At 46.2% G+C, this 143,288-nt stretch overlaps 6 protein-coding genes and 4 non-coding genes across 10 annotated transcripts in view; 7 read left to right on the top strand and 3 right to left on the bottom strand.

The window, feature by feature from the left end:
• The first annotated feature begins 890 nt into the window (after positions 1-890).
• On the top strand, positions 891-22,526 carry LOC103188336 (cation channel sperm-associated protein subunit delta). The gene is made up of 10 exons (XM_007908296.2): positions 891-915; positions 2,183-2,272; positions 3,452-3,507; positions 4,522-4,600; positions 5,471-5,523; positions 7,462-7,521; positions 8,205-8,339; positions 17,698-17,884; positions 18,418-18,572; positions 22,193-22,526. Exons 2-10 carry the CDS (start codon positions 2,189-2,191, stop codon positions 22,392-22,394), a joined length of 1,011 nt encoding a protein of 336 aa, XP_007906487.2. The 5' UTR covers positions 891-915; positions 2,183-2,188; the 3' UTR covers positions 22,395-22,526.
• Positions 22,527-26,680: 4,154 nt separating this feature from the next.
• On the top strand, positions 26,681-45,432 carry LOC103188335 (la-related protein 6-like). The gene is made up of 7 exons (XM_042342831.1): positions 26,681-26,751; positions 26,909-27,227; positions 27,377-27,434; positions 27,551-27,625; positions 35,695-35,854; positions 42,664-42,874; positions 44,270-45,432. The coding sequence occupies exons 1-7, from the start codon at positions 26,681-26,683 to the stop codon at positions 45,350-45,352; spliced, it is 1,977 nt and encodes a 658-aa protein (XP_042198765.1). The 3' UTR covers positions 45,353-45,432.
• An 18,994-nt stretch (positions 45,433-64,426) lies between these two features.
• On the bottom strand, positions 64,427-81,034 carry med16 (mediator complex subunit 16). The gene is made up of 14 exons (XM_007908294.2): positions 80,843-81,034; positions 79,409-79,516; positions 78,679-78,848; positions 75,438-75,869; positions 74,813-74,918; positions 73,972-74,124; positions 73,500-73,711; positions 71,852-72,058; positions 71,141-71,351; positions 70,599-70,732; positions 69,479-69,671; positions 66,811-67,027; positions 66,206-66,289; positions 64,427-65,270 (listed from the first exon to the last, which is right to left on the bottom strand). Exons 1-14 carry the CDS (start codon positions 80,976-80,978, stop codon positions 65,144-65,146), a joined length of 2,490 nt encoding a protein of 829 aa, XP_007906485.1. The 5' UTR covers positions 80,979-81,034; the 3' UTR covers positions 64,427-65,143.
• A 364-nt stretch (positions 81,035-81,398) lies between these two features.
• Positions 81,399-81,505, top strand: LOC121850566. The gene has a single exon (XR_006085660.1). It is a non-coding gene; the product is annotated as a U6 spliceosomal RNA (small nuclear RNA).
• Positions 81,506-88,119: 6,614 nt separating this feature from the next.
• LOC121850564 lies at positions 88,120-88,226 on the top strand. Its single transcript, XR_006085658.1, has one exon. It is a non-coding gene; the product is annotated as a U6 spliceosomal RNA (small nuclear RNA).
• Positions 88,227-91,159: 2,933 nt separating this feature from the next.
• Positions 91,160-91,266, top strand: LOC121850567. The gene has a single exon (XR_006085661.1). It is a non-coding gene; the product is annotated as a U6 spliceosomal RNA (small nuclear RNA).
• A 7,295-nt stretch (positions 91,267-98,561) lies between these two features.
• Positions 98,562-103,983, top strand: LOC103188333 (iron-sulfur cluster assembly 1 homolog, mitochondrial). Its single transcript, XM_007908292.2, has 4 exons — positions 98,562-98,686; positions 100,929-100,982; positions 101,762-101,867; positions 102,513-103,983. Exons 1-4 carry the CDS (start codon positions 98,567-98,569, stop codon positions 102,659-102,661), a joined length of 429 nt encoding a protein of 142 aa, XP_007906483.1. The 5' UTR covers positions 98,562-98,566; the 3' UTR covers positions 102,662-103,983.
• A 2,729-nt stretch (positions 103,984-106,712) lies between these two features.
• Positions 106,713-119,352, bottom strand: r3hdm4 (R3H domain containing 4). Its single transcript, XM_007908291.2, has 8 exons — positions 119,231-119,352; positions 116,067-116,221; positions 114,469-114,590; positions 111,115-111,238; positions 110,366-110,451; positions 108,907-108,992; positions 108,352-108,407; positions 106,713-107,329 (listed from the first exon to the last, which is right to left on the bottom strand). Exons 1-8 carry the CDS (start codon positions 119,284-119,286, stop codon positions 107,226-107,228), a joined length of 789 nt encoding a protein of 262 aa, XP_007906482.2. The 5' UTR covers positions 119,287-119,352; the 3' UTR covers positions 106,713-107,225.
• A 12,322-nt stretch (positions 119,353-131,674) lies between these two features.
• The window catches only part of LOC103188331 (G-protein coupled receptor 54), a 16,109-nt gene continuing 4,495 nt past the window's right edge, over positions 131,675-143,288 (top strand). The window contains exons 1-3 of the mRNA XM_007908290.2: positions 131,675-131,888; positions 135,394-135,518; positions 138,823-138,958. Coding sequence (XP_007906481.1) covers positions 131,675-131,888; positions 135,394-135,518; positions 138,823-138,958 — 475 coding nt within the window. The remainder of the gene's footprint in view (positions 131,889-135,393; positions 135,519-138,822; positions 138,959-143,288) is intronic.
• Positions 141,754-141,860, bottom strand: LOC121850565. The gene has a single exon (XR_006085659.1). It is a non-coding gene; the product is annotated as a U6 spliceosomal RNA (small nuclear RNA).

Consider the following 143,288-nt stretch of genomic DNA (forward strand, 5'->3'; position numbering starts at 1 on the left):
ATCGAAAGCAGCCATGAAGTAAACAACCTGTTTTATTTTAGGGGATTGTTAGCCACGACACCAGAAGAAACTCCCTTCTCTTTTCGAATAGTGTTCCAGGATTGTTAACGTTCACCTTAGCAGGGAAGTGGGACCTTGGATTAATATCTCAACCACAGGTATCTGAGGCATGGAACCAGCCCTAAACCCACCCACCTGCCATGTGGTGACTGACCTTTGGAACCACTTTGAATGTTCTTGGCATCTCAGATGATCAGCATTTTGATTCTACCTGTATCTACTTTCCTCATGGAATCCTCTTAACATGTGTTGATGTTCTCCCCCCAGCTTGGCTGCCAGAACCCTATTGACCGAAACTCTTTACTTTTCTCGACTACCGTTGTATCACCTAGAGCTCCAAACATTGGCATTTTCCCCAACAACAAGTGGCTGATGGCTGATTTCAATAGTGACATTCTAAATGAGTAGCTTTTTGTCAGACACAGGGGCCGAACAAATCGAGGAACAGCTCCAGCCAACATGCTGTGTTATCGCTATATTGCTATGTTATTGGCAGAGGTCCACAGAAACCACCTTTCTCCATCTTCTTAAAATAAAAGGTAAACTTGAAGCTCATGAGGATAAATACCTGAACTGACTACCCAGCTCATGGCTACCATTTCAATTTGAGTTACAAGTTCCTTCATAGGTATTACATTTCAGAGACATTTGGATATACTTTTTTGACTGCTAGAAAGGTACAATATCTAAACAATCCCTCAGTTGTACCAGGTGAAGATGAAAAAACACGACCAAGGCATGTTTATATCTGCGTAAACAAAACACAAAATACTGCAGATGCTGGAAATCTGAAAACAAAAACAGAAGTCACTGGAAACACTCAGCAGGTCAGGCAGCATCTATTGAGAACGGAAAGTGAGTCAACGTTTCGGGTCCACGACCCTTCATCAGAATATTTATATCTGTGTGTTGGGTTTAATGTGTATTCAGTTGGTTATGCTTAGTAAGTGACGTAGATGTGGGAATACAATAATATTATTGGCATTATTTACTCCACTTCATCAACAACAACAACAACACAAGATTCCATTTATAGAGCGCCTTTCACGTCGGGAGGACATCCCAACGTCAACCAACAATGTGCTATTTTCTTTGTAATAATCTTTCATGTTTCATGAAAGAAGCTCTTGATAATCTGGAATTCTGCAGCTGTCATTCTCTCCCACATTCTCTGCGAGTCTATCAGCCCCACTTTTTTTTTTACCAGGCTCCATTGGCTCCGAATACCACAGCAGACCAATTTGGAAGTCCTCCATTTTACTATTGTATGCTTTGTAAATCAGGCATACATTTAGTATAAAAGGCCCCCTAAACAGGGAGGCAGTGATTGATGAGAGGGGTGTACTTGTGCTAAGTTCTCTAAATCAATAGACTACAATTTATTTAAAATAATATGTGTGTCCAACTCCGCATATTACACTCACCTTCCAATGCCTTCCCCCATCCCAACCTTTGTGTTCTCACGCAATACCCACCCACCGACAGTCTGCTGTGCCAATTCAGGCCTGATTACATCCCCAAGCCCCTCTCCCACCCCAATATTTGAGTTTTCAGTCACTTTGACCCCACATTCTGGAATTCCCTCTTAATCCCTCTTCACTCACTCCCTCTAAATCTGTCTATTAAAGATACTTTGACTACACCTTCAACCACTCCCTGAACTCTTCCTCCATTCCCCCAGCCATTTCCCACTTTGCATTCATCAAGCACTTTGGGTTAATCATACTTATAAGATTGTAATCCTATTTGTTGATTGGAAACAGGGTGTCCTCTTTTAGAGCTTATGTTTCCCTAAAGTCCTAATGCAACCTAGAGAATTTTGAAATGTAATGAGAACTACATATCAGTTACCTTATAATCAACTTCACTGATCACTATAATAATAGCAATACTAACAATAACAAATAATCAAGAATGACTGCAGAAAGCAAAATATTTGCACACACTAGTTTTATAAAAATGTAGTACAACAACAACAACAAGATTCCATTTATAAAGCGCCTTTCACGTCAGGAGGACGTGAAATCACACAGTGTAAGCAATGTTGGGGACTGGTGATATCTGAAATATATCATAATCAACAATATTTTTGATGCATTGTTAAAATTGTTTATTTCTACAGGTCACTATGAGTAATCCCGATTTAGTGAAATTTCAAGCATATGCATTTGTGACTGAAAGGACAGTGGATGGTGACTGGGTTTTCTCATTGGTCAGTTATATTGCAGTACAAAGCTGAAATGAATGTTTGCAGTTAATTTCACTTATATCAATACGTCTTTCCCTTGGAGTGGGACAGGAAACACCAAAGACATAGACAGTAATAATGGAGAACAAAATAATCATTAGCACAACAACTTACATTTATATATCGCCCTTCACATAGCAGATTAAATTCCAGCAGTACTCCAATGCACACTATAGAGTCCCAAAGCCTTGTCTCTTGCCAATCTGGGACTGATACTGTATTTCACCCACAAATTCAATAAACTTTGAAACATCTCAACCGTGTGTTAAGGGGCTATATCAAATGCAAGGATTATTATTATTATTAATACTCTCTAGAATTAGATTGGATTCCCCCCACCCCCCGGAAAGAGTCTACATTTAATTCCAGACACAGGAATTTCCATGTGTAGGTAGCAAATGTATGTGGAATTCTCAGTTTAGTTTGGATACTTTTAAGCAAAGTGATGGATTTCCATATGTGTCAGTCACCCAGCTGACCAAAAGCTACCGTGACCTGGAATTCCATTCCAAACAGGATGCTCAATTCTTTTTGAAAAAGATAATCAGCAGAGTATTAACTGTTTTTATTGAGAGTCTTTACAAATATTGACAATTTTATAGGGGAGGAAGAAATCTTCTAATCTTGAAGACACCTTCATTTCAAACATGTAATTTACTTGTGAACTTACAGTCTAAGTCAAAGGGTCTGCTTTGCTATGCTCAGCTATGCTTTTCAGCATTCGAAGATCAGCATAATGTCCTTCATCTTTTCTACAATGTGAATCACTCCTCATAACGTGGAACACATCAATGTTTTGCCCAAAACTGCATGCAACATTCTAATTATTATGCCACTAGATGGGAGTGGATCTGTAATTTGTTTTAATATTTCAAAGTTATACTTTGTGCATTCCACTTGTGAAAAAAAACAGGAACATATAATTTATATTTTCAAAACAATTAAGGATAACATTAAGAAATGAGAAAATCTAATCCTTGCATTTGATATATTTATATATATATATTTTACCTTGGTAAAGATTGAACAAACAGATTATTTTGACACAAGTCCTAAACGTTCACTGGGTTCAAGATATTTGTTTATCTTTATTAGAATCCCTTTTTGTCTCATGAATAAATTTTGTCTATTTATCTTTATTAGGAGCTATTTGTGACTCATGCATATAATGAAGATGTAGATAAAATGTTTAATAGAAGGTATGTTAACTGTTGTACTTTGGATTTTTTCATTTATTTGTAGTGTGGCGCAGAAAATAAGCTTTTATGTAAATGATTAAGAAGCTTCAGGTAGAATCAGAAACCTATTTCATAGGAAAAGTATTGTTTAATCTATCAAGCATAAAACCTTCTCCATTGGAACAGACTGCTCTGATTCCAAAGCCCACATCTCCCCCTGCCCTTTCCTGAAAATGTTAATCTAGTTTTATTTTTAAAAAACTGTTCCAGATATAAAAATATCAAAAGCAACAATGAAGATTGGGCAGAAGGGATCAGTTCTGAGACTAGAATCCGATAATTATTTTAAAAAGAGTATGAATTTATCAATATAGTGCATCTCTGCACATTTATGCATAAGTAGAATGAGAGAGATAATAATAATAATAATAATAATAATATTATTATTATTATCACTGATGAGAGAGATGTCCAGGGATGGAAACAGGCTACAGGGCCCAAGTGAAAATCAACTCCCTTGTCCCATGCAAACATAGTATTGACAGTAGTTTGGGCTGGAGAGGAAAACCTAAGGTGCTCTCAATATAGTCAGATGGAGTGTGCGAAATCCACCCTGTAGAGGTGTAAGGGTGAGAGTCCAAATGCCCCAGAGTAACCAGCAGAGAGCCTCAAATGTCAAGAACACCACATTTGTGACACTAGAGCTGACAGACCACTTATGTCAGTCGGCCAATGCTAGTGGAGGAACCTGTGTTTTGTAGCCACTTACTGAGCCCTGATACAGTTCCGCAAAAAGAGAATTTATCCTAGGCAAAATCACAACAGCCTCCACCTCACTGACCCAGGCGGGGAAATCCACTGACCCAGACGGATGAGAAGGAATCTCTAGGTTGCATCAAAAAAACTAATATCCATCTCCAAGCTACAGAAAGGAGCCACTAAATGAGCTAAATTAGAGACTAATGGAATTTGAGTTGTACTATTTCTATGAGTAAAGTATAATTTAAAGAATATCAAAAATGTCTTTCCATTTAGCTTGCTCTTCACTGGCATTACAACTGTTGTTATTGATGTATTGGATAAGGGCATTCGCTGCAAGGATTTGGCACCATTAGTAAGTAAATTGATCATGTTAGTATCATTTTCTCACTGTCTGATACATTAGAAAGAGGCAGGTGATGTGGAGATAGAAGAAAGTGAACAGCAATAATATATTTGTCCAGGAAATAAAATCACAAGGATCTTGGCACTGTATTACCATAATCTTTTAGGATTCCACTTGTTTCTGAATACAGCTTCAAAATAACTTGGTGTTTTGTGGTCAGCTGGGTGGCTGACACGTGACGAAATCCATCACATTACTCCATCTGGACCATCCAGTCCAGATGGAGGGTTCAATGTATGCCACTTACTAATGGAGATTCCCTTGCTTGGAATGGACTCACTTTCACTCCATAGAGGAACATGCACTACTTACCTAATTGAAGAGACTATTAGGCATAGGTTGGCAAGAGCCCAAACTTGGGGACCTCAAAGTGCATGTGGTGGTAACTGCTGCTGTTTAATCAGCTAAAACCGCATAGCTTGCCATTTAAAGCACTGTTTGGGGCAAGCTTCACTGCTGCATGTCCAGCTTGGACCACTCTACCAGTTAGGGCTTTGGCTTGCAGGGTTAACAGGAGCTGAGTGGGAAGAAACCCTGCCCCCAGTGTCTGCCTGTCCAGGTTTTCCCAATAAGCTAGGGTAACTGATCTGTCATCAGTAGCACCCTGAGGTGGACCTTCTTGACTCAGGAACTGGACAACTGCCACTACCACAGCAGATTGACTCGAATTTGACATTCTGTTGCAAACCATCAAGAAAAACACACTTACCTCCCTCTCCAAGGAGGATACACATAAATACGCATTTACATTGCTCACTTCATTGTCAGTTTTCCTAGATGTAGTGTGATCATCGATATCACATCTGACCTTTCTTGCAGGCAGCATACATTGTAATCGGGTGCCCACCAGCTAAAGAGTTAAGAGTAGTCAAGTAAGTTATGGTATATTTTAATGTATTAAAGCTCTGTCATTCCTAATGTTAGGTTTATTGAATTGTGAATTTTAAGTGAATTAAAGGACTTTGGATACCATGTACATGTACTTAGTATCCAAAGTGTTGCTTACAAATTGAAGATAGATAATTTGAAAGGATGTAAATGGCAAAGAAAGCTCTGTGATGAGTTATATTACTGTTCAGTGAAGTTAGGCTGGATTGCCATAACTTAATTTTTTGGTCAGGTTTCTGTAAACAAAGACTAATTGCAATGGTACTGACCGTGAACATTGAATACTCCAGTACTTAGCTGTAAATATTTTACATTTAACTAGGCCTCAATAGGCCCCACATTCCCTTCGCCTCACTTGCCCCCCTTACCTCCTTCAAGGCACGCCTCAAGACCCTCCTCTTTGACCGTGCCTTTGACCACCCTCTCTGCCCTCCACCTCTCTGATCCCCCAAAGTGTAGCACAACATGTTAAGGGGCATCATGCTCCAATTAGCCTATTTTTAATTAAAATTGAGCTTTGATGGTGTACTCGTAGGCCAACAATGTGAGAACTAGGGACAAAACATGTGGATTCATTGGTCAAGGTGAACCTTGCTGTCAGCACCTGAGTGAGAAGGCATGGAGTCAAGCAAGAGAGCCTCTGTCTTGTCAACATTCAACTTGAATTGGTGGAAATTTGCCATACAGTGTTCCACAGTCAGCAGAATCACTTATCTAATCAAATAGCTGCTATTTAGCCTATCTCTAGCACCTTATTTCCTTCAGACCGAAGACTGCATGAATGCAAACGAATGTACTATCTTCCTTTTCCATCAGGTGTGGTTGGGAACACCCTCTGGATTACCAATTTTGATTAGAAGTATCCAAAAGTGCAACCCTTACTATATCTAGCCAGGGTATTGAACCTGTTTCTCCATGGCTAATGGAGACCTTGTCAATTGCAGCATTTCACCAAATTCTATGGAAACTGTGATGCTCACTTCTTGTCTGGTTCGGCTTGTGGTATGAATAAGATGAAAACCACCTGATGTTCATCTACCATGCTTGGTATTGCATTCCAACTGATTAGGCTTAACAGGAACTCCAAAATTGCTACCTAAAGTCCAATTTCATTTTTACTTAACCAGGAAATTGTCATTCTCTCCCTTTATCTCCTACGTCCTTCTGACATGAAAAATGTAATTTGTTGTTATATTTGGAGGATGCCAAATGAGAGAGAGATTACCTACCTCAGGGTCTGTTTTATTCTTCTAATGTTGCCTTCCTCCATATATCGCAGCATCCCTGAAGTTCTCAGTTGGTGTTGGGTTGACAAAAGTGGAATACCTTTATAAGCTACGTGGAGTCTAGTTTAATGGTTAGAACAGTTGCCTCACAAGCGAGAAGATCTGGATTTGATTCCTAGGCAGGGTGAAACTATGGGCAAGTTTCCTTACCCCACACGCCTGTTTATCTAGCAGCAAGTAGGAAACCGGTTGCTAGTCAGTTGGTGGATTGTTTGAAGGGGTAATAATCCCTTCAAATTTTTTAAAATGTAATAATAATCTGACCACTCAATCCACGACTGTTTGTGGGACGCTGCTGTGCGCAATTGGCTGCCGTGTTTCGCTCACAAAATACACAGTCAATTCACTTTACAGTATATTCTGTGAAGCTCTTTGAGACGTCTCGAAGATGTGATAAACCGCTATATTAAATGCAAGGATTATTATTATTATTATAATAAGGCTCTGTTATTCTCAGTAGAAAAATTTAATTTCGCTGGGAATATATTCATCTAATACAACTTCAACAATAACTTGTATTTATATAGCGTCCTTCATGTGGGGTAGCATCCCAGAGCACTTTACAGCGGTGGAATCTGGCACCTAAGTACCGATTATAATATTTCTGTTTTTGGTTTTCTTGATTTTCCAAACTAGGAAACTGACTACTTGTCCAAAAGAAATATTCAATGATACATTTAGTTACGTTATAAAAAGGTAAGTATGGATAATTTTTTTAACTAGATAATATTGATGCATCTAAACCAATGTACTAAATATATAGACTTAACACAATAATACTGTAACTCTTCAATATGTATTTTTCCATTTGAAAACATGGTATATATGCTGCCTTATTTTAAACTTTGTTCCTTTTTCTGAGTTTCCAAAACGCTGTTGTCAGCTGAAAAACTGTGCTCCAGTAATGCTAATCACAACTAGGATGTGTGAAACTCAAGATGAATTTCCTTCTACACTTGGAGATATCATGTGTGACTTTCATTTGACACAATTCTCTGATGGTACATCAGAAATCAATAGCTCAAATCCTGTGCTGTCGCGTTTCCTAATTCTATAATTGTTGTGGTGTATTGTGTTTTTTAAGGTAAGCTGGGTATGACACATGCAGAAACCCATCACCATGCTTAAGAATATCTAAACCAGATCAGGTTCATCTACATGTGGAAATTTCCCTGCGGTGTAGACATGTCCTCAACTCCAAAGGGTGGAGCTCAGCTGGACAAGTACCGCACTGGAGTTACCATCATTCCTGTTACTTAGTTTATGCATTTCAAAATAATAAAGGGTTGATTGGACCCAGCAGGATTTGAAAACCAAACTCCAGTGCTTGAGTGAAAGTCAACTGAACAAATTCACATTTTTCCTTAATTTATTTTCAGGAATGCATATGATCCAGATCGTCTATTTCGTCCAGGTACAGGAACTAAGGACATATATGTGCCTTATGATCAGGCTACATATGGATGCCCAATGGCAGTACATTTTGAATCTCCTTGGGTGCCAACACTACAGCTGTGAGTTTTTGAAAATATCCATTTAAGTAAAAATGTCACAAACTAAATAAATTGTGAATAACGTTTGAGTACATCTATTTTAATAGACAATAGAATAGCAAAGAATCAAGTGTTACACCTGAGAGAAAGGAACCTGAACAATGAAAAGAGAGGTCAATAGTAAATGCACAACTTGGAGTGACAGTGAGACATACTAAGCAGGAAGTTTCCAGTTTGAAGGTTTCTAATTTGCTGGGTTACCTGATCTAAGCCTAGATGCCAATGAGGCAAGTAGAGTACACTTAGTTTATTGTTGTTGGACCAGGGTTGGGGAAAATCATCCAGTTTTGCCATCTCGATTATTGTCAAATTAGTCCCATTTGAGAGTTCTTAGGTGCATTTTTTTCCTGAAGGCAGAATGAAATTTGTGATGTATCACAGTTTTCAAATAACCTGCCAACATTCACTGAAGAATGGCCACTTTGCAAGGTAGCTGCTGCTTGCTGTTGGAAAGTCTTGCTTCACAAACCCTAGAGTTCTTTGAAAACAAAACTAAGAGAATAGAAAAGGTAGTGGATGTGGCATACTTAGATTTTCACATTTTGATAATGTGCCGCAAAAAGGCTATTTTGAAAAAAATTTGGTTGCGGAGCATTAATAGAAAAGTTGCAGAATGAATAGAAATTAATTAAAGAATAGGAGTACCGGGTTGATAGTCACAATGGGGAGATGGAAATAGTCAAATGCGTTTCTCCATTTGTATAAATTATCTTGATTCCGGTATTAAGGGCACAATTGCTAAGTTTGCAGGTGACACAAAAATAGGGAGTGTAGCTCACAGTGAAGAAGACTGTGAGCAACTTCAGGGGAACACAGACAGATTAATTGATTGGGCAGAGAAATGGCAAATAATAATAATAATTCTTGCATTTAGTAGAGCACTTTATCACATTGTTGAGACTTCTCGAAGTGCTTCACAGAATATACGGTAAAGTGAATTGACTGTATTTTGAGGACGAAACATGGCAGCTAATTGCACACAACAGTGTCTGCAGTTTTTTGGAAATATCAAGTTGTTGAGACGACTCAAAGTGCTTCACAGAATATACGCTAAATTGAATAGACTGCATATTTTGTGGGTGAAATGCAGTAGTATAATAGTAACATAATATAATAGTAATAGGTAGTATAATAGCAGTGAAACGCACAGCGGTATCCCACAAACAGTCATGAATTGAGTGACTAAATTTACCGCTGGAATACGATCCGCCAATCGACTAATAACCAGGTTCCTATTTACTGCTAGGTAAACAGAGATGTGTGGAGTATGGAAACTTGCCTAAGGTTTTGCTCCGCCCCGGATTCAAACCCACTTGCGAGGAGAGCGCGCTAACCACTGAGCTACAACAACAACAACAAGATTTCATTTATAGAGCGCCTTTCACGTCGGGAGGACGTCCCAAGGCGCTGGACAGTTGGGTCGGGACTCGAGCATTGGGGGGAAATGGTCAGGGTGAGGGGAGGGAAGGGAGGGAGCGAGGAGGGGGGAAATGGACAGGGTGAGAGGAGGGAAGGGAGGGAACGAGGAGGGGGTAGAGAGTCGAGAGGGGAGCTGAAGGCTCGGTCAAAGAGAAAGGTCTTGAGACCGGCCTTGAAGGAGGAAAGGGAGGAAGCGGCGAAGGCACAGGGGGATGGAGTTCCAGAGCCTCGGGGCTGAGAGGCTGAAGGCCCGGCCACCGATGGTAGGGCGGTTAGGGTGGGGGATGTGGAGCAGACCGGAGCCAGAGGAACGGAGGGTACGGGCAGGTAGGTAGGGGGATAGTAGGTCAGAGAGGTAGGAGGGAGCGAGGCCGTGAATGGCCCTGTAGGTGAGGCTGAGGATCTTGAATTCGATCCTCTGGGGGATGGGGAGCAGTGGAGGCGAGCGAGGGCGAGGGTGGGAGTGAGGGTGAGGGTGGGAGTGATGTGGGCGCGGTGTCTGGTGCGGGACAGTACACGAGCTGCAGAGTTCTGAATGACCTGTAGTGTGGAGGGAGGGCCGGGAAGGCCGACGAGGAGAGAGTTCCCATAGTCCAGCCTTGAGGTGATAAAGGCGTTTCAGCCGCGTGAGGGGTGAGGTAGTGCCATAGTCTGGCGACATTCCGGAGGTGATGGAAGGCGGTGTCAGTTGTGGTGCGGATATGAGGAAGAAAGTACAGCTCAGGGTCGAACATAACACCGAGGTTCCTGATGGCTTTGAGAGGTGGAGAGTGCAGCCTTGGAGCTGATGCTGTCAGCGCCTGAGGTGCGGAGGCGCTGACGTGAGCCAATCAGGAGGGCCTCAGTTTTGCGCACGTTGAGCTGAAGAAAGTTGTCTTTCGTCCAGGACTCGATGTCGAACAGACAGCTGTCAGGACATCGGGGGTCGTGGAGTTGAGGGTAGAGGAGAAAAGGTAGAGTTGGGTGTCATCCGCATACATGTGGAAGTTAACCCCATGTCTGCGGATGAGGTCACCACAGGGGGAGCGTATAGAGGGTGAAGAGGAGGGGACCGAGGACAGAGCCCTGAGGGACACCACATGAGACAGTACGGGGGGTGGAGGAAAAGCCGTTTGTGGAAACAAAATGAAGACGGTGGGAGAGGTATGACCTAAACCACTCAAGGACAGGGCCTTGAAGGTTGAGGTGGGAGGACAAGCGGTGGAGGAGGATAGCGTGGTCGACCGTATCGAATGCGGCCGATAGGTCGAGGAGGATGAGGAGGCAGAGGGAGCCCTGGTCGCAGATAGTCAAGATGTCGTTGGTGACCTGGACCAGGGCAGTTTCTGTGCTATGGGCAGCACGGAAACCCGACTGAAGGGGTTCGAATAATGAATGGGTGGAGAGGAAAGAGCGCAGTTGGGAGGAGACGACTCTTTCAAGGACCTTGGACAGGAAGGGGAGGTTGGAGATGGGCCGGTAGCTTGATAGCTGCGATGCATCAAGGGAGGGTTTTTTTCAAAGTGGTGGCAGTTTTTATGGGAATTGGAACAGAGCCAGAGGAGAGGGACAGGTGGGGGGTGGAAGTTGGAGGGGCAGTGACCGCGGAGCGGATTCTCTTGATTATGGATTCGAGGAAATCCAGCATCTCCTCGCAGTGAAGCTTGGAGGAGATAACCTGCGCGGGGTGGCGGGGGGGACGGAGGAGTTGGGATGTGGTAGAGAACAGAAGCCTGGGGTTGTTCTTCGCCTCCAGGATTATCCTGGAGTAGAAGGACGACTTGGCCGAGGCTAGAGTGGAGCTACAAGACTTAATCTCGGGAAACAGAAACATAACATAACATAACATGTAATAGCAGGAGTAGGCCATTCGGCCCTTCGAGCCTGCCCCGCCATTCAATCATGGCTGATCTTCTAATCTAACTCCAGCTAATACCATAACCCTGCCTTATCCCCATATCCCTTAATCCCTTTTGCAATAAGAAATCTATCCGTCTCAGTCTTGAATATCTTTAAGGACTGAGTGTCAACAGCCCTTTGGGGTAGCGAGTTCCATTCATTCACCGCCCTTTGAGTGAAGAAGTTCTTCCTCAACTCAGTGCGAAAGGGATGGCCTCTGATTTTAAGTTGTGACTCCTGGTTTTAGTTTCTCCAACCAGGGGAGACAATCTCCCACTATCTACTCTATCATGTCCTTTCATGATCTTATAGGTTTCTATAAGATCCCCTCTAATTCTTCTATATTCTCGAGAGTATAAGCCCAAATTGGTCAGCCTCTCCTCGTAACTCAACCCTTCATCCCTGGCACTAACCTAGTAAATCTACGCTGCACCCCCTCCAAGGCCTTCCTTAAATGAGGAATATTCCAGGTGTGGTCTCATCAGGGCCCTATACAGTTGCAGCAAGACTTCCCTACTCTTATACTCTAATCCTTTCATAATGAATGCTAACGTACCGTTCGCCTCATTGCTGCTGCACCTGCAGACTAACTTTCTGTGATTGGTGTACAAGGACACCCCAAGTCCCTCTGGACACTAACACATTCCAATCTCTCCCCTTCTAAAAAATAACCCGCTCTACTGTTTTTGCTACCCAGGTGGATGACTTCGCACTTCCCTACATTATACTTCATCTGCCACCTACCTGCCCAATCACCTATCTATGTCGCGCTGCATTTTTTTAATGTCATCCTCAGTGTTGACACTTCCTCCTCGTTTTGTGTCATCCGCAAATTTAGATATATTAACTTCGATGTCCTCATTTAGATTGTTGAAGTAGATGGTAAATAGCTGAGGCCCAAGGACTGATCCTTGTGGCCCTCCACTAGTCACATCCCGCCAATCTGACAAGGACCCGTTTATCCCTACTCTTTGTTTCCTACCTGTTAACCATTCCCCAATCCACGTTAATATGCTCCCCCCAATTCCATGGGCCCCTATCTTTTGGACTAACCTTTTATGCGGCACCTTATCGAATGCCTTCTGGAAGTCCAAATAGACCACATCCACTTATTCACCCTTATCTAGTTTACTGGAAATGTCTTCAAAAAACTTATGAGATTTGTCAAACATGACTTCCCTTTTGTAAAGCCGTGTTGACTTGGCCTAATTATATTGTGCAATAAATACCGTGCTATCCTTAATCAATGATTCTAAATTTTTTCCTATCACTGATGTGAGACTAAATGCCTATAGTTCCCCATCTTTTCCTTTCCACCTTTTTTAAATAGTAGTATGACATTTGCAATCTTCCAATCCATGGGGACTGTTCCAGAATCCAAGGAATTTTGGAAGATCATCCACAAGGCCTCCACTATCTCATAAGCTCCTCTTTTAAAACCCTGGGATGCAAACCATCCGGACCAGGGGATTTGTCACTTTTTAGTGCTAACAGTTTCCCGAGTACCAATTCTCTACTAATGAAAATTTCCCTAAGTTGCTCCCTGTCCTTATCCCTTTGGTGCATCTCTATTGTTGGTAGACTTGTTGTGTCTTCTCGGATGAAGACAGATGCAAAGTACCCATTTAGGGACTCTGCCATGTCCTTATCCCCCATTACAACTTCTCCCGTCTCTGACTGAAGTGGACCTACATTTACCCTCACAGCCTATTCCTCTTAATATATTTGTAAAAACTTTTACAATCAGACTTAATGTTCCTCGCGAGCTTACTCTCATACTCCTTTTTCTCGCTCCTAATTAGTTTTTTAGGTTTTTTTTGCTGGTTTCTAAAACTCTTCCAATCTTCAGATTTGCTGCTTTTCTTGGCAGTTTTATAAGCCTTTTCTTTTAATTTGATGCTTTCCCTAACGGTTCTAGTTAGCCACGGATGAATTGCTTTCCCTGTGGTACTCTTATTCCGCAAGGGAATATACGACCGCTGAGAATTTTGCACTACATCCTTAAATATTTTTACCTCTTAATCTTATTCTCCAGTCTATTTTACCTAAATCTTTCCTCATACCTACAAAATTAGCCCTATTTAAATTCAGAATACTTGCCTCATATTTAACTATTTAATGCAGAATTCAATCATATTGTGATCACTCTGCCCTCGAGGATTCTTAATACCTACATTGCCAACTCGCTCTGTTTCGTTACACAAAACAAGGTCTAGGGTGGCCGGTCCCTTTGTTGGTTCCTCGGCTGCTTCAGAAAGTTATCTCTCATACATTCAATGAACTCTTGTTCTGACCTACTTTTGCCGATTTGGTTTTCCCAATCTATGTGGAGATTGAAATCACCCACTATTATCGCTTTACCTTTCCTACATGTGCTCCACTGATTTCTTGATTCATACCCTGTGCTATATTGTGATCGCTGTTTGGGGGTCTATAAACCACTCCCATTAATATTTTCTGCCCTTTATTATTTTTTATTTCCACCCATATTGTCTCGACCTCCTGGTTATCGGATTTCAGATCCTTCCTCTCCACTGCTTTTATTTCATCCCTAATTAACAGGGCTACTCCCCCACCTCTTTTCCCACAGTGCCTATCTTTCCTGTAAACTGAGAACCCTGGAATATTTAACTCCCACCCTCGATCTCTTTGTAACCATGTTTCAGTGATGGCTACTAGATCGTACCCATATGTGTCTATTTGTGCTTTTAATTCATCAGTTTTATTCCGAATGCTTCGCGCATTCAGATATAACATTTTTAATTTCCTACCATTTCCTCTACTCTCTGATTCCTTCTCTACTTTGCCAAGCTTCTTACCCCTAGTTAACATATTCCTATTATCTGGCATGCTATTCTGTACTATCGTCTTTACTTTTTCTCGTGCTAACATCTAGTTTCTCTTACCTATATATTCCCCCCCCCCCTTACTAGTTTAAATTCCTATTTATTTCCCTGTTAATTTGGTTAGCTAGGACATTTGTCCAAGCACGATTTAAATGCAGCCCTTTTCTCTGAAAGAGCTCTCTTTTCCCCCAATACTTGTGCCAATGGCCCATAAAAAGAAAGCCCCGATTTCTGAACCATTCTTTTAGCCATGCGTTCAAGTCCTTAAGTTGTTTGTTCCTGTACCGATTGTCGTATGGTACAGGCGGTAGTCCCGATATTACCACCTGCGATGATCTCAACTTTAATTTGGGCCCTAGCTCTTCGAATTCCCTTCTCAAGTCATCTTGGCCTACTCTACCGGTGTCATTGCCTTTGTGAAGTAGGACCGATGGATCCCTGCCCTCATATTTTAAATTATCCTCTAGCCCTGCCGAGACATCCTTCAGCCTGGCCCTAGGGAGGCAGCAAAGCCTTCTGGTCTTCTGGTTGGTGTTGCACATGATTGTGTCTATCTGCCTAATAGTCTCATTCCCAATGACGACAACCATCCGCTCGTTTGCCCCAGTGTTAGAGGTAGTATTTCCTTCCACCTCACCGGCTTCCTTGTCGATACAGGTTCCAAGGATCTCATACCTGTTGTTCAAGGTTAATGCCGGATTTACTACCACTCTTTCCGTTGTCCCCCTGACCTCCTGACTGTCCATTGACCTATCCTGACCATAATCAATGTTGAGTGTATATTCTCTCAGGGGAGTGACTGGCTCCAGGATGTAGCTATCCCGGAAACACTCATTGTCTCTGATACTCCGCAGTGTCTGTACCTCGGATTCCAGCTCCGCCACTCTGACACTCTGAGCTGCCTCAATTGCAGACATCTTCTGCAGATGTGGTCACCCGGGGTCAGACAGCCCTCCGTCAGCTCCCACATGGCACACTCCTCACACCTGGCGCACACCTGCCTCGGCCATTGTTACCTCTTCCAACCTGAGTTAGTTAATTAGTTAACTTAAGTTAGTTAAGTTAATTGGGTTAAGTTAATTAAGTTTTAATTTAATCAAGTTGATCCAATTAAGTTGATCAAGTTAAGTCTGTGGTGTGTGATGTGTTAATAGTTGTTAGTTTACTGTTGATACTGACATCGCTCTGACGTCACTTTTTAATTTTCTCGCTTTTTTTTTATCCTCTGACACTGCCTGCTCTCTTCCAATAAGTTAGTGGTTTGCCATCTACTCACCCCCCTACCCACCAGACATACAAACACACAGACTCCTCCAGGAATATGCCGACCCAGACTGTAAACTCAAAGTCCCCGACATGGGGTTTGAAACCACTTAATTCTCGTTGATGAAAGTGCAGGCGAGACTCGGAGACTTGAGCCAAGCTTTAATATTAAAGAGAGATTAAAAAAAAGCACGTAATAATAATCCTTGCACCTTATCACATCATTGAGTGTTTTGCCCACAAAATATACAGTCAATTCACTTTACAATATATTCTGTGAAGCGCTTTGAGATGTCTTGAAGACACGATAAGGTGCTAAATCAAATGCAAGCATAATTATTACTATTATTGAGATGTCTCAAAGTGCTTCATACCACAAAATGAATTGACTGTATTTTGTGGGTGAAATGCGTCAGCCAACAGTCGGTGATTGAATAACTAAATTATTAGTATTATTATTACTTTTTTTAAAAATTTGGAGGGATGATTACCCCCAGAAAGCGATCCGCCAATCAACTAACAACCAGGATCCTACTTACTGCTAGGTCCGTGGAGTAGGAAATTTGCCTAAGTTTTCTTATTCACCTTATCCAATAGAAAAGACTGATTGCAATACATTCACTGTCTGTTGGAGCAAAGCAGGTTGAGGAATGACCTGATCGAGGTCTTTAAAATGCTGAGGTGTTTTGAAAGTCAATAGGGAAATATTATTTCCACTGGCCAATGAGTCATTAACTAGAGGGCATCAGTTTAAGATTGTTAGTAAACAAGAAAACGGGGATGTTAGGAGAATTGTTTTCATAATAATAATAATCCTTGCATTTAATCTAGCGCCTTATCAATGTAATGATGTTATCACATCATTGAAACATCTCAAAGTGCGTTACAGGATAAACTGTAAAGTCGACAAGGTATACTGTAAAGTGGTGAAACACGGCAGCCAGTGTGTGCACAGCAGTGTCCCAAAAACAGCCATGAAGTGAGTGACCAATTTTATTTGGAACTATTGGCCAGGACACAGGGAGAAACTCTTTTTCTTTTGAATAATGCCAAAAAGATCTTTAATGTCCAACAGCGGACATGACCTCTGAAAGTACAACACACCTCAAGCACTGATTTGAAGTACCAGCTTAGATGATATGATTCCAATTCTTAGATGTGGAGTCCTGTAGCTCAGTGGTTAGAGCACTCGCTTTGCAAGTGAGAGACCTGAGTTCAATTCCAGGCAGAGGGCGAAACCTTGGGCAAGTTTCCTTACTCCACACAGAGCCTAATAATAATCCCTCCAAAAACCAAAAACAATAATAAATTGGTCATTTTCAATCTACGACTGTTTGTGGGACATTGCTGTGCGCAATTGGCTGCCGCGTTCGCCCACAAATATACAGTCAATTCACTTTACAGTATATTCTGTGAAGCGCTTTGGGACGTCCTCCCGACGTGAAAAGCGCTATATCAAATGCAAGGATTATTATTATTATTATTATTATGTGGGGTATGAACCTAAAACCTTCGACTCAGGCGAGAGCGCTACCACTGAGCCAGGCTGACACCTGAGTCTGATATGGAATATCCTGCTGAATGCGGTGGTTGAGGCAGAATCCAAAAGGGAGTAAACCACAACAGCAACTTGCATTTATATAGCGCCCTTCACCTTAGACAGTTTGTCAGAGCACTTAGACTACAGGATTATGGGCAAAAGTCAGGAAAATGAGACTGAAAGGATCACTCTTAAAAGAGTGATCAAGAGTGGTCCAAAGACACGATGGACCGAATGGCCTTCTGTTCTGTAAATTTCTATGGTTCTAAGGGGAAACAAAAAAAAGGAAGAAAATTATGAAGTATATTGTGGGAATGAAGCTCTTAAAGATATGCTTCATTCAATCGTACTTTTCTTTTTAATGTTATTTCAGGTGGGTGGATGGAAAATTTATAGAGGACATCAAAGTGGAATTTGTAATATATGAAGTGAATGGAATGTTCAATTATAACTACGATAAGCGGGTGTCACAAATTAATTGTTTATCTGAGCCACAAACCTGGAAATCCATGTTAAGCAAACAGAAGAATCCTAATCCAGACACTGCGTGGAATGCAAAGGTAACGTCTTATAAAACATTGTAATACTTATTTCTACCAAAGTGTAATACCTTGTTCATCTTGTTGAATATTATTTGCCATTTTTCTGCCCGATTGTATAACCAATTTGGTTGCAACTTGTTCCCCTCATTTTGATTAGGGTAACATTTTCCACAACAATTATGTTGTGTTCCTCTGAGTAAGGGGACCAACTTAAAATACTAAATTAATGTTTTTGTGCTATGACCCAAGCCCATGAGGGCACGTTCATTCAACAGTCTGGGATGGTGGGGGGCAGAAATCATGTCTATCTCACTGGTTCTGGACCTCAATAAAGTGATTCACTATAAATAGTAAGGTTCTTATACTATAACTATCCTTTACAGTAATTTAGTACTTCCAATTGATACCTTTGGTGACCTTTGTCGTTTTCTGTGTTTGTAATTACGAGGAATGATAGAAATGCTCTTTTTTGTACATTTTCTCAAGGAAACATTTATTTCTTTGAAATTTGAGATTTTCTGAATAAGATTCCTTTTGTTTTCACTTTGAAGAATTACCATAGTTGTCAGGACCCTTTAGGTCCACGGATCACTGACGGCAACAGGGAGTTCCAGATTATGGGTGGGGGAAATGGAAATCGCATCTTGTTTCAAAAATACACTGGTTTTTACATTTTCAGAGTGATTGTGGTCAACCCAACATACAGGTAGGGCAAAGGATTTCACTAAAGCTTATGTTTCCTTTTCAATACTTTATTATGATAATAATCCTCGCATTTAATACAGCACCTCATCACATCATCGAGACATCTCAAAGTGTTTCACAGAATATTCTACAAAGTGCAGAGACTGAGTATTTTATGGACTTGTATTGGATCCAATTCATTGTCGTCAACCAAATGAATTCTGAGAGTGTGCTTAATTTCTGAAGCGCATCAGATCTTCCCTCCACAAGCTGCAGATTATTCAAAACTCTGCGATCTCCTCAAACCCTACTAACCCTTTGCTCAGCGAGCACCAGCCAGCTTCATGTCCTCCACGCTTTTTGCCCCACAATCAGTCTTTCAGCCTTTCAGCCTTTTCAGCCTTTTCAGCCTGTACAGCGCCTTGGGACGTCCTCCCGACGTGAAAGGCGCTCAATAAATGGAATCTTGTTGTTGTTGTTTCCGCCCCAACTCTTTGGACCTCTATCCTTGAGTCCCTCAACTTGCTCCCTCCCTCACTTTGTTGAAGGTCTGTCTCAAGACCTACCTCTTTGACTGTGCTTCGATCATTTTTCCCCTTGCCTCCCACCCCCAGCTCCATTAAGCGCTTTGTGACATCCTCCTAATGTGAAGGGACTATATAAATGTATTGAACAAATGTAAATTTGTATTTTAACTACAACAACAACAAATAGCTTGTGTCCTCTCCCACTCTAGGCTCTGCGAACCAATCACTCCCGTTCTTGCTCAGCATCACTGACTCCCCATCCCTCAATTATCAAGTACAAAACCCTTGTTCTCAACTTCAAAGCCTTCAAGGTTTTGCTCCCCTTTACCTCTCCGAACTCCTAACCCCATATCAGCCTGTCTGTTCCCTCCGCTCAGCCTGTTTTAGGTCCCCCACACTTCGCAACTCACTATTGGTGGTTGGGAATTCAGCATCTCTGCCCCCACACTCTGGAACTCTATCCCGCAATCCCTCCACCTCAGCCCCCCTCTCTTACCTCCTTCAAGTCCCATCTGTATTTTAACTACAACAACAACAACAAATAACTCTTGTATTGTGCCCTTCACATCGGAAAGACATCCAGGACACTGGACAATCAGTTTTTGGACCTGAGCTGGGAGTTGGGCTCAGGAGGGGTGGATGGCAGAAGGATGGGAGAGTGGCCGAAGGCACGTTCGAAGAGGAAGGTCTTCAGATGGGACTTGAGAGGGGGGGTGGGAGGCAAGGGGAAAAATGATCGAAGCACAGTCAAAGAAATAGGTCTTGAGACAGACCTTCAACAAAGTGAAGCAAGTTGAGGGTTTTCAAGGATAGAGGTCCAAAGAGTTGCGGCAGAAAGGCTGAAAGACTGATTGTGGGGCAGAAAGCGTGGAGGACATGAAGCTGGCTGGTGCTCGCTGAGCAAAGGGTTAGTAGGGTTTGAGGAAATCGCAGAGGTAGGATGGGAGGAAACCATGGAGGGATTTAAAGGTGAAAAAGATGATCATAACTCAATCTGCTGAGGGATGGGGAGCCAATGGAGCTGAGTTAGGGGGTAGTGGTGCAGGAAAGGACATCCTGCAGCTGTGGAGGGAAGATCTGTGGAGTCCGGCAAATGGGGCAATGGAGTATTCAAGCCTGGATGTGATAAATGCATTGGATGAGGATCCTAGTGGCCCAAGACGGAGATGGATAATGTTTGAGAGGTGGGATAAAGCTGAGCAGGTCGGTTGGGAGTCAAAACATTGAAGTTCCACATTGCAATGTCTGAGGTGAGAAGGTGCAAATGGGAGTCAAGTAGAAGAGAACCTCTGTCTTGTCTTGTTGGGTCCGAAACTCTGTCTGTCCAGCGCCTTGGGACATCTTCTCGACGTGAAAGGCGCTATACAAATTAAATTTTGTTGCTGCTGCTGTTGTTGTCGACGAAGTTCAATGTTAGAGCTCATCCAGAACTTGATATGTGACAGGTAATCAGTCAGAACAGCTGTGGTACTGGAATCAAGGGGCAGGCAGTGAGGTAGAGTTGGGGTGTCATCCGCATTTATGTCTATGACAGTGTTTAAAAAGTGAGGAACTCTGTGTGTGACTGTGCAGGAGCCATTAGAAGAGACAGAATGGACACAATGGGATAGGTAAAAAGCAGGGCCGGATTAACCAACAAGCCAGTTGAGCCGTGGAGGTCTGAGGGGCCCCGGATATTAATATTATTGACACCTTTACTTCCCAGCTGCGCCTCTCATCCCATCGCCGTCCGCTATGAGACTGCGCGGTGAGCAACAGCAAGAGTCATACCTCCAGCTCTGCCCCTCTTACTGTGACTGACTGCTGCCTTGTGTTTCGTACAGCCTGGTAAGGCCGTGCGTGAGTGACAGCAGTAAGGGAAGAGCTGGAGATATGAGTGATATCTCCAGGAGTTCAGAACAGGTCAGAGGCAGCGTGTAGATAAGGAACCATGGCTAGCACCATGGCTATCTTAGTGACGCTGAAAAAAGATTTGGTGCAGACAGTATTGATGAATTTGTGCACTTTCTGGATTTCATATCACATATCAGGTGTGAGAAAACTCTGTATCACATACCTTTGTGTGTTTCTGTGTATGTGACTCTCTCTGTTTGTGTCTCTGTATATATCTCTCTCTGTGTCAGTGTTCGTCTCTGTATCTTTCCCTCTTTCTGTGTCTCTGTATCTGTCTGTATGGTTCTCTGTGCCTCTGTGTCTATCTCTCTCTCTTCCTCTGTCTGTGTGTGTCTCTCCTGTTACTGATTTGAAAGTAATTAACAGGTTCTGCTGCTAACCAGCGCTTTGTGCTGCTGTTTTTTCCATTGGGTCAGACCAAGCCTGGGCTCCTGACATAACAATTACAACAAAATTACATTTGTATAGCACCTTTCAAGTCGTGAGGACCAGTGCTTCGAACCGAATATTATTGAGGTCTTTTGAACTAAATTGTTTTGATAGTTTTCCTCACTATTAAGATTCCTGGCATGGATTCAGTTAGTGTATCTAATAATAATCTCTGCATTATGTGTTGCATTGCATACAAAATATCACCTTTCTTAGACCATAATTACACCGATCAAGCACTCACATAAAGCATTTTGTTGTGTTTTCAGTACCTTGAGATCCCCCCCGATGTGAAAGGCGCTACATAAATGCAATTTGTTGTTATTTTTGTTGTGTTGACAATATAGATATTCGGTGACATTTTATGTGTTTTTGTGAGGCAATATTGACTTTAAGGCAGAAGTTTTTTACTTGTGACAATATAGTGATAGATTTTGAATGCTGTGCGCATGTGAGCATTATTGAGAGTGTGGGACTGGGAGTGTAAAGTGTGTATATATGTTTGTGTTGGTGTAGATGTGCGTAAGTGTTAGAATGTGTGTATGAGTGTTAGAGTCTGTGTTTGTGTATGTGTGCGTATGTAAGTGTATGTGTTTGTTAGAATGTATGTGTATGGGTGAGTGTGTGTTGGAGAGTGTTTGTGTTGGAGTGCGTGTATATGTGTTTGCAACAAGTGCTGAATTTTGGGTTAAATTCTCAGGATTTTGTTGAAAATCTTTTTTTCTTAATCACGTATTGATGTAGAAGAGTTGTACATTATTTAATTTGTGTCTTTGTTCCTCTTCTTTTGCAGTTTCTGTCATCTTACTGCCACATTCAGTGTCTACGTGTTTGGGGCCGCTCCGATGTCCGCCTACTCATCAGAACTTTTGCTGGCACTTTTCATTATTTTCCTGACCACAATGGTTTTTATTGGGTTTTGTCTGTTCAACTTGAAAACAAGGCTAAAGAAAACTGATATCATTATAAAGGTTCAGCAACATCCATCACAATAATCTTGTAGGTGTTGACGAGGCCCGTTGTAGCACTAAAATTAGATAGTGCAGGATTTACTATCTCTCCACTTACCTGTAAAAGAGAAAAATATAAATAATATCACTTTTTTGGAGTCAAGTGAAGACATTTTAGAGTTCAGAAAATTTAAACCACTTGTAGTTAGTTCTATAGTCGATAGAACAAAGTTGTTCAGTGTTGTAGCTTACCTTCAGTTAAGCAAACCTCGTAACTTTTAACCTTTTGGAAAAAATTTAAAAGAAGTAATATTTTAAATGGAGAAAATAAATAAATACAAAGCCTATCTTGCTTGTCCAGATGGATTTTGATGTTACAACAACAACAATTTGAATTTTTATAGCGGCCTCCACGTGAGGTAGCGTCCCAGAGTGCTTGACAGTGGCGGAGTCTGACCCCAAGCCAGGCGGAGAGGGAGGAGGAAGGTGACTATAAGCACAATCAAAAAGAAGGTCTTTAGGTGGGATTTGAAAGTGGGGAGGGAGGGGGCAGAAGGATTGAGGGAGGGAGATCCAGAGCTTCGGGACGTAGTGGCTGAAGGCATGGCCACCAATGGTGGAGCGGAGGGGACGAGCGGCAAATAGGAGACGGAGCCAGTTGAGCGGTGGCAGCAGTTGGTGGAGTGAAGGGTTACCGAATTGGATAGTTAGGGAGGTGCCAGAGCATGAAGAAATTTGAAAACAAGTGAAAGGATCTTGAAGTCGATCCATTTGGTGATTGGTAGCCAGTGTAGCCTGGCAATGGCAAGGGTGATGGAGTGGGGGTCCAGAGTTTTGTGCGGGTGAGTATCCGGGTGGTGGAGTTTTGAATTAATTGCATTTTGTGTAACATAACAAACATAACATAACATGTAGGAGCAGGAGGAGGCCATTCGGCCCTTCGAGCCTGCCCCACCATTCAATCATGGCTGATCTTCCAATCTAACTCCAGCTAATACCATAACCCTGCCTTATCCCTATATCCCTTAATCCCTTTTGCAATAAGAAATATATCTATCTCAGTCTTGAATATGTTTAAGGACTGAGTGTCAACACCCCTTTGGGGTAGTGAGTTCCATACATTCACCGCCCTTTGAGTGAAGAAGTTCTTCCTCAACTCAGTGCGAAAGGGATGGCCTCTGATTTTAAGGTTGTGACCCCTGGTTTTAGTTTCTCCAACCAGGGGAGACAATCTCCCACTATCTACTCTATCATGTCCTTTGATGATCTTATAGGTTTCTATAAGATCATCATAGATCATTCTATAAGATCCCCTCTAATTCTTCTCTATTCTAGAGAATATTGGCCAGAGAATTGGTCAGCCTATCCTCGTAACTCATCCCCTTCATCCCTGGTACTAACCTAGTAAATCCACACTGCACCTCCTCCAAGGCAAGTACATCCTTCCTTAAATAAGGAGTCCAAAACTGGACACAGTATTCCAGGTGTGGTCTCATCAGGGCCCTATACAGTTGCAGCAAGACTTCCCTACTCTTATACTCTAATCCTTTCATAATGAATGCTAACGTACCGTTCGCCTCATTGCTGCTGCACCTGCAGACTAACTTTCTGTGATTGGTGTACAAAGACAACCCAAGTCCCTCTGGACACTAACACATTCATGTATAGTGTATGGTGTTGCTGGGGAGACAAGTGAGGAGGACATTTGAAAAGTCCAGCCAGGAAGTGACAAAGGCCTGGATGAGGATTTTAGGGTCAGGACCTTGAAATTGAGCTGCTGGGAATCAGGGAGGAAAGGGTGGATCTGTGGTTGAGTCTGAGGTTTGTAAATTCATCAAAAACACATATTAAGTTGAAACCTCACGTTGGGCTCACAATCTATGCTGACACTCCAGTGCTGGGATCGCTTCATCGTTGGAAGTGCCATCCTTAAGATGTGAGGGTCAATACGGTAGTAATGGCTCACATACAGAGAGCAAGTGGAACCTTTGGTAGATTGTCCACGCGTGTTTGGAATCAGTATGGTGTCAAGGTTGCTCCTAAACTGAAAGTTTAATAAGGCAGTTGCTCTTTACAATCTCCTGAATGGATGTGATGCACAGACACTGTATAGAAGGTACACTCAACTGGAACGTTTCACCAAAGACACCTTTCATATCTGGAAATACTAACATGCAGAGTAAAAAAATGATCAACGGCATTAGTGTCAGGTTGTCAAAAAACATGGTGTTAATAAAAATATCTATTTACAACATTTATGTCTCCATACAATTATGTAGTTCAATTCCAGGCAGGGCGAAACCTTGGGCAAGTTTCCTTACTCCACACGCCTAATAATAATCCCTCCAAAAAACAAAAAAACAATAATAAAATTGGTCATTTTCAATCTACGACTGTTTGTGGGACATTGCTGTGCGCAATTGGCTGCCGCGTTCGCCCACAAATATACAGTCAATTCACTTGATTTCAAGATCCTCATCCTCACCTACAAGGCCATTCACGGTCTTGCTCCCTCCTACCTCTCCAACCTACTATCCCCCTACCTACCTGCCCGTACCCTCCGTTCCTCTGGCTCCGGTCTGCTCCACGTCCCCCGCCCCAACCGCCCTACTATCGGTGGTCGGGCCTTCAGCCTCTCAGCCCCGAGGCTCTGGAACTCCATCCCCCAGTGCCTTCGCCTTGCTTCCTCCCTTTCCTCCTTCAAGGCCGGTCTCAAAACCTTTCTCTTTGACCGTGCCTTCAGCTCCCCTCTCGACTCTCTTCCTCCTCCTCGCTCCCTCCCTTCCCTCCCCTCACCCTGACCATTTCCCCCTCCTCTCTCCCTCCCTTCCCTCCCCTCACCCTGACCATTTCCCCCCTGCTCGGGTCATGACCCAACTGTGCAGCGCCTTGGGACGTCCTCCTGACGTGAAAGGCGCTCTATAAATGGAATCTTGTTGTTGTTGTTGTTGTTTACAGTCTATTCTGTGAAGCGCTTTGGGACGTCCTCCCGACGTGAAAAGCGCTATATCAAATGTAAGGATTATTATTATTATTATTATTATTATGTAGTGTTTTTCCATCCTATAGCTCCCAAGCTCTCTCTTGCTGACTTCACTGCCCGAGCAGACTAGCCTGACTAAGAGTTATCTCAGACCATGTGTGAGAGGGAAATAGAGTGGGATTCCTGCTGGTACATTCGCAGGGTATATTATGCTCTCAACAAACAGTGTGTGGAACACCTTTTTGTATTTCAGCTCGCCATTTCATAGAATCATAGAATTATACAGCATAGGAGACCATTTGGCCCGTCGTGTCTGTGCCGGCTTTTTGAAAAGAGCTTCCAAATCAATCCCACTCCCCCACTCTCTCACCATAGCCCTGTAAACTTGTTCTCCCCAAATAATGATCTACTTATTTTTAAAAGGTGCTATACAAATGTAATTTTGTTGTTGTTATCGAAGCGGTTCCATCAGCTTTTCAGGCAATCCAAATCCAAAACACTCACTGTGTGAAAAAAAATTCCCCTCCCCTCTGTTTCTTTTAATGACTATTTTAAATCGATGTCCATGGGTTACTGACCCACCCGCCAGTGGAAATAATTTCTCCTTGTTCATCCTATCGAATCATTTACAAAATCAAACAGTCCAACCAAAAACCGTCTACTCAATTCTCCTTCTTTTCTACCTCCTGATCCCCTTCCATTGGTTCTAGTCAATTGGTCCTTATTGTCTTAATGAGTATCCAACAGGGTAAAGAGAAGAGGGAAGGGGGGTAGAGGTCAATGTTGTGGCCTCCACTAACCTCAGAATAGCAGATTGCTTCACCGGAAACACCCCCTTGTGAAGGTCTATCCTCTTTCTATCTCCCCTCTCCAGAGTTTGTTGCTCCGCTAAGTGCTCCTAAATTTACAAATGACACCAAATTAGGTGGATTTGTGGAATCAAATGAGACAGCAAAGATCCTACAAAGAGAGCTTGATAGGGTTATACATGGGCTGATAAGTGGCAAATTAAATTTAATAGAGATAAATGCAAGGTACTTCATGCAGTGTCCAAGAATAATTCCTAAGCACACACTCGTATATCCAGCACCTGAAATCAGCATTAATTGATGTGCAGAGCGGTAAGCAGATACCGCTCAAGCTTAACACCTCCAACTGGTGGAACCATCACTCAAGGGAAGGGACGTGTGCCCGAACTACAGATAGGAAGATGGTGGCAATGTTCTCACATATTTCATGGGTCATTCGGGGAGAGGAGTCAGGACAGAGCGGAGGCGGAGCCTGGGCCTATCGAGCTGTATAAAAGGAACGGCTGAGGTAAGCTGGGAACTGTCGGAGCCACGAAAATATGAAAAAGTGCCGTTGGTGTGACATCATTTTCAACAGCAGAACCAGGGAGACATCGACAAACAAGGAACTGTCAGACACCACAACACTGACGACAAATAAAAACAAAAAATAAAAAATCCATATATATTGAAATCACTGTGAGAAGATGATGCGGCAAATGAAATTCGAGGAGTGTGACATGTGGGAGTTAATGGAGGGCCCTGAGCCCGGACAACTTCATCTGCAGCGAGTGTCTGCAAATCAGGAAGCTCCAGCTGAGAGGAGCTGAGCTGGAAGCCGAGGTGCAGACATTGCGCTCCATCAAGGACAGTGAGGGGTTCCTGGACAGTGTGATGGAGGAAACCATCACTCCCCTGGGGCTCGGGAGATGCTTGCATCGGGTTAATGGTCAGGAACAGGATAGTTTTATCAGTCCAGCAGATAATGAGACCCCTGAGAGAGTGGTGATGGAGCCTTGGGCTTCAAACTTGTACAACGGATGTGAGGATTTGATGGACCAGACACTTCAGGAGATGGTCACCCCACAGTCACCGGGGGTTCAGAGGGTAAGTATCTTTTTGATACCATTTTGTCCAGCCCGTCCCCTCTTCCTACCATGCTGGTGACTATCCATGGTAGGAAGAGGGGACGGGCTGGGCAAAATGCCCCCAACAGCGTAGAACTCTCAAACCGGTACTCTGTACTGAACATTTAGAGTGTTGATATCTCCAGGGAGGACAGTAAAAACAGATTGGTTGAACAGCGGGACATAGGTAACAGGAGCAATGCTGTTGTCATAGGGGATACAACAGTCAGAGGTACAGACAGACGTTTCTGCAACAGAAGACGGGAGTCAAGGATGGTATGTTGCCTCCCTGGTGCATTACAGAATGGGTGGATAAAATTCTTCAGGAGGAAAGGGAACATCCAGAAGTGGTGATCCAGGTTGTGATCCATGATATTGGTAAAAAAAAAAGGGGCTGAGATGCTACAGGGTCAATATCAAAAGCTGGGGAACAAACTAAAGAATAGAACATCCAAGGTGGGATCTCTGGATTGCTCCCTGTGCCTCGGGCAAATAAATACCATAATGGCAGGATCAAGCATATGAATGCTTGGCTGGAGAAATGGTCCAGAAAAGAGGGCTTCAGATTTCTGGTTCATTGGAACCAGTTCTGGGGCAGGTGGGACCTGTACCATATGGATGGGTTACACCTAAACAGGGCTGGGGCAAATGTCCTTGCAGACAGGCTAACTAATGCTGTAGGGGAGGGTTTAAACTAGTTTTGAGGTTGAAGGGAATCAAAAAAAACAATGGGCAAGAAAATGGAGAAATAAAACGGGGGGGAAGTGCAGAACAGGTCAAGTCGGTCTTGGAGTGCATGTGCCTAAATGCAGAGTTTAGCAAACAAGATTGGTGAGCTGCAGCTCAAGTGGTAACCGGGGGATACGATGTAGAAGCAGTAATAGAGACTTGGCTCAAACAAGGACAGGAATGGGAGCTGAATATTCCTGGCTATAATGTATTCAGGAGGGATAGGGAAGGAAATAAAGGAGGGGTTGTGGTATTGTTAATCAAGGATACCATATAGCCATGGAAAGGGTCGAGGTGCTGGAGGGCCCCAAAACGGAATCTATGTGGTTAGAGTTAAGGAACAAAAAAGGAGCTGTTACGCTGATAGGGGTATACTATAGACCACCAAATAGTGGGAAGGAAATAGATGAGCAGATCTGCAAACAGATCTCAGACAGATGCAAGGCCAATAGAGTCATGATAATGGGGGACTTTAATTATCCCAACATAGACTGGCAAAACAACAACGCAAAGGGCAAGGAGGGGGAAAGATTCCTAAAACGTGTACAGGACAACTTTCTTGATCAGTACGTTTCCAGCCCAACGATGAAGGAAGCAGTGCTGGATCTAGTTCTGGGGATTGAAGTCGGGCAAGTGGTGCAGGTTTCAGTGGGAGAGCATCGGGCAATAGTGATCACAACATCATTAGATTCAGAGTACATATGGAAAGAGACAAGGAACCATCAAAGGTGAAGATACTCAACTGGAAGAAAGTAATTTCAGTGAGTTAAAAAGGGAGTTAGTCATGGTGGACTGGAAAGAAAGATTGGCAGGTAAAACAACTAAAGAGCAGTGGGAAGTCTTCAAGGATGAGATAGTTCGGGGACAGAATAAATACATTACCACAAAAGGGAAAAGTAGGGCATCCAAACCTCCGTGGATGACGAAGGTAATTGTGTCTAGAATTAAGTAGAAAAAGGAGGCGTATGACAAATGTCAAACCCAAGACACAGAAGACAACCAAATAGAATATAGGAAGTGCAGAAGAGAACTGAAAAAGGAAATGAGGGGCAAAAAGATTATATGAGAAAAGGTTAGTGGGTAACATTAAAGGGAATCCAAAATATTTTACAAACGTATCAAGAAAAAAAGGTTAGTCAAAGGTAGGGTGGGGCCAATTAAGGACCAAGGGGGAAATCTTATTGTGTCCTGATGACAGCACTGACTGGCTGGCTCATCAGTTGGCCCAATAGAAAAGTGTGACTGCACTTTTTCAGCACTGCTACAAACCCGCTAAAAATGTAGTTTCTGGATCGCGGGCCTCGCATTGTTTACCTGACGTCACTGTGGGCAAACGCAAGCGGCTAATGGGCTTCACTCAGCGGCTCCGTTGTTGTGATTGTCTGTGTTTGTGTAAATGTGTGTCTCCTCTCTATGTGTGTTGACATGGGGTCAACTTCCACATGTATGCGGATGACACCCAACTCTATCTTTCTGCCCCCACCCTCAACTCCAGGACCACTGCTGTCCTGACAGACTGTCTGTCGGACATCAAGTCCGGGATGAGGGCAAATTTCCTACAGTTGAATGTGAACAAGACTGAAGTCCTCCTGATTGGCTCACGCCAGCGCCTCCGCACCTCAGGCTCTGGTAGCATCAACCTCCATGGTTGCACACTTCAAGTCATCAAGTCAGTCAGGAGCCTGGGTGTCTTGTTCGATCCTCAACTGTCTTTCCTCCCCCACATTCAAGCCATGACCTGCTCTGCCTTCCCTCACCTCTGGATCATCGCCCGACTCCGCCCCTACCTCACCCCTCAGGAGGTGAAATTCTTGTTCATGCCTTCATCACCTCCAGGCTCGACTATGCAAACGCCCTGTCCTCCCTCCACAGGCTGCAGATAATCCAGAACTCTGCAGCCCGTGTCCTCAGGTAACACATTCTGGCTGTGTGCGTATATCTCTGTCTATGAATGTGTATCTTTCTCTGGGAACTTATGTCCCTCTGCGTCTGTGAGTGTGTGTGTCTCTGTTTGTCTGTCTGTGAGTGAGTGTGTGTGTCTCTCTCTGTGTCTCTGTCCTGAGAGGCAGGGGATGGTGAGCTCCTGCGGCCTTGCTGGTGTCCCCCTTCTTAAAAAAAAAGGCCTTTGTTGAAGAAGCAATTAATAATTTATTTTTGCAACAATCTAATATGTGTCATTTTCTCATGTTTAGTTTTTAATCAATAAAGTGAAAAAATGTAGGTTGGCAGTAAAATGCACCTCAAAAGCACCAACCAAACCCTGCAACTTCCCGCAAAATGTTCATCAATTAAGTTTAGATCTCCAAACGTTATTCTCAGGCTGTACAGTGCTCTATTTAGAATAACTCAGACACCGCGACATCAGGGGCTGCCCAGCCACAGAGACAGTGCAGAGGAGAGCAACAAGGCTGATTCCTGGGTTAAAAGGAATAACTATAAGCAACAATTAGACAAGGGTGCTTCAGTCTAGAGAGGAGCTGATTCTGAGGGGACCTTATCGAAGTGTATAAATTTACAATGGGTTCGAAAAAGTAAACCGAGAACAATACTTTAGGAAGTACCGAGACAGGAGAACAAGAGGATTAGAGTTGCCAAGGGCTAACTCATGCCAGACACCAGGAAGGTTTTCTTTGCTCAGAGGGTAATTAATGACTGGAACAGGTTGCCAGGAAACAACAACAACAACAAATTACACTTATGTAGCACCTTCACGTCGGAAAGACATCCCAGGGCGATGGACAATCAGGAGTTTTGGACCCGAGCTGGGAGTTGGGGTCAAGAGGGGTGGAGGGCAGGGGGTGGGAGTTAGCTCGAAGGCACAGTCGAAGAGAAAGGTCTTCAGACGAGACTTGAAGGAGGCAAGAGAGGGGCTGAGGCAGAGGGATTACGGGATAGAGTTCCAGAGTGTAGGAGCAGAAATGCTGAACACCCGACTGCCAATGGTGGGGCAGGAAGTGCGGGAGACCTGAAGCAGCCGGTGTCCATTGAGGGGAGGGAGCAGACAGGCTGATATGGGGTTACGAGCAATTTCATGGAGAGCCTTGAAGGTAAGAACAGGTATTTTGTACTCGATTCTCTGAGGAATGGGGAGCCAGTGAAGCCGGGCTAGAACGTGGGCGATAGGTTCCAGGTGCGGGAGAGGACACGACCTGCAGAGTTCTGAATAATCTGCAGGTTGCGGAGGGAAGAGTTGGGAAGTCCAGTGCAGGGTGTTGGCGTAGTCGAGCTCAATGAAAGCGTGGATGGCTTTGCGGCCTGCGGTGAGAGGCAGTGGCAGAGGTGGGCAATGTTGCGGAGGAGGGCAATGTTGCGGAGGAAGGGCAATGTTGCGGAGGAGGGCAATGTTGCGGAGGAGGGCAATGTTGCGGAGGAGCGGCTAGGCGGAACAGGTCACAGAGAGCTGAGGGTCAAAAAAGGACACTGAGGGTTTGGATTGGTTCGGTGAGTTGAAGAGTGTAGCCAGGAATCCTGAGTTAGCCCTTGGCAACTCTAATCCTCTTGTTCTCCTGTCTTGGTACTTCCTAAAATATTGCTCTGGTTTTACTTTTTCATTGTAAATGTATCTCACTGGTGAGATGAAAAGTGCAGCCATTAATGGTGTCAGCAGCTGAAGTGAGGAGACGCTACCAGGAGTCAAGCAGGAGGGGCTCTGGTTGCCAACAGTGAAAGCTGGTTGAGGCCAGAACACGAGGATGATTTAAACAGCAGTTTGATGGGGTGGGGGATGGTAGGGAGGTGGAGGTGTTCTGGAGACATGATATCAGATGGGTCAAGTGGGGAGAGGGCTTCATCCAAACCAATCATGTGATTGGCCGAAGTTGGTGGACTTTCCTTCTTGCACAGTTGAATGGCGATCGGCTACAAGTTACTATGGTTACAGCCATCACTCACTGAAATCAAATTATTTTTTACTACTGTTACACATGCAAAGTGACAATTTCATCAGTGTGATTAACCCCGGCTGCTGATGTACAAAATAAGAATAGATTGTATTGTGACCTCTTTGAGATTTAATCCAATTAATAATGCCTTCCCTCTCCCTCATTGCTGACACCTGTGGTGGGTTTCCTGCTGCCCCTCCCACACCACACCTGCGGTTCTCAGGGGCTGTGTTGGATGGGACGTGGAGTTACTGCTTCTCTGAATTGTTTCTGTTAATTGTGTTACTGTGTGAGTTACATTTAGAATTGTATGTTTGTAAGTTTGTGAAACTTTGTTCCTTTTAAGACTTTTTTTAAAAAAATAAAAGCTTCTGCTGAGGCCCGTGTGAGCCAGAGGCAAATTTGGAAAATCACTTGGAAAAATGAGAGCTGTGAGCGCATAGGAGGGAATTTGGTGTAAAGTTGGATTTGAAATTTCTTATCCTTTGTGTTTTAATGTTGACATCTGTGGACTGCTTGTTTCCGTGTTAATTGTATTGCTGAGGAGCTTATTACAACTTGTTGCAAATGGGACATTTTCGCTCTTGTCAACCAGCATGTGATTAACCCTCTGAGGTTTGGGTTCAGTGCAGATTGAAGCTCCCTCTCCCCTCTCCCCTATCCACACTGTCGAGCCTCAGTCTCAGAAGTATCCACGACTCCATCCAAACTGTTGAGTTATTCTGTATGATTAGGGTTTGTGTTTTACACTGCCAGTTTGTTCTTCATTGCTCACTAGCTGATTTAATTTTTATTATGCTTTATTTAGCTTGTGTTGTAGCTTTGTAACTTGTAGAGAAGATTTGCTTTGTATCAATCACTAAATCTGAATCCAGGTCCGAGAAGTGACTGCTAATATGTTGACTTTCCTTTCCTGGTTCCTCCCACCTTTACAGCTGTATAAGATCATGATTAGTGTGAATGACCTTCCTCATTCAAACTAATCCTTTGGCCCATCTGATCTCAACCCTCCAAAGTCCATTATCCTCCCATCACAGCGGCAAGCCTTCTTATGGTCCCATTTCTCAACGACAGATGCCTGAATCGTTTCTACTCTAGCTATTTAGGGTTACAGCTTTAGGTACAGTGGGGTTTGTAATTACACCTCAGTACAGAGGGGATCTTCCTGCTGATTAATCAAGGTTTGCTTTATTTTTTACAAAATAGTAAAAACCTGGTGTGTAAGGGACGTACAGTGCTGAGTGATACACCAGGTCATGGGTAGGAATGCCAGGTCTCTGACAGCTAGCTGATCTTGACCAAGGCAGCAATTAAGTTGGTTTATAGAATTGGATTATAGAAGGGGGGAAAAAAATTAGGATTGCTGTTTCTAACTGCCCTCCGGTGCCCACTGCAGGAAATTGAATTTATGGTGGGATAGGATCAGGCTCTGGCAGCTTGTCTATGATGTGGCCGCTATGGTGAGAGCTGATGGTGATGTGAATCTGGCTAGCGAGAGTTATCCTTTTTAGTAACCTCCGTTACCATCTTTAATTCTACCCAAAGTGATTCTGTGTCTGCCATTTCCTTTTTTATATCCTCTCTCACTTATGTCTCAATAATGGAGCTTATATATATATATATAGCCACGCCACTTCCTCTTCTCCCGACACCGTCCCTTTTAAACAGTTTATAATAATAATAATAATCCTTGCATTTGATATAGCGCTTTTCACGTCTTCTCGACGTCCCAAAGCGCTTCACAGAAAGTGAATTGACTGTATATTTGTGGGCGAACGCGGCAGCCAATTGCACACAGCAGCGTCCCACAAACAGTCATGGATTGAAAATGACCAATTTATTATTGTTTTGTTTTCTTGGAGAGATTATTATAACCTTCCCATTGATCGGATTCATTCCACCATGTCTCTGTTATGCTAATGATGTCCAATCTATCACCCTTTACAAGACCTTCCAGATCACGCATCTCGTTTGTCAGACTTTTTGCAAGTACAGCTCCATTGTTTTTGGCCTTTCCCATTTACTATATAAATATATAAACATGTTTTGGGACTTTCAGTTCATGGTCTGAATTTATAGTCTTGCTGACACTGTAGAGCAATACTGGAGCAGACTTTAGACCATCGGAGGAGATGTTAAACTAAGGTCCCATTTGCCTGTTCAGGAGGAAGAACCAGTAACATAATTTAAGAGCTTCTCCCTGGAATGTCAGCCAGCAATCCCTCAGATACAGTTACTTTATGGATGTTCCTCTACACAAATGCAAGTCCCTACTACAATAACTTCATAGAGCACCCTTCGTGCAGGATAGCGCCTGAAAGCTTGGTTGGATCCCGAAAAAGGGAGAAGGAAAAGGTGCGGTCGTAGAAAACCCTCAATTTTCAGGGGAATTTAAAATAGAGAAAGATGGGGAGGGGTTGAGGCAGGGAGTTCCAGAGATTAGGGGTGTTGTATCTGAAAGCACTCAACAGGACTGTATTAGCTATGGGAAGAGAGGCAGCAATTGAAGTGGGGGTAAATTCAAAACCAATCTGCGGAAATATTATTTCTTTGAACGAGTAGTAAATGTATGGAGCAGGCTCCCTAGGGAGACGATGGAAGCAGAAAGTGTTGATTCTTTCAAAAGCAAATGAGAAATTTTTTTGGGGGAAATAATATCTCAGAATACAGTGTATAATTTGGAACATAACAATCTAGGAACATGAAGGGACTGCCAGGATGGTGGAAGAACTGAATGGATCTTGGTCTTTTTCAGAGTGAAAGGACAGTTGAGGGTCTAAAAAGATGCCCAGGTTCCTGACTGGCTCGGTGAGGTGGAGTGTGCATCCATGGATGCTGATGCTGCCAGTGCCTGGGGTGTGGAGGCACTGATGTGAACCAATCAGGAGGGCCTCAGTCTTGCTGACGTTCAATTGTAGAAAGTCGGGTCTCATCCAGGACTTGATGTTTGACAGGGAGTCTGTTAGGATAGCAATGGCCCTGAGGCAGAGAGATAGAGTTGTTCAGACCTTTGTAGATAGTCTGAACGCACCGTACCATTTACATTTATGCATTGCCTTTTATGGCTGGAGGACACTTCACGGTGCTGTTTGGGGTGGGAGCCATGGGGAATGGGGAGGGAAAGCTGATCAAAAAGCGTGGACAAAGAAATACATTTTAGGACAGTCCGAGTAAAGTTAATCCAAAACTCTGCTACCCACATACTCCCCCTCACTAAACACCATACCCCAATCACACCAGTTCAAGCCAGGCTCCACTGGCTCCCCATCACTGAATGAATCAACTTCAAAATCCTCACACTTGTCTTCAAATCCCTCATGCCCTCTGCGCCACCAGCAGTGGCCGCACTTTCACCACCACATCCTGAAACTCTGGAACATTCTTCCTCTATCCTTCCACCTTGGCCCCTCCTTCATCTTCAGGTCAAGCCTAAAGAACTTCTTCTTCGACTGTGCCTATGGTCACCTCCCCTCGGTTCAACACTGCTCCGCCATGGTCGAGCACTCTGTGTGAGGGCGCTACATAAATCAAAGTTGTTGGTGAACAGTTCAAACCACCTGAATCCCAGTTGGACATTTGGTTTCTAAGGATCTGGACTTCGACATGTCTAACAGCCCCAGGTCTCCTTCCCTGAGTCAGAGGCACCCGGCCAGGCCATCAGGGAAGTCTCATTTTGCATTTTAGTGAAACAGGTCAAACCAGACAATTATTATAAGACAAAAAAAACACAAACAAGAGAGTAGAAGATGGACATAAAACAGAATGAAGTGGGAAGGAGGGAAGTCATCCTCTCAATGTTAAGTTCTGCAGTTTTATTTGCTTCTCTTTAATGTGTAGAGGCTGTTGCCATGTCCTTGAGCTCTCCAGCCCTGCAACTGGGGTCTCCAGCGTCCCGCAGTTCCCCGGTGGAGGTCCGAGGGGATGGGCGCCCGCCACGATTCCGCAGGAGGGTCAGCAGTGCAGAGACCGAGGACATTCAGAGCAACAGTGATCAGCAGTAAGTGGTGTCGATCATTGGGCTAAATGTTATCCTTTGTGTCGAGCCCTACATCAGTCTCCTGTGTCCTCTTTAATCTCTTGCTCCATTTTTTGGTGGGGGAATCACCTTGGTGTCTGACACATGCGGAAACCCACCACCTGCTTAAGAGAATCTAAACCAAACTGAGAATTCCATGCATCCCCCATACACATGGAAATTCCAGAGATGGATTGTTGGAATGGAATACGCTCTCTCACCCTGGAGGACACATCCTGCTTATTTAATTCCAGAACGTTTTAGGCACAGGTTGGCAAGAGCCAAGGCTTGGGGATGCCAGAGTGTGTGTTGGGATAATTGCTGGAGTCGAACCATAACTTGCCTTCGCTGTCTGGCAAGCTTTCCCGCTGCTTGTCCAGCTAGGACCATCCTACCCATTGGAGATTTGGCTGCAGGGTTAACAGAAACTGAGTGGGATGATTCCCTGCCCAAGTGACTGGTCAGCCCTTCCAAGTCCTGCTGATGAGCAATGCTGTCATCAGCAGTGCCCTGGAAAACTGTGGACCCCCCTGGCTCAGAAGCCAGACTCCTGAGACCGTCACAGAAGGCTGACTCGATTCTGTCACTGCGTTGCCAAACATGCCACTTTGGAGTCAGTTCAGCTCCAATATGACCCCACTTACCTCCAACCCCCTCCCTCCCCCACCACACCCCAAAAGCAGGTTAGTCATCAATTGATCAACTTTGTATAATGTTCAGTATTTGAAGTTATAGTTGTTTTGTTTTAAAAAAAAGCTGCCGTACACATATACACTGATGTCTGTTTTCCTGTTTAAATGTACAAATCTAATGTGATGCATAACATTTGCCCTGTTTCTGTCCTCCAACCCTAAGTTTCTAGACTCAGACTAAAATGTATTTACTGATGACCTTTACTAGGGTGGGCTCAATCCACAGGTTTAGAGATGTTGTATTTGGTCACCTGGTGACTTACACAACAACAACAACAAAATTACATTTTGAAAGTGCCTTTCACGTCGGAAGGACAACAACAACAACAAGATTCCATTTATAAAGCGCCTTTCACGTCAGGAGGACGTCCCAAGACGCTGCACAGTTGGGTCATGACCCGAGCAGGGGGGAAATGGTCAGGGTGAGGGGAGGGAAGGGAGGGAGCGAGGAGGGGGGAAATGGTCAGGGTGAGGGGAGGGAAGGGAGGGAGCGAGGAGGGGGAAGAGAGTCGAGAGGGGAGCTGAAGGCTCGGTCAAAGAGAAAGGTTTTGAGACCGGCCTTGAAGGAGGAAAGGGAGGAAGCGGCGAAGGCACTGGGGGATAGAGTTCCAGAGCCTTGGGGCTGAGGCTGAAGGCCCGACCACCGATGGTAGGGCGATTGGGGCGGGGGACGTGGAGCAAACCGGAGCCGGAGGAACGGAGGGTACGGGCAGGTAGGTAGGGGGATAGTAGGTTGGAGAGGTAGGAGGGAGCGAGGCCGTGAATGGCCTTGTAGGTGAGGATGAGGATCTTGAAATCAATCCTCTGGGGGATGGGGAGCCAGTGGAGGCGAGCGAGGGTGGGAGTGATGTGGTCCCGAAGCCTGGTGCGGGACAGTACACGAGCTGCAGAGTTCTGAATGACCTGCAGTGTGGAGGGAGGTGGCGGGAAGGCCGACGAGGAGGGAGTTCCCATAGTCCAGCCTTGAGGTGACAAAGGCGTGGACCAGGGTTTCAGCCGCGTGAGGGGTGAGGTAATGCCGTAGTCTGGCGATGTTCCGGAGGTGATGGAAGGCGGTGCCAGTTGTGGTGCGGATGTGAGGGAGAAAGGACAGCTCAGGGTCGAACAAAACGCCGAGGTTCCTGACTGGCTTTGAGAGGTGGAGAGTGCAGCCTTGGATGCTGATGGTGTCAGCGCCTGAGGTGCGGAGGCGCTGACGTGAGCCAATCAGGAGGGCCTCGGTTTTTCGCACGTTGAGCTGAAGAAAGTTGTCTCTCGTCCAGGACTCGATGTCGGACAGACAGCTGTCATCGGGGGTCGTGGAGTTGAGAGTAGAGGAGGAAAGGTAGAGTTGGGTGTCATCCGCATACATGTGGAAGTTAACTCCATGTCTGCGGATGATGTCACCACAGGGGGAGCATATAGAGGGTGAAGAGGAGGGGACCAAGGACAGAGCCCTGAGGGACACTGCACGAGACAGTGCGGGGTTGTGGAGGAGAAGCCATTTGTCGAGACAAAGTGAAGACGGTGAGAAAGGTACCACCTAAACCACTCAAGGACAGTGCCTTGAAGGTTGAGGTGGGAGGACAAGCGGTGGAGTAGGATAGCGTGGTCGACCGTATCGAATGCTGCCGATAGGTCGAGGAGGACGAGGAGGCAGAGGGAGCCCTGGTCACAGATGGTCAGGATATCATTGGTGACCTTGACCAGGGCAGTTTCTGTGCTATGGGCAGCACGGAAACCTGACTGAAGGGGTTCGAAAAGTGAATGGGTGGAAAGGAAAGAGCGCAGTTGGGAGGCGACAACTCTTTCCAGGACCTTGGAGAGAAAGGGGAGGTTGGAGATGGGCCGGTAGCTTGATAGCTGCGACGCATCAAGGGAGGGTTTTTTCAGGGTGGGAGTGATGGTGGCAGTTTTTAAGGGAATGGGAACAGAGCCAGAGGAGAGGGACAGGTTGACAATGTCGGTGATATGTGGGGCAAGAAAGTGGAGCTGGGAGATAAGGAGTGGAGTGGGGATGGGGTCAAGGGAGCAGGTGGTTGGTTTCAGGGATAGGATGAGTTTGGTGACAGAGGGTGGGGAAACGGGTACAAAAGTGAGTAGGGGAGGATGGGTAGCAGTCGGAGTGTGGGAGTGAGGGGGTGGGGGGTGGGTGGATGTTGGAGGGGAAGTGACCGCGGAGCGAATTCCCTTGATCTTGGATTCAAGGAAATCCAGCATCTCCTCGCAGTGAAGGTTGGAGGAGATGACCTGCGCGGGGTGGCGGGGGGGACGGAGGAGTCGGGTTGTGGTGGAAAACAGTAGCCTGGGGTTGTTCTTCGCCTCCAGGATTATCCTGGAGTAGAAGGACGACTTGGCCGAGGCTAGAGTGGAGCGGTAAATTTTGAGGAGGTCCAGCCAGATTTGTCGGTGGACCGTTAGGCCAGATTTGACACAGGTGCGTTCAGCGGCCCGCACCTGGCTTTTCAGTGAGCGGAGGTGGGTGGTGAACCAGGGGGAGGAGCGGGAGTAGGAGACAGTGCGGGAAGTGATGGGGGCAAGAGTGTCGAGTGTGGAGGAGAAGGTATTGTGGAGGAGGGAGAGAGGAGAAGAGGGGTCCGTGAGGGTTGAAGGCCAGAGGGAGAGGAGTTCAGAGGACTCCAAGGCATCGGTTAGGGATTGTGGGGGTAACTTCTTCCAAGGGCGGTAGAAGATGGTGGTGGGTCTGGTGGAGGTGGGGAGGGGGGTGGAGGTGGTGAAGGAGATGAAGTAGACGTTCCAAGGCACTGGACGGACAGAGTTACGGACCCGAACTGGAGGTCGGGGTCAGGGAGGGTGGAGGGCAGGGGGGGAAGCAGGGAGATCGAAAGCATGGTCGAAGAGGAGGGTCTTGAGGTGGGTCTTGAAGTTGGCGAGGGAGGGGTGAGACGGAGGGACTGTGGGATGGAGTTCCAGAGGTGGGGGTAGAATGGCAGAAGGCCCACCGACACCCCAATAGTGGGGTGAGCGAGGTGGGGGACGTGAAGCAGGCCGGAGACTGCTGAGCGGAGGGAGCAAACAGGGTGATAGGGAGGTCGGAGTGGTCGGGGGCAGCAAGATTGTGGAGGGCTTTGAAGGTGAGGACCAGGATCTTGAACTGTATCCTCTGTGTGATGGGAAGCCAGAGGAGTTGGGCGAGGATGGGGGTGAGAGTGGAAACCCATCACCGTGCTTGAGTCTCTAACAACAACAACTTGGATTCATATAGCGCCCTCCACGCCGGATGGCGTCTCAGAGCGCTTTACAGTAACGGATCCCGGGGCCGAGTCAGGGGGGAGGGGGAGGAGCCAGGGGGAGGTGTGGGAAGGTGACCAAAGGCACGATCGAAAAGAAAGGTCTTCAGCAGAGACCTGAAAATGGGAAGGGAGAGGGCGAGGTGAAGGCAGTGAGGAAGGCAGTTCCAGAGCCTCGGAGCGTACTGGCTGAAGGCACGGCCGCCGAGGGTGGAGCGGAGGACTCGGGGAATGAGGAGGAAACCAGACCCGGAGGAACGAAGGCAACGGGTACTGTTTTGAGGAGAGGGGAGGTCAGAGAGGTCGGGGGGTGCAGAGGAGTGCAGGGACTTGAATACGAGGGTGGGGATCTTGAAGTTGATCCTCTCTGGGACAGGAGCCAGTGCAGTCTGGCCAGGACTGGGGGGATCGGGGAGAGGGGTTTGGTGCGGGTGAGAATGCGGGCGGCAGAGTTTTGAATGATTTGGATTTTATGGATGGTGGTGGAGGGGAGACTGGTGAGGAGGGCATTGGAGTAGTCCAGTCAAGAGGTGACAAAGGCATGGACCAGGGTTTCAGCGGCTTTTGGGGAGAGGTATTGGCGGAGACGGGCGATGTGTCAGAGGTGGTAGAAGGCGGTGCTGGTGAGGGACTGGATGTGGGGGAGGAAGGATAATTGGGGGTCGAACCTGACACCCAGGTTGCATACCGGTTCTGAGAGTTTTAGAGGGAGGTCGGGTAGGTGGAGGAGGTGAGAGCCATGAGATTTTAGACATTGACGAGAACCAAAGAGTATGGCTTCCGTCTTGTCAACGTGCAGCTGAAGGAAGTTTGCGCTCATCCAGCCCCTGAGATCTGACAGGCAGAACATCAGGGGACTGGGGGGTCGCAAAGAGAGATGGAAAAATAGAGTTAGGTGTCATCCTCATACATGTGGAAATGTACCCCATGTCTGCGGATGACATCCCCAAGAGGGAGCATGTAGATCAGAAAGAGGAGGGGCTAAGGATGGATCCTTGGGGTACCCGCAGGTGACCGGGTGAGAGTGGGAGGAGAAGCCGTTTGTGCAGATGTACTGCTGGCGATTTGTGAGGTAGGACTCGAACCGGGCGAGTGCGGTCCCACTGATGTGGATGACGGAGGAAAGGCAGTGGAGGAGGATGGCGTGATCGACTGTGTCGAACGTGGCGGAGAGGTCCAGGAGGACAAGGAGGCAGAGGGAGCCCTGGTCACAGATAGAGAGGATGTCGTTTGTGACTTTCACAAGTGCAGTCTCTGTACTGTGGGCGGAAACCGGACTGGAGGGGCTCGAAGAGGGAGTGGGAGGAGAGGTGTGCGCGGAGTTGGTTGACAACAACACGTTCCAGAGCTTTTGAGAGGAAGGGCAGGATAGAAATAGGGCGGTAATGGCTGGGGTTTGAGGGATCTAGGGAGGGTTTTTTCAGGAGATGGGGGTGAGGAAGGTGAGGGGGACAGAGAGGGTGTGGTGGTGGGTGACGAAGGGCAGGTGGATGAGGCTGCCTGGCGGATGTTAAGTATTTTAGATGAATAGAAATCCATGACCTCCTCGCACTTGGCATTTGATATGAAGATTGAGGAGGCCTTAAGGGGGGGTACGGAGGAGGTAGTGGGTGGTGGGAAAAAAGGATTTTAGGGTTGTGTTTAGCCTCCAAGATGATGTTCCACCTACACAGACTGAGTTCCACCTACACATGGAAATCTCCCCGTGTCTGGAATGGAATGTATTCTTTCACTGGGAAATGTTTACCTAACTCCAGAGAGTGTTAGGCACAGGTTACTAAGACTCCAGTGTGTGCTGGGGTACTGCTGGAGTCTAACCAGCTGAAACTGCATCGCTTGCCATTGAAAGCTTCCCAGTGCTTATCCATCTACACTTCAGTATTCTTTTGTACTAAGCGGCCTCTGTTCTCTCCTAACCCAGTTGGTGTGAGTCCTTATTTCAAAGGTGACTCAACCGAGTCAGAGTCACACACACAGACTGGTTTTCCCAGTTACCTCCAATGCCCGGTAACTGGAATGTCTAATCAGAGTGTCTGCTCGCACGAGTAGACTCCAATGTTAACAGCTACTCTCTGAAGTGGAGTTACTCCTTTTCTTGTCTACAAGACCAGAGACTCGAGGATACATTCGATAGAAACAGCAGCTCATTATTAAGGCCGAGCAGCGCTCGACTCCCCGGCATATAAGGAACACAACAATGGAAGATATTCAACAATGGGACATCACAAACATCACAATCACATAACTATATCACTGGCAGCAAATACTACATCAGTAACGAAATAGAAACCAACCCTGACTGTACAGTAGTCCTGTACACGTCAGTACGTACCGGATAACGACCATTAGTTACCGATCACGAGGAGCGCTGAGCATTGCCTTATATAGACGTGTGGCTCTGCCCTCTGTATGATGCGAATGTGAGGGTTTTTTCCCCGCGCGAGAGCCACGTGTTACTCCACTCTCCACGTTGCTTGTTCCCTGTCTGTCCATCAGTCAGCCCTGGATCTATACTTGTTGTAAACTCGTGTTGGCCGCTCGCTAACTCTGCACGCAGCGTCTGCAACTCGAAATCTTACAGAACCCATTTAAAGGGGCAGGCCTCCCCATTTCCCTTCAATAATGTTATATAGTTATATATCATACTATTTATTCACACATTACAAAAGACTGCAAGAATAGGGTAACCATGACAGAACACCCTTGAGTAAATTGCATACACACATGGAAGTCAGTCTGGTTTGGAATCAAGATAATAATAATATGATGATGATGGGTTTCCACATGTCAGATATTCAGTTCACAAAAAAAAACTAAGACTAGCCCATGCTGTCTGAGAGTGCCTGATGCTTCTATTCTGTTTCTTCAGAAATTCCTATGACCAGAATGAGACCAACGATGATTCCCTGGAATATAATGAATGGATCCCCCCAGAGTCCAGCACCATCCAGAAAATTATCTCCCAGATTGAGTTCTATCTCTCTGACGACAATCTTGCCGTAGACAGCTTTTTACTGAAACACATGAAGAGGAATAAAATGGGTTACATCAGCATTAAGCTTCTCACCTCATTCAAAAAGGTAAGGACAGATTGGGCTTCATCACCGGGACCTAACATGATGGTGGTGTGACCCGTGTGAAATATTATGGTTCTGCACAGCTCGAGAGGGGACCTTGGAAGGTATAAATTGGCAGTTACAAGGATTACAGTCCCAATGATTAATTAATCTCTGGGTTTGTGGTGGAAGCCAACTTTTGTTTGGATGCTGTCCTGCGGAGAGGTGAATGGCAATCTGGTCATTCTCATAGAAATTTACAGAAGGACATTCAGCCCGTGTGTCTGTGCCGCTCCCTCGAGCAATCCATTTAGTCCCATTTACCTGCCCTTTCTCACACCCCTGTAGCTGACTGTTTTTAGGGTATCTGTCTGGTTCCCTCTTGAAGCCGATATGGATGTTGCCTCAACCACCCCTCCCAGCAAGACATTCCATATCCTAACCACTCTATGTTTGAAAACAATTCTCCTGACCTTTCCATTTGCTTGGTTACCTATTATCTTAAATTGATGTTCTCTAGTTACTGACTTACTGACCAGTGGAAATAATGTCTCCCTATTGACTCTTATCAAAACCCCTCATCATTTTAAAGACCTCTATCAGGTCACCCTTCAATCTTCTTTTGCAACAGAAAAAGGCCCAGTTCCTCCCGTCTCCTCTCATAGGCCAAACCACTCACCCCTGGTGTCATCCTAGTAAATCTCCTCTGCACCCTCACCTTAACAACTTTCCTAAAGTGGAGTAAGCAATACTGGACCCAATATTCTAATGATTTGCATAACTTTAGCAGTACCTCTTTGGTATTATAACTCTATATCTCTATATATAAAACCCACGTTTTTAATTGACATCTCTTACGATAAAATCCCAATGTAGGTTAAGCTTGTGGCATACAAGACTGGTGTCCAAATAATTCTCCTTCAGGTTTCTGAGTTCTTGGGCTTGAGAGGGGCTTATGAGATGCAGAACCAAGCAGCAAGATGGATTTTTGGTTTATTTTAATGACGTTACTTGAATAACACTTGAGCAAGGCAAAAGTACTGATGTAGATCACATATTCACTATGTCCAGTGCAGTGACAGTAATCACAATATACGGTTTACTCTGTGCCAAATCTCATACGGAGTTCCTTGTATTTCTGAATGAGAGAAAAATGCAGAGGATGATTCATCCAAAGAAACCATAAGTGTCGGATTTTTTTTCTCTTATCCCTTAAAGTAATGTCGCTGTCTGTAGTTCATTCACTCTATATGTGTGTGGGTATGATTCAAATAGACTTTCCTCCTGCGATGATCATTTACCCCAATAAACTCTTGTCAAACTAACTTGTGATCACCAGAACTTCTCAATCATTACCTTGCTAATCCTGCTTTAGGGATTTAACCCGGTGAAGTTTGACAAGTGCTGTTTTACTTGCAGGTGAAGTGTTTAACTAAGGACTGGAAGGTAACTAGTTATGCTCTTAATCATTCCAAATTACTGGAGGTAAATCAAGAGGGAACAAAGGTTCGGCGTAAAAATGCCATCCCCGAGGCTCTCCTCGCTGTCTCCCCCAGTAAGCGTGTGCTGGCCTGGAACCTGCACAAGGCAGCGTCGGAAGGTGATGGGCCAACACAGAACCAAAGCAATGTCATGGAGACGGCCATGAAGATTTTTGCTGCTTTTGGTGCAATCAGCTTTGTACGCGTCTTGCAACCAGGCAGGGAAATTCCCGCTGAACTGAAAAAATACACTTTTAAGTATCCGGAGGTGGGGACCAAGGTTTGTGTGCTTGTGGAGTACGAATGCTATGAAGGGGCCAAAAATGCCTATGAGGAACTGGGCCAGAAACGCTGCAGAAAAGGGGAGGATCTGAAGGTCGTCATACTGACGGGGAGAGGAACCAAAAAAATCCAAGCAGATCACAGTGAATTGGAAGACTTGAAACCAAAAAAGCCATCAAGAAGACTCACCAAGATTGAGAGGTTGCAGTATGCTGTGGAGGAGACGGCCATCTACAGCTCTTCTGAATCTGATGGAGCTGGTTCCCCTGCCTCGGTTCAGAGATACCTTCAGTCCAAGTTGAGTGATTCCTATAATTCCACACCCAGTCCCAGCACAGCTTGTAGCTCTCATTCCTGGAGCGACCACCACTGCAGCCCTGGGGGTTCTCGCAGAAGCCTGGGAGCTCACAATCCTTCACCCCTAACCACAGACCTGGTTGGGCCAGGAATATGGTCAAGTCCAGGCACAAGTCCCGAATTCACCAGGAAATTCCATGACTACTCCTCTGACAGTGGAAACTGCTCTGGCTGTAGCCCGTGGGTACATCGCCGCCGTATGGCTGCCGGTCATGCCACTGCTCTGGAAACCGGCCAAACACCATTTAGACTGTCCATGGGTAAGAAGCCTCCAAACAGCATTGGCCTCCCTCCTGGGGTGGCTCGGCTGCCCATTGGACCAGATGGCACCAGAGGGTTTTACAACAGCATTGGCAGAGGGAGAGTGGTTCTGAGGCATTGAACTGTTGTAACTGATACCTTTCACTGTTGGACCATCCCCAAAGAGAAAATGTGTGCATTCACTTCTATCTTTGTTTCAAACTAAGGTTCAGTAGTCTGGAGATGCTTAATGTAGCTTAAAGGGATTAAAATGTTGTACTATATGACATTATCCTTATTTCTAAAATTTAAACTTGCTCTTCTAGCTGAAACGTCACTTGCACCAGATGAGGTGTATTCCGGAAGGAGGTTTCGTCTGAAAGAGGTTTGATAAAGGTTGCTATGGCAGAAGCATGGTGAATAATGGACAATGATATCTTTGCTGTTAATGTATGCCAAGGCAACTGTACTTTTTGCACTTGATACAGCAATGGTGCAATGCTTGAATCTTGCCAGCCGTTAGTAAATGTTATAAACCTATATATGGTCATGTTCAAAATTATAGATGGATGCATCATCGTGAAGCTATTTGTTAAAATCCTGAGTCTGCTTTGCATAATGTATAATATCTGGTTCATATATCAGTGTAACCTTCCTGGTGATGCTACACATGAATAAATAATTGCATACACATGTGTGTAGTGTCCTGTATCCCCAGCATGACGTTCAGCTATAATTGAGATTGACACTTTGTCAATGGTGGAGTCTGGTGCAGCGAGACATGGAAGCCTAAGCATTCAGATCAGGCCATTGGAGGCCGTACTTCTTCCTCATTAATCTTCACCTCTTTCCTGCAGAGCTGATTGACAACAACAACCTTCATGTGGGGCAGTATCTCAGCGCACCTCATTGCCATACACATAATGCAGATCGCAAGACGCTGGGATGAACAACAATAAGATTACATGTGTATAGCGCCTTTCATGTTGGAAGGACATCCCAAGGCGCTGGACAGTGACAGCATTTCAGATCCGAGCTGGGGTCGGAGGGGGGGGAGAGAAGGGAGGGGAAGGGAAGAGGGATGGCCGATGGCATGGTCGAAGAGGGGGGTTTTGAGGTGGGACTTGAAGGAGGTTAAGGAGGGAGTGACTGCGGATGGAATTCCAGAGGTTGGGGATAGAGTGGCTGAAGGCTCTCCCCAGTGGTGGGGCGGGTGGGTCGGGGGATGTGGAGCAGCCAAAGCCGGCTGAGCGGAGGGAGCGGGCTGGTTGGTAGGGGGTTAGGAGGTCGCAGAGGTAGGGTGGGGTGAGGTCATGGAGGGTTTTGTATGTGAGGACCAGGATCTTGAACTGGATCCTCTGAAGGATAGGGAGCCAATGGAGTCGGGCGAGAGTGGGGGAGATATGGTCACAGAGATTGGTGCGGGAGAGGACATGGGCTGCAGAGTTCTGGATTATCTGCAGCCTGTGGAGGGAGGAGTTGGGAAGACCGATAAGCAGGGCATTTGCATAGTCGAACCTGGAGGTGATGAAGGCATGAACAAGAAGGCTCTTTAGCCCTTGATCTAGTACTTACCATTGTAGCAGTAACCCTTGTCCAGCTGCTGCAACATCCTCTGTGTAATGAAATACTTCCTGATGTCTGTCCTCAAATTGATCATCCAGAAACCTACACCGTGGCCAGGTATCCTGGTATCTTGAAGTATCTGAAAGCAGTTTATTGGGTTCACTTTCTCCACACAATTACGTTTAACATTTTACCTCTATAAACATCCCATAGTGATATTGCCATTTTTAGATAGTTAGGAAGATGCAGCAAGTGTAGACTCTGTTGGGTCATGTCTCTGCTTTGTTTTTTTTCTCTCTCCTATTTAAACCAAGTGTCACTGTATAATTATTGTAATAGAGTCATCTTGGAGTCCTGTAGCTCAGTGGTAAGAGCACTCGCCTCACAAGTGAGAGACTTGGGTTTGATTCCCAGGCAGGGCAAAACAAAGTTTCCTTACTCCACACGCCTCTGTTTACCAAGTAGTAAATAGGAACCCGGTTGCTAATTCATTGATGGATCACTCTTCTGGGGGTAATAATTCCTTCCAAAAAAAATATTTTGATCACTCAATCCAACACTGTTTGTGGGACGCTGCTGTGAGCAATTGGCTGCCACGTTTCGCCCACAAAATATATCGTCAATTCACTTTACAGTATATTCTGTGAAGTACTTTGAGACGTCTCGAAGATGTGATAAGGAGCTGTATCAAATGCAAAGATTATTATCTTCAGGCTTGCACCTCTGATTTTTCAATTGCATCAGAAAATCCTATTATATCCATCATCTCGAGATGTACAGCGCCGCTGATGTCACTACTCCTGCCCAGCACATGTGCAGGATGAGCTCATGTCAAAGGTAAATGTGGGTCCACTACAGGCAGAGATGGGAGGAATTATAGTAGGGGACAAAGACATGGCAGAGTCATTAAACAAGTTTGCTAATGACTTCACCTTAGAAGACACTGAAAACCTACCAAGAATAGAAGGGAACCAAGAAGACAGTGTTAGTGAGCAACTTGGGGAAATTAATATATAAGTAAAGAAATGGTTTTAGGTAAATTGTCAGGTCTTAAAACTGATAAATCTCCTGGACCTGATGGCCTACATCCTACGGTTTTAAAAGAGGTGGTGACTGAGATAGTGGACGGCTTGTCCTTGATCTTCCAAAATTCTCTGGATTCTGGAACGGTTCCCATTGATTGGAAGATCGCAAACGTGACACCACTATTTATTTACGAAGGGTGGGAGAGAAAAGATGGGGCACTATAGACCAGTTAGTCTGACAGCAGTGGTAGGGAACATTCTTGAGTCCTTAATTAAAGATGTCGTTATGGGATTCCTGGAAGACCATAACAAGATTAGAGTCAACATGGCTTTACAAAAGGGAAGTCATGATTCACTAATCTTTTAGGGTTTTTTGAAGATGTATCGAGCAGGTTAGATAGGGGGGAACCAGTAGATGTAGTATATATTTAGATTTTAAAAAGGCATTTGACAAAGTGCCACACAAAAGGCTATTGCACAAGGTTAAGGCCCACGGGATTAATGGGAACATATTAGCACGGATTGAAGAGTGGCTAACGGGTAGAAAACAGAGAGTAGGGATAAACGGGTCATTCTCGAATTGGCAGGAGGTGACTAGTGGAGTGCCACAAGGATCAGTGTTTGGGCCTCAGCTATTTGCAATTTACATCAATGATCTGGACGAGGACATTGAATGTAAATTCACGGATGACACTAAACTCGGTAGCAGAGTGAGCTCTGAGGATGATGCAAAAAGATTGCAACGGGATATAGACAGGCGAGGGGAGTGGGCGAGTAGGTGGCAGATGGAATTTAATGTGGGGAAGTGTGAAGTTATTCACCTCGGTAGCAAAAATAGAAAAACAGATTAGTTTCTAGAGGGGTAGAGATTAGATAGTATTAGTGTGCAGAGGGATTTGGGTGTCCTTGTACACCAGTCTCAAGAAGTCAGTTTGCAGGTGCAGCAGCAACTAATAATAATAATAATCCTTGCATTTGATATAGCGCTTTTCACATCGGGAGGACGTCCTAAAGCGCTTCACAGAACACACTGTAAAGTGAATTGACTTTTGTGGGCTAAGAAAGTATATATTTGTGGGCTAACTAAGAAGATGAACGGCAGTTAGTGTTCATTGCAAAAAGTTTAGAGTACAAGAGTAGAGAAGTCTTGCTGCAACTGTGTAGGGCTTTGGTGAGACCGCACCTCAAGTATTGTGTGCAGTTCTGGTCCTTATTTAAGAAAGGACATACTTGCCCTCGAGGGGGTGCAGAGTAGATTCACTCGGTTAGTTCCGGTGATGAGGGGACTGACCTATGAGGATAGGCTGAATAAACTAGGGCTGTATTCTCTTAAGAGTACAGAAGAATTAGGGGGGATCTTATTGAAACATATAAGATTCTTAAAGGGCTGATAAAGTAGACACAGAGGGTCTGTTTCCCTGGTAGGAGAATCTATAACCAGGGGTCACAGTCTTAAAATTAAGGGTCAGCCTTTTAGAACAGAGTTGAGGAAACATTTCTTCACTCAGAGGAGAGGGTAGTGAATTTATGGAATTCACTACCCCAGAAGGCTTTAGATGTCAGTCCTTGAACATCTTCAAGGCTGAGACTGATAGATTTTTTTAAAAAATAGAGGGATTAGGGGATATGGGGATAGGGCAGGTAATCAGAGTTAGGTCTGAAGATCAGCCACGATCTTATCGAATGGCGGGGCAGGGCTCGAGGGGCCGAATGGCCTACTCCTGCTCCCAATTCTTATGTTCTTATGTTCTTATAACCGATCAGACATTTTATATAGCGCGAGAGAAGCAGTTGATGTTTTGAAGTGAATCAATGTGATTTGAAGGAGGCCAATGAGCTCTCTGCATAGGTTTGGGATTTTTGGGTAAATAAATGGTAGGTGGAGATCACACCTCAGTAAGTAAAACAATGCAATACATTTGTATAGTGCCTTTCACATCGGGAGGATGTCCCAAGATGCTGGACAGTCAGGAATGTGTGCCTGAACTGAGGGTCAGCATTGTGGAGGGTAGGAGGATGGCCGAAGGCTCGGACAAAGAAGAGAGTTTTGAAACGTGCCTTGAAGGAGGTGAGGGAAGAAGCGAGGTGAAGGGAATGTGGGATGGCGTTCCATAGGGTAGGGGCAGAAAGGCTGAAGGCCCGACCACCAATGATGGGGCAGGCCTGGTGAGACATGGAGCAGGCCACAGCCATCTGAGTGGAGGGAGTGGATAGGTTGATATGGGTTCAGCAGGAAGCGTGTTACAACAGAGGGCCCTTTGACTGCTAAATCCGGCCAACATTGGCCATTGTTTGACAGATCTCTTATTGATCATTAGTGTGTGAGTTTATGAGCAGAGCCAAGAGTCAGGCGCTGCCACTGTTATGCTCTGAGACGCTCCCCTGCATGGAGGTAAGTGCAAGTTGTTGTTGTTGAGCAGAGAGCACAGCAGCATGAGGAGGGAACTGAGTAAGATGGAACATAGTGAGAATTCTGTTAAGGAATTTGGTGAGATAGGGAATTCTTCAGCAAGAGAAATACCAGAGAGATATCAGAGAGCAAGAGAGAACTCTTTCATTCAACTGAAGAGTGGGAAATCTTTCTTGACATAGAGGCAACTTGATATGTAAGCAGTTAATCATAGGCCAGGTGTTGGGGATTAAAAAATCTGCTGACCAGTCAAACCTGGTTTGAGTCCTATATAAAGGAGAAGACTTGAACGCCTCACTTGAGTTGAGAGTCCAGCAGCATGAGGAGGGCACTGAGTGAGAATTCTGTTAAGGAATTTGGTGCAGAGGGGGAGGAGATGCAGGTGAGAACTTGTTTTGATCTCCTTGTAAAGGAGAAACAGAACCAGTGAGAGAGCTCATTGTAGGGGCCTTTTCGGGGCCTCAGAGAGTGAAGTCAGGTGTAGAAAACAGGAGTTTCAGTTCATCAAGACACGGGGGCTCCTAGACTAACAGTAACATTCCTGAGGAAGTAGGTGTCAAGTATTAAGGAGTGTGAGCAAGAGACAAAAAGTGCGAAATTACTTGTTTACCTATTTACTTGTTTACCTATTTACTTGTTTACCTATTTACTTGTTTACAATACAGAACAAGTATATACCCTTAAAATGGAAAAGTTCCAATCATGTAGTTAAGCAACCGTGGTGCATAAAGGAGGTTAGAGACTGTCTGAAGCTTAAAGGAAAGACTTCCTCAAATGCAAGAAAAAGTGGGAATGCAGAAGACTGGGAGAACTACACAAGGCAACAAAGGGATACAAAGAAAGTAATAAGAGGAGCAAAAAGGGAGTATATAAAAAAAGCTTGCAAGGGATATTAAAACCAATAGTAAAAGCATTTACAATTATATTAAAAGAAAGAGAATGGTCAAGGGGAATGCAGTTAAAGACAGATGTAGGTGAGACTATACTGGGAAATAAGGAAATGGCTGACTTGTTCAATAAATACTTTGCTACCCTTTTTACAGTAGAGGATGAGGACAAAATACCAGCCGTACAGGGGAACCTAAAAATACGTCAAAGAGAAATGCTTAATAAAATTAATAAAATTAAGAAAATGGTAATGGAGAAAATAATGAGACTCAAGATAGACAAATCTCCAGGACCTGATAGTTTCCACCTTAGTGTTAAAGGAAATAAAAGAGGAAATTGCAGATGTATTCGTCATAATTTTCCAAAGCTCAACAGATTTGGGAATTGTGCCTTTAGATTGAAAAATTGTGAATGTTCTCCCTTTATTTAAGATGGGAGGGAGTAACCAGGAATCTACAGAACTGGCAGCTTAATGTCAGTTGTAGGGAAAATACTGGAATCCATCATCAGGGAGAGAGTGACTGAACACTTGGACAGATATGAACTAGTCAAAGAGAGTCAGCATGGGTTTGTGAAGGCTCTGTTATATCTTAACTGATCCAGTTGAATTTTCCAGTGGTTCTAAAATGGTGGATAAGAGAGCGCCTATGGATGTCGTTTATATGCACTTTCAGAAGGCATTTGATAAGGTTCCACACAAAAGATTATTAGCAAAAATGGAAGCGCATGGAGACGGAGGTAACCTTGTGACGTGGGTTGGTAACTGGTTGGGAGGCAGGGAACGGAGAGTAAGGATAAAGGGAAAGTTCTCTGCTTGGCGGGACGTGACAAGTGATGTCCCCAGGGGGTTTGTACTGGGACCAAAGCTATTCAACATATATATAACTGACTTGGATGAAGGAATAGAAAGTTTTATATCCAAGTTTGCAGGCGACGCCAAGCTAGGCGACTCAGTAAGTTGTGTAGATGGGAGTAGGAAGCTACAAAGGGACTTGGACAGATTAAGTGAGTGAGCAAAGCACGAGAATGATACCAGGAATGGGGAACCTTAGCTATGAGGACAGGCTGGAGAAGATAGGACTTTTCCCATTAGAGCAGAGAAGGTTACGCGGGGACCTGATAGAGGTCTTCAAGATCATGAAAGGTTTCGACAGGCGAGATAGGGAAAAGCTGTTTCTGCTGGTAGGTGTGTCTGTGACTCGTGGTCACAGTCTTAAGATATCTACCGAAAGAAGCAGAGGGGAGGTTAGAAGAATTTTTTTCACTCAGCGAGTTGTTGGAATTTGGAATGATCTGCCTGAAAGGGCAGTGAAGTCCGATTCGATAACAGCTTTTAAGAGGGAACTGGATAGGTATCTGGGGAAGACGGGTTTGCAGGGTTATGGGGAGAAAGCTGGGGATTGGAGTTAGTGAAAGTGACTTGCTCTGTCGAAAAGCCGGCACAGACTCGATGGGCCGAATGGCCTCCTTCTGTGCAGTAACATTCTATGAATCCATGAAAAAGCTGTGTCAGAATTCAATGTAAGGAAGTGCGAGGTCATCCACTATGGACCGAAAAAAGATAAAGCAGAATATTTTCTTAATGGGGAGAAATTAAAAACTGTGGAGGAGCAAAGAGATTTGGGTGTCCATATCCACAAATCACTAAAGACTAGTTCCCAGGTTCACAAAGGAATCAAAGAGGTGAATGGTATGTTGGGATTTATCTCAAGAGGCCTGGATACAAAAGGGGAAGAAATGATGCTTCAGCTGTATAGAGCGTTAGTCAGACCCCATCTGGAGACTGCGTTTAGTTTTGGAAAGATATATTGACCCTGGAGGGGGTACAGCGCAGGTTCACCAGAATGTTACCAGGCCTAAAACAACAACGATTACATTTGTGTAGCACCTTTCACATCAGGAGGACGTCCCAAGGCGCTGGATAGTGTACAGCATTTTAGACCTGAGCTGGGGTCGGGGGGGAGGGGGAAGGGGGGTGGCCAATGGCATGGTCGAAGAGGAGGGTCTTGAGGTGGGACTTGAGGCTAACGTGGGGGAAAAGTGGAGTGATTGGGGGATGGAATTCCAGAGGTTGGGGGCAGAGTGGCTGAAGGCTCTCCCGCCAATGGTGGGGCAGGTGGGTCGGGGGACGTGGAGCAGCCAGAACCGGCTGTGCGGAGGGAGCGGGCGGGTTGGTAGAAAGTTAGGAGGTCGCAGAGGTAGGGTGGGGCGAGGCCATGCAGGGCTTTGTAGGTGAGGACCAGGATCTTGAACTTGATCCTCTGAAGGATAGGGAGCCAATGGAGTCGGGCGAGAATGGGGGAGATGGGGTCACGGAGTTTGGTGCAGGAGAGGACACGGGCTGCAGAGTTCTGAATTATCTGCAGTCTGTGGAGGGAGGAGTTGGGAAGGCCGACACGCAGGACGTTTGCATAATCGAGCCTGGAGGTGATGAAGGCAAGAATGAGAGTTTCAGCGGCCTGAGGGGTGAGGTAGTGGCAGAGTCGGGCGATGTTCCGGAGATGAAGGAAGGCAGAGCGTGTCATGGCTTGAATGTGGGGAAGAAAAGACAGTTGAGGGTCAAACAAGACACCCAGGCTCCTGACTGACTGGTGAGTTGTAGTGAGTAACTATGGAGGTTGATGCTGCCAGAGCCTGAGGTGCTGAGGCACTGGCGTGAGCAATCAGGAGCCTCAGTCTTGTTCACATTCAACTGTAGGAAATTTGCCCTCATCCCGGACTTGATGTCTGACAACTTAACCCTTAAATGGGTTAAGTTATGAGGAAAGGCTACATAAACTTGTATTTCTTTGAGTTTAGAAGGTTCAGGGGTGATTTGAGGTATTTAAGATGAGAAAGGGATTTAATAGAGTAGATACAGAGAAGCTATTTCTTCTGGTGGGGGAATCCAAAACAAGGGGACATAGTCTTAAAATTAGAACCAGGTCATTTAAGAGTGAAATCAGGAAGCATTTTTTCACTCAAAGGGTGGTAAATCTGGAATTCTCTCCCCCAAAAGGCCATGGATGCTGGATCCATTCTTCAAGAGTGAGGTTGGTAGATTTTTGGTAGGTCAGGGTATTAAGGGATATGGGAAGAAAGTGGGAAATTGGAATTGAAAGGAACAGTTGATCACCCATGATCTAATTAAATGGTGGAACAGGCTCAAAGGGGTGAACGGCCTCCTGTTCCTATGTTGCAGAGCAGTCTTCAGGACAGAAGAAAAGGCAAGGAGGCGAAAAGGCCAATTCCACAACAAAACACATTCTCGAATCACCTGGACTCCCACAGCGTAACATGTAGCCAAGCTCATTCTCAATGTTCCTCAGGCCTTTGCATCAACTACACAGTGGCAGATGTCTCCAAACGTGCATCACAGTTGGAGTGAAAAGTTTAAGTGATATCTTGTTTTAAATTGATGCCCTCTCATTGTATAGTTCATTTAATTAATTTTTTTCATGTGACTAACATAAAATCGGTGAAACTTTGATTTTCTTAAAAAAAAGTTTTATTACAAACTATTAGAGTTGTTTTTGCATATACATAATTAAATGGTTTTGTTTTTGTTCTGATTGTAAAGTGAGCGCAAGTTAATATCATCATGAAGTCAGGTTGATCTCAGGGTAATAAATCCTCACTGGTCCTCAATCCCGAGGCGTCTCTTCATGGTGGCAGACATGGAGACTGCACAGAACTCCTGCACCGCCTCCAGTGCGGCAGAGTCAGCAAATCTACCCTTCTTGGCCAGCTGCTGGGACAGCACCTCTGGCTGCTGCCGCTTCTCCTTCCTGACCAAGTCCAGAGCGGTTTTGGCCGTGGTGTCGGCTCCTGGAGAAGCCTCTCCGGGTCGTTGCTGCACCCCCCCACTTGGGTGGTTGTAACTGGCGTCTTTGGCAGCGCTGTAAAAGGCCAGGTGTGAGTTCCAGTTTGACAGTTCCTCGTTCAAGAGGCCATAAATACTGACGCTGTAGAAGAATTCCATGGTTGTGACAATGTCCGCGATCTCAGGCACATCATAATGGGGGGAGAGCAGCTCACTGGGGAGCCCCAGGGCCTCCAAGCTGTCCTCACAACTCTTCCCATGTGACACAGACTGGAAGGGTTGGTGCCAGGCCAGCTCAGTGACACTGGCCACCCCACTGTCTCCCAGGGTGTCCTCGCTGCTGTCGCTGTCTGTTTTATAGTCACTCAGATCTCCGCTGCTGGACAGCTTCACTGACACGGGAGCAGGGGAGCTGCTCAGGGAGACATTGTGAAAGGGAATACAGTCAAAGAGCTTCATAGCTTCCTCCAGAGATACCTCCTCAGGCAAGGTGTCTGGCCCCTGAGCCCCCCCACTGCCAGAGGCCTTGCACCTGGCCCCTGAGATGCCCTTTGGAGGGAGTTGGTGCAACTCTTCCTCACTCACCGCGTCCAAGGCGGCCAACATCTGCTCCTCGTCATCCATCAGCTTGCCCTTACCACTGAGGGTGGGGGGCGGGAGGCGCCCCTGCTCAAGCTGTTTGCTGCTGGGTTGGGGGCTGAGGGCCTGGGGGACAGCCTGAGCCTGTTGAGCTGGGACATCTTCCCGAGTTGGCTGAATTGGGGCCTCAGGCATAACTTTGCTCCTCACCTCCTCCTGTTTGCTAGCCTTTGGCGGCTGGTGGCTTTGGCTACGGCTGGCTCTGGGCTGGTGGCCAGACTCAGTCTGAACTCTGGTGGCCACAGGTGCTTTCCCAGAGAATGGAGACAAGGAGCCGGAATATGGAAGCTGGTTTCTTCCTGAATGGCGAATGGGCGCCTGTTGGAAGTAGACCTGTGGATGTGACTGGTAAATGGGGCTATTCTGGCCGGGGCTGGGGTAATACAGGGGCCTCGGGAGATAGGGGTGCAGGTCAGGGTGAGAGGAAACGGGCGGCGCTGGGTTCAGGATGAAGTTGTGGCCATAGTAAGGTGAGGAGAGGCGGGAGGGCAGGTCACAGTGGCCTCCATTGCTTCCAATGTTGTGGATTCTTGGATCATACAAACAGCCGCAGGGAGCCACGTGGAATCCTGCCAGAAGAAACACAATTCAACTCTCTGATACTTTGAACATCACCTGTTAGTGTGGTAGCCCTGACAGCCCACATGCTCTGCACAACCTCCTCGCAGGTGATGTTCAAGCAGTGTTCTTGACTTAATCAGCGCTGTTCAAGCCAGGCTCCACTGGCTCCCTATCACCCAATCAATTGATTTCAAGATCTTTACATTCATCTTCAAATCCCTTCACACCCTGGCACCTCCCTACCTCTCTGACCTGCTTAGTCCCCAACCCACTACCTGCTACCTCTGCTCGGCTAACTCCAGCCTCCTACTTGTCCCTTGTGCTCTCCGTTCCACCATTGGTGGCTGCTCTTTCAGAATCTAGACTCTGAAACTCCGAAAAACATTCCCTGAATCCTTCCACCTTGTCTCCTCCTTCCCCATTTTTAGGTCAGACCTGAAGACCTTCCTCTTCGACCGTGCTTACGGTCACCTCCCCCAGCTCAGTGTCAGGCTCTACCATTGTCAAGCACTCTGTTGTGTTGTACATCATGAGCCAAACATGGTCAGGATTTGGTTTTGAAGGCTCTGGACATGTCTAACACCCCCAGGTCTCTGTTCCCAAGTCTAACCTGGCATCAGGTCTCGCTGCTGCTCTTGTAAGAGGAACCTCCTTGTACTGGGGGTGGAGGGGAAGGGAGGGGCGGCCAGCTGGCCTGGGGGAGGCAGGCATTGCCTTGGGGGAAAGCCCTCGCTCGGGAAGCCTGGGGATTGCTGCATTGGGCAGGGAGGGAGGTGAGGGGTGTGCCGCTCAGTGAAGGAGTGCCTGTGTGCTCATAACTTGGGGGGAAATGTTGTGTTTACGGGGTCTCCAAGGAGAAGACGTTCTGAAGTGTAATGAAACATTCTAACGGTTTGTGAACAACTGCACATTCCAACAGCGGAACTAATGATCATCATAACACTGGATTGGTCAAAACTCATGGGAAAGTCTTTGAAAATTACCTGATAGTGTGGTAGCCATGTCACGGTCAAATCTTTTGTTTTCTCTGCCTGTCTGATGTTTAAATATATTAAGTATTGCTTTGAGTACATTATTTTAAATGTATTTAAAGTTTTTGATACTTATGGTGCTGTCAAGTACCTCTCGTGTCGATTGCAACAATTTGGCGGTAACTTCCCATTCCAATGTACAAATGAAGGATTGGAAGTGAAGTTATCCACTATTGGGCAACTGAGGGGAGGATCTGATTGGGCCATAAAAAGGCACTAATTCCATCAAGTAATTGGTTGAATACAATTACCATTGGAGTAAATACCCTAATTTGGGCTTCATGCCCATAAAAAAATGAGCATCATGTGCTCGTGGTCACTATTTCTCTCCCTGGTAACAACAAAGGTATGTGCTCTGTCTATTAATGAGTGGTCGTCAGAGGTTGGTTCTTCATGCACTTTTACATTAACTTCATTACAAGTGACTGCTTGTATATGTAGTTTAAGTGTGATTTATGTTTGTTATCTCATAGTTGTGTTTGTTGATATGTATTGTGTCGTTTAAGATTTAATGCCGAGGGTTGTGGATTTCATTGAAGTTACAATGTAATTCTGTTGAGTTTACTTAACCGTGCTTTAACTCGAGCTTTCTGTGTAAATCAAAGAATGGGAGAATACACAAACAAGTTCAGCCTAGGTCACAGAGCTGTAAAATAAACCTCTGATTGACTGAAGATTCCCAATTTTCTTTAATTTAAATAGCAATTGGTAGTATCTGTCATCATGGAAGAACTCATTAGTCAAGTTACACCTAGTTATAGGGACTTGCATTCATTAGTGAGATGGAACACAGAGGCCACCAGTACACTCTGCGAGGGATTGCGAGCTGTATCATGGGTGTACAACAACAACAAAATTACATTTATAAAGCACCTTTTACGTCAGGAGGATGTCCCAAGGCGCTGAACAGTGAGGGATCAGGACCTGAGCGTGGGGGGGCAGGGTTGGAATGAGGGAGGGCAGAGGGGGTAGGAGGACGGCTGAAGGCACGGTCAAAATGGAGGGTCTTGAGTCGCGCCTTGAAGGAGGCAAGAGCGGGAGTGAGGCAAAGGGATTGTGGAGGATGTAGGCAGAGAGGCTGAAATCCCGGCCACTGATGGTAGGGTGGGTCAGGCGGGAGATATGGAACAGGCCGGTGCCTGAGGAGCGGAGGTAGCGGAAAGGTTGTTAGGGGGTCAGCAGGTCAGATAGGTAAGAGGGGGCAAGGCTGTGGAGGGTCTTGAAAGTGAGGACGAGGATTTTGAGTTCTATCCTCTGAGGGATGGGGAGCCAGTGGAGCCTGGCGAGGGTGGCGGGGGGAATGGGTTCATGGAGCCTGGTGTGGGAGAGGACATGAGCTGCAGAGTTCTGGATGTTCTGCAGCTTGTGGAGGGAAGAGTTGGGGAGGCCAACAAAGAGAGAGTTTCTGTAGTTGAGCCTTGAGGTGATGAATGTGTGTATACATATAAGAGTAATAGAACCGTCTCAGCCCTGACCCCCTCAAATGCTCCACAAAGAATGTCAGAACGACCACACTATCAGGTGATGTTCAGGCAAAGTGTGCAGTGTCCAGGAGTTTACAGGAGGGAGACTTTCATCATAAAAGTTGGCATAAAAATCTACCTGAGGTGAATGAGGTGCAGGAAACCAGAATTTACCATATGTTTGTGGCTGTTATTTGCCCTGTGACTCACTCACAGCCAATCTAATTCCAAATATTCCAACAGAGAAAGTTTGGGTGTGAAAAGGCTGTGACACAGGAAACAGAAGGGAAAAGGGAACCAGTTACAGGATACTGCCCTTCAAGGGGGGACAGTCTTTATTTCTCATGGAAATATTTGTCAAGTGAATGTTTAACTGTACAGTATAAGTGACACTGGGTCATACTGTATAACGGGGAGTGACATGTTTATTATAACTTTAAGAGCCCTGTGGCAAAGTGATTAGAGTATTTGCCTCGCAAGTGAGTGGACCGGGTTCAATTCCTGGGCAGGGTGAAACGATGGGTACATTTTCCTCCTCTACGCTCCTTTGTTTACAATAGCAGTAAGTAGGAACTTGGTTGTTAGTTGATTGGCGGATCGCTTTTCCAGGGATAATAATGCCTTCAAAAAAAATAATAATTTGGTCATTCAATCCATGACTGTTTGTGGGACGCTGTTGTTTGCAATTGGCTGCCGTGTTTCACCCACAAAATATACAGTCAATTCACTTTAGAGTATCTTGTGAAGCGCTTTGAGACGTCTCGAAGACGTGATAAGGTGATATATCAAATGCAAGGATTATTATATTAAACTGAGGTCTTGCTGATTTAGCTGGCTGTTAAAGATCCTGCAGCACTATGCATAAACAGAAGCGTGTTTCGCTCAGTGTCATAGCCAACAACCATCCCAGATAAAATTGGTCACCTACTTCTTACCCTTTATTTTGGACATTGCTGTACACAAATTGGCTGCCATGTTCATTGACAAAATACACAGTCACACCACTTTACAGAATATCCTGTGAAGCTTTGAGATGTTTCAATAACATGAGAAGGTGCTGTATTAAATGCAATGATTATTGTTACTATTACTTATGACTCAGAGCAATGCCATGTAGAACAATTGCCCATTGAGATGTTGGTTAGCCTTGCTCCCTTTGTTTGTGGGTTTCCACCACTTTCTATCCCTGGTTCTGTGTATTCTTCCCTTCACAGGTTGCAAGATGGGAATGCTGCTCAGAAAAAACAAGAGTCCTGTAGCTCAGTGGTTAGAGCACTCACTTTGCAAGTGAGAGACCTGAGTTCACTTCCAGGCAGCGGGAAACCTCGGGCAAGTTTCCTTACTCCACACAGAGCCTAATAATAATCCCTCCAAAACAAAACAATAATAAATTGGTCGTTTTCAATCTACGACTGTTTGTGGGACATTGCTGTGTGCAATTGGCTGCTGCGTTCGCCCACAAATATACAGTCAATTCACTTTACAGTGTGTTCTGTGAAGCGCTTTGGGACGTCCTCCCGACGTGAAAAGCGCTATATCAAATGCAAGGATTATTAAGATTACATTTGTATAGCGCCTTTCACGTCAGGAGGACGTCCCAAAGCACTGGACAGTGTACAGCATTTCAGACCTGAGCTGGGGTCAACCATCTGAAACATGGACAGGGACCTGAAACACAGGCCCACTTTGTCCTGACAGAGCTCAGGAAACATGTCTATGCAGCTCCAATACTGACACCCAAATCTTTCATTCTTCAGATTCACCGAGTTCAGTCACTGCGGAGAGTAACAGCTGGGACGGCACAAGGTGTTCAGGAAGTGAGTGGAATTCTTTGAAAGAAGTTGCTGATTGCCCCAGTGGAGATCATGTTCATACACCCGGCACCATCAGTGCGATAGTCAAGGACAGCAACCCCTCAGAGGTAACAGAGGAGCCAGACCTTGGATTCCATGACCTGATACTGGGTTGTAAGGAAGACCTGCTGACGAGATCACCAGGTAACCAAAAGTGTCCTGCTTCATTATTACATTGTCAGTCCTGACAGATCTCCATTTGGTGGTGACTCTTACTCTCTCATGCTGCTACAGTGACCATCTCACTGACAATGTCCTAACTTTATGGCAATTTTACCCCTCCTCCTCCTCCTTGAAGGTTTCCACTTTGGTGACCATTCGTGTCATGTAAACCCACAGTGAGTGATGCAGGTGATAATCATAACAGTAATAATAGTCCTTGCATTTGATATAGTGCCATAAGACAAGTTCAAGATGTCTCAAAGCACTTCACAGGATATACTGTAAAGGGAATTGACTGCATATTCTGTGGGCAAAACATGAGGTGATGCAACGAGATGGCATCACCACCAGGTCTGTTCTGAACCATGTCCACGGCCAAACCTGTAAAAAACAGTTAAGGTCACAGAGAATTGCGGGAAATTCTTCAATTCGGTCTTAATTTGGAAGCTATTTACCTTTCAGCCTCCACTTTCCAGGACCTCGGCTGCCTGTTAGGATATCAAGTCATAAAAATACCCTTCACTTTTGGGCAAATGAAGTTTAATGTGGAGACATGTGAAGTGGTTTATTTTGGGAGGAAGAATGAGGAGAGGCACTATAAGCTGATGGTATAATCTTAAAGGGAGTGAAGGAACAGAGAGACCTGGGGCTCATATAAGGAAATTTTTGAAGGTGGCAGGACAGGCAGATAAAGCTGTTAAAAAAGCATACGGGATACCAGGCTTTATAAATAGTGGCATAGAATACACAAGTCAGGAAGTTATGATAAACCTTCATATAAAACACTGGTGAGGCCTCAGCTCGAGACTGTGTTCAGTTCTGGACCCCACACTTTAGGAAGGATGTCAAGGCATTGGAGAGGGTGCAAATTGACCAGGATGGTACCAGGAATGAGGGACTTCAGTTATCAGGAGAGCCAGAGAAGCGAGGGTTATTCTCCTTGGAGAAGAGAAGGTTAAGAGGAGACTTAATAGAAGTTTTCAAAATGATGAGGAGATTCGATAGGGTGAACAAGGAGACACTATTCCCACTGACGGGTGGGTCGGTAACCCGAGGACACCGATTTAAAATAGTTGTTGAAAGAAACAGAGCGGAGGGGAGGAGAAATGTTTTCACACAGTGAGTTGTTGGGATCTGGAATGCATTGCCTGAAAGGCTGGTGGAAGCTGATTCAATAACTTTTAAGAGCGAAGTAGATAATTATTTGGGGAGAACAAGTTTGCAGAGCTATGGGGAGAGAGTGGGGGAGTGGGGTTGAATTGGAAGCTCTTTTCAAAGAGCCGTCACAGACACAATGGGCCGAATGGCCTCCTTCTGTGCTGTATAATTCTATGATTCTCTAACAACAACATGGCCTGCCACTGCCACAACCTCACCCCCAATGCCACCCAAACTCATCCAACCAAGCCTTTGTTACCTCCAGTCAGGATTTCTCCAACGCTCTGCTCGCTGGCCTCCTCAGCTCCTTCCTCCACAAACTCTACATCATCTAGAACTAAGTTGCACACACTCTCTCCTGCATTTGGCTCCACAGGTCCATTACCCCCATCCCATCACCCGCAAACACAAGTTGTTGTTCCACTGGCTCCCTACTACCAATTGGATCGACTTTAAGGTCCTTGTTCTCAAATGTCTCCATGGCCTGTCTCCATTGCAATCTCCTCCATGGCCTGGCCCACTTGCCCCAGCCTCTCCCTCTGCTCCTCCAGACCTGGCCTGTTTCATGCCCCATGCTCCATGCCATCACTCTGGAACCCTATTGCTACATCCCCCAGCCTCGCCCCCTGCCCCGGCTTTCAAAATCCTTCTATAGAATCCTAACACCTTGATTGCTCCTTCAGCCACCTTACCTCCACCCCCTCCCCCGTCTCCCTTGTATGACTCCTTTCTGTGCTAAAATGTGTTTAACTTTATGGTACAGTGCAATTTTATGTTCAATTTGAGTTAAACATAGAAACAGAAATTATCAGCACAGATGGAGGCCATTCACCCCATTGAGAGCACGATTGCTCCCTGCGTTATTATAATAATAATCCTTGCATTTGATATAGCACCTTATCACGTCTTCGAGAACATCTCAAAGCACTTCACGGGATACACTGTAAAGTGAATTGACTGTATTTGTGGGCGAAACGCTGCAGCCAATTGCATACAACAGCGTCCCACAAACAGTCGTGGATTGACTGACCAAATTATTATTGTTCTATTTTTTTTCTTGAGGGATTATTGTCGGTCGTGTGGAGTAAGGAAACTTGCCCAAGGTTTTGCCCTATTAGAATCAAACCCAGGTCTCCCGTTTGCGAGGCGAGTGGTCTAACCACTGAGCTACAGGACTCCACAATGCATTCATGTTGGCTGAATTGCTTGCCGCGTTTTTGTCTTGAAGACGTGATAAGGCGCTATATCAAATGCGAGGATTATTATTCAAGAGGAAGTTTAATAGTCGCAATTGATGCACTGATTGCTAAAGGTGCTCAACCATAATAATAAAATAATAATATAATAATCCTTGCATTTGAAATAGCACTTTTCACATCTTCTCAACGTCTCAAAGCGCTTTACAGAATATGCTGTAAAGTGAATTCACTGTATATTTGTGGGCGAAACCATGGTATCAGGAAGCACAGAGATTACTGTAGAGCGAGGAAGCTGTCTGGTGTCAGCATTGAAATAGAGCTTTAAATTGGATCAGTTTAGATCAGAACTCTTGGTTCTGTTCTGAGTGTAAAATGGAACACTTTTGCTGCTGTATTCCCTTTACAGTAAATCTTAACTGGCTCCAGGCTGCTGACAAGGGAGCCTGCCACCCCAAGCTCTGGCCACTTTCCCTCCTCTCCTGACTGTTCTCATTGACTCGCTCCCTCTTGGTGACATCACCTACAAACATGGGAGTAGTTTCCACTTGTTCTTCTCCAGTTAACATCCAAATCAGCTGCTGCTTTTACCCTTTATTCCAGATTCTTCCTGTCCGTCAGGCATCACAAACACTTTCACATGCCCATCACCCTCTCCTCGCCAGGCTCTACTGCCAGCAGACCGACTCCAAGGTCCTGCCTCATTAATCCCTTCATTCTCTAGCATCTCCCTGCCTCTGGGATCTTCTCCACCTTCTCTTCTACTCTGCTGCTGCATGTTCCCCACCACCATCCTGTGCCCACCATCAGCAGCCAAGCCTTCAGGCCACATCCCCTGGAATTGCCTTCCTCACCGTGTCTCACACTGTCTTTTTCTGTCTTCAAACACTGTCTAACTCTTTGACTGTGAACCGGTCACCTCCCTCCTCCCTCACCCCCTCGGGGTGCACCCCGTCTCTGTAAAGCTCTTTGATACGTTCCTTTAGTGAAGGGATATAATTGGAGGTTGTTGAATCTGGATGAAAGTGTCAGGACAGCTGACCTGTTCTCATCAGGTGACCACACTTTTCAGGCGGAGTGGGTTAGGGGTTAGGGGAAGAGTTTCTATTTCAGCAATGGTGTGCCAAGCAGTTGGACGACAACTGACTTCATTTCTTCTGGGCTTTCTGCGCGAGATCGGGGAGAGATTAAGTTAGGATTGTTTCCTGCTGAGATATGTTCAACAACCACTTGCGTTTATACAACACCCTTCATGTGGAGAAACGTAACAAAGCTCTTAATAGCTCGACTCCAAGAGGGGAAGGGAGGTGTACGCACGGAAGGTCTCACTCACTGTCCAGCCTTCACATAAAGAATGGCCACCTGGGCACTTTGTGCAATTGTTCTTCAGCGTGAGTTTCGGGGCTAAATATATGTATAGACCCTTATTGTAAATAGAGTATAAGACACGAGACAAAAGATGTAGGAAAAATATTTTTATTCAGTCCTCTGTGAAATGGAATAACGTTCCAATCAAACCCAGGTGGTAAGATTGAACTGATACCTCATTGAGGTAAACCATCATCACTCCCAGAATCCGGAGTAACAGAGTCTCCCTGGCGCTGGTCACACCCTCTCAACAATCACTCACAACATGTTACCGTCTGTAGCCGACCGAGTGACCAAGTCTCCTATCATCTCTACACCAGGAGCTCAGTTGTACAGCAATGTTACAGCAACTGAGTGACATCAGGAGCCCGTGTGTGAGACATCACAGCGCGGCAATCTGCCCAAGAATGGCTCTTAAGAAAGATTTAGTGATGCAGAGAGACATAAAAAGATCTGCGTTGTCCTGCAGAGCAGAGTAATGCCCTCTTTCAGCTGAAGGTGGCTCTGTGGACAATGGAATGATGGCCAGAAGAAACATGTGTTTAGAAAATAAACCATCCAAACCCTGAGCAGCTTCTGTTAAACTTCCAACAACAGCTGCATTCACTGTAACCACTGCACCACAGAATAATTTATTAAATTCTTCAGCCGCTACAAAGCGGACTTGGCCAGAGACCCGATGGCTGCCGAACAAATCACTCAGAGAGAAAAATATAAAAATGTGTCATTGGAATAAATAGTCACATGGTCACTTCAGTCCAGCAGCTCAATAGTTTCCCAAAGATCATCTTCACCCGATGGCTTGTCCCGTCTACTGCAGACAAACGGGCACCTTGCGCCACAGCCCTCCACACAGACAGTTCTTGATCCAGCGTTGCTCCCATTGCTTCACAGCCGTGGACTTGTTTGGGGACTTCAGCATGGTATTGCACCCACATCTGGTTAACAGATTAACAGAGAGAAGGGTTTCCATAATCAGCATCTGATGCACAAACTGCTAACCTCAGGACAGCTTGCAACTCAGTACCTCTACTGGGCTCAAACCCACCAAATATAAAGTGGAGGCAACACAGGAAACAGACTCAAAATAACCATAACTTGCATTTACATAAAACCCTTCAGACAGGGTAGCATCTCGAGCACCTCTCAGTGGCTGAGCATGACGCTGAGCCAGTAATAATAATAATAATCCTTACATTTGATATAGTGCTTTTCACGTCGGGACAACGACCCAAAGTGCTTCACAGAAAACTGTAAAGTGAATTGACTGTATATTTGTGGGCGAACGCGGCAGCAGTAAGAGGGGAAGGTGACTGTAGGCACAGCCAAAGAGAAAATCTTCAGGTGTGATCTGATGATGGACAAGAAGGGGACAAGGTGGAGAGATTGAGACAGAATTACAGAGTCTTGGAATATAGTGGCTGAAAGCACAGGTGGAGTGGAGGGGATGAGGCTGCAGCCAGCTGAGTGAAGCAGCCAGGTAGAGGAGTGGGTTGGTAGGGAGATGCCAGGCCATAAAGTTATTTGTATACGAGTGTGAGGATCTTGAAATTGATCCGTTTAGGTTAGCAAGTTAGGCCAACTCCACACACCTGAATGAAGTCCCTCCACTTTGTTCAACAGTGTGCGTGAGCCAGCTCAGAGAGCTAGAGAGAAATCAGACGTGAATAAATCTGCGATGTTTCTATCACTGGATTTTGACATTGGTGGGGGCAGAATCCCAGTAAATTAAATCCCCCCCTCCCACTGCCATCTCCTCTGCAACAATTTAATTTGTGTTTTCTACAAAGGCATCAATCTAAGCCATTGAACTCCCACCAGAACTCAAAACACACATGCTTGTGCAATGTTCTCATTGTTGTGTGCTGTTTACCTGGTGCAGGATTTGGTCTCTTCTGTTGGGCACACACCTAAATTAAGTCGTCTCAAATTGTCTATTTTCTGATATCCCGGGGACCTAAACAACAACAAAATACATTTGTATATCGCACCTTTCACGTCGAGAGGTGTACCACACTCCAAGTTAGAAGCAGAGAATTTCTGGACAATACTATCAGTCGTTCTGTACACAGTAAATTACAGGGTTTAAAACTACTGTCAGTTTCTATCAAATTACTGTGCATCGTCACCTACAAAATACACAACAGGAACTGTGAAGCGCCTCGAGATGTTTTGTCTCACAGGTCCCCGGGGCCAGTCTGTTCTGTGGACTGTCAGGGCGGGGTCTGGGGGCAGGACAGGCAGTCAGGGTGGGACCAGTCCCAGGGCGGGGAGCCAGGGCGGGGCCTGGTGGGTGGACGGAGCCAGTTGGAAGGTTGGGGCCTGTCGGCGGAGTTGGGAGGCAGGGTAGGGTGGGGCCTTGTTGCAGGACAGACAGACAGGGTGGGGCTGGTCATCAAGGCGAGGTCTGTCCATAGGGCAGGATTGTGAGGCATGGCAGGTCGGGGGCGGGGTCAGGAGGCAGGGCGGGGTTGATACCTTGCGAAGATGTCCAGCTGTGATGTGGCAAAGTGACTGACAACACTGACTGACTTTCCAAACTGCAGCTTGATCGGCTGTTTGGTCTGTAACTTGCTAATGATGCCATCGTTGATTGGCAGCCAGTCCAGGCTGGGCACCAGGAGTTGGCTGGGGAGGAGGCAGCACTCGTCAATCAGGTTATCGTCTGGCTCACTCATGTGGTTTTCATCCCGACCTGAAAAGACACAATTCTCACGGTTAATTGTCACAACCAGGAGCATCTTTGCCCCAAATAAGCAAAGCCCTTCAGTCCATTTGACTCATGCCCCCTCTGAAAGCTCTCCGATCATCTCCCCTTACTGTGTCACACTGCTTCTTAAATAAATCCAGTATGTTAGCCTCTTCCACCTTTTCAGGTAACCTGTTGTTAACCTGATGTTGTGTAAAGAAACACTGGCTGGAGTCTGACCTAAAATTGCGCTTCACAGTTGTGAAAATACACTTTTCTGTGGTCAAATGCTGGATTGTTCGAAATGTCACAACCAAAGCAATAATTTTGAAAAATTCAAAGCAGAACAATGCTGGGGTGGTTAAGCTCCATTTCCAAGTCTCTAAACTCATTTGATGTCATAATTCCAAATTACTGTCAATGGTTGTTGGAGTTCTACAGAATGAGGTGGATAACAGCCGGGTGCCAGCCTGAGGTCAGGTCTGATCTGTGAAAACTGATCGCCCTCACAACCAAACGACATATAGAGCAGTTTCCATCAAACCATAGAAATCTACCTCACAAGAGGCCATCCCATTGTTGCAGCCAGATCAGTATTTGCACCTTCAGTGAAGCCATCAATCCTAATCATTCCCACACACATCTCACCAGATTCTAATTCAGGACTCGAAGCGAGAGGACCCTCACACAGCACTATGCTCAGGCACATTTAAAATGCCTTTACAGAGAAGATATGGAGTGTTTCATAAACGAATGCATGAATGCACTGTTGGTTCATTCTCGAGCAGCCAGATCAGGTTTCATTTTTAGTCATGATTATAGCTGGACTGTAATTAACACAGAAACACAGCGATCATTGTCTGTTTTAGGACTGCAACGCAAACGTTTCCTGCAGATCAGAGCCTACAGTCAGCCCCTGAACATCAATCAAGCAGAGCATCAAAGGGATACCCACAAGTTAATCAAGATTGACTGATTTGGGGATTAATATAGAACACAAAAGTTTACCTGATAAAGGAGGAAATCTAAGGGGAAAATCACAAAGAGAACTGCCCTTACCTCTTAGCCTTTGCCAAGAGCACCCCACCTCCCCATCAGAAACACAGAGGATTGAACAACAACAAAGGTACATTTGTAAAGCTCCGTTCACATTAGAACTACCAATGTGCTGAACAGTCAGGAATCAGGACCCAAGCGTGGGGGGGCAGGGTTGGAATGAAGGAGAGCAGAGGAGGAAGAAGGGCGGCTGAAGGCACAGTTGAAAAGGAGGGTCTTGAGTCTTGAAGGAGGCAAGAGAGGGAGTGAGGCGAAGGGATTGTGGGATGGAGTTCCAGAGGATGGGGGAAGAGAGGCTGAAAACCCAGCCTCCAATGGTAGGGTGGGTCAGGCGTGAAATCTGGAGCAAGGCCGGAGCCTGCTGAGCGAGCAGAGCGGACAGATTGATAGGGGGTCAGCAGGTCAGAGATATAGGAGGGCCTTGAAAGTGAGGATGAGAATTTTGAATTCTATCTTCTGAGGGACGGGGAGCCAGTGAAGCTGGGTGAAGGTGGGGGGAATGGGATCATGGAGCCTGGTGCGGGAGAGGACACAAGCTGCAGAGTTCTGGATGATCTGCAGCTTGAGGAGGGAAGAGTTGGGGAGGCCGACAAAAAGGGAGTTTGCATAGTCGAGCCTGGACGTTATGAATGCGTGTTTGAAAGCTTTAATAATGCTTGATTTGATGTAGTGCCTTATCAACAGTTGAAATCTATCAACCTGTCCTTCTGATAAGACCTTAAACCGAGGCCCCGTCTGTCTGTTCAGGTGGACAGATGCACCTTGTAGAGGGAAGAGTTGGGGAGACTGACAAGGAGGGAGTTTCTGCAGTCGGGCCTTGAGGTTACGAATGCGTGCATGAGGGTTTCAATGGCCTGAGGGGTGAGGCAGTGGCAGAGTCGGGCAATGTTGCAGAGGTTGGGGAAGGCAGAGAGGGTCATGGCACAGATATTGGAGAGGAAGGACAGTTGAGGGTCGAATAAGATACCCAGATCCCTAACTGGCTTGGTGAGGTGGAGTGGGCAACCGTGGATGCTGATGCTGCCAGTGCCTGAGGTTCTGGCGTGAGCCAATCAGGAGGGCCTCAGTCTTACTGACATTCATCTGTAGAAAGTTGCTTCTCATCCAGGACTTGATGTCAGACAGACAGTCTGTCAGGATGTCAGTTGTCCTGGAATCGAGGGGGAGAGGCAGAGAGATGGAGTTGGGTGTCATTCATGTACAAGTGTGTGTTGACCCTGTGTCTGCAGATGAAGTCACCAAGGGGGAGCATGTAGAAGTTGAAGAGGAGGGGACCGAGGACAGAGCCCTGAGGAACACCACACGAGACTGTGCAGGGACTGGAAAATAAACTATTGGCGGAGACAAATTGGAGGCGGTGTGTGAGATAAGACCTGAACCATTCAACAAACGTAAACTTACAGCACAGCCAGAGCTTAGTTAATAATCGGAAGAGCAGGGACATGCTATCCTGGGTGTCTGAGGTAGCTGTGTAGATTGGCAGACAACCAGGCTTCAGGAGACCCCATATCCGAATCACCACCATCAGTTCTCTGAGCATTCCCAGCGAAGTCCCATCTCTGAGGAAGCTGAAGCCTGGGCGGACAGGAGAGCCCTGAAAGAGGCCAATCCGGAACAGCAGGTAGTTACAGATCTCCTTTGAGCACACACACACACACACTGACAGGGATAGACACATGCAGAAATCCATCATCGTGATTATAAGTCTCCAAACCAGACAGAGTTCCACATATTTATGTCCCAATATCAGGAATGGAATGCACTCTGCCCAGGGAGCATTGGGCAAAAGCTAAGGCGTGTGGACCCAGAGTTTAATCAGCTAAAACACTTAGCTTGCCATTGAGAGCAATATCTGCCAGAAGTCTGGTTGCTTATCCCCCTAGGACCACCCTTCTCTTTAAGACTTTGGCTTCCAGTGTGAACAGGAGCTGAATGGGAAGAATCTGTGCAAAGCTAGGCTGGGCTGGGCCAGCTAGACTGGCCACAAAATCACGAGTTCTGCAGACCCAACTGGCTCAGGAACCGGACTAGGGATTGTCACAGAGGGTAGACTTAAATACCATATTCCTTTGCCAGGCAGCCACTGCAGCCCTGAGGAGCCCCCTTTCACATCCCCCACAGGAGGATAGTCACTAGTCAAGCATTAGATACCTGAAAAGTACAGGTTTAAGACCTCACTCAAAGGATAGCAGGTACCAGGAACTGCCTCCAAGCTGGTAAGCAGCATAGCTCAGCATGAAATGCATGAGAGCGTTGCCACTATCTTCCTGTCCACAGCTCGGGCACACATCCTTTTCCATTGAGCGATGGTTCCACCAGTTGAGGTGTGGAGTTTGAGCAGCTTGTCTCTCTGCCTCTCTACATTCCAATCAAAGTGGATCCTTATCCATGTCTGAGGAGCTTTGGCAAATAGATGTGCCCACTGTGAAGTCAACTCTGATTGCAGGGAGCTCAGCGACAGATCAGGTTAGGGGGATGCGGGAAAGAGAGGATGAGGGCTTGCACAGAGACACTGACTGACCTGGTTGGGGAGGCTCGCGAGCAGGTACAGCACAAAGTCCCCGACCCATTGTATGAGTTGCTGCAATGACTGTAACACCCAAGCGTCCAGCACAAACTCTTCAGTCTTTAAATTTATCATCACTTTATCAATATCTGGGAAAAAAAATCAAAACACTTGAATTTACTGCACTCAGTCCTCCATCTATATACACACATCACAGTCACTACACAATAGCACTGGGATCAGGGCACCACTGGGAAGAGAGGGTACTCAACAGCCACCAATGACAGCAAATATAAGTCCTGATAAGCACTTGCTGTCAGTGTTTGCTGGTCTCCTCTGCCTAGTTGCACAGAATTGCTCTCATAGCCAGCATAGGAAGATGTCAATCGCATCCTGCACAGAGCAAGAGGTGCAACGTAAGAGTTAGCTGCGGAGTACTGGAGCTCAGCAAGGAACTGCTCAGTTCAAAAGAGGCAGTAGTAAATAGCTAAGTAAAGGAAATGATGGTGAGGCAACACAGTCTCCTGCACTGCTGGCTCCTGGACAGAGACACTTACCTGTGTCTGTGTTTTTGGCACAGATCTCGCTCAGTCTCTCTCCGGGGCTTTTGTCTGGTGTGTTGAGCAAGTGTGGACGGAGGAGGGATTTCAGGGTGGAGCTGATTGCGATAAGCAGCAGCTTCGCGTGGAAGTCACAGGCCCGGGCCAGGGTGTTGGGCGAGAGCTTACAGAGAGAGGCTTTCATGGCCACAATGCGAGTGGATAGCACCTGGGTGATGGGAGGAAAGACATTTCAGGGTGAGTTACTGCAGCTCACGCCATTCCTCATCTCACTGAATGCGATTATATATAGCATATTTATTTATATATATACTATATAAAATTATAAAGATTATATAGTAAGCGCACTAGTACCTGTGTGAGGGGAGCTACATAAATGCAAGTTGTTGTTGAAGTTGTTGTATTAATATTCTGCCTGTGACAGCAAAACAGCAAAACAGAGCTGAGCAGAATCCTTTATCACTTATAGCATTAGCAATAGAGATTTAGGGGCAGCTCTGAGTGTGGTGGATGGAGCTCGCTGGTTTGAATCCGTGCTGAGTTTGCTCCAGCCTTCCCAGGGTTAGAGAGGGGGATAACAGTCAGTCAGGCTTCCTGTTACTGGTCCCTCTCCGGCGCCCTCTCCTGGCAGTGTACACTGTGGTACCCGGATGGGGAGAGGTCAGGCTTGGTAGTGCTGCCCTCTGTAGGGCAGGAGCAGTACCTCACCTGCTGCAGCGCCTGGTTCTGCCGCGTGTATTCCTCGTGCAGCTTCTCCATCAGATTCTGCACCATGTTGGGCTGCACATGCAGCAGGATGTCCCACCAATCGTAGCCGGTCACCATGCAGTACTCCAGCAGGAAGAGCAGGTGTCGCAGGGAGGTGTTGATGTCCAGCGTGTGGCCCATGGACGGGGAGATGCGCAGCATACTGAGCTGGTGAGGAACAAGAACCAGATGAATCCGACTTCAAACCATCAGGAGGCCATAGTGGTTTATAAACACATCTTGCAAAGAGGAGTGGAGCAGCTCACAAGAGAATTTAACAGAAAGAATGTGAAATGGAACCACTTGTACATTTCACCACATGGGAGAAGTGACAGGCATCAGCATCCCAAGACAATAACAGCAACATTTATATCCAACATATATGCATTGCCCTTCACGCAAAGCAGCGGTGGAGCACGATGCTGAGCCGGGGTGGGGGGGGGGGGAGGGGGGAACATGACCGTAAGCACCGTTGAAGAGGTAGATCTTCAGGCCTGAAGATGGGGCAAGACGGAGGGATTGAGGGAGAGAATTCCAGAGATTCAAGGTGTAGTCACTGAAAGCGCGGCCACCAATAGTAGAACGGAGGGCACAAGGGACAAGCAGAAGGCTGGAGCCAGTCGAGCGGAGGCAGCAGTTAGTGGGTTGGGGAGTAAGCGGGTCAGAGAGGTAGGGAGGTGCCAGAGCATGAAGGAATTTGAAGACAATTGTGAGGAGCCAGTCGAGCCTGGCTAGTACTGGTGTGATGAGGGTACGGAGTTTAGTCTGGGTGCGTATGTGGGCGGCAGAGTTTGAGATTAAACATAGGAACGAGATTCAACCAAGTATGAACAATTAGGAATCCAAACTAAGAGATGGTTTTAGTCTCAGGGACAAATGGAAAGTTATTTAAAAGTTCTTTAAAAATTAAAGGGACGAAATAACGGGAACTCCCCGTCATTCAGATAAGACCGAGGTCCTGTCTGCCGTCCAGGTGGACGTTGAAGATCCCATGGCATTATTTGAAAAAAGAATAAAGTTTCTCCTGGTTTCCTGACCAACAATCCTCCAAATAAAACTGGTCGCTCACTTGACGACTGTGTCGGATATTGCTGTGCGCAAATGGCTATTGCATTTAACCCACAAATTATACCCCACGTGGAGTCCTGCAGCTCAATGGTTAGAGCACTCGCTTTGCAAGTGAGAGACCTGAGTTCAATTCCAGGCAGAGGGCGAAACCCTGGGCAAGTTTCCTTACTCCACATGTTTATTATTACTATTATTATGGTTTTACAGTCAGGGCTGAGCTTTCCCTTTCATTGAAACTACTCTGAACAGATAACACATCCCAAACCAATCCCTTCCCCTTTAAGTGCAGGAACGGCTCCCATTGGCTGCGCCACACACTGACCACGTGGCCGTGGACCGGACACCTTCCGGAAACAGCAGCTCATCTGCACTACATAAAAGGTTTTGGGGAAAGAGCGGGATGAGAGAAGATCGCTCTGGGGGGAGGAGTGAGCCGGAGGGGCTGAATCTCCTCCTTGCTCAGCGTCTGTCAGAGATCACCGCCACATATACTCTGCCGCTGAAATATCTGCAGAGGATTCCCTCTCCCATCAGTTCTTACCTTCCCGTGGTTGTCGATTCCCACGAGTGCCAGTGAGGTCCAGGAGAGCTGCAGTGCCTTAAAGTGAACAGAGGAGGCAGTGGTGCGCTGTCGCTTAATGCTCTGTTCATCCGAGGCTCTCTGGGACGAGGTGTTGTAGAAAACCCCCATAGTCTGTAGGGACAGTCTGTGCACAATGTGGATGCTGCCGTCGTGAAAAGCAAGAGCAAGGCCTGGGGGGAAAGTCGTACTCTAATCAGAGACACTGCAAGTCCCCACTCCCCCCCGACACATCAGCTGGTAAAACCTGAGCTGTACAGACTCACATATCCCCGGCCTGTAATGTCCAGCATAGAGAGAGAGGTCTCCTGCCCACACTAAGCGGTTTATATTTTCAACACACTTAGGCAGAGAGCAACGTCCTCCCTTGTAAGAGTTTAACAATCCCCTTTACCGGGATAGTGTTATTAATACCCGAGAGCACAGCACTGACCTAAACCGGGGAAAAACTTGGTGTCTGTGGCCACTTTCAGGTCAGTGCTAGTCAGAGAGATGGGAAGCTTAGGTAACCCCACGGCTGTCACACGGTCCAAGTCGTTGGTTGCAGACAGAATCCTCCACTTCAGGATACTCGGCTGCTTATCCCCTGAACAAAAAAGAAAGTGACATGGCAACAAAATCCTACATAGATCACAGACCAGAGGTCAGAAATTCCACCCAGTCTTAGCCTGAAGACTGTTTTCCTCTTAAAATTTTAAATCGTGCAGAATCGTAAAAAAAACTTAAATTCAGTCTGAATTTCAAAGTTGATTTTCAATGACGTAACAAAGCATTCTATTACATTCAAGGATTATTAATCATAAATTTTAAGACAAACAGTCCAAGACGAGGTTAAATTTGAGGCATCAGATACCTATGGACAGTGATTATAAATATACGGCAGCAAAGGTACAAACATCACCTCGAGTACAGCAGAGTGCCATTGTTCCAGCCTGGCTATAACACAAAGCATTCCTTCTCCAGCCCCACGTTAGTTTACATTTCTTAGTTTATACCAAGATGTACCACAAAATATAGTCAATTCACTTTACAGTATACTCTGTGAAGCGCTTTGGGACGTGATATCAAATGCAAGGATTATTATTTTAGTAGTTCAGCAAATGCTTTATAAATTCAGATTATTGCTGCCTGAAACCTTGAATTAACAAGAGTGAAACGATGAACATGTAAATGATTGACTGCAGCCTCTCCCTCCCTGGCTACGGACAATCACAGATTAATGAACGCTGTGACTTTAGCTGGGAGCGGTTTACAGAGAGGACCTCAGCACTTACCCACAGGGGAAATCGGCTGGAAGATGTTATTGACTGGCAAACCCTCTTTACGCAACGACCAACATTCGACAATGCTGCCAGTCAGACTGGACGCACAGAGCAGGACCTGCGAGGAGAAAACCACAGCTCCTGTTTATCCTATGATGCAGCCAGGCCAAGCCTTTAGAACCAAACTGTACACATGAACCACAGATATGAGCTACAGGCAACAAGTCTTTGCCCTCACACTGGCACAAGCCACTGTAGGACACCATGGGTACCAGATGGGATTTACTGAGTTACTGATCTGAACCAGACCAGGAGTAGGGGGTGTGTGTGGGGGGCTGGTAATTGGCTTGAATAACACCCAGCTAGGAACATGAAAAATCATCCAGGATTCCCTTTCTGATCACCATCAAGTCACCAGAGCTGGAAAGTAGGTGTGTGTGCATGAAGTTCAGACGATGCCAAGACAAGGCTGGACTAGAAAGGCCTTTGGGATGAGGTAATGGATGAGGGACGGTGCCAGTGAATAGAGACCAGATTCCAGGCAGGGTGTAATGCCCTCAAGAGACCTGGATGGGCAGGAAGAGACCTGAATCCGAGCAGCAGCTCAGTCAGTGTTGTGAGGAGAAGACGTGTTTACCTGTTCAGAGGTTTCTCGGGTCAGGAACTTGAGGTGTGTGACTGCTGGGTACTTCTCCTTCCGAGCCGTGTCTGTCGTGCAACGCATGAAGAGCGAGGGGAGCAGCTCGGTGTCGATCTTGCACTTCTCGTTGACCACACTCACACACACCTTGTAGAACTGCACGGGCGAGGCGCTGCTGCCATCAGATGTGCTCACCACAATGTTGCCGCCACCGGTGAAGGCAATGTCGGCGACAGAGACGCGACTGCGCAGGCGGGAGAGGCTCTCGATGGCCGTGAGAAGCTGCCGGTTGGGTTTAAGCAACGAGACGGTGACTAGCCCACTGACGGTCACCGCGATCCAGCCCTCCATCGGCTTCCCCCCAAACAGCGTCAGAGACGGAGAGAACTTCACCCGCGAAAACTTCTCACCAAAGTTAGAGGCTCCAGCCTGACAGAGTTAGGAAAAGAGACAAGTTTTACTGTTCACATCTATTTCAAACAGCTTCTGTTGAAATTATACAAGAGATCCCTACATCTAATATCCAACAGAGATGCCTGCAGTGTGTGACACACTGAACAGGGACGTTCTCAGAACAAGGAGCAGCGGTTACGATAGATAAAGCTGTTAAAAAGCATAAGGGATACTAGGCTTCATAAATAGGGGCACAGAATACAAAAGTCAGGAAGTTATGATAAACCTTTATATAAGACACTGGTGAGGCCTCAGCTAGAGACTGTGTTCAGTTCTGGGCCCCATGCTTTAGGAAGGATATCAAGGCATTGGAGAGAGTGCAAAGATTTACCAGGATGGTACCAGGAATGAGGGACTTCAACAACAACAACAACAAGATTCCATTTATAAAGCGCCTTTCACGTCAGGAGGACGTCCCAAGGCGCTGCACAGTTGGGTCATGACCCGAGCAGGGGGGAAAATGGTCAGGGTGAGGGGAGGGAAGGGAGGGAGCGAGGAGGGGGGAAATGGGTCAGGGTGAGGGGAGGGAAGGGAGGGAGCGAGGAGGGGGAAGAGAGTCGAGAGGGGAGCTGAAGGCTCGGTCAAAGAGAAAGGTTTTGAGACCGGCCTTGAAGGAGGAAAGGGAGGAGGTGGCGAAGGCACTGGGGGATAGAGTTCCAGAGCCTAGGGGCTGAGAGGCTGAAGGCCCGACCACCGATGGTAGGGCGATTGGGGCGGGGGACGTGGAGCAGACCGGAGCCGGAGGAACGGAGGGTACGGGCAGGTAGGTAGGGGGATAGTAGATTGGAGAGGTAGGAGGGAGTGAGGCCGTGAATGGCCTTGTAGGTGAGGATGAGGATCTTGAAATCAATCCTCTGGGGGATGGGGAGCCAGTGGAGGCGAGCGAGGGTGGGAGTGATGTGGTCCCGAAGCCTGGTGCGGGATAGTACACGAGCTGCAGAGTTCTGAATGACCTGCAGTGTGGAGGGAGGTGGCGGGAAGGCCGGCGAGGGGAGAGTTCCCATAGTCCAGCCTTGAGGTGACAAAAGCGTGAACCAGGGTTTCAGCCGCGTGAGGGGTGAGGTAATGCCGTAGTCTGGCGATGTTCCGGAGGTGATGGAAGGCGGTGCCAGTTGTGGTGCGGATGTGAGGGAGAAAGGACAGCTCAGGGTCGAACAAAACGCCGAGGTTCCTAACTGGCTTTGAGAGGTGGAGAGTGCAGCCTTGGATGCTGATGGTGTCGGTGCCTGAGGTGCGGAGGCGCTGACGTGAGCCAATCAGGAGGGCCTCGGTTTTTCGCACGTTGAGCTGAAGAAAGTTGTCTCTCGTCCAGGACTCGATGTCGGACAGGCAGGCTGTCAGGACATCGGTGGTCGTGGAGTTGAGAGTAGAGGAGGAAAGGTAGAGTTGGATGTCATCCGCATACATGTGGAAGTTAACTCCATGTCTGCGGATGATGTCACCACAGGGGGAGCGTATAGAGGGTGAAGAGGAGGGGACCGAGGACAGAGCCCTGAGGGACACCGCACGAGACAGTGCGGGGGGTGGAGGAGAAGTCACCCCTGAAGAAGACTTCAGTGATCAGGAGAGGCGAGAGAAGTGAGGGTTATTCTCCTTGGAGCAGAGAAGGTTAAGAGGAGACTTAATGGAAGTTTTCAAAATTATGAGGGGATTCGATAGGTGAACAAGGAGAAACTATTCTCACTGACGGGTGGGTCGGTAACCCGAGGACACTGATTTAAAATAGTTATTAAAGGAAACAGAGCGGAGGGGAGGAGAAATGTTTTCACACAGCGAGTTGTTGGGATCTGGAATGAATTGCCTGAAAGGCTGGTGGAAGCCGATTCAATAACAACTTTTAAGAAAGAAGTAGATAATTATTTGGGGAGGACAAGTTTGCAGAGCTGCAGCAAGAGTGGGGGAGTGGGATTGATTTCGGAAGCTCTTTTCAAAGAGCCGGCACAGACATGATGGGCCGAATGGCCTCCTTCTGTGCTGTATAATTCTATGATTCTATGATACGTACAAAGACGTTCTTTCTGCAGCAGAAAGAGACAGAAAACCTTTTTATAGCATCTTATGTCATAACATGGCAGTGCTTCACAAGGCAAATAATTTTTCTAATTTTCTAGGCATTTACCCTGACGCTCCCCTGCGTGAGGGGCGCGATATAAATACAAATTATTGTTGTTGCCTTTTACCTCTCTGCCTCCGCACTGGCTTCCTTGTGCTGGGGTAGGGTTCACAGACTCTGGTTGCCCCCCCGACCCCTGCCAAAGTGACAATTATTCACATGGGAGCCTCGTGAGTGAGTGCCAGCGGGTCACTCGACTGTAGAGGGCATCATAGCCGAGCTGACCTCTCCCCACCTGGCTGTCACACATGCAGGAGTAGGAATCCTGACTGGTTTCTCAATCCTAACCCTGGGAAGGTTGGGCCAAATGAGCTTCCCCATGCTGCCCCGACTGAGACCTGGTCAAGCTCTTGGCTGCAAGATGCAATTCTATTGACTCACCATTAGAGATGATTAACAACAACAACAAAATTACATTTATAGAGCGTCTTTCACGCCGGGAGGACATCCCAAGGCGCTGAACAGGACTCAAACGTGACGGAGGGGTGGGGTATGGGTAGGATTAATGATGTTTTATAGGCAACACTGAACTATTCAGACACAGCAAAGCCCCACAAACAGCTAATGCAACACTTTCCCCAGTTTTGCACTAGAATGACACTAGACTGTGAATTCTATATCAATTATAACATTGGGCAGATTGTTATAAACAAGCTGATATTTTACACCAACCTTTTCAACGTGTAAAGCCAATTTGACGCCATTGTGTAGCCAGGACAAGGCTACGATCGGGTCTCCATCCACAGAACTTCCTGTTGTACAGTCCCAGCTGTTCACCAGGTGATCGGTCATACTCCAACACCTGACCTGCCCATCAGCGTCAGCCGACAGCAGGCGAGAACCTGGTGAGAAAGCAGGGTTAGAAATAAAATATAAACAATTTTCATATTCATTCTTTCAAATTGTTTCTGCCTAGTTTATACACTCAGAAAAAATTTGAAAAGATAAAAGGGCGAACTTTTAAGAAAATCGTAAAATTGGGCATGTTTTGACTTCCACCTGTAGACATGTATGTTTAGCATGTCCACATGTTAAATACACTATGATGAGAGGCTGGGCAGACTGTGAGAGGAGGAGGGGTGATACGATTGAGGTATTTAAAATAAGGGAATTGACTCTTCCCTCTGCTTGAGGGATTATAACAATGGCAGAGCCTTAAAATCAGAACCAAGTCAGTTAGAACTGAGGTCAGGATGCATTGCTTGACACAGAATTATGATGATATGGGACGCTCTTGCTGAAAGTTGAAATAAATAAATGTTAACTGATGGGAGACAGGAGAGGAATCCTGAAATTTTGCCTCTTATTCAGATGTTCTCCTGCAAATGTACACTTTATGCCCAAGCACAAATTAATCCATCCCTCTGTCCTCAGCTTGTTATGACTTGGTTTCAGCTCTTACCAGACTGGTCCCATTCCAGGCAGGTAATAACCTCGTGGTGACCTGAGTTTATGGAATAAACATCCCAGGGGTGCTCCGTGTCCAAGATGTGAATCATGTAAGTGAGATCTGTAGCAAGAAGAAAGAGTTTGAGAAAAAAGATTCACTGGCCAATTTCACAACGAGATTGAGTAAAAATTTACAAGAATAATTTCCCGACAAAACAGAAACGCAGAACAAATTCTTAAAGATTCCAATAGAACTCTTATAAAAAAAGTTAAAAAGTTCATATTAAATACTTCAATTATAATAATCCTTGAAATTTGATAAAAATTGCCAGAACACCAAAGGAAACTCCCTTCTCTTTTCAAATGCAGCAGTGCCATAAAATCTTTAGCATCAAACTCATCATGCAGACAGGAACTCAGTCTAACGTCTCATCCGAGGAATGATATCTTCAATAATGCGACACTCCCCCAGGGCATTTGAAATGTCATTTTAAGACTATATGAGTTCAAATTCCCAATGTAGGGCTTGAAACCACAACCTTCTGACTCAAAGGCAAGAGTGCAACCAGGCTGACCAAATCACCAAGGTGAAGCATTTTGATAGACATTTCCAAATATGAATTTAAAGTAATTTTGAACATTATAACTTTTATTTTCCCTACAAATACAGTCACTACGCTTAACTACAGTAAAATAATAATAATCCTTGCATTTTATATAATGCCTTATCACATCATTGCACTCAAAGCGCTTCATGGATGTTCTGTAAAGTGTACTGACTGTGTATTTGGTGGGTGAAATGCAGCAGCCAGTTACACACAGCAGTGTCCCACAAACAGCCATGGAGTGAGTGACCAATTTTATTTGGGGGATTGTTGACCAGGACATCGGGATAGAGAAACTTTAACATCCACCTGAACAGACAGACGGGGCCCCGGTTTAATGCCTCATCAGAAGGACAGCTGTGAAGTGCTTGTTTGGTTTTAATGGTATAAGGCACCACATCAAATCAAGCATTATTATAGCCTTCATACACCCATTCATAACGTCCAGGCTCTCAAACCCTGCTTGTCAGCCTCTCCAACTCCTCCCTCCATAGGCTGCAGATCATCCTCTGCGCCTTGGGACGTCCTCCCGACGGGAAAGGCGTTGTGTAAATGTAATGTTGTTGTTGTTTAATTCCAATTGAGGAGATATTGGCTGATGACGGAGCAGAGCACAGGTTCCGAGGCGCAGAGGTTCAGGAGAAGCCGTCACGACGCAACAATTAATTTGGGGGAAACGGGAAAACAACAGGAATACTTCTTACACCCCATAGAGTGTCATTAACATCAAACTGACTGACAGCGCGTGGCAGGCGACCGCTGTCAAGTGTAGTGACTGAGTTTGTAGACAATGCTGCTGGAAGGACTGCTGACTGTGCAGTGAGGCTCAGTGACCCGCTCACCTCGCTCCTCCTCATTCCTCAGGTCGGTGGTGAAGGCCACCAGGTTTCTGCAGGACCAGGCGCACACCAGCGACACACTGGGGCAGTAATTACTCTTCGGCCGCTTCTCCCAGTCACACACATAGGCCACGTCCATGTTTACCCTCCCGCCTGCCCCTGGCCCTGCTCCCACTGCGCCTGCGCCCTGGCCCTGCTCCCACTGCGCCTGCGCCCTGGTCCTGCTCCCACTGCGCCTGCGCCCTGGCCCTGCTCCCACTGCGCCTGCGCCCTGGCCACCCAAAATCCAACATGAGGCTTGAACCCTCTCCCAGTGCGTCACAGCGGCTCATCTGCATAGAGGGCCCCACAATCCCATTCGCGTTAAACACATGAATTTTCATATAAAAACATCAAAAATGAAGAACCGGAGAAGAATGAACCGGAGGGTTCACAAACACGGCGTTGGGCGGCGAACACGGACTCCCACCGTGACACCGACAGGAGACGGCATGCACGGTGACCGTGCAGTGTGGGCCGTGTGGAGGGTATAAATAGCTGTGGGCCGCCCTGTCAGGCTGTGCTCGCTTCGGCAGCACATATACTAAAATTGGAACGATACAGAGAAGATTAGCATGGCCCCTGCGCAAGGATGACACGCAAATTCGTGAAGCGTTCCATATTTTGTAGCTTGTGCTGCTGGCGGCCCGCGGGCCACATCCGGCCCTCAACCCCTTGCCCGGTAAAACATCCTCTGGTGGCACCTGGTGGGAAGTGTTGTTTTTACGTGGCGGTGTGGCATATTTTTTCATAGTTTATACTATCCTCCTAGCCGTTAGGACTTTGGCTTGCAGGGTTAATAGGGGCTGAGTGTGTTGACTGGTTTGTCCTTCCAGGTCCTGTCGATGAACCAGGCTGGCTGGGCTGTCATCAGCTTTGGCTGAGAATACTGCGGACCCGTCTGGCTCAAGAACTGCACTACAACAACAATAATTTGAATTTATATAGCCCCTTCACGCGAGTTAGCATCCCAGAATGCTTATGCCACAGAGGGTTGGCTTAATTCCAATATTCCATTGGCAAGCATGTTACCTTGGAGCATGTTCAGCTCCAAGGAGAACTGCTTACTTCCCCTAAGGAGGATACTCTAACGCTGGAGGGACGAATCTTGCATAATTATTCAATTATTCCAACCCTGCTTGCCATCTCAACAACAACAAAATTACATGTATAGCGCCTTTCACGTCAGGAGGATGTCCCAAGGCACTGGACAGAGTAACAGTCTCAAGCTTGGGGTTGGGATCGGGGAGGGTGGCGGACGGGGGCGAAGCAGGGAGATCGAAAGCACGGTCGAAGAGGAGGGCCTTGAGATGGGGCTTAAAGGTGGCAAGGGAGGGGGAGAGGCGGACGAACTGCGGGATGGAGTTCCAGAGAGTGGGGGCAGAGTGGCAGAAGGCCCGCCCACCAAGAGTGGGGCGAGTGAGGCAGGGGATGTGAAGCAGGCCAGAGCCCACTGAGTGGAGTGAGTGAACAGGATGGTAGCGGGTTAGGAGGTCACAGAGGTAGGAGAGAGCAAGACCTTGGAGGGCTTCGAAGGTGAGGACCAGGATCTTGAACTGTATCCTCTATGTGATGGGAAGCCATTGGAGTTGGGCGAGGATGGGGGTGATAGGGTTGTGGAGCCTGGTGTGGGAGAGGACACGGGCTGCAGAGTTCTGGATGATCTGCAGCCTGTGGAGGGAGGAGTTGGGGAGGCCGACAAGCAATGAGTTTGCATAGTCAAGCCTCAATGTAATGAAGTCATGTATGAGGGTTTTGGCGCCCTACAGGGGGAGACAGTGGTGGAGCCGGGAGATGTTGCAGAGATGGGGGAAGGCAGAGCGGGTTATGGCGCAGATGTGGAATAGAAAGGATAGTTGAGGGTCAAACCAGACCCCAAGGTCTTTTGGGGTCTCTTTCATTTTACAGTCTCTTTCATTGTCTATTTTAAAAGATAGGCTGTTTATCTTTCTTCTGTTTCACTTCACCTCATTGAGCCGGTCCAGAACCTTGGTGTCTTGTTTGACCCTCAACTATCATTTCCATCCCACATCTGTGCCATGACTCACTTTGCCTTCCCCCACCTCGGTAATATTGCCCGGCTCCACCACTGCCTCACACTGCGGCCCCCCGAGACCCTCATACACGCATTCATACAATCCAGGCTTGACCACGCAAACTCCCTGCTTGTCAGCCTCCCCAACTCCTCCTTCCGTAGGCTACAGATCATCTAGAACTTTGCAGCCCATGTTCTCTCCCATGTCAGGCTCCATCCACACTAGGATTATTCTCATTGGAGCAGAGACGGTTGTGAGGACCTAATAGAGGTCTTCAAAATCATAAGAACATAAGAATTAGGAGCAGGAGTAGGCCATTCGGCCCTTCGTGCCTGCTCCGCCATTCAATAAGATCATGGCTAATCTTCTCACCTAACTCTGATTACCTGCCCTATCCCCATATCCCCTAATCCCTCTATTTTTGAAGAATCTATCAGTCTCAGCCTTGAAAATGTTCAAGGACTGAGCATCTACAGCCTTCTGGGGTAGTGAATTCCATAAGTTCACTACCCTCTGAGTGAAGAAATGTTTCCTCAACTCTGTTCCAAGAGGCTGACCCTTAATTTTAAGACTGTGACCCCTTGTTATAGATTCTCCTAACGGGGAAACAGACCCTCTGTGTCTACTTTAAGCCCTTTAAGAATCTTATAAGTTTCAATAAGATCCCCCCTAATTCTTCTGTACTCTAGAGAATACAGCCCCAGTTTATTCAGCCTATCCTCATAGGTCAGTCCCCTCATCCCAGGAACTAACCGAGTGAATCTACGCTGCACCCCCTCGAGGGCAAGTATGTCCTTTTTTAAATAAGGAGACCAAAACTGCACACAATACTCGAGGTGCGGTCTCACCAAAGCCCTATACAGTTGCAGCAAGACTTCCCTACTCTTATATTCTAAACCTTTTGCAATGAACGCTAACTGCCGTTCGCCTTCTTAGTTGCTGCTGCACCTGCAAACTAACTTTTTGGGACTGGTGTACAAGGACACCCAAATCCCTTTGAATACTAACTCTATCTAACTTCTCCCCTTCCAGAAAATAATCTGTTCTTTTATTCTTGCTACCAAGGTGAACAATTTCACAGTTGCTAACATTGAATTCCATCTGCCACCTACTTGCCCACTCCCCACGCCTATCCATATCCCGTTGCAATCTTTTTGCATCATCCTGAGAGCTCACTCTGCTGCCGAGTTTAGTATCATCCGCGAATTTAGACACATTACATTCAATGTCCTCGTCCAGATCATTGATGTAAATGGTAAATAGCTGAGGCCGAAGCACTGATCCTTGTGGCACTCCACTAGTTACATCTCCTGCCAATTCGAGAATGATCCGTTTATCACTACTTTCTGCTTTCTACCCGATAGCCACTCTTCTATCCATGTTAATATTTTCACATTAATCCCATGTCACCTTGTCAAATGCCTTCCTAAAATCCAAATATACCACATCTACTGGTTCCCCCTTATCCAACCTGCTGGATACATCCTCAAAATATTCTAAAAGGTTAGTCAAGCATGACTTCCCTTTTGTAAAGCCATGTTGACTCTGCCTAATCTTTTTATGGTCTTCCAGGTATCCCATAACTACGTCTTTTATTAAGGACTCTACAACTGACATCAAACTAACTGGTCTATAGTTTTCCCTATTTTCTCTCCCACCCTTCTTAAATAGTGGGGTTACGTTTGCAATCTTCCAATCAATGGGAACTTTTCCAGTATCCACAGACTTTTGGAAGATTATAGACATGCCATCCACTATCTCAGTAGCCACCTCCTTTAAAACTCTCGGATGCAGGCCATCCGGTCCAGGGGATTTATCGGTTTTAAGACCCGACAATTTACCTAGAACCATCTCTTTACTAATGTTAATCTCCCTAAGTTGCTCGCTAACATTGTCTTCTTGGTCCTCTATTTTTGGTATGTTTCCAGTGTCTTCTACGGTGAAGACTGTAGAAAAATACTTGTTTAATGACTCTGCCATGTCTTTGTCCCCTATTATAATTCCTCCGGTCTCTGCCTGTAATGGACCCACATTCACCCTCACTAGCCTTTTCCTCTTTATATATTTGTAAAAACTCTTGGAGTCTGTTTTTATGTTCTTTGCTAGTTTGCCCTCGTAATCTATTTTCTCCCTCTTGATCAATTTTTTGGTCCTCCTCTGTTGTTCCCTAAAGTTCTCCCAATCCTCGGGTTTACTACTCATCTTCGCTGTTTTATAGGCTTTTTCTTTTGATTTGATATTTTCCCTAACTGCTCTAGTTAGCCACGGCTGCACCACCTTTCCCATGGCATTCTTATTCCTCAAAGGAATATGTGCTCGTTGGGAATTTTGCACTATCTCCTTGAATGTCTGCCATTGCCATGAGGGGATTTGATAGGTTAGAAAGGGAAAAACTTTCCACTGGTGGGTGTGTCGGTGACTCGAGGTCACAGATCCAAAATAGTCTCTAAAAGAAGCCGAGGGGAGGTGAGAAGAAATTTTTTCACGCAGCGAGTTCTTCGAATCTGGAACGCATTGCCTGAAAGGGCGGTCGAGGCCGAATCGATAACTGCTTTTAAAAATGCGGTGGACGGGTATTTGAGGAGGACGGGTCTGCGGGTTAGGGGGAAAGGGCCGGGGGAGTGGGACTGACATTACATTGTTCTTCTCAAAGAGCCGCACAAACTCGATGGGCTGAATGGCCTCTTTTTGTGTTGTACGATTCTATGATTCTGTAACCCTATCACGCCCATCCTCGCCTGACTCCACTGGCTTCCCATCATACAGAGGATACAGTTCAAGATCCAAAGCCCTTCATGGCTTTGATCCCCCTACCTCTGCGACCTCCTCACCCCCTACCAACCTGCCCAATCCCAACGCTCAGCAGGCTCTGGCCTGCTTCACATTGGCCGCCTCGTCCTCCCCACCATTAGCGGTCGGGCCTTCAGCACTCTCACCACACCCACTGGAATTCCATCCCACAGTCCCTCCACCTCGCCCCCTCCCTTGCTCCCCCTGATTCTGCGACCTCCTAAGCCCCTGCCAACCTTTTTTCCCTCTCTAACCTATCAAATCCCCTCATGATTTTGAAGACCTCTATTAGGTCTCCTCGTAACCTTCTCTGCTCCAATGAGAATAATCCTCACCTCTCCAGCCTTTCCTCATAATCACGGTCCCTCATTGCTGGTACCATCCTCGTAAATCTCCTCTGTGCCCTTTCCAATGCCTTAACATCCTTCCTATAGTGTGGGGCCCAGAACTGGGGGCAGTATTCTAACTGAGGCCTAACCAGTGTTTTATATGGGTTAATCATAACCTCCTGACTCTTGTACTCTATGGCCCTATTTATAAAGCCCAGTATCCCATATGCCCTTTTTACAGCTGTATCTACCTGTCCTGTCACCTTCAAGGATTCATTTACCTGCATCCCCAGGTCTCTCTATTCCTTCACCCCCCTTAAGATTGTATTATCAGCCTATATTGCTCCCCTCATTCTTTCTATCAAAATGCATTACCCGCATTTCTCCACATTGACACTCATCTGCCATGTGTCGCCCATGTTACCATTCTGTCTATGTCTTCCTGCAGTCGGCTCCTATCCTTCTCACTGTTTACTCCCCTACCCAACTTTGTGTCATCCGCAAACTTGGAAATGGTACTTGCAAACTTACAAATGCCCTCCTGCGGTACAAACTCCCCCCTCTGCTACTAACTTGTACACAGTGCTCTAGGCCTTGGGCTGCTCACGCTGTTTGCTTGATGGTTCTACTGTGGGCAGAGTGAGCTCTGGTCAAACATGCGCAGCGCGGGGAAGGTTGGGATCGCAGAAGCAGCGCAGGTGGAAAATCGACTTCATCCGGCACCTGAGCTCCTGCAAACACCGAGGACTTGAATGAGGAACGGGAGGAGTGCCTTGTGGAGGAGTTTTTACCAGTGACCAGGGACACTGAGGAACAAGATACACAGGTGAAGGAACAGGAACACTCACGTTCCTCTCTCCATAGATGCTGCCTGACCTGCTGAGTGTTCCCAGCGACTTCTGTTTTTGGTCACTTAGTGAGGTGACCTGATTACTGAAACAGGTCGGGTGATTCAGGTCACTGATGTAATGTTAAGGAATTGGTGATGGGCAAGGGTGATGAACATCCAACAACTAAACTTTGCAATCTCATTAAAATAAAGGCATTGGCACATTTTAAACAGATCTTAGGTTTCATCATTTGAAGTTCACAAGAGAAGTGAAAATCACATGAGATGTTCATTTGTTGAAGAAAGAGGCAGGAAGAGGAAGAGAAAAGAGGAAGAACAGGCCAGACGTTGGTTTGCCTGACTGCTGATTTATCCTCCACCAACTTGGCCATGAGCTGACCCTCAGCATCAGCCAAAGTCTGCCACACCTTCGGTCTACAATCAAAGCCATAGTCCTTGACTTGTCCTAACAAACCCAGTGCATCAGCAGAAGTGAGAGGAGGCTTTGATGTTGAAGGTTCCTCTTCCTGTTCCTTCACCGGTCTCTGACGAAGGGTCGTGGATCCGAAACGTTGACTCACTTTCTTCCCTCCATAGATGCTGCCTGACCCGCTGAGTGTTCCCGCCACTTCTGTTGTTATTTCAGATTCCAGCATCTGCAGTATTTTCCGATTCACCTTATTAAGTTGGTCACTTTTGCCCAACGGTCACTTGAGTGACCCGCGGTGGTGAGTGGGGTTGTGCTGTATGTATAGGGCTGTTCAGGTCAGGAGGATGTCCCAAGGCATTGGACAGGCGCTGGCACCCAGGCTGGGGTTTGAGAGGGATGTGGGGGGGTTTGTTGCCCTTTATCTGTGATGTTACAGTCAGGGCTGAGCTTTCCCTTTCATTGAAACTACTCTGAACAGATAACACATCCCAAACCAATCCCTTCCCCTTTAAGTGCAGGAACGGCTCCCATTGGCTGCGCCACACACTGACCACGTGGCCGTGGACCGGACACCTTCCGGAAACGGCGGCTCATCTGCATACAGGGCCCCACAATCCCACTCGCGTTAAACATGGATTTTCATATAAAAACAATCAGAATGAAGAACCGGAGAAGAGGGAACCGGAGAAGCGGACGGTTCACAAACACGGCGTTGGGCGGCGAACACAGACTCCCACCGTGACACCGACAGGAGACGGCATGCACGGTGACCGTGCAGTGTGGGCCGTGTGGAGGGTATAAATAGCTGTGGGCCGCCCTGTCGGGCTGTGCTCGCTTCGGCAGCACATATACTAAAATTGGAACGATACAGAGAAGATTAGCATGGCCCCTGCGCAAGGATGACACGCAAATTCGTGAAGCGTTCCATATTTTGTAGCTTGTGCTACTGGCGGCCCGCGGGCCACATCCGGCCCTCAACCCCTTGTCCGGTAAAACATCCTCTGGTGGCAGTGTTTCATGTTTTACTCTATCTCCTCTTTGGGTTGAGGGGGGGCAGGTCACCGGGATCCCCTTGAAGCTGAACTGGTTCGGAGGTGACATGTTTGGCTTCGGGATGTTGGAATCGAGCCCACCCTCCGTGTGGCCTTCTGTATAATAATAATAATGTTTAAAGGCTACACCGCCTTATCCTCGTCCTCGCCTTCAAGGCCCTCCATGGCCATAGCTCTTCCTACCTGTGTGTCCTGCTAACCGCATATCAACCGGTCCGCTCAACGGGCTCTGGCCTGCTCCACATCCCCCGCCCGGCCCAACCCACCTTTGGCGGTCGGGCCTTCAGCCTCTCTGCCCCCCACTCCACACTCTGGCACTCTGTCCCACATTCCCTTCGCCTTTCTCCCTCCCTTTACCCCTGAAGGTGCTTCTCAAGACCATCCTCTGCGACTTGATCTTCGGCCATCCTCCTACCCCAACCCTCCTGCCCTCCACCCCTACTGATCCCAACCCCCAGCTCGGCTACAAATCCCTGACTGTCCAGGCTGTTGTTGTTGTTGTTCTGCCCCCACTCTCTTGAACCATTTCCAGAGTCCCTCCACCTCGTCCTCCCTCCCTCCCTTTCTCCCTCTGACTAGAACCCTGCTTAATACTAATATTAATTAGTAAAGCGCTTTGAGACGCCTCAACAACGCGATAAGGCGCTATATCAAATACAACGATTATTATTAAAGACCTTTTAATCTTTTGCTGGGAACACTCAGCAGGTCAGGCAGCATCTATGGAGAAGGGAAAGTGAGTCAATGTTTCAGGTCCACGATCTTGAGAAGTGCCTTCAGGGGACAAGGGAGGGAGAAAGACGAAGGGAATGTGGGACAGAGTTTTGACGAAGGGACAGCGACTTCTGTTTTTGTTTCGGATTTCCAGCATCTGCAGTATTTTGCGTTTTTTTTAATCTTCTGCGTTTGACCACCGTTGTCCACACCCGACCCTCTGCTCACACTCCCAGTGAAACACACCGTATACACGTGAATTGCTGCTGTTGATTTTGTATTTTCAGGACCGGGAAGCTTCACATCAGGAGGCCACGGTGTGCAGCGCTGTTCTGTAACGTTTGTCAACTGCAGAGGAAACATTAGCCCATATCAAGATAAAAACAGGCTGTAAAATGGAGACATTCACTCCATGACTGTTTGTGCGAAACTGCTGTGCACTAATTAGTTCACCCACAAAATACACTCACTCCACTTTACAGTGAATCCTGTGAGACACTTTGAGATGTCCTCCTTCTTGAAACGCACGGTATCAAATACAAGGATTATTATCCTTAAAATTTATACTATTTTCCAAGAGATAAAAAGATTAGTACAGAAAGCACTTTCCCGTCACGCTCAGCATTCTCTAATAATAATCCTTGCATTTGATATAATGTCTTATCACATCTTCGAGACATCAAAGCGCTTCACAGAATAGACTGTAAACTGTAGTGACTGTGTATTTTGTGGGCGAAAATGCGGCAGCCAATTGCGCACAGCAGCGTCCCACAAACAGTCGTGGATTGAGTGACCATTTTTTTAAAGAGTTTATTATCCCTGAAAATTCGATCTGTTTACTGATCGGTAAACAAACGTGTGGAGTAAGGAGACTTGCCTAAGGTTTCGCTCTGCACAGAAATCAAACCCAGGCCAACAACAACTTGGATTTATATAGCGTACTCTACGCCAGACGGTGTCTCAGAGCTTCACAGTGATGGATCCCGGGGCTGAGCCGGGGGGAGGGGGAGGAAGGTGACCAAAGGTGCGGTCGAAAAGAAAGGTCTTCAGCTGAGACCTGAAACTAGGGAGGGAGGGAGCGAAACGAAGGGAGTGAGGGAGAGAAAAGTCCTCTCGCTTGTGAGGCGAGTGCTCTAACCAATACACTAAAGGACTAACACTTCAGACTAAAAATAAATTCTGTCATCTTCATTTAATACGACACAAATTTATATTGATAAAGCGCCTTTCATGTCAGGAGAACACCCCAAAGCACTGTACAGTCCTTGGCTTGGCACCCAAGCTGGGGTGGTGGGGGGAGAGGATGAGAGAGGGCAAAGGGACTCCAGGACAGAGTTACAGATAACGGGGAAGGGCAGGCAATGGGGGATAGGGGGGCATTCCATTGCAGGGATGCAGAGGGCGGGCAGAGGGAGCGGGTGGGTTGGTACGGTTTGAGGTGGCAGAGAGGGACCGGTAAGAATCTGGAGGGATTTAAAGCCAAAGACAATGATCTTGAATTTGTTCCGGTCAACAATCCCCCAAATAAAATGGATTATTTGTTTTACGACTGTTTGTGGGACACTGCGGTGCACAACTGACTGCCGCGTTTCACCCGCAAACATATAGAATTCACTTTACAGTTTATCCTTATTATTATGATTTTACACCCAGGCTGGGGTTTGAGAGGGATGTGGGGGGGTTTGTTGCCCTTTATCTGTGATGTTACAGTCAGGGCTGAGCTTTCCCTTTCATTGAAACTACTCTGAACAGATAACACATCCCAAACCAATCCCTTCCCCTTTAAGTGCAGGAACGGCTCCCATTGGCTGCGCCACACACTGACCACGTGGCCGTGGACCGGACACCTTCCGGAAACGGCGGCTCATCTGCATACAGGGCCCCACAATCCCACTCGCGTTAAACATGGATTTTCATATAAAAACAATCAGAATGAAGAACCGGAGAAGAAGGAACCGGAGAAGCGGACGGTTCACAAACACGGTGTTGGGCGGCGAACACAAACTCCCACCGTGACACCGACAGGAGACGGCATGCACGGTGACCGTGCAGTGTGGGCCGTGTGGAGGGTATAAATAGCTGTGGGCCGCCCTGTCAGGCTGTGCTCGCTTCGGCAGCACATATACTAAAATTGGAACGATACAGAGAAGATTAGCATGGCCCCTGCGCAAGGATGACACGCAAATTCGTGAAGCGTTCCATATTTTGTAGCTTGTGCTACTGGCGGCCCGCGGGCCACATCCGGCCCTCAACCCCTTGTCCGGTAAAACATCCTCTGGTGGCAATGTTTCATGTTTTATACTGGGGGGAGGGGGCTTGTCCTACTGCCGTCCATAACGTAGACCAATTCATCCTCCTCCACCGCCTCTCTGTGCTTGAATGGTTCAGGTCTTATCTCCAATTTGTCTCCGCGGTTTCTCTTCCAGCCCCCACACATGTGGTGTTCCTCAGGGCTTTGTCCTCGGTCCCCTCATCTTCAACCTCATCCGCAGACACAGGGTCAACTCCCACATGTATGCAGATGACACCCAACTCCATCTCTCTGCCTCCCCCCTCGATTCCAGGACAACAGACATCTGTCTGAGATCAAGTCCTGGATCAGAGCCAACTTTCTACAGATGAATGTCAGGAAGACTGAGGCCCTCCTGATTGGCTCACGCCAGAACCTCAGGCACTGGCAGCATCAGCATCCACGGTTGCCCACTCCACCTCACTAAGACCTGGGTGTCTTGTTCGACCCTCAACTGTCCTTTCACCCCCATATCCATCCCTTGACCCACTCTGCCTAACCCCACCTCCGCAACATTACCCTCAGAGGATACCATTCAAAATTATCATCCTCACTTTCAAGGTTCTCCACAACCTCACCCCCTCCTACTCTCTGACCTGCTGACCCGCTATCAACCTGTCCGCTTCCTCCACTCAGCAGCCTGCTCCACGTCTCCCGCCCGACCCACCCTACATCGGCAGCCGGGATTTCAGCCTCTCTGCTCCCACCCTTTGGAACTCCATCCCACAATCCCTTCACCTCGCTCCCTCTCTTGCCTCCTTCAAGGTATGACTCAAGACCCTCCTTTTCAACTATGCCTTCACCTTCCCTCCTTACCCCCCGCCCTCCCTCACCTCAATCCCGGTGGTACTGATGAGAGCTGTGGCTCAGTTTGGTCAACGTTGAGTTGAGAAGGTTACAACTCATCCAGGACTGGGTGTCCAGGGGATATGTCAGAGTAGCCCTCGTCCTTATAGCTTTACCATTAAACAGGAGTTACCATCCTGGCTTTGAGCTGTTATGCAACAGGATGTTAATCACTGAGATACGATAAAGCCTCGGGGAATATCTGCTAAATTATTACATTACTGATAATGGAGCATCTGAATTTTCTCTAATTTACGGTTCTGTTTTTGCTGAATTTGGGAATTCTGATATAAAAGCAATCTCGACATCAACAATCTAATGGTCTCTTTTGTGTAGTAATAGGAATTATCAGCTTCTTTTTATGAAGATTTCTTATTATCTATTGCGTTCATTGAGATCGCTCTTCGGCTGAAAATCTCAGAGCCGATATGATGAAATTGTAAATTACTTTTATGATGACTTTTTATTATGATTACTTTTACGATTATGGCATATTTGCTTCAACTGTGTGAGCCTGGCTCAGTTGGCAGCATTCTCTCTTCTGAATCAGAAAACTGTGGGTTCAAGTGTAGGGCTCGTGGGGATCGTTGCATTGTCAGAACTGCCGTCCTTCAGATGAGATGCTAAATTTAGCCCCAACACGTGTCCTCACCCCCCCACCTTATGCAGGTTCAGGTAGATGTTAAAGATCCCATGGCACTATTCGAAAAGAGAAGGGAGTTTCTTCCGGTGTCCTGGCCAACAACCCCCAGATAAAATTGATCAGTCACTTCATGGCTGTTTGCGGGTCATTACTATGTATAAGCTGACTGTTGTGTTTGTCAACCAATACAAAGTCACTACAGTTTACAGTAGGTCCTGTGAATCACTTCCTGCCCAAGCACCTCCCTTCCTCTCAAACCCGACTCCTCTCTCTGCTCCTTCGCAAAGCCAGCCTGGACCTTCTGCAGTTCCCTCAACCCCTTTGCTCCACCGTCGGCGACCATGTCTTCAGTCACGACGGCCCAAGTCTCTTGCTCCCAGATCTTACTTGAAGACTTTCCTCTTTGACTGTGCCTACTTCCCCACTTCTCCCAGGCTTAGTGTCAAATTATGCCACTATTGTGCTCCAAGTGATGAGTGCAAGCATTGTTGTTCTCCAGTTACTCTGTTCTCTCTTACGCTCCTGTCCAATTCTAACTATTCCCCTATTTCCTGTTGCCATCTCAAGTCCTCTGGGTTTCCTCATCTATAGCCTCCACCTTGGTGAAACCATTTATAGGCATGGAGTTCACTTTCTATGTACGTGGGTAATGCCTACTCTATCTCTCTATCTGGTGTAGATGGATGCTTGGAACTCTTAGTTTGGTTTGGATACACTTTAGCATCGTGATGGGTTTCCATATGTGCCAGACACCTGGCTGACAAAACAACATCTCTGCCTCCACCCAAGTCTCCAGGACGAGGGCTGCTCTGACAACTCCCGACCGGACATCACGTCTTCTCCAACTCAATGTTGACCAAACTGAACCACAGCTCTCATCAGTACCACCAGCTCAGCCGCTGACTGTATCCACCTCGCAGTTGCTCACTCCAACTCACAGAGCCTGTGTTGAACCTCAGTGCTTTGTTCAACCCTTAACGTTTAGATAATTGTTTGGGGAGGACAATTGCAGGGCTATGGGGAGAGAGCGGGGAGTGGGATTAATCCGGAAGCTGTTTTCAAAGAGCCGGCACAGACACGATGGGCCAAATGGCCTCCTTCTGTGCTGTATTTCAGCACCTTGGGACGTCCTCCTGACGTGAAAGGCGCTTTATAAATGGAATCTTGTTGTTGTATTTCTATGATTCTATGTACTCTCCTTTAACAACAACAACAAATGACACTTGTCTAGCGCCCTTCATGTCGGAAAGATGTCGGAAAGAAGGTGGCTGGGAGTGGGAGGGTGGCTGGGTGGCTTCAGACGGGATTTGAAGGAAGCAAGAGAGGGGGTGAGGCAGAGGGATTGCGGGATAGAGTTCCAGAGTGTGGGAGCAGAAATGCGGAATGCCCGACTGCCAATGGTGGGGCGGGAAGTGCAGGAGACCTGAAGCAGCCGTTGTCTGCCAAGTGGAGAGAACAGACATGCTGATGTGGGGTTATGAGGTTGGAGAGGTGGGTGAGGGAGCAAAACCATGGAGGGCGTTGAAGGTATGAACAAGGATTTTGAACTTAATTCTCTGAGGAACGGGAGGCCAGTGAAGCCGGGCTAGAACGTGGGCGATAGGTTTGTATCTTGTAGCTTGTGAAGAGAAGAGTTGGGAAGTCCAGTGAGCAGGCAGTTGGCAGTTTAAGCCTTTCATCCACAGTAACCCATTCTCCCCCCACACCCCCACCACCACCCTCAACCAACGGCACTGGCTCCCTATCCCACTGCACATAAATGTTTCAATTCTCATCCTCACCCTAAAATACCTCCATGAACTTGCCACCCTGACCTTTACAATCTTCGACTCCCCAGCCTCTCCCTCTGTTACCCCAATTCTGGCCTGCTCCAATACCCCCCGACCCACCACCTTCAGTGTGTGAGCTCTCATACACCTTGCTCTCCCTCTAAAATTCAACTCTACTTTGCCTTCAAGAACCTCCTATCTTCCTTCCAACTCAGGATCGTCTTGTCTTTCTAAAGAGTTTGAGACGTTCTCCCTATGTAAAAAGCAGTTCACACAGTGCAAATTGTTGCTCTTCGTAGAGCCATAAAATCAGGAATGAAAAGATTTGTTTGTTAAAATTGAATATTTTCTTGATAATGTGGCTTAGCACCAAACAGTGCAAACTTGAGCAGAGCTCCGCTTTACAATGGCTCTGTCTATGGTTATACCCTCCCCTGCCGTGCTGAATATGACAGAATTGTTAAACTGAAGGGCCAGTAACAGTCTCACAAACCCACACAGACGCTGCTACACTTGGCAATTATTGCGCTTTTGGAGCACAGAGGAATGAGTACTGCAACCAGTAAAAGACTGTAAACTTTATTTGTCTTTGCTGTTGATATGACATCTTATCACATCATCAAAGCATCTCAATGTGCTTCACAACATTTACTGTAAGCTTGCAAGCAACTGAGTATTTCTAGATGAATCAAGTAGAAAACAGCACTATGTAATTGTACAGTTTTCGGGAAAAAAATAGGAACAGGAAGAGGCCATTCAGCCCAGTAAGCTCTCTCCACCACATGAATAGATCTTGCTGGATTTTATAATCCCAATAATGGAATTTATAATCGCAATTGCCGTGTTTTGCTCACAACATACACAGTCACTATTTACAGTATGTCCTGTGAAGCGCTTTGAGATGTCTCAACGTGAAAAAGTGCTATATCAAATGCAAAAATTATTATTATTAATGTCCTGACCTCTTACCCCTGAATACCTTGCCTTATATGTGTAAGTTTCCTCAGCAAGTGAAAGGAACTCCCAAACTCTCTGAGTAACAATCTGTTTAGAAGGTTGCCAGTCAATGAACAGGTCACTGCAATTCTTTAAGTGTCCGACTTCAAACTAACAGTTCAGCAAAGGTTAGATTCTCTTCAGCTGATCTCTGCACCTGTTTTCTCACCTCTCGTAAATTTCAGATCTATTTGAAGTATTTTCTGGTTTCCATGTTATCCTGGAATCAGAATGAGAAGTGTTTTCTCTTCCTCCTGCATTGACAATTTTCAGAAAATGCCTCCCTCTGTAGACCCTTTCCCTTCGCCTATCCCTTAGTGCTTAGTTCTGGACTTCACAAATGGCCCTGCATGCCCAACAGCCAGCTCTAAAACATCGAGGTGCTGGCTGTAAAGGTCCTCACTGAAGATGTCCATCATCGGACACTGATGAGGAAACTCTGAGGCTTGAGACAACAGCTGTTGAAGGTATTCACCTGGAGTCTGGGATTTTGAACATACCTTATGTATCCAGGGCTTGGAATCCACCTTAATTTGGTATATTAATAATAATTATTATTTCATTTGATATATCGCCTTTCACGGGCAAGGCGGGTGACATGAAGCAGGCTCCGGCCACCCTGCCTCACCCACCCCACCATTGGCAGGCAGACATCCAGCCACTCTGTACCCACCCTCTAGAACTCCATCCCGCAGTACTTCTGCCTTGCCCCTCCCTTGCCTCCTTCAAGATCCATCTCAAGACCCTCCTCTTCGCCCATGCTTTCGATCTCCCTGCTTCACCCCCTGCCCTCCACCTCCACCCTCCGCAATCCCAACCCCCAGCTCAGGTCCAAAACTCTGATTGTCCAGTGCCTTGGAATGTCCTCCCGACGTGAAAGGCACTATACACATGTAATTTTTGCTGCTGTTGTTTCACGTCAGGAGGATGTCACAAGGCAGTTCGCAGTATCTCCTGTGAAGTGATGAATGTGTGTTTTGTGGGCAAATGTGACAGCAACAACAAACAAGCTGTAAAGTGAATGACCTGTTTTATTTGGTGGATTGTTCACCAGTACACTGACTAAAATGCTGCTCTCTTTTTGTATAGTAATCAGAGAGGTAAGCAGCTGCTGCTCAATCTCCGCACCTCCAACTGATGGAGTCATCAACATTTTCATGCTGAGTTGAGTTGCTCCCCGGTAGCTGCCATCCACCCCACTTCTGCAATCTCCTGCAATCCTACTGCCTTGACTGCTTTGTCATAGAACAGCACAAAAGGAGGCCATTCGGCCCATTGTGTCTGTGCTGGTACTTTGAAAAGAGCTTCCAAATCAATCCCACTTCCTCGCGCTCTCCCCAAAGCTCTACGTATTTGTCTTGCAGTCTGCTACTATCCTTCTCACTGTTTACTACCTTTCCTGGCTTGGAAATTGTCCTCCCTATACCCCAGTCCAGGTCATTTATATAGATCATAAACAGCAGTGGTCCCAATACCGACCCCTGGGGGTCACCACTGCACTTCCCTCCAGTCAGAAAAACAACCGTTCACCACCACTCTCTGCTTTTTGTCTCCCAGTTCTGTACCCGCTGCCACTGTCCTTTTAATACTTCTATTTTGCTTATGAATCTCTTTATGTCCATATAAACGACATCAACTGCACTGCCTTCATCCACCCTCTCTGTTACTGCATCAAAAAACTCCATCAGGTTTGTTAGACATGATTTGTGTTTAACAAATTCATCTTGGCTGCCCATTACTAACCCATTATAACCCATTATAACCTATTACTAACCCATTACTAACCTATTATAACTCGTTACTAACCCATTATAACCCATTACCAACCCATTATAACCCATTACTAACCCATTATAACCCATTACTAACGCATTATAACCCATTACTAACCTGTTATAACCCATTACTAACCCATTATAACCCATTACTAACCCATTATAACCCATTACTAACCCATTATAACCAATTACTAACCCATTATAACCTATTATAACCCATTACTAACCCATTATAACCCATTATAACTCATTGCTAACCCATTATAACCATTATAACCCATTACTAACCCATTATAATCCATTACTAACCCACTATAACCCATTATAACCTATTATAACCCATTACTAACCCACTATAACCCATTACTAACCCACTATAACCCATTACTAACCCATTATAACCCATTACTAACCCATTACAACCTATTATAACCAATTACTAACCCATTATAACCCATTACTAACCCATTATAACCTATTACTAACCCATTACTAAACTATTATAACCCATTACTAACCCATTATAAACCATTATAACCCTTTACTAACCCATTACAACCCATTATAATCCATTACTAACCCACTATAACCCATTATAACCTATTATAACCCATTACTAACCCACTGTAACCCATTACTAACCCACTGTAACCCATTACTAACCCACTGTAACCCATTACTAACCCACTGTAACCCATTACTAACCCACTGTAACCCATTACTAACCCACTATAACCCACTGTAACCCATTACTAACCCACTGTAACCCATTACTAACCCACTGTAACCCATTACTAACCCACTATAACCCACTGTAACCCATTACTAACCCACTGTAACCCATTACTAACCCACTGTAACCCATTACTAACCCACTGTAACCCATTACTAACCCACTGTAACCCATTACTAACCCACTGTAACCCATTACTAACCCACTGTAACCCATTACTAACCCACTATAACCCACTGTAACCCATTACTAACCCACTGTAACCCATTACTAACCCACTATAACCCACTGTAACCCATTACTAACCCACTATAACCCACTGTAACCCATTACTAACCCGCGCTGTGTTGGGGGCAGTGGAGCCGCTGCGATCCCATGTTGTTGTCTGTGAGGCCGCGCTGTGATTGGTCGCCCCAGCGCCGCTGGTCGCCGCTCGGCCAATGGGAAGCCGGGATGGTGGGAGGTGGTGGGCGGCGGGAGACGTTGTGGAAGATGGCGGCCGTGGCGCTGAGGGCGACCGTTCGGGCGGCGAGTAAACGGCGACTGATGCCGTCCAGAGCCGCGCTGCTGCTGGTGAGGAGGCCGAGCAGGGGCGCGGGGCCCTGAGGCGGGGCGCGGGCTCCGGGAGGCCCGCGGGGGCAGCAGCGCGACCTCAGCGGGGAAGGGCACAGGTCAGGGCCGGGGTCAGGGTCAGGGCCGCTGTTGTGGCCACAACAGTCTGTCCGGGAGGCGGCGCGGAGGGAAGCCATTGTTATAAGATATAACTCGCTTGTTTACCACGTCTGGGAACGTGCAGTGATTCAGTGACCTTCACAGACTCTCTGTGCCTCACACACAGTCACACACACAGTCTCACACACACACAGTCACACACACACACACACACACAACACAGTCACACACACACAGTCTCATACACACACACACAGTCACACACAGTCTCACACACACACAGTCACTCACACACACACAGTCACTCACACACACAGTCACACACACACACAGTCACTCACACACACACACACACACACAACACAGTCACACACACACAGTCTCATACACACACACACAGTCACACACAGTCTCACACACACACAGTCACTCACACACACAGTCACACACACAGTCACACACAGTCACACACACACAACACAGTCACACACACACAGTCTCATACACACACACACACAGTCACACAAACACAGTCTCACACACACAACACAATCTCACATACACACAGTCACACACACAACACAGTCAAATACACACAGTCACACACACAACAGTCACATACATACACAGTCTCACACACACACACCCACAGTCTCACACACACAACACAATCACATACACACACAGTCTCACACACACAACACAGTCACACACACACACAGTCACATACACACACACACACACACACAGTCTCACACACACACAATCTCACATACACACACAGTCACACACACACAACAGTCACATACATACACAGTCATACACACACGACACAGTCACATACACACACAGTCACATACACACACAGTCTCACACAGAGTCACATACACACAGTCACACACACACAGTCATATACACACACTGTCTCACACACACACACACACAGTCACACACACAACACAGTCACACACACACACAGTCACACGCACACAACACAGTCACAAACACACACAGTCACATACACACACACAACACAGTCACATACACACACACACAGTCACACCACACAGTAACACACACACAACACAGTCACATACACACACACAATCACATACACAGACAGTCTCACACACACAACACAGTCACACACACACACACAGTCACATACACACACACAGTCTCACACACACACACAGTCACACACACACAGTCTCACACACACACAGTCACACACACACAACAGTCACATACACACACAATCACACACACACACAACACAGTCACACACACACAACAGTCACATACACACACAGTCACACACACACAACACAGTCACACACACACACACAGTCATATACACACACAGTCACACACACACACACAGTCTCACACACACAGTCTCACACACACAGTCTCACATACACACACAGTCACACACACACAACACAGTCACATACACACACAGTCTCACACACACACAACAGTCACATACATACAGTCACACACACACAACACAGTCACATACACACAGTCACACACACACAGTCTCACAGAGTCACATACACACAGTCACACACACACACACAGTCACATACACACACACAGTCACACACACACAACACAGTCACAAACACACACAGTCACATACACACACAGTCACATACACACACACAACACAGTCACATACACACACAGTCACACACACAGTCACACACACACACCACAGTCACATACACACACACAGTCACATACACACACAGGCTGGGTCTTGGGCAGGGAGGTGACCAGGCGCTTTAAACCCAAGTGGTTCATTCAATGTAGAGAAGTGTCAACCAAAAATGGTTAGGGTACACTGCATTGTTGGAGGTGCCGACCTTTGAATGGGACATTAAATCGAAGTTCCTGTTAAAGTTCCCTTGGCACTACTCAGAATTTCTCCCAATGTCCTGGCCAAAAATCCACCAGATTAGTCATTCACTTCATGGCTATCTGTGGGTAATTCCTGTGTGCTCGCTTACAAATACAGTCACTACATTTTACTGTAAATAGGATGAATTGCTTTTGAGATGTTCTCAGAATGAAAGACGCAATTTTGTACTTTTATTTTGTAAAGGTTATTTATTTTGTATCTTTATATTTTCAGACACCGTCTGCTGTCAACAGATTGAAAATGCTCCTGAATGATAAACCTGGATGTGTTCGTAATATTTTTTCACTGTTTTTTCTTGCGTCAAAGATGAATTATTTTAGAGGATGTTTACAAAGTAGTAATATAGTAAAAAGTAAATGTAGAAAAGTATAGTCGGGGTGGTAGCAACTAAATCATGTCAACTCTTTCGGATCTTGTGTTGTTACGATGAAGTCGTCACCAATGTGAAACTTTCAGGCACGCAATCTTCCTTGGTCAGGTACAAGCAACAGCTGGTTACAGAGTAAAGTGTGTGAAACAATAGTCCTGTTGTCAGAGTGGGTAACTGCAGGACATCTGTTGGACGATTGCTTCTAGTGATCGGATGGAATCCAATTTGCAACTCCAGAGTTCTTATTAAGAAATTCTATTTGAAGTTGCAGCTTGTGTGTACACACTACACATGTGTACGTGAATGTTAACCATTGAGGAGTCCTGACACCAGCCAGAGTCAATTCGGAGAGAGAAATCCAGTTTATTGCTGAGTTAAGGACACAGTTTTTTTGTGAGGCCATAGGATCTGGTTTGTGTCTGTGCTGAACTGTTACACAGCATCCTCGCAGCAAGCAGTACAGTGGGTCTGAGCTGAATTTGTTAAAGAAGTATGCAGACAATGGATGCTTTTACTTGTGGCGTAAAGCCTATGGACAGTAAGGCTACGTTGTTAGTTTTCCTCAAAAGTTATTTCCATTCAGAGGAAGGCAGACAGCAACCGAGGAAGGCAGACTGAATCTGCACTGACAAAGCCTTAATGCAGTTAACATTTTTTCCCTTTCTTGATTCTCCAGATTGGTTTAAAGGTTGGAGTTCGGACTCGTGGTTGCAATGGCCTCTCCTACGTCATCGATTATGCCAAAGAGAAGGGAATATTTGACGAGGAAGTAAACCAAGATGGTAAGGAATATTCCTGAGCTGTGAGGCACGGTTAGCAATTTGTAGGTCAAAACATTTCAAACCTTTTTTTAAGTCTTGAAAACCACGGGAATATTTAGAGACAATTCTTTTATTGGGTAAACGTGAGTTTGGGGCTTGGCTTTCCCAGCGTTGGTTCAAGGCTGACCTGATGTACAGTCTCAGAGCTTTTTGACTCCCAAGTGGAATTTTGACTTTTTAACTTCATCAGAGTGGAAGATCACTGATATAGTGCTAAGCTATTTTACAGTTAGAGGAAGGCCTTTTAATAATTACTATGGTTTCTTTCTCCCTGATATATAACAACTACTTGCATTTTTTTACAACAACTTGCATTTGTATAGCGCCACTCACAGGGTAGTATCTCGTAGCCCTCGACGGTTGGTGGAGCACAACAATGAGTCGGGGGGAGGAAAGTCGTTAGGTGCGACCTGAAGATGGGGAAGGAAGGGACGAAGTGGAGGGAGGGAGGAAGAGCGTTCCAGAGTTTCGGGGCGTAGTGGCTGAAAGTCCGGCCACGGATGGTGGAACGAAGGACAAGAGGGACATACAGGAGGCCGGAGCCAGTCGAGCGGAGGCAGCGAGTAATGCGTTCAGAATATATTCATCAGTTTCTTTGCTTTGCAGGTGTGCGTGTGTTTATTGACCAGAAGGCACAGCTCACTTTGCTGGGAACGGAAATGGATTTTATTGAAACAAAACTTTCCACTGAATTTATTTTCAATAACCCGAACATTAAAGGAACGTGTGGATGTGGCGAAAGCTTCACTATATGAACATTGCCTTTCCGGGTGCAGAGTATGTGAAACTACAGAATGCAAACAGTACTTGGCATTTGAACTTTGTGAGATTTTTAAAAAAGTCTACATGTGGAGACACTGTAACCCTGCAAGGAAACAATTCCACTTTAAATATTTTTAACTCCTACTTAGAAAAACATCAAGGGGCCCCAGAGGGAGAACAAGGAGAACAAGTGTCAGTTCCTGACCCATGTTTGTGATGAACACTAGTGAATTGTCATTTCCTTGATATTTCTCACGCTGGTTAAAAGCAAGATGTTGAAATGCTCCTTATGTGTTCTTTACAGAGCTGGAATAGATTTTCCTCAAATCAGATGTTGGTGCTACCTCTGGTAGCATTTGCCTTCCTGAATCACGCACAATTCACCAATCCCAAGCATTTTAAAATGATTCTGGGGAAGGGATTTTGGTAATTATCAAAGAAAAAAAATAAGAATTTGGTCACTCAATCCACGACTGTTTGTGGGACACTGCTGTGCGCAATTGGCTGCTGGATTTCGCGCACAAAATATTAATTTTACAGTATATTCTGTGAAGCGCTTTGAGACGTCTTGAAGACTTGAAAAGACGCTGTATCAAATGCAAGGCTTATTATCCAGCAAGCATTAAGGGTCTTGGTGGAGCGGTCTCTGGTCTAAAATAGGTGAAGTAAAATATTCCTATCAATTTAAAATGTAAACTACCCTATATATAATGCAATGAAAGGTGATCCTGGTTTGTCAGATAAAAACAAGACACATTCTGTTTATCTCTAATATCAGCAAATTGAGTTAAGTGAAAATAAGTTCCACATGCTAAAACTTGCAATAAGCTACAAGTTTTTAAATAATTTGTGAAGCTCCCCGTTCGGCTGGGAAATGGGAGCATCACCAAGCCATTCAGCCCAGCCCATGTCAGCTTCCATCCTGGGCCTGTGTAGAGTGAGGTAATCTCAGCTGAGTGTGATAGCAACAGTGTCCCAGAGCAAACGAAGGGAGGGGATGACATTAGCCACTACTGTCCACTAGGTATCGGGAATAGAATGTGTGTGAATGTTGGTTGGGGTTGAAAACGGGATCAGACTCCAAATTGACAGTCTAGACTTGTCACATGAATAGCTGAGGTACCAGAGTCTGCAGGTACCAGCAGTCATTCTGGCTTGGGAGAGCAGGGGAAGGTATTGGGGCTCTATAAACTGACCAGTGCATTATGTAAGTACATTGACTGTAAGCCTGATTATTATTCCACTCTCTGGAGTTTCTATTGATGCTAAACATTTTACAATATATGAAGTAAAATAAAGTTCTGCATTCAGAGTTTTTAAATTGTTCCATTTTTCTCACATAAGAAATGAGGAAGAAGACTCCCTGGAACTTAAACCAGGAAAACACAACAATACTGCAGAAAAGTTTATTCACACAACACACGTACACATACACAGAGACTTCAATATGACATTCTGAGAAGTTGAACATCACGGCACTTATGAAACAAATAATTGAGCAAGGAAGTATGATTTAGTATTTCTGTTCTGAATCTCCTTGATCACGGCATCAGAAGTAGAACATGCAGGTATTCAGTAAAACATTTAGCCCTTTTCATCAGAATTTTCACATAAGCATATGTTTATGTTTCACCAAGGAGAACATTACTCACAGCTGCTTAAATGTCAGTCAAATAGCTTGTGATTACTGTTGACTCCTTTGTGAAAAACAGAATTTGTACAACTGCAACAAATTTAAGAGAGATTGAATTTGAAGCACATAAACCCCATGATGGCTGCAATGAAAGGAATACAGAGCACACAATTTGACAACTTGAGGTATTGATGGTGCTCAACACCCCGTTATTGAAATGTTGGCCACTTTGGTGAGATACAGGAGGGTGACAGCAACTGTGGACGTGTTGTCCGAGACTCCCTTCAGGAGCAAAATACACGCTTAAGGATAGGCAAGTGCTAACACATTCCATCAACCCTATGGGGAACGTTGGTTAAGACCCTGTCGATCCACAGACATTACATTCTTGAACTATACGTCATTGTGGGCAAGTAGCTTTCACTGGTTCATTTGGTAAAACTTGCCCTTATATTTACATGATGGTAGAGAAGTGCAATATGTATTTTTGCAATAACAGCACCACAATAATCAACATTGACGCTAGTTACCAACGTTAAGTCCAAGCACCATGGTTTAAGGACCACCTTAGTAGGGATCTAGAGCAGGCTAACTGGAGATTCAGTGTCTTAAAGACAGCACCAAGACTTTGTGTAAGATATAAACATTTGTCTGTGAACAATGATCCCCTAGATAATGCTGTGTTACCAATTTCATAAGTGATACAATTGCCTTGGGCGGGGCAGGGAGCTAACTTTCCCAGCAAAGAATTTTCTTTCAAAAATAATCACTTTTCAGAAACTGCAGCCGCTGTTTTACATTCACTCTAATTACCTTTTTAAATATGAAAGTAAAATTCAAATCATTAACTTTTATTGTTGTGGTTTACTAATCCTCACATAGCCCAATCCCCATCTTTATCATCTACAATTAAAAAAGATTTTAAGTTTCCGATACAAGACTGAAATGTTGCTTTAATTTACAAAATCAATCTGAATGATCCCCTTCAGAACAGTTTAGAATTTCTTTGCTAAAGGGGCCACAAAACTGCCAGGCCTCCTCCACGGGGATGGAGACTGATAGTTACCACTTGTGAGGCCCAGGAATAGCCTCTGACTCTCCACAAGACACACAAACTGGGAAAAAAACAGGTAATAATTTGAAAAAATAAAACACAACAAAAACAAACAAAAGGATGTCTTGTGCAATGGATTTCTTATCTCCAACTATCAACAGTGCTGGGCATCCAGCCACATGTATTCTTGTTTAGTCAGTGATTGGTGGGTGTTTTAAAATTACTAAACTAGAACGGTTTGTGTCATGAAAGATTTTTGGTGAAGTTTCTCAGCATGATTGTGCTTAAATAGTGAAATACATCACACAGACATGCACACACACACTAACTGCAGTGTTACACTCACTCACAGATACACATACACACACACACACACACAATCAGTCTCATACACTCAGGTAATGTAACCTGGCAAAGTGATTTTTTGTGTGATTCAATTAAATGTTTAAAAATTTTACAAAATTCCAATGTGTTAAATTTTAAATAATTGGCAACCAGATTGTTAGGAATTAGTAAGAAATTGGTGGCAACTAACACACAGAAATATTCTGTTGTAATTTATTAACAATGTTTAGGAGCATGTTCAAGGCTGAAAGACACTTTGGGTGTGAGTAACATTGATAAACTGCTTCTTCAGTGTGATCTGCACTGTCTCACTCCCCTTCCCAACCATTTAGTCTTGGAATACATTCCCAGGCATCCATTATTCCATCTGCAAAATGCAGAGTAAAGAAGGTTACAATCTTTTCTGAGAAAGGGATCGAGGTGAAAGAGGTTGAGGTTGGGATTTCTGCCCCACCTGCTGCACACAATCAATGAAAGTGGGGATGGCAATGCCACCTCCATGTCCATCATTAAGTTAGTCTGAGCAGCTCCTCCCGGCCTCCGCTTTACACAACCTGCACTTCCAGCAATGGGATCTGATCTGCCATTGTACACCAGTTTTCACTGACTGATTAATAAACTTTATACAACTATCAATATTAGCAACTGACTCCAACCCACAGCTATGTACTGTATCCCCCTCCTCCCATCCTCCACCCTGAAGCTGCTGACTTGTGTGACTTGTGCTGGGACATGTCACAAGCACTGACTGCCATCTAACACAACAACAACAAATTGCATTTATATAGCTTTCATGTTGGGAGGACAAGGGACAAAATAAGACTGGAGCCATATCCTAGCACAAACCCCTTCAACCTTCATAGAATCTTACAGCACAGAAGGAGGCCATTTGGCCCATCGTACCTTTGCTGGCTGCCAATTAGTCCCACTCCCCTGCTCTTACCCCACAGCCCTGCAATTTTTTCCTTTTCAAGTACTTATCCATGTCTCTTTTGAAAGCTACTATCGAGGATATTGAGGAAAGGCAGAGAGAATAGTGGGGTTCAGACTGATACACACACAGTTCTGTTGCAGATTTCTCAAGAGACTGAGTCTTGTCGGACCAGCCACATCTGACAGCTCCAGACAGAGACTTATCCACAAATACCTGGAATCTGGAGGAAACATTTCATAGCAACAGTGTTGTAAAAGCTACAGAGAATTCAACAAAGTGAGGCTTGAGTACTGCATCTCAAACAAGGTTGATACATTCATAGTTAAAAGTATTTATGGTTCTAGACACAAAGCTAACTAATCCTAAACATTGAGAGACTAACAAATCACCTTAGCTCTTAATTTACCTCATTATTTTGTAATTAGAAGAAACACCAAAGCAAAAGAAAGAACCTTCTATGTCAGGGTCTCCACGCTCAGAGTGTGAGATGGTGGAGAGACAAACCACGTAATCCACCCTCGTGGGCTGTATGAGTGCCTAAAGCTTCTGACACCCAATCCAGGGGGAGCACGGAGAGTTACCATGCTCCCATCACCTTCGCTGTTCCAGGTAAGCAGACAACATGGGGACGGGAGGTAGAAAGTTGGTGCGTTTGTTAGTTATGTTTGTCTGACGCTTTCCGTTGAGGTCAGAACCTGTAAAAAAATAAATGACAGGAAATCTGTACAAACCCCAAGCAAATAAAGGTACAATCACGAGAATTCTCAGTACCAAAGCAGCCCCTGCAAAGGATTTGACAGATAATAGCTGGGAGCAGGGGCCAGAATGTGGTCAGTGATGGTGGCGGAGGGAACGACAGGCCTGGGTATAATAGATGTAGAACAGGTAATTACTGGGGCATCTTCCAAGGTGAGCTTTGGGAATCAACAACAACTTATGCAACATCAACAACAATTTATACAACAACTGTGAAATAATTCCTCAAGAAAAAAAANCTATAAAAATTGGTCACTTCAATCCACAACTGTTTGTGCGCAATTTGGCTGCTGCATTTCGCCCACAAATATAGTCAATTCACTTTACAGTATATTTGTGAACCGCTTTGAGACGTCTCGAAGATGCGAAAAGCGCTATGTCAAATGCAAGGATTATTATTATTATTATACAGCGCCCTTCACATGGGTAGGTCTTGGAGTGTTTGAACTTTCTACGTCAGGTCTTCTGGCATAGAGAGCGAGATGGTGAAGACAAACAGCACATGTGTCCCCACCATCTTCCTCTCTGCATCCAATACCCCTAACACACAATCCCAGGGTGAGGGCCATCATCTCTGCTGTTCTGGGTAAGCTGACAACATGGGATGAGACAGACAGAAAGACAATCATTTTTTAATGATTCATGTCAGGAGGATCTCAAAGTGCTTCATACATTAACTTGCAGCCCAGGATCTGGGAGTATGTGTGCAGGGTTGGAGGCCACTCGAGAGTATGTGGTGTGGAAGAGTGTTCGCTTGTTGTCCTTCTCTTGTTGATTACTTTATGCTTTGAGCTCTCTGTCTCCTCTTGGCTTGAAATTATCCTAACACTATGTGGACACTACTGAAGAACTCTGTTGGTAACCAGTCTCTGATGCGTCTGGGGATTAATGTTGCAAACTCCACTGGTACCTTAATAATTACTGTCATCATACAACAAGGCAGTAAAAGACCAATACTCACTCTGCGAGAATAGGTCAAGGTATTGGCACAGGGCGTGAAGCAGCAATCTCTCGTAACTGCAACACAAACAAAATGGATGATCAGACCGTTCCAACTCAACCTGCAAATCAACAGATCACCTTTACTTAAAACAGCTGCAAGTCACGACCAAGAGACGGCAGCAATGTTCCCTGTTCACCCCCACCACACGACCACAATCCCTTACACTTCCTGAACACAATGTGAGGGGATTATTTTTCACCAGGTGGTCCCTTTTGATGCCCAATTACTTTTATCCACTGTAAGTCCCGTCACAACAGCTAATGTTACAGTAAATCATACTGTGCAGTGAACACAGCCTAAACTATTTCCACCCAAGAACCACTTGTCTCATTTAACTTCTACAATCCTGGGGCCATAAAAGTCACGACACTCAACAGTAATTGCCTGTGAAATGCTGATTCCACCACAAGGTGCTAAAAGTTCTTTCTCATCTTTCAGTGTAAATGAGTTTGCTTCAGTTGGGTTGCACACCAATCTCTACAGTGGGTTCTGATTCCTTGAGAGGGATATTACCTGTTCTCCAGCATGGCTTTGTAGACAGACTGTGGGTTTGTGGCAAAGAATCCAGTCAGTTCCTCTTCAAGAAATTCCAAGGTGCCCTAAGAGAAGACCACAGTTTATAGTTAGACAATAGTCCACAGCAAGTGCATAGTTTATAGTTAAACAAGCTCAGACTCTTCAATCTTGAGAGAGGATGACACAGAGAGGATCTCACAAAGGTGCATAACATTTTAAATGGGATTGAAAAAGTAAACCCGGATCAATACTTTAGGATGTACCATGTCAGTATAGCAGTTTCAGAACAGACAGCAGGAAGTTACTCTTTATTCAGAGGGTAATTAACAGTTGGAATGGATCAGATTGACAAATGGTCTTCTTCATCCAAACAATCTTGTGATCTTGTAAATCACAGAAAATTACAACACAGAAAGAGGCTATTCAGCCTATTGAGTCTGTACCGGCTCTCAGAGCAAGCTGTACATTCAACCCCACTGTCCTGTTCTGCCGTTTTCCACAACCCTTAAAGCCTCTATCTCTTATATACCTATCTCTGTCATTCTTGAAACCCTCAATGGATACCAAATCCCAACAACTCTGTACAAACAAAATTCTCCTAAATTCTTTTCGCTCTTCTTGTGACTATCCCTGACCTTAGTCACTGACTCCAATAACTGTGGAAATAGCTTCTCCCTACTCACCCTGTCAAAAACCCTCATTCGCCCACAAAACACCATCACTACACTTTACAATATATCCTGTGAAGCACTTTGGGATGTCGTCCCAACATGAAAGAAGTTGTATCAAATATGAGGATTATTATTATTATGATTTTGTTGTTCTTATTTCTTTCAAACACAGATTGGACAGTTTTCTTTTAGGAAATAACATTATGGAATATAGATAGTTTGGAACATATGTGCATGCAACAGCAGGAAGGTGGAAGGTGAACTAGATGGACCTTGATCTTTTCTCGTCTAGCATTTCTTTTTTCTTATGTACACCTCTATCCCTTCTCACCCTCATCTGCTCCAGTGAAGATCGACTCAATTTCTCCTAATAACTGTAGCCCTTCATCCCTGGTATCGGTCGTAAATCTTTACATCCCTTCAAGGCCTTAACATGGTTACCCTCTTCATCATAGAGTACTTGGCCTCTCCCCAGCGCAGGTACTGTTCTGGACATATAGGATGAGACACAAATCCTTTTGTGCTATCACCAATCAAACCAGGAACCCGTGTGGAATCATCAATGTGACCAGTGGACTGAATGGTACAGTGAGCACATCAGGCTGAGGGCAGGTCACAGCTCAGGCAGCCGATCCCAACCCCTGCCTTCTTTTACTCTCAAATACCTCTGACACTCACTGTCAAAGCTCATTCTAGTGAGCCACAACAGGCTCTCTCATGGAACTGCCCCTTAGTGTAAGAGAGAGGACATTAGTGAGGACCAAGGCAGTAACTGTGGCACTGACCATGGGGATATGCCGGCCTCTCAGGGCAGCGCGTAGCCTCCTGTCAATCCGCTGGAAGCTCTCCTTGGCACTGTTGGCTAGATGGTCTGCAAGACAGCAAAAAACACCAGTGTTCATGCTTCCCTCATCTCTAAACACATCTCAAACACACGCCCTGCACCACTTCAGGAGTGACACCCCTCTGGAAGCACACGTATGAGGCAGAGAGGTTACTCAGTTCCAAATCTGTCAACACGACAGTTCTCAACAGTAATCCAGCGCATTGGAATGACCTCTCAACGTGAAAGGTGCTATACAAATTTTGTATTGTATTAGCTATACTCAAATATGCCAATAAGAAAAGGGATTCAAATAAACAAATCACTGCCAAACACTCCTTCATACTGTTTAATGTTAGACAGAAAACAGAAAAGGAACTTCAGAAACTCCAATAAACTGGTCTGACAATGGTTTTAGAGGGTTAGACTCCAGCAGTTACCCCAACACAGACTCTGGGGTCCATCCCCAAGCCTTGGCTCTTGCCAAACAAACTGTGTCTAATACTTTCTTGAATTAGGTAAGCAGGATGCATCCCTCCGGGGGGGAGGGGGGAGGGGGGGAAAGAGAGAGAGAGAGAGCATCCTGTTCCAACAATCTATCTCTGGGATTTCCATGTGTAGGTGGGATGCATGGAATTCACAGCTTGGTTTGGATAATCGTAAGCATGGTATGTGTTAGACACCCGGCTGCCCAAAAAGAGAATGACTTACCCCCTCTCTCATCCTGAGGGTTTGAATGGACTTTCCCCTTGCTCTTCTTCTTAGCCTCTTCCTCCAGATAAAGCAGGAATTTCTCTTGCTCCTCACCAGAGCGGTTCATAAATTCATTCCAGATCTGAGAAACACAGCACAGTTCATCATCAAGCAGGGCATGCACTGGTATCAGGAAAATGAGTTAACGTTTCAGGTCGATGAGCTTTCATCAGACGAAAGGCCATCAACCTGAACCGTAAACTCATTTTCCTCTCTCCATGGATGCTGCCCGTCTTGCTAAAGGCTCCCAGCCACTTCTATTTTTATTTCAGATTTCCAACACCTGCAGTATTTTGCCTTTAGCAAACCAGTTATTGTTCACTTTCTCTCTGGAGGTCTGACAATTAGTTTGATAAATTACATTGTGTAGCTCCAAACACAAGTCGTTGGTTTAGAGATTGCTGGTCTGATTAAGAGCTGTTGCAACAGTGCTTTATACTGAACTGATCCATGGCTCCTAGGTGCAGTGGGGAGATCGTAATTTGAACATGGAATCTATGAAATGTATCTTCATTATCTTGATTTTTATTTGGATACAACAAATAAATTGTAATTATAATTGCTGGAGGCCGGCTGCCATTTGTTACCCTGTCTGAGCAGCACTTGGTGAAACTACTCTGCTAGATGTGAACATAAGAACATAAGAAATGCTAGGTGCAAAAAGACTAAAGCCCCATCTAGTTCGCCTTCCTGGAGGTCGCATTCATATGTCCCGAACTCCCTATGTACTATATCCCATAATGGTATTTCCTAAAAGAAAACTATCTAATCTGTGTTTGAAAGAATCAACATTTCCTGCTTCACCTGTCTCCCTAAGGAGCCTGTTCCACAGGTTCACTATTCGCTCACTGAAACAGTGTTTGTGTATATTCGTTCTGAATTTACCCCCTTCAATCGCAGGCCGTATCCTCTGGTTCTACTATTCTGGACAAGTTGAAACACCCTGTCACGTGCTGTGTGTTTAGCATCAGTTTAAGCCACACACAAAGTCTGTACTTATATTGTCACAATCTCTTTTCCAGTTATTTTGTTTTATTTCTTGTCAGGTTTTTAATGTCTGCTTTTTCTTTCTGCAGGTGGTAAGGAAAGAAGGACAGTGAATTCTCAGTTTAGCGAAGATCAAGTTGCTTCCGCTGTTGCCCCTCCCTGTGTTTCAGGAGATATCCTTGTGTAATTACTCAGCCTCACCTTCAAGGCCCTCCAGGGTCTTGCCCCCTCTTACCTCTCCGACCTTTATCAACCTGTCCGATCCCTCCGCTCAGCAGGCTCTGGCCTGTTCCATGTCCCTCACCCGATCTTTCCCCACCATCGGCGGTCGGGCCTTCAGCCTCTCTGCCCCCTCCCTCTGGAACTTCATCCCACATTCCCATCACCTCGCTCCCTCCCTTGCAAAGCTTTACAAATGTAATTTTGTATTATATTGTACTCACACTGCCCTTCATTTCCAAACATTATCATCACACTGCTCATTGTTAGACCACACCCTCCCCTCCAGCTCAGTTACCTGCCATTCCACTACCACTGCATATGGTTGTTCCTGTTAGCTCACTCCTGCTTTCGCCTTTCTGTATTTCTTTCTGTTCTGTTCGAGCAATTTTGACTTATTCGTGTTCTTTCTTTTATTTCATTTTATTTCAGCGCCTTGGGACATCCTCCCAACGTGAGAAGCGCTATACAAATGTAATCCTGTTGTTGTTTATTCCAAGTCAACAACAACTTGCATTTATATTGTGCTCTTCACACGAGGTAGCGTCCTTTCACTCATTTGTTGTTTCTATTCAACACTGTTCTCTGTACTCACATCCAGCTCCTGAGTTCCCCCTATCACTCCTCACCCAATGGCGTTGCTCTGCCATGTCCGTCACTGGAGAAGGTGTTACCTGGAGTCCAGGTTCATGAACACGTGGAATCCACCTTGATTGGTTTGTAGAGAGTTAACCAGCTACTGCTCAAGCTCCGCACCTCCAACTGGTGGAATCATCACTAAAGTGAGTAGGGATGGATTTCCACCTGAGCTGCGGACAGGAAGATGGTGGCAATGCTCTCACATAATTCATGCTGAGCTGCGCCGCCCACCTGGAAGCTTGCAGGGAGTTCTAGTACCTGCTTTCCACCTAGTGACGGCTTGTCAGATCATAGAATCATAGAATTATACAGCACAGAAGGAGTCCATTTGGTCCATCGTGTCCGTGCTGCCTCTTTGAAAAGACTTATCCAATTGAATCCCACTCCCCCGCGCTCTCCCCATAATCCTGCAAACTTGTCCTCTCCAAATAATTATCTACTTCACTCTTAAAAGTTGTTATCGAATCGGTTTCCACCAGCCTTTTGGGCAGCTAATGACTACTGTCCTCGGGGGGGGGGGGGGGAAGCAGGTCTCCATGGAGCTGTGTTGGATTGGCAACAAAATGTCAGAATCAAATCAACCCTTAGTTTCCACAAAATACATAATCACTGAAAACCTTACAATAAATCCTGTGAAGTGCTTTGAAGCATTCCCGACGTAAGACACGATAAGAAGCAAGGATAATGGTTATTATTATAGCCCTCTGTGGCAGTTCGGTTCCTGTACCAAGGTCCTCAGTATTCCAGGCCCCTGCTAATGTGTTGGGTGACATACATATACGGAACTCTCATTATGCTTTACTCTTAAAAATGGTGAAGGTTTCTGCACGTGTCAAACACAAGGCTGACAAAACAAAGGGTCAATCAGCACCTTAAAACACCTGATCAGACAGAAGTTCAGGTGTGAAACAAAAACAGACAGAGCTGGGAAAACGCAGCAGATCAGGCAGCATCTATGGAGAAAGGAAAGTGAGTCAACGTTTTGGGTCCACGAGTCTTCGATAGAACCTGGCGCATGTTGGGAGAGAGAGGTTTTAAAGGACAAGTTGAGAGGGGGAGGCAGGACAAGGAAGACAAAAAAGAAGACAAAAGAGAGAATGTGTTCGTCCACATTCGCTCCTTTGTGTTCTTTTTNGTGCTCTTTCTCAATAGATACTGCCTGACCTGCTGAGATTTCCCAACTCTCTCTGTTTTTGTTTCAGATTTTCAGCACCTGCAGTATTTTGTGTTTTGTAGGAGTTCAGGTGTGACCTTCCTCTGGTACCTGGTGATGTGCCAGGGGATCAGACTGGAATTTTAATATCCCTGACTGCCCGGCTCTGCTCTACATTCCAGCAATTTCTGCTTTGACTAAAGCTCCAACACACAAGTCAAGCCCAACCATTAAGGGTAAAGCGGTGTGGGATGTCCTCTAAAGCAATATAAATGTAAATTATATTATATTGTATCAAGCATACTCAGAAATACCTCAATGTAGTCATAGTTAGTACAAGCTTCTGTAAAAATGGTAGGGGAGGCTGAGGTAGTCTGTTCTCCTTCCTCGTCCTTGCAACACTCATCTTTCTCCACCAGGTTCATCAAGTAGTGAGCTGCAAACAAACAGCAATATCAGCACATAAGAAATGAGTCAAAATATAAATACAACGTCAGAGCTGGTATGACTTAACTTCTCAAAAGCAGAAGTCACTGAGAACACTCGGCAGGTCACACCTTTTCTCTCTCTGACCTGTCTGTTTTGTTGCAATTCCCTCCACCATGTGGAGTCCTATAGCTCAGTGGTTAGAGCACTCGCTTTGCAAGTGAGAGACCTGAGTTCAATTCCAGGCAGAGGGCGAAACCTTGGGCAAGTTTCCTTACTCCACACAGAGCCTAATAATAATCCCTCCAAAACAAAACAATATTAAACTGTCATTTTCAATCCACGACTGTTTGTGGGACATTGCTGTGTGCAATTTGCTGTTGCGTTTCGCCCACAAATATACAGTCAATTTACTTTACAGTCTATTCTGTGAAGCACTTTGAGTCGTCGAGAAGACATGAAAAACGCTATATCAAATGCAAGGATTATTATTATTATTACTTTGTTTTTCATCATTAACACCCATCATCCCTTCTCTACCCCATTTTCTTCTTTGTTTTGCTTGCCCTGCAGGCGTCCCCCATCTCTGTTAGTTAAAAGCTTCTCCCTCCCAACGTGCCCCTGCTCTGACGAAGGGTCGTGGACCCGAAACGTTGATTCACTTTCCTCTCTCCATGGATGCTGCCTGACCAGCTGAGTGTTCCCCACGATTCCTGCTTTTGTTGCAGATTTCCAGCAACTGCAGTATTTTGTGTTTTGACTTAACTTCTCAGTTGCGCAACCACGAGGAGGTTGCTTTGTAATGTGGCAACACTTCTGCATTAAATTACACAAGACTTCTCTCCCACAAAAGTTTGTAACTCATCTTAACTCACAATGTCAGTGTGACAACAACTTGCATTTATACAGTGCCCTTCATGTGGGGCAGCAACTTGGAGCACTTAACAGTGGCTGAGCCTGATGTCGAGCCAGGACAGGTCATAGGCAGAGAGTGACAGAGGTTCAGAGTGCAATGTCTGAAATCTTGGCTGCCGATGGCGGAGCGGAGGGGTTGAGGGATGTACAGAGGTTAAAAACATGTCAAATGCATTTATTTATGATCCAAAATGTTGGGGAACAAAGGCCGTTAGAACCTGACACCCACCATCTCTTTCTTCTGTGAACAAGAAAAGTACATATTTAAACGACCATTATCGCTCAGTGTTCATACTGGTTTAAGAGATGGCAACGGTTCATTTGGCAGCTTACAGCTTTGAAGTTTTATTAAATGCGTTTTCAGCTGCGAGCAATCGAAAGTAGGTCCTTCAGATCACCCCCTGTGTCTAAACTAATGGCAATGAGGTTTCTGAAGGAATACTAGATGACCAAATGCAATCTGTAGCCAGCAAAAACTACAAAGCCCTGACCTTTCCGTACAATATCAGAATCCAGGGCAGTAAGCCTGGCTTGTGGAAACTCAGTGTAGAATGTTTCCTCTGTTACTTACTGTTCTCAAGTCTTCTCAGACTTTTTTTCCCTTTTGCCTTGGGAGTGAGATCGGAGTTTCGAATGGCTTGATTAATGTAATACTGCTTGCGTTTTGCTGGCGATATTCGCTTGGAAGGCGAGTTGTGCAGTGGGGGAAAGCAATCCTCAATCAAGCTGTGAAGGTACAAACCAATGGAAATCCCAGTTACAATATGTTGCGGCCCAGTAAATGCAAACACGTCGGTGATAATAATCCTTGCATTCGACAAAGCGCCTTTGTCAAAATGTCAAAATGTTGCAACTGCTTGGTGAATAATTGCTTCTTTCTATTTGAATACACTCCAACCTTTTAAAACTAGGACATTTCTCTCTCTCTGCATGGCCTGGGTCAGTACATCGCCCTATAGAAGGTACTGAATTAGCTGATCTGAATACAGCGGCAGACAGAGGCACCCCAGGGATTGGGAAAGAAAAATCAACCAGGGTTCAACTCCTGATCAACACCCACTGACCGCCACCACCCCTTGGAAAGTGCTTTGATTTGTGAGGACGTGATGCGGACCCTATCAGCTAACTAGGATTAAATCAACTACATGAAGTAAATCTAACTAAATATCAAACCAAACACTGAATGCTGACCCTCTGCTACAAGATAATCCTTGCATTTGATATAGGCCCTTAACACTTCATTGAAATGTCTCAAAGGGCTTCACAGAATATACTGTAAAGTGAATTGAATGTATATTTTGTGGGCAAAACTCAACAGCAGCATCCCACAAACAGTCGTGGATTGAGTGACCAAATTATTTATTTTTTTGTTCCGTAAAGGGCAACTCTAATAAAACTAAATTGTTTTAAATTATATGGCGTTATTAATATTGGTTATTGACAGTATTACACTGGTGAGAGACAGTAGGTCACATCACTAAATATAACCGAGTGACCTATACAGAGGAGAGCGACCTATTTATAACCAATGTTGAAAATGACTTCAATAAAATTCGAAGGATTACTGAAGCAATGATTAGACAAGTGACTCAATCCTGTGAGAAGACGACTCAAAGGGGACTTCATAGCGGTGTATAACATTTGTAATGGGATTGAAAAAGTAAACTAAGATCAAAACTTTAGAATGCAATAAGAAAGTAGAACAAAAAGACAAAGGTTTACAGTTGTAAAGGGCAATTTCAGGACAGATACCGGGAAGTTTTTCTTTACCCAGAGGGTAATTAAAGATTCAAACAGGTTGCCAGGAAACCTGGTAGAGTTCATGACACTGGACTCATTTAAAAAGCAGCTCGATGCTATGATGGGAGGACGGTAGGTTGGTGTTCTGGAGAGATGAGATCAGATGCATTGAAAGGATTTCTTTACCCAGACTAATTTTGTGACTGAATAAACTGATCTCACATGTACATTTAGTCATATATATATATACACATAGTGCTATATCAAATGCAAGGATTATTATTATGATGCTCCTAAAACCAGAACTAATATGTGCTTACAGTAAATTGTATTAAACAGCACACAGCAACAAGAAGATTACATTTGTATAGCGCCTTTCAAGTCGGGAGGACATCCCAAGGCGTTGGACACTGTACAGCATTTCAGATCCGAGCTGGGGTCGTGGGGGGGGGGAAGAAGGGAAGGGAGGGGAAGGGGGATGTCCAATGGCATGGTCAAAGAGGAGGGTTTTGAGCCGGGACTTGAAAGAGGCTAAGGAGGGGGCAAGGCAGAGTGATTGGGGGATGGAATTGCAGAGGTTGGGGGCAGAGTGCGAAAGGCTCTCCCACCAATGATGCCAAAAGATAGAAGAGAGTGAATTTTGCACAACAAGAGATATACAGAATAGAGTCCAAGTGACTGGATTTGAAAGAGCACACACCACAAAAAACAGGAAGAGTGAAGTTTGCTTGGTCTTGGGACGTTTGTGCTGCTGTGTGTGCACGGGGAGTGTTGGGATGGCGGCAGCGCTGCTGGGGGGAAATGGGCTTCGCCCCCTGAGGAGTGACTGTGGACCCGCCCAGAGGAGCTGCCACTTAGATTGTCTGTGTGTGATTTTGTGTCTCTCTTTGGGTGTCCGTTTCTGTGTCCGGCGGCCACCCCAAGAGGAAGAGGTGTATGTGTCTCTGTGTTTGTGAACGTGTGTGTCTCTCTCTCTCTTTCTGTGTGTCTTTCAATGAGTGTTTGTGTGTGTCTCTCTCTGGGTGGGCCACCCAGATTTTGTTAAAGAAAGCATTAATAAATAGGGTTTCTTTTGCAACAATCTAGGAGGTGTTATTTCTTCACATTTAGTTTCTACTAATAAAGTGAAAAAAGTAGTTCAAAGTAAAACATGCCTCTCAATAGCATCAATCAACTCCCCACAATTTTCCCCAAAGACCCGCAAATTAAATTTCCCCGCAATTTTGGGCAAGTATTTCCGCAATTACCTATTGGCCCTGAACATGTTGACCCAACAAATTTGCATTTATACATCACCGTTCATAAGGGGGTCACGTCTCTGAGCTCTTGACAATGGCTTCCCATCACACAGAGGATACAGTTCAAGATCCTGGTCCTCACCTTCGAAGACCTCTATGGCTTTCCTCCCCCCGACCTCTGTGACCTCCTAACCCCCCACCAACCTGCTCGCTCCCTCCACTCAGCGAGCTCTGACCTGCTTCACGTCCCCCGCCTTACTCGCCCCACTATTGGGGGCGGGCCTTCCGTCACTCTGCCCCCACCCTCTGGAACTCCACCCCTTGTCCCTCCGTCTCGCCCCCTCCCTCGCCCCCTCCGGACCCCACCTCAAGACCCTCCTCTGCGCCCGTGCTTTCGATGTCCCCGCTTCCCCCCCTGCCCCCCCCCACCCTGACCCCCAGCTCGGGTCCATAACTCTGTCTGTCCAGCGACTTGGGACGTCCTCCCGATGTGAAAGGCGCTTTACACGTGTCATTGTGTTGTTGTTGTTATTGTTATTGTTGGCGCCGCGGAGAAAGGGGCGGAGACCTCCCCCACCACCTCGGCCTCAAGACCCGCCTCTCCCCCCCCTCCTGCCCGGGGAGACTCGCTGATTGGCCGCGGGAGCCGTCACTCAGCCGCCAGGCCACGGGTGGCCGTTGCGGCATTGTGCCTTCCGGATATGAAGGGCGGCGGCGGGGCTGGGGGGGGGTGCGCGCCTCCCCTCCCCTGACTCACAGGCAACCGTTGTCCGGTTCGGGCTCGAGCTCCCCGGCGCCGCGGGCGATCACCATGGCGGGTGGGACGGTTTCCTCGGAGCGAGCGAGCGCGAGCGCGGACAGGGAGCGGCGGCCCCGCCTTTGAGCGCGTGACGTCACGCGCAGCGCTGGCGGTCACGTGGCTCTGGCCGCGGCAACGGTTGTTTTTTCGGCGCCAAGTTGGACACAAGCCCCGCCCACTGGGGCCCGGCCGGGAGGTCACGGTGAGGCCGCGGCTGTGGGCTGTCAGGTACCCACACACACAGTCTGTGTTCGCCCATAAATACACATCCAATTCACTTTACAGTGTGTCCTGGGAAGCGCTTTGAGGCGTCTCGAAGATGTGTTGAGGTGCTGTACCAAATGCCAGGATTATTATTATTATTATAACGCTCAGTCTGTAAATTCCAGCTGTTGTCTTGTCTGTCGCCCACGGGCTGTAACATGGCGGCTGCAGCTTATGACCTCCAGTCCAGTGCGTCACTAAAAGGGTTACTGCACATTATCTCAAGAGACAGATGTGATTGAACATCTCAGGAAGCGTCACACCCAAAGCGCTGCCCTATCTGCCCTTCACACACTATTCCATCTTTCAGCATCGGGTTATTCCCGTTCTCTTCTTTGACGAATTGTGGACTCCTCCCAACAGAGACTGACATGTCCTCCACTGCTACCTCAGAGCAGGAGTTTGTCACGGGCCCAACCCCTTGTTTTCTGTGCCTGTCTGTTGTTTAAAATATGTTCAGTAAAGTTCATGTGTTTGCTAAAAGCATTAGTCAGCGTGAGTTCAGTTAGTATTTACCCATTGCGCTCAGGGAAACTCAGAAAATGTCTAAGCTCATGAGAACTGCCACGTGTGTGTTATAAATAATATCGAGTACAACAACAAGAAGATTACATTTGTATAGCGCCTTTCACGTCGGGAGGACGTCCCAAGGCGCTGAGTAGCCCTTTAAATACTTTTTTTAAAATATATTTTTTAAATGCATTTAAGTTTGTTTTTGATACTTGTGATGCCTTGAAGTCTGATTAGCGTCAATTGAACAATTTGGTGGGTAAGTTACTATCTACTATTTGCATAAGTGGATAGGAAGGTGCACCGTTTCCCTATTGGGTCACTTAAAGGATGATTTTGTTTGGACCATAAGAAAGGCACCAATAAATTCAATATGTATTACCCTAATTCGGATAAGGACTCGATGTCCATAAAAGAACGAGTGCCATGTGCTCGGTGTCACTTTTTTCTAGTTGATAACAACAAAAGACTCGTGCTCTTGACAATTAATGAGTAGTAGTCAGAGGTTGGTTTTTTGTGCACTTTACATTAACTTCATTATAAGTGACTGCTGGCATGTGTATTTTAAGTGTGATTAATGTTTATTAACTCATATCATGTTGCTTAACATGTAATGCCGAGGGTTGTGGATTTCATCGAAACTACAATAAAATTCTGTTGCGTTTACTTAACCGTGCTTTCTCGAGGTTTCTGTATAAATCAAAGAATGAGGGAATACATAAACAGGTTCAGCCTAGGTCACAGAGCTGTAAAATAAACCTCTGATTGACTGAAGTTTCCCAATATGCTTTAATTTCGATAGCAAGTGGTAGTATCTGTCGTCATGGAAGAACTCATGAGTCAAGTTACACCTAGTTATAGGGACTTGCATTCATTACTGAGGATTGAACACGGAGGCCATCAGCACACTCCGCGAGGGGGAAGCGAGCCATATCGTGGGTGTACATATAGGGGTGCAGAACTATCTCAAGTTCAGGAATTGGCTATCCTCTGGCACCTCACCATTCTTCACTGTATTTGACTTTAGACAGTGGAGATTTGTAAGATATAATAATAATCCTTGCATCTGATACAACATCTTATCACATCAAAACGTCCCAAAGCGCTTCACAGAGTTTTTATAGAGGGTGAAGAGGAGGGGATGAGGACAGAGCCCTGAGGGACACCGCACGAGACAGTGCGGGGGGTGGAGGAAAAGCCGTTTGTGGAAACAAAATGAAGACGGTGGGAGAGGTACGACCTAAACCACTCAAGGACAGGGCCTTGAAGGTTGAGGTGGGAGGACAAGCGGTGGAGGAGGATAGCGTGGTCGACCATATTGAATGCTACCGATAGGTCGAGGAGGATGAGGCAGAGGGAGCCCTGGTCACAGATGGTCAGGATGTCATTGGTGACCTTGACCAGGGTGGTTTCTGTGCTATCGGCAGCACGGAAACCCGACTGAAGGGGTTCGAATAATGAATGGGTGGAGAGGAAAGAGCGCAGCTGGGAGGCGACAACTCGTTCAAGGACCTTGGATAGGAAGGGGAGGTTGGAGATGGGCCGGTAGCTTGATAGCTGCGACGCATCAAGGGAGGGTTTTTTCAAGGTGGGAGTGATGGTGGCAGTTTTTAAGGGAATGGGAATAGAGCCAGAGGAGAGGGACAGGTTGACGATGTCTGTGATATGTGGGGCAAGGAGGTGGAGCTGGGAGATAAGGAGTGGAGTGGGGATGGGGTCAAGGGAGCAGGTGGTGGGTTTCAGAGATAGGATGAGTTTGGTGACAGAGGGTGGGGAAACGGGTACAAAAGTGTGTAGGGGAGGATGGGTAGGAGTCGGAGTGTGGGAGGGAGGGGGTGGGTGGATGTTGGAGGGGAAGTGACCGCGGAGCGGATTCCCTTGATTTTGGATTCAAGGAAATCCAGCATCTCCTCACAGTGAAGGTTGGAGGAGATGACCTGCGCGGGGTGGCGGGGGGGACGGAGGAGTCGGGATGAGGTAGAAAACAGAAGCCTGGGGTTGTTCTTCGCCTCCAGGATTATGTCGGTGGACCGTTAGGCCAGATTTGACGCAGGTGCGTTCAGCGGCCCACACCTGGCTCTTCAGTGAGCGGAGGTGGGTGGTGAACCAGGGGGAGGAGCGAGAGTAGGAGACAGTACGGGAGGTGATGGGGGCAAGAGTGTTGAGTGTGGAGGACAGGGTGTTGAGGAGGGTGAGAGGAGAAGAAGGGTCAGTGAGGGTTGAAGGCCAGAGGGAGAGGAGTTCAGAGGACTCCAAGGCAGCGGTTAGGGATTGTGGGGGTAACTTCTTCCAGGGGCGGTAGAAGATGGTAGTGGGTCTGGTGGAGGTGGGGAGGGGGGTGGAGGTGGTGAAGGAGATGAAGTGGTGATCAGAGACGACCTTGTCGGTGATAGTGACATCCGAGACACTGAGGCCCCGGGTGATCACTAAGTCGAGTGGGTGGCCGTGACTGTGAGTGGGGGAGTTGATGTGGAGGGAGAGGTTGAGCGAGGAGAGGAGGGAGGAGAAGTCTGAAGAGATGGAGCAGGAGGGGGTGAAGTGCAGGTTGAAGTCGCCCAGGATGATGAGGCGATCAGAGCAGAGGCAGAGAGATGTAAGAAGTGTTGAAATATCGGAGATGAAGGTGGGAGAGGTTTTAAAGGGCCGAGGTGGGAGGTGTAGCCGGGTGGTGTGGCCTCCGTGAGGGGGAAGGTGTCGCCTGGGGTGGGCCAGGTTTCCGTTAAGGCCATGATGTCAACGCTCTCATCAAGGATGAGATAGTTGATGACCAGGGCCTTGTTACAGAGGGAGCAGACGTTTTGTAGTCCGATGTGGAGCAGTTGATAGAAGGGTGTGTGGGAGGGGAGGGGGGTCCAGGTTGTGAGGCAGGGGTGGGGGAAATGGGGATGAGGGAGGAGAGGTTGACTCCCCGGGTCTGTGTCCGGGGTGGCTGGTGAGTGTGGTGGGGAATGGAGCAGTTGGTGTGGCTGCTGCTGGACAGCCAATGCCGAGTGCCACGGTGAGCCCGGCGGAGGATTCCCAGACTGGAACAGAGGGAGGTTGTGGGAGGTCAAGTGGGGATAGAAGGCGAGAGGGACAGAGAGAGAGGAGGACAAATCGGGAGAGATGCAGAGGGGGGAGGGTTTGGGGGTAGAGAGGAGGGAGGAGGGGGTGAGGGGGCTCGGGTCAAAACGGTAGCCATAGTGCGCACGCGGGGACCGGGAGCGAGCGGTCAGGTGGATGGCATTATCCCATAGGCTGGGGCAGCCAACCCAACAGGACCATAGTGGGCTCTGACAACGTGATAAGAGGTTAAGAACTTTGGAACGCCAACCCACGTGAAATCGCTACATAAATGCAAGTTAATGTTGTATATTAACAACAACAAGATTCCATTTATTGAGCGCCTTTCACGTCGGGAGGACGTCCCAATGCGCTGTACATTTGGGTCAGGACCCGAGCATTGGGGAAATGGTCAGGGTGAGGGGAGGGAAGGGAGGGAGCGAGGAGGGGGTAGAGAGTCGAGAGGGGAGCTGAAGGCACGGTCAAAGAGAAAGGTCTTGAGACCGGCCTTGAAGGAGGAAAGGGAGGAAGCGGCGAAGGCACTGGGGGATAGAGTTCCAGAGCCTCGGGGCTGAGAGGCTGAAGGCCCGGCCACCGATGGTAGGGCGGTTGGGGCGGGGGATGTGGAGCAGACCGGAGCCAGAGGAACGGAGGGTACGGGCAGGTAGGTAGGGGGATAGTAGGTCGGAGAGGTAGGAGGGAGTGAGGCCGTGAATGGCCTTGTAGGTGAGGATGAGGATCTTGAATTCGATCCTCTGGGGGATGGGGAGCCAGTGGAGGCGAGCGAGGGTGGGAGTGATGTGGGCGCGAAGCCTGGTGCGGGACAGTACACGAGCTGCAGAGTTCTGAATGACCTGCAGTGTGGAGGGAGGGCCGGGAAGGCCGGCGAGGAGAGAGTTCCCATAGTCCAGCCTTGAGGTGATAAAGGCGTGGACCAGAGTTTCAGCCGCGTGAGGGGTGAGGTAGTGCCGTAGTCTGGCGACATTCCGGAGGTGATGGAAGGCGGTGCCAGTTGTGGCGCGGATATGGGGGAGAAAGGACAGCTCAGGGTCGAACAGAGCCCCGAGGTTCCTGATGGCTTTGAGAGGTGGAGAGTGCAGCCTTGGATGCTGATGCTGTCAGCGCCTGAGGTGCGGAGGCGCTGACGTGAGCCAATCAGGAGGGCCTCAGTTTTTCGCACGTTGAGCTGAAGAAAGTTATCTCTCGTCCAGGACTCGATGTCGGACAGGCAGCTGTCAGGACATCGGTGGTCGTGGAGTTGAGGGTAGAGGAGGAAAGGTAGAGTTGGGTGTCATCCGCATACATGTGGAAGTTAACCCCATGTCTGCGGATGATGTCACCACAAGGGGAGCATATAGAGGGTGAAGAGGAGGGGACCGAGGACAGAGCCCTGAGGGACACCACATGAGACAGTGCGGGGGGTGGAGGAAAAACCATTTGTGGAGACAAAGTGAAGACGGTGGGAGAGGTACGACCTAAACCACTCAAGGACAGGGCCTTGAAGGTTTAGGTGGGAGGACAAGCGGTGGAGGAGGATAGAGTGGTCGACCGTATCGAATGCTGCCGATAGGACGAGGAGGCAGAGGGAGCCCTGGTCACAGATGGTCAGGATGTCATTGGTGACCTTGACCAGGGCAGTTTCTGTGCTATGGGCAGCACGGAAACCTGACTGAAGGGGTTCGAATAGTGAATGGTTGGAGAGGAAAGAGCGCAGCTGGGAGGCCACAACTCGTTCCAGGACCTTGGACAGGAAGGGGAGGTTGGAGATGGGCCGGTAGCTTGATAGCTGCAACGCATCAAGGGATGGTTTTTTTAAGGTGGGAGTGATGGTGGCAGTTTTTAAGGGAATGGGAATAGAGCCAGAGGAGAGGGACAGGTTGACGATGTCTGTGATATGTGGGGCAAGGAGGTGGAGCTGGGAGATAAGGAGTGGAGTAGGGATGGGGTCAAGGAAGCGTGGTGGGTTTCAGGGATAGGATGAGTTTGGTGACAGAGGGTGGGGAAACGGGTACGGAGGTGTGTAGGGGAGGATGGGTAGGAGTCGGAGTGTGGGAGGGAGGGGGTGGGTGGTGGGTGGATGTTGGAGGGGAAGTGACCGCGGAGCGAATTCCCTTGATCTTGGATTCAAGGAAATCCAGCATCTCCTCACAGTGAAGGTTGGAGAAGATGACCTGTGCGGGGTGGCGGGGGGGACAGAGGAGTTGGGATGTGGTAGAGATTAAAAGCAAGGATTATTATTATCTATAGCAATTCTGCCCCTGGTCTCTGGAATTCCATTACAGAGTTCCTCTGACTCCCTCCCTCATCTCGTTCAAGGCACATCTCAAAACTTACCTCTTTAACAGCGCTTTCGGTAATCGTTCTCCACCCATCCCCTCAGCTCCCACTATCAGACACTATCAGTCTGTCTATCAGACAGACTTGATATTGTCCTCATGGCGCAGGGGTGGCAGGCATTGGGGGTGTGTGGCAATGGGGGGGAAGTGAATAGAGATGAAGTGCTGCACTCCTGGCTGATTTTCCTCCTCTCTGCCCCAGGGATCCTGAAGCGAATGCCAAACACTCCTCCTGCTTCCTTGGCTCAGATCAACTTGTGCAGTGCTCGCAGTGCAAAACTGGGACTTCAAAGTGAATGTAAATGTGCTTAAAGCTTCACAGCCTTTGCCCAGGCTTTGTGGGTGGTTCATGTCATGGTGTCTGTGGAGCTGGAGGCACATACATTCACTCCAACTTCTGAGACTTTTTGGTGATTCTATCTGGTCCCAAACAGCAGGCGCTGGTGGAAGACCTTTTGTGAATAATGCCTGGACAGCACCGCTGTGTGCTTTCTGCACTCACGCCTTGGACAGAGGCTTTATTAAAGGTGCATTGCCTTCATAGCAATATTCTTTCTTGTCTGTCTGAAATGCACACATGGCTGCCCTTGGTGGCTCAGAGGGGTCATGGTGCTGGGCCAAACGGACCAAGGTCACAAGATTGGTTGGGATGAAAAAGCCCTTCAGTGTATCTGCTCTCAGGCCTCTGGTACACCATCCCTCCATCCGTCCAGTCGTTAATTACCTTCTGATTAAAGAAAATCTTCCTGATGTCTGTCCTGAAATTGCCCTTTGCAACCAATCAAGACAAAACCTACCTCTTTACATACCCTACATATCTCTGCTGTGTGCTGAATTAGACTGGCAGCTGGGAGGCAGTAAGGTTTGACTTCAGGGTACAACAATAATAAATTGGTCATTTTCAATCCATGACTATTTGTGGGACATTACTGTGCGCAATTGGCTGCCGCGTTTGCCCACAAATATACAGTCAATTCACTTTACAGTATATTCTGTGAAGCGCATTGTGACATCTAGAAGACGTGAAAAGCGCTATATCAAAATGCAAGGATTATTATAAAAAATGCAAGGCTTATTACAAGGCTTAGAAAATCAGACAGGGTTGATTCCGAGCTGTCCTTGATGTTGCCCAGATGACGTGGGTGGTTACCCAAGAATTGCTCTGAGTCCCACTGGACAAACAAACAAACCAGCACTCGTGATAACAGGGGGAATCACAAAGGAGCTTTCACTCCTCACCCCAAAATGTTTTCTGTCCTGACCTTTAAGCAGATAGTTAATAATCAGGTTGTTTAATCTATCTCTGGTCTGTTTGTCCCCCTCTCTGTGTCCACACTCCACTGAGCTTAGGGTGTTTATATCAAACCTTTCCCTTTAGCCACACGGCACAAAACATCCTCTTCTGATGTCAAGTGTCAAGTCATTGATTTGCTCCCAAATAAAACATCAAGGTCGCAGCTATATTTTGAAGTTCATGATCAGCGTGTTTAGCTTTGCGTGGTGTTGTTCGGATCCTTGCTCCCCCTCGTCCCTGTTGCTGTTATTAATAACAACCGTCACTGCGAAATGTTTCAAAATATGTGCTAAATAATCTCTTTTCTGTTAATTTCTGTATTTTCTCATTTCAGGAACCTGGGGTCAAAATTCCGTGGAGAAACAGAATCATGAGCAGTTCATGTAAATGAGGGAGAATTCCCCCCCCCCCCTCCCCCGGGCTGCTGCAGCCCTCATTCACACCTCCCTCACCTACCTCTAGCCTCCATTAATCCAATGCCCTCCTCACTGGATTCCCAAGCTCATTCCTATACCTTCAGCACCTACAGCCCATCAGAACTCTGTAGCCCACGTCCTCTCCTCCTCCCCCTTGCGTGTGAACCCCACCCTCACATATGACTTGAAAGACTCCATAAAAATGCAAATTGTTGTTCTTGGGAGAGACTCAGGAATCAGGGTGGAGAGAGTTAATAACTGGTGGAGGAATTGCAATGATACTTAATGGGAACAAATTTGTAATATTCATCAACAGGATTTATTGCACTGATAATGTGCTAACACCATTAGGTAGCAATTCAGTGTGTTCTTGTTCGAAAGGCAATTTTGAATTATTACTTTAGTTTGAAGCCTCGAGAGAAAAGAAATCACAGTGAGATATTCCAATGATCAAGCTGCAGCGATCTTCAGTGTATAAAATATTTATTCTCAGTACTTGGCTCCTTTCCTTTAGATATGGATAAGATCTACTGGTAAGATGAATGGAATATGTAAATCAGTACTGTAACATCAAGCAGCAATATTCAGGCCTGTGTATCGCCCGTTACAATGTCCTCTGCAAACCAGGATATTTTTATACTTTGAAAAGATCACATATTTTGGTAAAAATTCCTATATCCCATCGTGCTATTCGAAAAGAGAAGGGACTTTCTCTCTCCCATTGTCCTGTCCTACAATTCCCCCACATAAAATGGGTCACGCATTCTATGGCTGTTTGTGGGATTCGCTGCTGTGTTTTGCCCAAAAAATACACATAGAGACCAGGACGGCAATGAAGGATGTGTAGTAAGCACTGAGTTAGCCGAGCAGAGTGAGGGAGGAGTGTGGGGGGGGGTGGCGCAGGGGTGATGGGTGGGGTGGGGGTTACAAGGAATAAACTGAACACAAATAATACAACAGATCGCAAACTGTACAACACGGACATGAACTGAGAGGAATGGACAGATCATCTATACTAATAAAAATGAAGTGTCTGTGTCCATGTATCTGTATGTCAGTGTTTCTGCCAATATCTGATTGACGTAGAGACATATACCTCATCAGAAAAGTCTTACATGTAGGAGTGTCATGGGCATATTTTTGGGGGAACTCCTGTTGTTGATGAACTACATTAAAAAAATGCTTTAAATAAGCCCCCAAATATGAGGTATGCACGGTATTCTGCAACAACAACAACTTGGATTTATATAGCGCCCTCCACGCCGGACGGCATCTCAGAGCGCTTTAACGAATCCCGGGACCGAGCCAGGGGAGGGGAGGAAGGTGACCAAAGTAGCGACAGAGGAAAGCACACACCATTCTACACCAATATATTTTGCAACAAATGTATGGCAGACTTTTTTTTAAGCGCTCTGAGACACTACCCTGCATGGAGGGAGCTACATAAGTGCAAATTGTTGTTGTTGCTGCGTGGGAGCTACAATCCTCCCAACCAGGAGTCCTCCCACAAGAGTCCTACCAACAGGAGTCCTCCTACGGTGTCTTCCCACTCAATCCTCCGACAGGAGTCCTCCCAATAGGACATTTTCTCAGCAAAAATCAAGACTTTCAAGGCCAAATAAAAATGCCAGCAAAAGATAGAAGACCGATTAAATGAAATTGAAGAACAAAGAACAGCACGGCTGAACTTCAATTCTGAAAGGACTGCAAAAACAAGGGTTGCAAATGTTACTCCCCTGTACAAAAAGGGATAGAAGGATAAACCCGGGAAGTACAGGCTAGTCAGCCTAACGTCAGTAATTGGGAAACTTCTAGAGACTAATCCCGGCCAAATTAAATTTTGACTTCAAAAAATATGGGTTAATAAAGGGCAACATGGATGTCTTTGATGCAAAAGGCATGCAAGGTGTACACGCAATGTTTATGGCATGTTAAATGGTTATGAGTAGTATCACTGAAATCTACATTCCATATTGGATCCTTTGGTTGCAAGCGTTGCTGCAACTGGTACAGCTAATATTTTATACAGAGAGTAAACCTCCTGGTTACTTCACAAGGACAAATGCATTCAGTACAATGCCTGAAATCACACCTACACTTGCCATGTGAGATAATTTCATTTTAAAGTTTAAAATCAAGCAGAACACTGGGAAATGGTGGAATTCAGATCAGATTTGGAAGTTGATTCTTTTAATGGACTGGAAAAACAGACTTGAAATGCAAGCTTTAGGAATCTCAGAATTTTCCACATGATCTTAAACTATATGACAAATCGTTCAGCAAATCTGTGGAATTTGACTATCTGTCTGTGACCCTGTGGTTCCTCTGGTTGAGAACGTGAGTGGCACAGAACCAGCACTTTATAACAGGCTGGAAATGGACCTGATTGTGGAATTAATGGTCTGCATCACTCCATAAGGGGGCAACTCCACAAGAACCATCAGTGTTGGACAAGTCCAGCGTTCTGCAACAAACCCACAAGGGAGGGTAGCCTTGGGGTCTGCCGGGAGTAATATGCAGAGTTGGCATTTGACTTAACAAGTTGGAGCAGAGATCCATCTGCATGGAGGCTGGAAGAAGGTATGGAATTGATTGAAGGCCTTAATGACCGAATGTGTTGGGAGGAGGTGAACAGTCAACAACAACAAGATCACATTTGTATAGCGCCTTTCACGTCAGGAGAATATCCCAAGGCGCTGGACAGTGTACAGCATTTCAGACCCGAGCTGGTCGAAGAGGAGGGTTTTGAGGTGCGACTTTAAGGAGGGGACGAGGCGGAGTGATTGGGGGATGGAATTCCAGAAGGCTCTTCTGCCAATGGTGGGGCATTTAAGGCAGCTGGTTGGATGGCCTTAAAACACTGAGTTCCTAAAAGCTGCTCTGACGTGGGGAAGGAGTGGGGCAGAGAACATGAGTGCCCTCCAACAGACCTTGGAGCTGCTCTCCTAGCGCTGGTCAACAGGACTTTCTTTGAGGCACGCACTCCATCAGAGTTCCAGAACATAATTGTGGTTTCTATTCACTGACCCCCAGTGAGACCAAGACGAAGGTGTGTAGGGAAGGTTGGGGATGGGTAAGCAGCCTGCTGCTTAAATTTCACACCTCCAATTGGTAGAACCATCGCATAATGGGAAGCCTAAGCTGCAGACAGAAAGATGGTGGCAATGCTCTCACACATTTCATGCTAAGCTGTGTTGCCCACCAGGGAGTTCCTGGTACCTGCCATCTACCTGGGGAGGCTCAAATCGGTGCTTGTTGGATGTCAAACAACAAACTAGTGACTATATCACCCGGGTCAGGGAATCCTCCCCCTCAGCTCCTATTAACTCTGCAGCCAAAGCCCGACTGGTTAGGGTGGTCCTAGCTGGACAAGCAGCAGGAAAGCTTGCCAGACAGCACTTTCAATGGCAAGTTATGTGGGTTTAATTAGACTCCAGCAGTTACCCCAACGCACACTCTGGGGTCCCCAAGCCTTGGCTCCTGCCAACCTGTGCCTAATACTTTCCAGAATTAGGTAAGCAGGAGGACGTTCCTCCGGGGGGAGAGAGGGGGAATGCATTCCATTCCAACAATCTACCTCTAGGATTTCCACGTGTAGGTGGAAACCTTGGGCAAGTTCGCTTACTCCACACGGCTGATAATAATCCCTCAAGAAAAAAAACAATTATAATTTGGTCACTTCAATCCCCGACTGTGTGAGGGACGCTGCTGTGCACAATTGGCCGCCGCGTTTTGCCCACAAAATACACAATCAATTCACTTCACAGTATACTCTGTGAAACGCTTTGAGACGTCTCGAAGATGTGATGAGGCGCTGTGTCAATGGAAGGATTATTATTATTATTATAACTGTGGGAGTCTCAGTTTGGTTTGGATACACTCACACAGTGCTGGTTGGTGTGGGTGTCAGGTTGGGGCTGTTGTGAGGCAGCAATTAATGTCAGAACATTTGATGAGGGGCAGGTGAGGGGATCACAGAGATGGCCCAGAGACACACAGACATTTATTACCATTAAACACCTTTGACGATGGAAGAAAAGTGTCGATCTTTATGGTTTGGGATTGATTCCCATCCCATCTCCCTGAGGGCGGCCCTGACACAGCACAGGGAGATGGAGATGATGATGAAGATGATGATGACTGTATATATTCCGGGGACAGATGAGCTCAGTCAGCGCGTCAGGAGGAGGATAAAGGGGCAGCGGCTCCCACACCGCCTCTCACTCATTCATTCATTCATTCATTCCCTCCATCTCCATCTCTCTCTCTCTCTATCGCTCTCTCTCTCTCTCTCTCTCCACTGCCGCTCGGCTCTGACCGGGAGGAGGATGTCCCCGACTGTCCCCTGAGCCCCGGGGGCCGGGATTTGGGAATTGGGAGCCGACAGCCGGACTCTGATAGGGCGGGAACCGGGACCCGGGACCCGGGAACAGGGGCTCCGGAGCAGGGAGTTGGGCATTGGGATCCGAGGAAGCAGCGGGTGGGAGGGGAGGGGGGACCCGGGGGGGGGGAGTGGGGCTCGAGCCTCAGTTGCCTCCCAATGAACGGTTCCCTGGCGCCCTGTGACGCCTCCTGCGGTGGCAGCGGAGATGCGAACGGCACTGCGGCCCGCGGGCCGCCTTTGCTGGTGGACGCTTGGCTGGTTCCTGTCTTCTTCTGCCTCCTGTTGCTGCTGGGCCTGGCCGGCAACTCCCTGGTCATCTTCGTGGTCACCCGACATCGCCACATGAGGACAGCCACCAACCTGTACATAGGTACTCGCAGAATTGCTGCATTTTATTGACAACAATAATAATAATAATACTTATCACGTCTTCGAGACGTCTCGAAGCGCTTCACAGAACTGTAAAGTAAATTGAGTGTAAATGTTGTGGCCGAAACGCGATTATTTAGCACATTTTAAGGAAAACTATTCACTAAATAAAGAATAGTAAAAACCCATTGGGCTGCGACAAACATAGAAAAGGAAAGAAAACCGTTATTTAACCTAATAATTAGTTTTGTCCAGGGATCAAAGCAATTTTGCACTTGAACTTGGCAGCAGTTTTTGCATTTTAATTTGGAGGCAAAGGGAGTGTTAACGCACTTTAATCGCTCGACAAAATTAGTTAGCAATAATAATAATAATAATAATAAACCTTGCATTTGATATAGCGGGTTGTCATGTCTTCAAGACGTCTTCAAGCGTTTCACAGAATATACTGTACAGTGGATTGACTGTATAATTTGTGAGCAAAACACGGCAGCCAATTTATTGATTTTGAAGATGTCTTTTGTTAAAAAAAATGTAAGTAACACCAGCTCGTGACTGTTTTCTGAACCGTTATTAAGCAGTTAAGCTTTGACCGGATTAGAATTCACTCAGGATACTTTACAATAATAATTTGGTCACTCAATCCACGACTGTTTGTGGGAGTGCTTGTTTTGCCCACAAAATATACAGTTAGTTTTAAAGTATGTTCTGTGAAGCACTTTGAGGCGTCTCAAATACTAGATAAGGCGCTATATCAAATGCAAGGATTGTTGTTATTATTATTGCTAACTAGTGTTGGCTAGAGATCAAAGCAGTTTTGCACTTTGCACTTGTTAACATGCTTTGCCTCCAAGTTAAAACACAAAACTGCTTTGATCTCGAGTTAAAACTAGTTATAATCTTAATTGACATTTTCCTTTCCTACTTTAGTCACAACCAAATGTTTTTATTTTTTTACCTCGTGAATTGTTTCTCATAAAATATGCTGTATTTTTACAGTAAAATTAACAGTAATACTAACCTTAAAATATAATGATAATAATCTTCGCATTTGATAGAGAGCCTTATCCCGTCGTCGAGACGTCTCAAAGCACTTTGTGGGATATACTGTGAAGTGCAGTAACTGTGTATTTTGTGAAATGCCCACAATTATTATTATAACAACGACAACATGGATTTATATAGTGCCCTCCACGCTGGACGGCATCTCAGAGCGCTTTACAGTGACGGATCCCGGGGCCGAGCCGGGGGGAGGGGTGGGGGAAGGTGACCAAAGGCGCGGTCAAAAAGAAAGGTCTTAATAATAATAATCCTTGCATTTGATATAGCGCTTTTCATGTCAGGAGGACGTCCCAAAGCGCTTCACAGAACACACTGTAAAGTGAATTGACTGTATATTTGTGGGCGAACGCGGCGACCAATTGCGCACAGCAATGTCCCACAAACAGTCGTAGATTGAAAATGACCAATTTATTATTGTTTGTTTTGGAGGATTATTATTAGGCTCTGTGTGGAGTAAGGAAACTTGCCCAAGGTTTCGCCCTCTGCCTGGAATTGAACTCAGGTCTCTCACTTGCAAAGCGAGTGCTCTAACCACTGAGCTACAGGACTCCACGAAGTGGAGCTGAGACCTAATAATAATAATAATCTTTGCATTTTGGTACAACGCCTTATCACGTTATTGAGGCGTCTCCAAAAACGCTTTATTGGATATATTGTAAATGTGTTGATGATGTGTATTTTGTGGGTGAAACGTGGCAGCCTGTTGCACGCAACAACGTACCACAAACAGTCCTGGAGTGAGTGACTGATTTTATTGGGGGGATTATTGGCCAGAACACGGGGAGAGAGAAACTCCCTTCGCTTTTCAAATAGTGCCGTGGGATCTTTAACATCCACCTGAACAGACAGAGACAGGACGTTGGTTTAACATCTCATCTGAAGGACGGCATCTCCAACAATGCAGCACTCCCCCAGCACTGACTGTGTGATTCCAAGTCCTGACGTTGGGGCTCCAGCCCACAACCTTCTGACTCGGAGGTGAGAGCTACCAACTGAGCCAAGGCTGACCCACAACAGAAAACCATCATTTGATCTCCAAAACTAGTTATAATTGCTAAATTTAATGGATATAAATGTCATAATAATAATAATTGAGATGTCTCAAAGTGCTTCACAGATTACACTGTAAAGTGAATTGACTCTGTATTTTGTGGTTGAAATTTTTCATTTTGCTTTCCTTTTCTACTTTTATAACAACAAATGATTATTTTCCCATTGAATTGTTTTCCTTAAAACATGAGCAATTTTTTTCAAAAAAATCTATGGAAAGATTATTTGTATTGACAGCCAGAGCTCAGACCCCGGCCAAGATTCAGCAATCAGTGTCTGGCTTCCAACCATAAGATTAATGGTCACAACGATTGTTATTTGTGTGATTGACTGGACGACACTTACTGAATGTTAACGACAAGCAAAGACGTCAATCATCATCTGCTAATTGAACGTATGCTGAGCTGCAAAAACACAGCCCAGAAACCCGGGATGTGATGCTGTATCAAGCACAAGGGTTGTGATTATGACACACCAATTTGTGTTTACACAGCGCCATTCACATCGGGAGATCTTAAATCGTTTCATGCAACTGACTTGGATGGAGGGGTACTGGGAAAGGAGAACAATCAATGGGAAACTGGAGCAGGTTTGAAAGTGGGTGAGGGGTGCGGAGATGGAGAGAGCGGTACGAGAATGGCTGAGAGCTCACACAGTGGTGGTGGTGTGGATCGAGCAGAGATGTGAAGGAGGGAGTGTTTCAGGGTCACAGGGTTTGATCGGGGTGAGATGAGATGGGAAGCCATCGAAAAGAAAAAACAAAAATCTGGAATCCTGTCCGCTGGGGGATGGGAAGCCAGCAAACTAATATAGGAAGTGGGGAGAGGGGGGTGCGGGTATGGGAGGCAATGGGCACGGGAGCCTGGTGCAGGAAAGGACAATCTCACTTTGTGTAGTGATTACAATAAAGCCTTTTAGCAGGTAGTTATAATAATAATTCTTCCATTTGCCTTATCTAGATGTCTAGAAGATGCAAAAAGCACTATATCAAATGCAAGGGTTATGTATTGTTATTATTATCTTGTTGTTGAGACGACTCAAAGCGCTTCACAGAATATATTGTAAAGTTGATTGACTGTGTATTTTAGGTGAAACCCGGCAGCCAATTGTGCACAGCAGCGTCCCACAAACAGTTGTGGATTGAGAGACCAAATTATTATTTTTTTTAAAAAAAATTTGAAGCGACTATTACCTCCCAGAAAGCGATCCACCAATCAACTTTACAACCAGGTTCCTACTAACTGCTAGGTTAACAGAGGTGTGTGGAGTAAGGAAACTTGCTTGCCTAAGGTTTCGCCCCGGCTGGGAATCGAACCTGGGTCCTCTCACTTTTGAGGTGAGCACACTAACCACTACAGGACGAGTTCTGACAATGTTCTCTTCTCTTTCTCCAGCAAACCTGGCGACGACTGACATCATATTCCTGATCTGCTGTGTGCCTTTCACCGCAATGCTGTACCCTCTACCCAGCTGGGTCTTTGGGGAATTCATGTGCAAGTTCGTCAACTACATCCAGCAGGTGAGATTCCCGCACGCGACATCCCCATCTCGGTTACTTTCACCCTGATCATTCCCAGTAATGACCCCAGCAGCCAGCTTCCTGCAGGCCAGAGAGATGGGAGATGGTTAAAAATCAGCATTTCTACCTGTTGACAGGTCACAGTGCGTGTAACTGTTGAAGACGAAAAAATAACTTTTCTGAGTCATAAATTATTGTCATATATTTGTTGGCATGTTTAAAAAAGACAAATAGATATATGATATACTAAACTATCTGCAGTACTAGATTTAAGGCATGTCATTCAAGTTACCTTTTCAAAAATATTAAAGTTTTTACTTTTCAAGTAATTCTTTTTTCATTCATTTGGCCTGTGTCACAGAGCAATATTTCATTTGTACTAACCATAGTACAGTTGGTACAAATGTAATAGCCATAGATGAAATGCTTCCTGCTTTACGTAGGGTTAGCATCCGGTTTCAACTGGTCCAGGCTTCAAAGAGTGAACCCCATCACAAGTCCTGTTTAACATCTACAAAGAGGCAGAAACATTTGGCAATAACTGAGAGACTGAATTACATAAACACTTCTTCTCAGTGGACTCTCCCTCCCTCCCAGTGGACTCCCCCCCCCCCCCCCCACATCTCTCTCTCCGCCCAGTTTACCTTTCATCCCCCGATGATTTCAGTTTGTTTGAAGCCATTTTCTGACAGATAACGGAGTGAGAACACGATTTTAAAATGAATAACTGAAACTGTTTGGCACAAGCTGCAGACTATCCATCACTCCATCCTCGCTCGGTTCCCCCAGCTCGCAATCCCAGGATTTTTTTCCTCTCTTTCAGATGGTTCCGTAGCCTCTGCCCACCTGAACCCTAAGTTCCCGCGACCCTATTATCCCCTCCTCCCAGCACCAGCCTGAGTCACATCCCCTGCATTCTCTGGCCCCCGATGGTGGGCAAGCCTTTAGCCAATCTGCCCCTATTGTCTGAAACCATCCTAGAGTCCCTCCATTTGCCCTCCTCTCTCTCTCATACACTACTGCCTTCAAAACCCACCTTAAATGCTATCTCTGCCACTTCGCTTTCGGCCACCTTTCCGCCCTCACAGCTCAAGTTATCAATCAGTTGTTTGAAGCACATCCTCATGACATGCAAGGTGCTCTATAAATGTAGATTATAATAATCACTGCATTTGATAGAGTGCCTTATCGTTGAGACATCTCCAAGCGCTTCACAGGATATATTGTAAAGTATCCCATATTTGTGTTTTGTAGGAAAACGTGGCATCTAATTTACACACACCAGTGTCCTTCAAACGGCCATGGAGTGAATTTCCAATTTTATTTGTGGGATAGTTGGCCAAGACACTGGGAGAGACTCCCTTCTCTTTTAGAAGGGATCTTTAAAGTCAGGTAGACGTGACCTCAGTTTAAAGTCTCATTCGAAGGATGGCACCTCCAACAATGCAGCACTTCCCCCAGCACTGTATTGAATTGCCAGCCTAAACTATATGAGTTCCAATGTGGGGCTTGAACCCACAACCTTCTAACTCAGAGACAAGAATATTACCAACTGAACCAGACTGACACCAAAAAAATGGACCTAATGTCTCACTGACAAATGTGATAGCACTATAAATGTGATAGCACTATAAGTGGTCTCTCTGTAGTTCTTATCTCTCTGCCGTCATCCACTGCCTCCTGTCCTCTGGAAATCTCTGTGATTTATTTCCCAATCTGCCTTCAAAACCCTCTTAATAATATATCTCTTTGACCGTGCTTTTGGTCAACATCCATAATTCATTTCTCCCCACTATTATATGTGTTAAACGCCATGAGACATTAATCTTACATGAAAGACAATGTGTAAGTGCTTGCTGCCTCAACAATGTGCCATAAGCCAATTTCAGTGGGACAGCTCCTAGTAACATCAGGCTTTCTGTCAGCCTCCATCCATAGATTGAAAATTAACGGCATCTCCCATGTTTTGGACAGACAGCTACCAGGAACAGAGTGTTCAGGGACTTCTGTCCTCTTATTCTTCCATTGATAAGACACATCATCTGTGCTGGATTCAGGTTGTTCTTTACAGCTGGCCTGAGGGAATGTCCTTGTGTTGGGGTTTGGTTTCAATCAGTCACCAAGCAGAGTGAACAGACAGTTTTATCGTGTGACCTTCAGACGGGGATGACGTTCTCAGTGATTGTTCTTGTTAGCCAGGGCAACACTGAAACGTACTGTAGCCTTCCCAGCACGGCACTCACTGTGATCAACCAATTTACCCAAGGACTGGGACCCTCCTGATGTGTATGACGCAGCATCACAACAGGTTGAGAGACCGTGACAAATTTAAGTTTAATGAGGGAAAGAGAACCCGTAGAGCTCAGGCTAATTTTCAGCCAAAAGTGAGATCAGACTCCTGGGTTTTCTTTGCAGTTTGTTGACTTGCTGGCCCAAAAATACACTATAAAATATGAAGCTAGTTTTGCTTTCTGTCCTGCATGCCATCTTGGGGTAATCACGTTTCGCTCACAAAATATACAGTCAATTCACTTTACAGTATATTCTGTGAAGCGCTTTGAAACATCTTGAAAACTTGATACGGCGCGATATCAAATGCAAGGATTATTATTATTATTCCTGTCTTCAGGATTCTCCACTACCTTCAATTGTTGATTTAAAATAATTGTGTTTTCCTCACATTGATTGCATTGGAAATCATGAGTACAAGCTCCATGAAAAGCAATTTGAAGTCTGTTGTTCACCTCACCCTGAGCTATCTTGCTACAAATATTTTATGGCAATCTTTCCCCTGTTTGACATTATGTGCAGTTTTGCATTTAAACATATAGAAATCCACATTTTTTTCAGGTACTTTGGGAAATGTTATAAAATGTTATTTAAAATGTAATGGTTATAACTCAAACTCTGTTAATATGGAAATAATGGTTCAGAGCCGGGTAAAAGCAGGAGGTTATAAATTACCTGCATCTGAAACTAAGATTGATATCACTGTCAGTCAGGGAAGAGATCCAGACAGCGATCTGTGATTCCAATATCAGCCTCAATGGTAATTCAGCGCCTGGAGATGTCCTCCCGATGTGAAAGACGCTATACGAGTGTAACTTTGTATTGTAAAACTTTCAATTTTGATTTATTTATTTTGATCTACCCTCCCTGCCCTCCACTCCTCCTGATCCTAACCCAACCACCAGCTCGGGTCCAAATCCAGCAAAATGGGATGTCCTCCCGACATAAGAGACGCTACACAAATGTAATTTGTTGTTGATGTTATGTCCTCAGACATACATTCTGTTTAATCTAGGTATCAGTACAAGCGACCTGTGTTACACTGACCGCTATGAGTGTAGACCGATGGTATGTGACAGTCTATCCACTCCGATCCTTGAGGCAAAGAACCCCTCGTGTGGCTATGGCCGTCAGTCTGGGGATATGGATCGGTAAGTTCTCAGATAGACTACCCAGTAATGTCTGTGTTTGACACCGATTCAGCTTTTATACACTGGTCAATATTTGTTTAATAGGAATGATTAGAATAACAGGAACATTTTGCACCTCTGCAGTGTTTGTGCTGAGAAACCTCTTTCACCCAGACAGAATAATGAGCATGATGCTATAAAATGTGATGTCTTTATTTACGATCCTTTGCTCAATCAGTCTCAAAACCATACTGTTGGAGTTCATTTGACAACCAGTTTGTCACAACTATTGGAGAAGGTGTTTGGATGATCAGAGCTTTCATAAAGAAGCTCCAAATAAGATCAGAAAAGTTGGGCTTCAATCTGCCTCCTGTGTATTATAGCCTCAATAATGGGTTCCATCTGGACTTTCAATCTCCTGAGGGAAGGCACTACATTAGGAAAACAATTACTACAACAAAACAAGTGGTGTTTATGTAGCACCTTTCATGTCGGGAAGACGTCCCAAGGGCCTCGACAGTAAAGGGGGTTGGTATCAGCAAGGGGGTGGAGGGGGGGAGGATGACCAAAGGTGTGGTCAAAGAGGAAGGTCTTGAGATGGGCCTTGAAGGAGGCGAGGGAGTGGGCTGGTTGGTAAGGTTTCATCAGGAATTAGGCAGAAATATCCATTGAATATCTATCCATTCCCCACACTCGCACTATTCAATCCTGGACTAGTGTCCTCGCTGACACCTCCCCCAGGAGCACACAAAGCTGACACCTCCCCCAGGAGCACACAAAGCTGACACCTCCCCCAGGAGCACACAAAGCAGTGAAACGTGTGTCCCGAGGAGTATTAGATCTCTGTGTTATTTGGAGGGATGATCTCCGCAACACTGCCAGACTCCGCCACTGCCTCACCCCTCAGGGACCCAAACCCTCATCCACACATTCGTCACCTCAAGGCTCGACTACGGGAACTCCCTCCTCATCGGCCTTCCCAACTCTTCCCTTCACAACCTGCAGATCATCCAAAACTCTGCAGCTCATGTACTCTCACACACCAGTGACCCCATCACTCCCACCCTCACCCGACCCCATCACTCCCACCCTCGCCCGACCCCATCACTCCCACCCTCACCCGACCCCATCACTGCCACCCTCACCCGATCCCATCACTACCACCCTCACCCAACCCCATCACTCCCACCCTCGCCCGACTCTACTGGCTCCCCATCCCCCAGTGGATCGAGTTCAAGATCCTCGTCCTCACTTTAAGGCCATCCGTGGCCTTACCCCCTCCTACCTCTCTGACCTGCTGACTCTCTACCAACCCGCACGCTCCCTCCGTTCATCGGGCTCCGGCTGCTCCATGTCTCCCGCCCGACCCGAACTACCATCGGTGGCCGGGCTTTCAGCCTCTCTGCCCCCACACTCTGGAACTCCATCCCACGGGCCCTTGGCCTCGCTTCCTCCCTCGCCTTCAAGGCCGGTCTCAAGACCCTTCTCTTCGACTGTGCCTTTGGTCTCCCTCCCACCTCTCTGCCTTCCCTCACCCCTACACCACCCCTCCCCCTACACCACCCCTCCCCCATGATCGTTCCCCAACACCTGACTGTTCAGCGCTTTGGGATGTCCTCCTGACGTGAAATGCGCTCCATAAATGTCATTTTGTTGTTGTTGCAGTGTAACTGCACTATAATCAGCAGCATTGTGAGCTCCGTACACTGGTAATCTGTTTCTAATTCTGATATTGCACCAATGATGCCCCCTGCCGGCCATTTTGAAGGATCAGGTCCACTGATCCCGTTTGTCATTGTTCCTCGGGAAAGTAAATAATAATCCTTGCATTTGATACGTGTTTTACCACATTGCCGAGACATTTCAGTGTTGTGACTGTGTATTTTGTAGGCAAACACAGGAGCAAATGTGCACAGTAATGTCCAAGAAACAGCCATGAAGTGAATGACCAATTTTATTTGGGGGATTGTTGCCCAGGACACCAGGAGAGAGAAACTTCCTTCTGTTTTCCAATAGTTCCACCGGATCTTTAACATCCACCTGAACAGGCAGATGGGACCTTGTTTATGAAGGATGACATCTTTGACAATGCATCAGAGACCGTCTCCCCCTCCGCAGCCTATTTCGTAATTTCATAATAAGTAATTTCAGTCCTTGACTGTGCTGTACCTCACCTCTCCTCCACCCCCCGTACACTCACACACAAAAAGTTGGAGTTGTTTACTTTAATCCCAGCTCTTCTTATCCTTTTCATTATTCTTAATAAGAATAATAATCCTTCCATTTGATATTTCTTGTCTAAACAATTTCAGGTTTAAGTTTTTAATGATACAATTATTATCCTCACGTTGTCCTTATAAGTGCTGGTTGGACACCTGAGCTGTGGGTGGGGGGACGGTGCGGGAGCCAAGGGAAAGTGGGGAAAAGATAATTGAGCATCCAGTTTGGGGTTTGATGTACCCTGAAAGAGAGATTAAACTATGGAAAAATACGGCACACAGCCATGTGAGGACACTTCCCACCCGGTACAACATACCCAACGATGCCACGAGAGGATGTTTTGTAAAGGTGTAGCAATTAAACATTATTATTATTATACAGAAGGCCACACGGAGGGTGGGCTCGATTCCAACATCCTGAAGCCAAACATGTCACCTCCGAACCAGTTCAGCTTCAAGGGGATCCCGGTGACCTGCCCCCCCCTCAACCCAAAGAGGAGATAGAATAAAACATGAAACACTGCCACCAGAGGATGTTTTACCGGACAAGGGGTTGAGGGCCGGATGTGGCCCGCGGGCCGCCAGTAGCACAAGCTACAAAATATGGAACGCTTCACGAATTTGCGTGTCATCCTTGCGCAGGGGCCATGCTAATCTTCTCTGTATCGTTCCAATTTTAGTATATGTGCTGCCGAAGCGAGCACAGCACAACAGGGCGGCCCACAGCTATTTATACCCTCCACACGGCCCACACTGCACGGTCACCGTGCATGCCGTCTCCTGTCGGTGTCACGGTGGGAGTCCGTGTTCGCCGCCCAACGCCGTGTTTCTGAACCGTCCGCTTCTCCGGTTCGTTTCTTCCCTCCAATTCCATTTTTTTTAAAATAAGAAAATACGAGTTTTAACGGGGAGTGGCATTGTGGGACCGTCCTCTATGCAAATGAGCTGCCGTGAGGCACTGTTGAAGAGAAGGTGTCCCGGTTTCATGGCCACGTGGTCAGTGTGTCAGTGTCAGTGGGAGGCGCGGCCAGTGGGAGGCGCTGCTGCACTTGGAGGGGAAGCGATGCTCAGGGCAGTGACCACATTCTGTGCTCTCAGGTCCTCTTTGTTCTCTCCTTCAGCTTTAATCATATAATAATAATATCATATTATAATAATATAATATAATAATATTAGCGCCTTGGGACGTCCTCCCGACGGGAAACGAGCTATACAAATGTAATCTTGTTATTGTAATCATTATAATGATATATTATAATAATACAATGATAATCCTTACGTTTGATTTAGTGCCTCATTATGTCATTGAGACGCCTCAAAGTGCTTCACGGAATAGACTGTAACGTTTTGTGGGTGTAACGCAGCAGCCAATCGCACACAGCAGCGTCCCACAGACGGCCACGAATTGAGTGACCAAACAAAAAAAAATTTGCAATCCGCCAATCAACTAAAAGCTGTTTGACTGCGGGGACGTGAGAGCCCTTCCTGACCACACACCGTCCCCAGCACTGCCCATGTTCTCTAACGTCACAATCCCCGAGACACGGCTAAATTCAGTGTAGTGACATCACTTTATAACAAGAACCTCCGACTTCTAAACCTATTGACCTCACCCCCCAACCCCGAATCCTACAGCCCCTACACCCCAAACCTGTGGAGCTGCTGCCTCGATCACTGGGCTCCGACCTCTCTATCTCTCTTCAAATCGTACCTGAAGGCTTTCCTGTTCAACTACGCCTGCGGTCACCTTCCCCCCTCCCCCCGGCTCGGAGTCGTGCTCCGCCACTGTCACGCGCTCTGGGACACTACCCTGTGTGAGGGGTGCTGTGTAAATGCAAGATGTTGTTGTGCCTATGGTCACCTCAACAACAACAACAACAAAATAACATTTGTATAGCGTCTTTCACATCAGGAGGACGTCCCAAAGTGCTCAACCTCCCTGTTCTCCCTGTCTTGATTTCAAACACTGCCATTGTTGGGACTCTGAGACACTATAGCCCACATGAAATGCTAAATAAATCCAAGTGCATGTTGTTATAGAGCAGATATGAACAGGCAACGTGGTATGACAGTCCCTTTAGCCCCAAGGCCAGGCCATCAACAGCAGGTTCAGCTTTTACTGTACTCCAACT

The sequence above is a fragment of the Callorhinchus milii genome, unplaced genomic scaffold, assembly GCF_018977255.1.
Source record: "Callorhinchus milii isolate IMCB2004 unplaced genomic scaffold, IMCB_Cmil_1.0 Scaffold21, whole genome shotgun sequence".
Taxonomy (NCBI): domain Eukaryota; kingdom Metazoa; phylum Chordata; class Chondrichthyes; order Chimaeriformes; family Callorhinchidae; genus Callorhinchus; species Callorhinchus milii.

Coding starts and splice junctions, on each gene's coding strand:
- LOC103188336 (XM_007908296.2), top strand. CDS start 2,189: ATGAGTAATCCCGATTTAGTGAAATTTCAAGCATATGCATTTGTGACT. Junction 2,273..3,451: donor GTGACTGGGTTTTCTCATTG/GTCAGTTATATT, acceptor TATCTTTATTAG/GAGCTATTTGTGACTCATGC. Junction 5,524..7,461: donor AAAGAGTTAAGAGTAGTCAA/GTAAGTTATGGT, acceptor TTTCCAAACTAG/GAAACTGACTACTTGTCCAA.
- LOC103188335 (XM_042342831.1), top strand. CDS start 26,681: ATGAAAAAGTGCCGTTGGTGTGACATCATTTTCAACAGCAGAACCAGG. Junction 27,228..27,376: donor AGTCACCGGGGGTTCAGAGG/GTAAGTATCTTT, acceptor CTGAACATTTAG/AGTGTTGATATCTCCAGGGA. Junction 27,626..35,694: donor GGTTGTGATCCATGATATTG/GTAAAAAAAAAA, acceptor TTTAATGTGTAG/AGGCTGTTGCCATGTCCTTG.
- med16 (XM_007908294.2), bottom strand. CDS start 80,978: ATGGACGTGGCCTATGTGTGTGACTGGGAGAAGCGGCCGAAGAGTAAT. Junction 72,059..73,499: donor GAATCGACAACCACGGGAAG/GTAAGAACTGAT, acceptor GTTCCTCACCAG/CTCAGTATGCTGCGCATCTC. Junction 70,733..71,140: donor TGCCAAAAACACAGACACAG/GTAAGTGTCTCT, acceptor TTTTTTTCCCAG/ATATTGATAAAGTGATGATA.
- LOC103188333 (XM_007908292.2), top strand. CDS start 98,567: ATGGTGGGAGGTGGTGGGCGGCGGGAGACGTTGTGGAAGATGGCGGCC. Junction 98,687..100,928: donor CCAGAGCCGCGCTGCTGCTG/GTGAGGAGGCCG, acceptor TTATATTTTCAG/ACACCGTCTGCTGTCAACAG. Junction 100,983..101,761: donor TGAATGATAAACCTGGATGT/GTTCGTAATATT, acceptor TTGATTCTCCAG/ATTGGTTTAAAGGTTGGAGT.
- r3hdm4 (XM_007908291.2), bottom strand. CDS start 119,286: ATGGTGATCGCCCGCGGCGCCGGGGAGCTCGAGCCCGAACCGGACAAC. Junction 116,222..119,230: donor GAACCGGACAACGGTTGCCT/GTGAGTCAGGGG, acceptor GTACCTTCACAG/CTTGATTGAGGATTGCTTTC. Junction 114,591..116,066: donor TCTGAGAAGACTTGAGAACA/GTAAGTAACAGA, acceptor GTTTGTTTGCAG/CTCACTACTTGATGAACCTG.